We start from the raw sequence: 144,179 nt of genomic DNA, 5'->3' as shown, positions 1-144,179 counted from the left end.
GAGAGAAAAGAAACAAGTGTGACAGACAGTAAATGACAGCATAATACAGTTAACACTCACTGAAACTGTAACTTAGCTGAAATTAAACCCGACTCGCGATCATTTTCTGTCAGTACATCGATGCAGAGTTGTTCATGCCCACACACATTTCCACACCTCTACTTAACAGGTTAGAGCAGCCACACAGCCAGGGAGAGCAGTGCGGTTGCTATGGCCCGTAGCATTGTGGTGTTCACACAAAAAAGCATTGCTGCTGTGGCTCGCCAACTAGCTCTCAACAGATCATTTTCACTGTCTATTTTTGTAGAAAACGCGATTCACGCGTAAAAAAATAAATAGGTGACATAGGCTGAAAACATTTTTTTCTAAATATGCTTTATTGCTCCCTTGCAAAAAAAAGTTACCAACCTTAACGAGACTTACCTGGTTAAGTAAATATTGAAGTAAATCTTATATCAGAGGAACTGGGTAAAAAGATTATTTAAGATACGACTACACCATTAGTAATGCTATATAAATAGGGATTTTTATTTGATTTCAACCCATTATAATGCAACATTTCTTATCATTTTTATGGCTGGAATAATCATCAACATTGTTTCCTTTTGGAAATAAATTTAAACATCGTGGCATTTGTGAGGGATTTGTCATTTTTAATGAAATGAAATGTTTGCAATGCGTTTAAAAAAAAAGAAGAGAATTACCAACTATTTATGTTAGGGTGCCTCATGATTTGGTGGGTGCTTTAGCTACACTTCTATTCCATTCTACTGTGCTACATTTTAATCTTTCATGTTCTATTTTATTATATTCTGCTTTGTTCTATAATGTTGTATTGTATTCCATATTATTTTATTATGTTCCATTACATTATGTTTTATGTTATTGTATTCTGCTCTGTTATATATTGTAATAGGTTATATTTTACTCTATTATGTTCCATTTAATTATATCGATTATATTTTATTAGGTTCTATTTCATTGTATTGTTTCTATGCTGTTCTATTCTATTCAATTATATTCCGTTACATTTTATTCTGTTCTGCTCTTTTCTGCTTGTTTATATTATACTCTATTTCATTCTTATATGTTGTGTTTTATTTTGTCCTGTTCAATTCTATTTCATTATATACTGTTTTATTCCATTCCCCTCCGTTCCATTTGATCTTATTCTATTTTCTGTTCTTTTCTGTTCCGTTTCATATTATTCCATTCTGCTCTGTTCTATCTTATACTACTTTATTAATATATTTTGGTCTGTTCAATTATCTTCCACTTTATTCTGTTTTATTTACTGTCTTTTATCCCATCTACTCTCTGTAGCCCACTCTAGTCTAGGTGAGGGCCACCAATGTGTTGATGTTACAGGGTCATTAATCTAAATGCGTTCCAAGTGGAATCAGTTCTGCCACTAGATGGAGGTCAACCCTGTATGAAATATGTTCTTTGCTCTATATTGCCGTGTGTGTGTGTGTGTGTGTGTGTGTGTGTGTGTGTGTGTGTGTGTCTGTTCATGCAAAAAAAATGTCCCTTTACATGACCAAATATCTCAGACAATCTGAAGGAAAAAAAGACAAGTCAGAGGCTGTTGCTTGTCACCACAGAGTTTTACACAGAAAAATACAGGCTTTAAACATCTTAACATTCATGCATTTTTGATTAGATATGAAAACATCCCAGTTCTTGCTCATGCATTACGAATTACATTTCTGTGACTGTTCCCTTGAGTCTTGCCATTTGAGGGCACATCAACAATCAATACATTCGTACTCTCCTTGTGCACGGCTGCTGCAAATAATAAGGCATCAGTGGGAAACATGAAGGACCAGCATGAAGCATAAGTGACTCTTCAAGGCTGTGTGACAATCGGTATGAAGGCAAAGTGTTGCACAAGCATGATCCTCATTAAATACTGCACCATTCTTGTTCACCCAACGTAATATTCATGACCATCATACCTGAAGAGATACTGAGAGTATACTGCTGTTCTGAGGATGGCGGCTGTCCATAAACCAATGAAAAACCTTAGTAGTAGTCGTGTTCCCAGGTGTTATACTGTTTTAGTCAACTAGAATACACATTCATACGCATTCATATTTTGCATGTTGTGAAGCATGATTTCATAATTTTATACTGTATCTTGGTTCAGCTGCTCTACCACAGATCCACCATAAGCTGCGTGGAGAGAGAGGCCAACCCCCAGTGTTTCTATAGTAACGGAAGCTAAAAAACAAAACAAAACGGTACCAAGTTGGCAGATCCTGTTCAAACATGAGATCCACCGTGACTAACCAGAGTGCCCCTCACCGGCTGAGAGAGCACAACAAGGCTGGGAATGAAGGGCACAGGCTGGTCCCCAGTGTACTGCCCTGTTTATTTTACTGTTATACAAGCTGTATTTAACATTCTGAACGTCAATAAAACAAACATTTGCTATGTTAGATATAGAGGACTAATGTCTACCTGAGCAGAGACTGTAGCCGCTCTCCCTCTGTGTGTGTTGTTATCCAAGCTTCTCTTTGCTTTGTCGACATAGCATAGACACAGGTGGCTGTGTGCGCTGTTACAACCTCGGCTCAAAGGCTGCAACATGAACGGGAGACCAGACAAGTTAAAAGTAATAAATAAACACATTTATTGAGAGAACACATAAACTAAATTAAACATACATGAAGAGCCAGTAATCACTAATGTCAGCATTTGTGAAAATGTCTGAAACAAACAGAACTAAACAGCAGCCGAGGAAGAGCAGAGAGCCCTGATCAGGTGACGAATCTCTATAGCTGGCACTCCCGCCAGACTCAGGTGAGGCTCGTTAGCCGACGAGCAACAACCTGAAAGACAGAAAGAGACAGCAAACAGGACACAGACCCCAAGTGGAAGGGAGGGGTTGTCACAGCGCTTTTAGTGCATGTTAGTGTGTGTGACCGTGCCCCACTGGTTAGCTCAAGGCCTTGATCTCATTCGGCGGTTACAGCTGATAACATAGCACCCACCCTTTGGTTCCCCCTCAGGTTGACATTGTCAGCTCTGTCAGCACTATCGCCGTAGTTTGCACCATTAGCGCTGTTAGCACCAGTAGCTATGAGCTATGACCCAACAGCTGGCCGTCGACAGAGCCATTGAGAGGCAATCGAAATGCACCTTTAACGGTGCATCTCCATCATAAACTCAGCATTAAATCTACTTTCTACTATCCTTCCTTCCTTCGAACATGAGAGCAGGATTGGAAACAGCTGCTAAGAAAATTAATTGATTTTGAAAATTTCCATTTCAAACCAGTTGTATATGTGGATGCGCCTAGTGAGGATAAACATGCATTATTATTGTGTTTACTTCATTTGTTCTAGCTTCAACATGACCCAATGTAAAGCCTTTCATTCTGTAGAGAAAATATGCAATGCAGCTTTATTTCAGCCAAGACAGTACCTCGAGACTGAGATGAGCTGCTTCATAAACGACAATACATGTACACTGCCAACGTAGAGTCATATTCGGTATAAGCTAAATATTTCCAGGCTGAAAAAGACAATGTTTATCTTCAATATGCTAAAGAAGAATGATAGAATACATTCTATATCTGTGATCTGCTCAGTCCTTTTCAGTCCTGCTCAGATTTTTATGAGCCTTATTCCTTTTTTTAAATCTTATTTTGCGTTTCATATTTGCTTTCATGTTTTGAAAAGGTGCTATATAAATAAAGTTATTATTACAACAAATTGTGGAGTGCAACCTCATATATATATATATATATATATATATATATATATATATGTGTATGAGGTTGGAGTTGCTGGAGGAATTGCTGGAGGTTTTATTTCTACATGATACCTTAGATTGATTCATTTTCTAAAGTGTGGATTCTATGTTGATTGTATTTAGTTTTATGGATGGCTTGTTGGGAGATTAACAGTCAAAGATCACCACAATGTGCCTTGCACATGCTAACAGAATGCAGAATATAATATGTACTAATAGAGAGGCAATGAATGAGTGGTAATCTTCTACTGCCGATGATGCCAAGAGATTAGAATGGCATTTTATTATAAATGCTGCATCTACAAACACAGACATTTAAATGTCAGCTTGCTTTGAGATATGTCAGTGCTATGCTGCAGACTGAAGCCATCAAGAAAGAAAAGAAACATATATATTGTTTGGGTAAAGGGTAACACTTTCTCCAAAGCCTGTTATAAGGGACTCAACAGGAGTATCAATCCAAATGTCAAGGAATCAAGAGTTGACATCTCCATGACAACTGAGCAAACTCATGGATGAAGCTGAGGTTGAAGGCTCTGGAGTAAGATAGCAAGAGGTCCTTGAGTTAGTTCTTTTGAAACATGTCTTTTACAGTTTAAGGTAAAACAACAGCAAGTATTCCAGTTACCAAAACACCTTGTGCGACAAGAGGCATTGGTTTGTCAAACTATAAAGCTGTCCGTCCGTTCATCCGCTCATCCGATCTGCTTCACCGTTGGCGGGTGTACTGCGGAGGACCCAAGAACGTGCAGTACTGAATTTGGTGCAATTTGGACACTCACAATATCAATAAACTTTAAGCGATTGGCTCCGTTTAGCAGCGGGGACGGGGGCTCCAGGGCTGAGTTGAGCAGGTCGTCTGAGGTGGGCAGACCGTGGCTCTGCTGGATGTACTAAAGTTACAACTGAACTCTCCTTCACTTCCCTGGAGTCAGAAAGCAATGAGCGGCTGTCTACAACACTGCAAGCAGCAATAGCAACCGGCCCGCATTGCAATGTGAGCGCGCACACTCCCCAGCAAGCAGCAGAACTGGGAGCCAACCAGTCACTATATTAAAGCTAGGGTGGATAATGTATTTTAAAAAACACTTTTTGTTATGTTTCTTGTAATTCTCATAACACCCACTGACAGCAATCAATAAATCAAATGCTCACAGGTGACAAGAAAAAGAAGAAAATAGCCATGATGATTGTTTGTGTTGAATAGGCTATGTCTATGATCGTCATGGGGGAGCAGGTTTGTTGCCGAATTTGTTGGCCACTTTCTCGCTAGATCTTTTGGAAAAAAGTTGGCAACACTATTGTCACTGCAAACAATGTACAACATAGAAGAGTGCAGATCTCGCCAGCTGTGTCTAAACTCTCCCATCCCGAACAAAGAAGAGTTGAATCTCACTCAATTAGCCATCTTGTCTCCCTTATAGTCGAGATGGCAGCAAAGATAGAGTAACAAAAACGTGAATTCCCTCATCTCGTATCGAGCCTGACTTTAATGGATCAAAACACATGCGCCACTTTATACTGAGACCAAACTTTTCAATGGATGTCAGTTTTTGAGCCACAACAAAGGCTAAAATGGGACCTGCAACAGACTGGGTAGGGCTTGTTTTTAGCCTAGTCGATTGCTGGAAATGCCTTTTGATACTGAAGCAGTTGTTGAACATTTGTTGCCTCTATTGACTGGTTAATAGCATTGGGTCAGCTGTCAATAAAAGTTTAAAACAGTTAATAAAATAGTTTGTTTTGTTAATTGTGAATCACCGCAACCACAAGAGGTCCTTGAGCATAGTCATTAGTGAGCACAAAAAACATTAGTCTAGATAAAGGCAGATGTAGAGACAATAGAAGAAATTCATATTATCTTTGTTGATTCATACCGCACACACATATCTGGACATCGCAAACATTTAAGGTTGATGTCTGTCATCACTGAGGAATTTTAAGCACAGAGTGATTGAAAGAACATTTGAAATGACTGAAAAATAATCAACAGCTTTAAGGATGCTTCACACAAGACTTCAGTCCTCTTCATTTTACACGTGTCACAGCATCTCATTATTAACAAAATGTTTAGCACATTCTGCAGCCCATTTCCTGATTGCACTGTAATGCGTTATAGACAATCATTTTTCTGACATTTAATTGCGGTTAAGCCGGATTCCTTTGATGGCAGCAGAATAGCTGCTTCCTATTTAAAGAGTCATAGATAATGCCAGAGGAAATGAGACTGTTTCGACCATTTACTGATGGGGCTATACGTCAGGGTTGAGCTCCATCAACAATGAGGATTGTGATTTTAAATGTCATTGCCAGCGTGAAGCAGCACTGCTGCAAAAGCGGTCCAAGTGGGTCAAGAAGCATTGTGTTCTCATCCTCTGCAGGAGAGGCAGAGCAATAACAAAAGGGCTCTGAGCGTAGGCTGGGCGGAAGCCTGTCGCGCATATGACATTGACTATCTCTCCTTTTCCCTTTACTAAGATAAAGACTGAACTATTCACCATCTAACCAGATTTTGGCACTTGTTTCCTTTCACATCAGCATATCTGAACATCAGAAATATTTTTTCTGAAATTGTTGGGCCTGCTTTGTATCTTTAGCAGATATACAATGCATAAAATTCAACTTTTCAAATGAGCTGGCGCCTCTTGCAATGTTCTCAGAGGAAGGCAACTGCTCAACTACTTTCACAAGTGAAAATACAAACACTGGTACACAACGGGCTTCCACATTCAGAGACAGAAAACTACCAGAAGTACAATTCAAGCGCAGTTAATATCTATTTGCTTGACTGAGCAGTGGCCTTGAATAACATATTAGGTGGGAAACATTTATTGAACTTCACAAATATTGAGAATTATTACTGTTATTTCCGTAAGCCTTTGACTTTGAAAAGTTTGCTGTAAGTCATAACAGTGCGCTGATAACTGATAATGTTGGATTTCAGAATCCTATCAAATATATATGATTCCCTGATTTAGATTATTTGCATATACAAACCTTTCTGCTCCAGAGAGGGAATACGCTGCTGAGGGATGCTGCATCTTCAAAGTGCTGTCAAACCCCTAAAACTTTCTGTGGCTTAAATTATTATATGATAATGAAATTAGTTCATTATTTGGAACAAAAAGATACAGCACAAAGTTTTGCAAAATAACCTCATAAAACATAAACAATAGGTTATTTATCATTTAGCCTAACATATGAAAATCAACTTTTACCATAAAAGGGCAATTGTCATATAATCAAAGAAAAGAAGAGTGGAGTCCTGTGGGGGTAATTACCCATGGTAGTATATGCGTAACATCCACAACCCTTGCTAGAGATAAGGTGCTGAAGCAAATGGAGGCACACAATGGGATCAATATCCATTTCATGCCTCTGCGGTGTCATTGGCACTGAACAATTTATTGGCGCAACAACTCAATTTGACCTGCTCTGTGTATACATTGATATTTAGGTGAATTTGGTCGTTTACAGGCTGATGAAGCCCTTGAGTTTTATGTTAAGGGCATAATAGTGATTTGATCATGAGTACAGCTCCAGCTCAGCAGGGGCCCAATGTTTTCTGGGACATTGCACTTTGTGAAGAGCCCTTGTTTCAGTATCTCATTGCAGAGTTGCAGTGTAGCACACTTAGAAACGTTTTGTACGATTATATAACAATGAATTATAAAACACTGCTCTGCATTTGATGTTTAAATATGCATTAAGTATGCACTTACAACACTGAAATAATTGCAGATTCACCACCTCATTCCCTCTGCCTGAGGGATGCTAGCACTATGAGTAACTGTCACAGACTGCTGAAAAGATACGTGAACATATAATCTGTGCATCCGTTGCAACACAATAACCCTGTTGTATAAATACTACAGGTGCAATGCATGACGGAGAATACAAGTAAACCCTAAAGTTGCTTTAATGGATTTATTTGGCCACTGTGGGGCAATCTTAAAACACAATATAACTTTATAAATAATAATGTTGAATGTGTTAGCACCTATTTAAACATCCAGCAGATATGGACCAAGACTAGAATTCATCTGGGATTTTTTTGGACCTAAAAAGGTCTGTTCTAAATGCACTCATCTCCTTTTAGCTTTGTTTTGGTCTCCACCAATTCCTCATGGAAATGTCAAGCTCTTTAGCTGCTAAGTGCTCTGTGTACTGCCATCAGGTGCTGGGCAGATATGGCACAGTGGGGCTTCAGAGCTTATTTGCTCAAAACAGCTGCGTTCAGCTGCTGGAAACAAGGGAGTGAAATAAAACAGTAAAGGTAAAGGCTATACAACTACAACAATGAGCTGAAAGCAGGGGTGGAAGGAGTACTAGACTGCTTTACTCAGGTAAATGTATACTGGTGTAAAACTGTACTTAAAGTGGCAATCCTTAAGATTTCAATCATGCCTAATTTGAAATTTCTATTTGAGTGAAAACAATGGAATTGGGCCTAGAGTTTGGCAGTGTGGAAAAACTGTAATGCAGCATTTTTTTCCGTAAATGTCACCACAGTGAACCAGTTCGTAATACTGCAAATATATACGAATATTGTAACACTTTCATCCGTGGGCTATACGCTCAATCACCATCGTGTAACCTCCTTCGGCAATAGATAGTGGCTTAACAGACATTTAAAAAAAAAGAAAAAGTAAATAAAATTCAAGCTTGCCACTTTAAAATGCTGAATGATACTACCGTTAAATTAAAGAGTAGGCTACAAAATAGATTGCAGGAAATTTCAACTTACACACATACTTGTTTACAAGTGTGACAACATCAGCTATAAACCCATGTCCAAACCAACAGATGTGCCCTTTGCAGTCTGTCCTACGACTGGTTATCAATTATGAATATACTACTGATTGGAAATTATAAATATGCAACTGCATTCCTCAGTGTATCCTCACAAGAATTAACAAGAAAAGAGAACAACTCAGCAAATTTATTTCAGAATCAACAGTGGAATAAAACATTACCAGAGCAGAACACGTGGACAAGTAGAAACACTAAACTCCACCACGGCTGCCACAAACACACATTGCAGCAGAGGATCGCACGCTTTTTTGCACGTCACGTAGTGCGCATGCGCGACTATTCTGCTAGCCAGCGTCGTCGCTTGCGGCAACTAAACGGTTGTTGACGTTCTCATCCACAGCAGTTCAGCAGTGTGTACTCACCGCGAGGTTCCTTCGCACTCCGCTCCAGGTTTGCCTTCTCTATTCCATTCTCCAAGCATAATATAACCAGCCCGCTCATCCCCTCTGTCCCAGTAGAACCAGTCCATGCGGCCTCCTTGTCCCACTGCGCTCCTAAATTACAAAACGTCGAGGTGGCCGCGGCCGCGTGAACTCGGCGCGTGAGCGCTGAGATTTACGACGAACCATTTCCGGAGTGCAGGGCGTAGACACACCTGCAGCTTTTGTACTTCTGTAGCTGTTGATTGGTCTCCATTCCTCAGGTCCATTCACTGTTTAGCAGGGCTTTTTCATGTCACTTTTTTGTTTTTTTACTATATAACGGATAAGTACAATACGACCTCCTTTCTGCGGGATCCTCTTCACGTAAGTCATTTCATCCATTGTAAAGATAACAAATATTAACATAGTGCAGCTTTGAAAATGTGGTGTCTCCCAACATTTAAAGCAGTCTGGAAGTCCAACAATAAAATACATCCTTGAATGCTTTATGTCCAAATCCACTGCAAGGGTCTACCGATCAATAATAGTCCCATTTATTTTAATTTAGCCGACAAGTGGAGTGGGTGTTAAAGGGTTAAGCATGCCATTTTTCATTTATATTCAAGGGATTTAGTGCTTTTGTTCTGGCGACTCTCCTGTTTGTTATTTTAAGGCCAATGCTTCGATTGAACGTGGTGCTCTGAAGAATGAGACAATTCTCTCCTTGGTTTTATGAAACATTTTCAAATCTCATTAGAATTACCTTAAACTCAAAACTGTGTGAGATCCATAAAAAAGGCTGTTATTCTTCCAAACATATCCAAGATATTGTACATAACAATGTCAGTATATACTTGCTACATGACTATACCCATCTTCCAATGACAAAGCAGCTGACCTTCTTGTTAACCTCTTTAATATATTGATTGTGTTCGTGCCCCGTTGCTCTCGGTGTTCAGCATCAGACTGAGATAACTGTTCAGTGGGTCAATATTTAGCAGCCATCAGAAGTGCTTTCAAGGTTTGCAATCCGGCATGGCCGTTCACATTTCACCGTGTGACACTTGCCAAGGGGTGATGGGAAGGATGCAGCCACCGTGACGGTGAGGGATGAAGGACACACCTCGGGGCTAGAATATAAGTGACGGTACATCAGTGTCACAGAGACAACCACAGGTTTCACTTACATTTTATTTACTATCTAAAGTTTAATTGCAGCCTTTTTTACTCTTTACCACCAAATACGATACACTACATACACTGTGTTACAGTGATTTAACTTCCTGTACACACTGCACCCCCGTAGGAATGTGTTGTGTTGTGCAGATTGGCATCGGCTTCAAGTGAACAGCATGTGATTTTTTAGCAAAAGTCTTTCTTTTTTTATAAATATAACGTACAGCTGAAGGACTGCCAGAGCTGAGAGACTTTCTTCTTCATCAATCTGACAAACATCTACTTCTATGTGGGGCTAATTAGATCAGTCCTTACTGGAAAGAGTACTAGAATATTGTAGGCTACTTAAGTAAAAGTACTTACTTAAAATAGACAAGTTAAAATGCACTCTAAGTAAACTTTACTGCGTTACATGTTTAAAAGGGAGAGGGGGGTTATGATTATTTATGATATACTACTGCTAAAATAAAAAACCTCTTTAGGCTACAAAATAAATTGCGCAGACACTAGTAGAACAAGCCCTTCTGTCCAGACCAACAGCAAGTAAATTCATCCTCTATAGCACTTAGCACCCTGTTCAAACGACTAATTGTCAGTTATAAATATACAGCCACCTTCCTCTTCCTCGCCTCACAAGAACCGACCAGATGTAACTTTTTCCTTTTACTCTGTAAATTAAGTGACTCGAAATGTTGCAAAATACAATACTTGTAGTTAAAAGTGCTCAAGTAAAAAAAGTAAGGTTACAGATTTTTAAAGAAAAAGTACAAGTACACATGTTTTATTATGTGTTTATAACAATACGATACAACAGAATACGTTGTCTGATTGTGGCCAAGAATGGCTAATGGTTAATACAATATTTCTTCATCTAAAACACACAGAGAAACTGTCTCATGGGTTAGTTACACTATTACTCACAGTCCAGTGTTTCTATGACATGGGATTATTATGTAACAACCTAATAATTGTCAATAATATATATATATATATGTATAATATTTTATAGCTGGGTGAAAAGGTGTGTTGTAATCCATGTTCATGAATCAGATTCCAGGCCAACGAAGTAAAAAATCAACTGTTGATTTTTTACTTTAGATACTTTAGAATGCAGATAATGTAATGTATAAGTAATGTAAATGGTACTACTCAAGTACACCTTTGGTATTACTAATCACTGCTGAACTATGCCAAGGTGATGAAAATCTCAGTCACATCTAATTACTTTTAAAGACTCACGATTAGTAAAAAGAAAAATTCCCAATATTTATAAGATCAAAAGCATGAAGCGTTGGAATTATAAATAAACTAATATGATTGCATGCACATTAACAGGTGTTTTGACACTTACTGCCAAACACTCTTTCACAGGTGACCAATTACCGTGATGTTGGTGTTGCGCAGGTCCATTCGGAGAGAGAACGCCCAACTGAAGAGGAAATTGCTTTGCAGATATCGAGAAAAACACTCAAGTGCAGCGTGATTCATTGACGTCTTTTTTTTTTTCTCTCTTTCTCTACAGGACTCTGTGTGTGTGTGTGTGTGTGTGTGGGGGGGGGGGGGGGGGGGGGGGGGGGGGGTGTCTTAGATTTTCATATCTGTTGTCTGTTTGACAGGCCAATTGTTTGTTTAAAAAATATTTCTTTCAATCATATAATCCTTAGAGAGAAATCACACGCTGTTCAGCCATGCCCCTCAAGCAAAACTATACTTTCCACTGGGATTTGTAATCACACAGCGCCTCTTATTATCGTAGGACTGGAATTAACACACAAGAAGGTTGATTGCTGTTTCTGCTCTGGGTCTATTTTTGCCACACTTTCTCTGCGGGTGCACACAGTTGCTGAATCCTTTAGATGCCCGCTCTGATGTATATTTTATATTAATGAAACTGTTCAATATGAATACATTTGACTGACCTCACATTCAACACAACATCAAGGCTGCTTTAATCCAAAACAAAAACAAAAAAATGCGAGGACGACATCTGACATTAGACAGAAATGTATGCAAAATAAATAGCCGTTGTAGAGGCCGGGTAGAATTGCATCAATAATTCAGTCCCACATATCTCATATTTGACCCTCGAACGAAAAAACTCATCCCCTTATGCTGAACCGAGTTGGGGGAGAGACGAGAACAGAGACATGAAAAGAGGTGGATGGGTAGAGAAAAAAGTACAGCATCAGTATGAGAACCATGAGGTATCGCCCTTCCCCGGCTGCGTCCTCACTGCGCGCGTTGATTGATGGGATCACAGGCAACCTTCGCTATGAAAAGGGAAAGCGAAACATCTGATTGGTCATCCCAGCAGTAACGATTGGCACAAATTCATTCTCTCTCTGTTGTGTGACTGTGTATTACATGTGTTACTAAATTTGTGTTTTTATGAAAAAAGAATTTGAGCCGTTGACAGTAGCTGTCCTTGACTGTCTCTGAATGAAGTTATAATAGCCCAAACCAGAACTGTAAAAATCCCAATAAGCTTTAAAACCCGCTCTCCAGAATCTTGAATATTAAATCTTTAGCCATCCCCTCTTTCTGCATCACAAATGGTTGGATAATCCACTTGCATGTCCCACATGCAATGACCTATGAGGCATTACAAAGTGCTCGTGCATTTTGGAAAAAGGTAAGGCTTCTTAGTGGGTTGCTCTTGGCGGCAGCAGTGCGTTAAAACCTTGATCTTACACACACCACTGCTATCATTAGTATTATTGCTGCATAATTTTCTGGCTGTTAAATCAATTATGGAGGCTTCTAATCAACAGAACGCGCCTGCAGGTACACTGGTGGGGATCTTTGAAAATAATGTGGAGTGATTAGAGGAGGAGCGCGCTGTATATGCAAACGAAACAACAGTTTAGCACACACGGCCTGTATTCAGCGGAAGAGGAGTTGTGGAAAAATAACAGACACCCCTTCTAAATGCCAGTCACATTGGACATTTTGAGGCTTTTTGCCATTGTGTCCATGACAACCATTGTAAGCGGGGGCTTTGTTGGACATGTAATGACACAGCCTTTGAATTGTATCACAGCAGGCACAAAAGAAAATCCATTTTCTTTACAGGACAACTGCAATAAGAGCATTTCACAAGCCGCAGAATACATCTTCAGCTTTGTTGGGATGAAGTTTGTTTTGCTTTTTTTCAGTTTTTTTTATCAATGTTCGGGAAATGTTCTACTTTTGTCCCTGGTATTAGCTTCCTGCTGTGAGGCCGCTGTGGTTGTAGCTGTACACACACTGCCATCTGACAAATCCTTTTTTTTAATAGAAATGTCAGTTTCTTGTGATCTGTCCATCAAGCTAAACTCTGGCGGGCGCTACAGGATGCCTCTGGCTACAGAGAACATAAGTTAGAAGTAATTTATTCCCTAGGAAATACCTTGGAGTATTTGCACTGCCAGTGTTGTCATGGTTTGTGTGTGTATGTATGTTTTAAGGTTTGAATGAAATGCAAGACGGACAAAGACAAATTTTCCACCTTTGTTGACAAGTATTTAATTGTATTCTATTCTGGTGTGCCACTATAATTGATATCTTACCATATTCAAAGCATTGGCTCAACATTTTAGGAAATGAGCTTATTCTCCGAGTGACGAGAAAAGACAGGACTTTTACCGACAGTTGAGTGACATTTTACTCAAATGTCATTGGACGTTACATCCGTAGCTTGCATTATGGTAGAATCATACTTATTTTGAGCCAAACCATGATGTTTTTTTCTTACACTAAGTAAGTGGTTCTGTCTCTGGTGGAACTGCTTCATTCCACCAGAGACAGTTCAGAACAGAGACATCCCACTGAGAGTCAGTTTCCTGTTTCTGTGTTAGGTGGGTTTCATTACTGCCCTGCAGAGTGAACGTGAATGCGCGTTATGACCAATTATTTTGCTCTATAGTCAGCAAAGTCAATATTGGACCAATTTGTCACAAGCCACATATCCGGAGAAAGAAAATTAACTTTGTGCGAACGTTGCCAGATCTAGCTAACTAGCGAACGAGTTGTCCTAATGCTCAACATGGCTGTAAGCTGTAAATATCAATGTTGAATGTAATTCATCTATTTGCCCAGCACAGCACCGCAGAGCGCCTCCAGGTACAGGCTGGTTGCCTGGCAACTCTACAGTGATGTCAAGAGTCCGTAAAGTCACTGCACAAGGATGTTGTTCACCTACGTAGTTATTTTACATAACTCTGCTTAAGCTTACAATTTCTAGTATTTACATTACTGTGTGTGTACAGATGAAACAAAGGATATACCATATGTTAACAAGTCAGTCAGGTGTTTGTGAACATATTTCTGACCTCTGAAGGCTCGCTGTTTCCCAAGGTTCAAGTCTCAATGCTAAGCTAGGCTAATCACTCTTCTCATTTAACGTTCTGAAATAAAGGGAATAAGCTTATTTGTCAACTGTGTTTTTTATAACTGCTTATATAACATATATTAAGCGTTTTTTTCTCTCTATATAAAACCTGCTTCCAAAGGGGAGTTGGATAAACCAGTCAGCCTGCTTAATGTGCAGGTTGAACCATTCCTTTCAATTAGATTGCTCTATGCTCACTGGGATTCCACAGCAAATTATTGCAATGCATTACCGCTGTATTGATATTTATAAAATAAGTCTGTCAAATTGACAGCAAATGGAAAGTTTGTCCCCATTGAAAAAGGTTAAAGATGCATTGCTAAAGTAAGCGTTTTACTCCACTTAACATACTGGCATTGCGGTGATGCTGTACAGTGCCTGTGACAGGCAGTATTATTAATGGAATACAATTTTATTTTATGCGGAATATGCCCTTCAGTTGCACTTCTTATTGAGTTCTTATGAAATAACCATTGCCTTTATTACAGTTGTTAAGCTACAACGATACAAAAAAATACTATTCATTTTAAAAGAATACTGACATGTTTTTTTGAATGAAAATCAATATGGCTCTAGGTCTTGGCATAAAGCACAAATCTGACATTTCAAAACACTTTTCCAAAAGCATTCTCCTATTCTAGTCCTCGGGTAGCTCTGAGGGCACAACTGATGCCACAGTGCTTGGCAGCAGAGGAAAAGAATTACAGTAAAAGTTTATGAACCATGGACCTCTACACAGTGACTAAAAGCCAAAGTCTCTATAAAAACACATCTTTCACACTCATCTGCTTCATGTCATGGGTTGAGGGGAAAAATAAGGAGAAAGAGAAAAGCAATAAGCTTTAGTAGTAAGGTTTGGCCATAGAATTAGCAGAACAGCTGTGTTAGAGCGACCAGCCGACTTGTAAGAAACGGAGCACCAATTCTTTTAAAATACATTTTAATATGTAGAAACTGAAGACAAAATGTAGAGTATTCACACTGGAATGGCAGTTACAGACTGATGTTAATGGAATTAATTCCACCAAAGATTCCATTTCAAACAATAGAAATGTTAATTCCTTTGTTCTAGTGTTGCAACAAATAGGTAGAAAAAAAACCACGACATGTTAACATCAAGGAAAACAATGCTGTGGTAGAAATGTAAAAAATAAATAAAAATTGCTGCATTCAAAATTAACCTCTTAAACAAATCCACCCACCCACACCCACTCACACATATGGGTAATGACTATGTAGTTCCAGTAAGAGGATTGGTTTCGGTCTAATTCTAATGGGATCTGCAATCTGCAACGGGGTCCACAAAACATCTGTACTTCACAGTGAAAATTAGCTTTATTATATTTACACAAAACACTGACAAACACACACAAAACAAGAAAAGTACAAAATATGACTTACTGTTTGCATCCATACTGTTAGTTGCCACTACGTGCTGCACAATCTCAGCGTCTGTCGTGAGGATTTAGATGAACTGTCATACAAACCATTTCTGATAAAGTTAGCCCCTCATAATTATCTTTAATTAAAGGGTAGATGTGGAGACAGACCAGTATAGTTCAGCGGTTAATTCCCTAATTATCACTGTTTATCCCTCTGACCCATCCTAACGTCATCTCTGAGAGGCTGATTGTGATCCAGGTTTCCCCAAGCAACCACTAACTGACACTCTCCCCTCTATTGAAGACAACATAATAATCTGATGCTTCAAATCATTGCACCAAGGTGATTTCCTTTACTGTCTTTAATTAAGTCCACCAGCAATTTTTTTCAATTAAAACCCTTTAACAGTGGATCTCGTAGGCAACCTGCGATCCAAAGAGGAGACTCTGACTGAGGAAGAGCTCCTCTGGATCTGTTGTTAGGGGTCCCTCCCCTCCGTCTGCCGGGTTTCTGCGAAGCCCCAGTCCCCCTGATCTGGTCAGTGTCTGCACCATTTCGTGGTCCAGGAGGGCCTCCTTCATACCCTTCTGCTGGACAAACCCGCTCATCATGGGACACCTGGAAGAAGTGGAGCCCAGGACGGGCTTGGTTCTGTTGAGTACGTACATCTCGTGGCCGTGGTCGTCACGGTACTCCTCCAGCTGCGCAAAGGTGGTGGGTCCGTCAGAGTAGTCGTTCACATAGAGGATGCTCTCTTCCTTGCTGGTGCAGTAGGAGCCGCCTTCTTCCTTGCGGTACTGCTGGTGACGAGTGTAGATCATAATCAAGAGGAGGACGGCAGTGAGCGCCAGCAGGGAGATGCCAACAGCAATGGCGGTCTGCGTTGCGGGGCCGAGAGCGTAGAAGTCCATGCTGTCCTGTTCGTAGAGTAGCTCCTGGCTTACATCCAGAACCTCTGGCTGATAGAAGGAGTTGGACGAAGAGGGAGCAAAGGAGTGCATGTTCAAACGAGGCCAGAACTGGGATGAGTATGAAGAAGAAGACATGTTGACGGCCAGGTGAAAGGTAACTCTGGCCACGCCGCCGGGGTTCCAGGCTTCGCACTCGTAGCGCCCAGCATGCGCTACAGTCACGTTGCTGAGGAACAGCATGCCACTGCCCATGTCCGGATCAAAGCTGTCCCTCTCGCCGCCCTCCTCGGTCCCACGCACAAGCCCCTGGATTCCTCCAACGCCCCCAACCTTGATCCCTCCACTGCTTGGCAGGGCCGTCACCACTCCTCCGGCTCCGGGCCTGAAGAGCTCACCATTGGGTCCCAGCTCTTGAACCAGGCCTCGAGGCGACAACTGGGCCTTGCCATGGGAGGCTTTCTTCCAGGTCACCTGAGGCTGAGGGTATCCTGACGCCTGGCAGGAGACTCGGAGGCTCTCCCCTAGTCGCACAGTCAGGTGGCTGGGCTCGAGTTGCACCACGGGGGGGATGCAGACCAGGCTGTTGGGAGCCACCTCCACCAGGCTGAGGTGGGAGAGGCGAGGCGGTTCGGAACACATCAGCCGACGCTGTTCGGCAGAGCTCAACAGACGCTGTCCGTCCTCGCTGATCCAAGTTCTCAGCCAGCCCAGGGCACAATCACAGCGCCATGGGTTCTCTGGAGGTGAGGAATGGAAAAAGACAAGGTACACCATTTATATGGTTTTGACAACTGCTGTTTTCAATGACAAGAATGAACCTTTGACTTTTAAGCCAAAGTGGCAGAGAATCCCTTAAAGTACCATGAAATTCCATCAAGAATCAAGAAACTCCATCTGCTGATGAAGATCATCTGATACGTTTGAAAGCTCCAATAAAGTTGCTAAATGGTCCTTGAGTTGGATTTGTTTTCCAAGGTCAAGTATAAACTTTGAATCCCCATCTTCGAGCCAACACAAATGAGAAGTTCCTGAAGTACTCAGAAGAAATTAAAATGCGAAGATCTACAATTCCCTGACAGCGGAGCAAACTCCAACTGCTAATGAAGACCATGTGATAGGCTTGAAAGCACCAGAACTGCTGCAAAATTGGCCTTGAGGTGATATTGTTTGGTATACTAAATTTATTTTGCTTGATTTAAACTTGGTGCTCGTTGCACGTTAATTTCCTCGGATAGGAGATCTCTTTTGCAGACAGTGTTCTTCAATATATTCTTTAAAATTGTGTCTTTGAGGGAATTTTTTTCTCATTAGATGAAACACTTTGATGAGTAAAACATGTTTAAAGGCACTTCATTTCCATTGACATGCAGGTTGTGGCTGTGGCAGTGCATTCACAAATTAAATATGGAGGTATTTTTCAAGGCACATTAAATTACATTAAATTCAATTGTGGAGGATTATGTCATTTTACAGCAAGACTTAGCTCTGCCTACCTGTGACACGGAGCACCTGCAGGCTCACGAGCGGTTTGAGAGACGAGGCTCCCAGGGTGCGGAGGTGATTCTTGCTGAGGTCCAGCAGGGCCAGAGATGTCAAGCCCGACAGAGCTTGCTCCGCCAGCAGCTCTATGCTGTTCTCCTGCAGGTGGAGTTCCTGCAGACGCTGCAGATAGCAAAAAGACGTAAAGCAGAGGAAGGGAAATGTTAAAGGAGGAGGAAAAGAAATGTCAAAGACAGGATGAGTCAATTTCCTCCTGACTCAGTCTGTACTGTGTCCCTGTTTGGAAGGGATTAGTCCCACATGTTGTTGTGAATTGGATTTACAGTTGCACACGTCATTCTATATAATCCATAAAAACACATCCCATATTGGAAATGCTTTAGCTTTGCTGGCAAAAGCTACGTTTTTTTCACTTCACTAAAAAGGATTGGGGTTAAGGTTTTTGGAAAGATTAAGACAAAATGAGCATTAAATATTTGTCAAGCCATCCATTTATCCATCTATTCACCGCTTGACAAATGCGGGCAGAATTTGGCAGTGCTGTGTTATACAATCACTCTTACTAGCGTGTGTGTGTCTCTGTGTGTGTGTGTTCTTGACTGTTTGACAGTGCTTGTTTGCATTTAAAATAAGTTGTAAATCTAGTTTGTCAAGTAAATTGTAGCACACCCTAAATAAAACGTAATTTCTCAACAACAAAATTGTGGCTATAGGGAAACTAGAGTGGCTTGTAACCTTGAAAAACCACTAGCCACCGTGGCTGGTGAGCAAAAAAGCTAATGTCAAGACCTGCATCCATTTATTCCTTTAACTCAGCTCTCCAACCTGCAGTCCCCTGAAGGTGTGGTCCTGCACTCGAGTGATCTGGTTCCCGGCGAGGTACAGGATCCGGAGGTGCTCCAGACCCCGAAACATGTCCGCAGTGACCAGGTGGATGAGGTTGCCATTGAGGGCCAGCTCCAGCAGCTGCCCCTGGCTGAGAAATGCCCCGGGCTCCAGGGCTGAGATGCTGTTATTCTGAAGGTAGAGGTAATGGAGGCTGCCAAGGCGAGTCAAGTCCAGATGACGGATCTGCACTACAGCGTTGTCCTGGAGGAAGATGGTCTGCAGTGGAGAGAAAATCTAATTCGCAAAGTGATCGCAAATTGATTACATTAGAGACACAGAGGAGGGGATGTGATGTTTAAATTGGTGGTTTTGTTTTGTACAAGGAAGTGAGCGTGGCTTGTTGCCGTGCTGTGCTCACTGAGTAGAAAAATGTATTAACCATGAGGAGAGATTGCATTAACAACGGGGCCACCGTTAGAGCTATCTGCACTCACCGGGCTGTGCAGAGCTTTGGAGATATGTTAATGCCAGGCAATACAAACAATGTGGAATGAGCCAGTTCAGGATGGTGATAATAAGAACTCTGACGATGAGGGTCGTGCTGCACTTTTCCTCTTATTTTGCAGTTGAGTTCTTTTTGCCAAATGCTGCAGAAGTCACAGACCTTGGCAGCAAACGAAAACCGTTTGAGTGACTGGCGCTTCACGGGGGTGTGCGCTTGACCTCCCCATGCATGGCTGTCGGCTTGACTGCTAAATGAGCTCGCATTGGTGGTGCTTTCGAAGAAGCAAGCACGGGCCATGAGGTGAAGTATGATCGACGAGACAGACCCGCTGATTGAGGTTAATGGAACAATTAATGCAGGACATGCCTTTCATTAATATTCATGAGCTGCAGTAATGTTGGGGGGGGGCATGAACCCAAGAGGAAAAGACGTTGTAATGTTAAACATCTTCTCAACAGATGATCAGAGGGTGTGCGAGAGTCACTTTCTGAGCAAGAATGAATAATTACACAGCCAACAGCGCAGCTCCTCCCTCGGGCTTACATCAAAGAGGGTCACAGCGAATTGATTAACCACAATCATTTCAGGGTAATAAGAATGGATGAGAGAGGAAGTCAGCTGGTACAAAAAACGCTGATGCGGGGAGGGGGCGAGGGTCGATAGCGATGCACCAGCAGCTATAGTGCCCCTGGACTTGTTGCCGATTGTGCCGACTGACCTCGGTGACAGAGGGGACGCCCTGCGGGATTTCTTTGATCCCAAGAGATCCGCACTCCACTGTGAGGCTGTAGCAGCGGCAGCCGGAGGGGCATCCCGCAGACGGTCCAGGGATGAGGGCCGCGACGACTAGGACGAGCCTGGAGAGCCGCATGAGGACCATGGCGGTTCTTTAACAGTGGACCTTCAGACCCCAAAATCTGGAAAGAGAAAGCGAGAGAGGGAAGAGACGAACGTAAGCATCAATCGCTCTGCTCCAACAACAAAACCTTTTTCTTTCTTTTTTCATGTCTACCTCTTCATCCGCTGCAGGTATATGTTGTATATGCAGAAGAATGTGAAATTATTTAAATAATAAAAACAACAACACTGGAACATAAGAGTATTATCCCGGCCTGTTTTTCATTCAACTGTGTCTATTCAGTGGAATTGCAGCAGCTTCTATTATGAGCTTCAATTAATTAAAGATGTGATAAAAAAGATGCGCAGGTTGCCTCAAGGACCTCTCTGTTGTCTTGTTAATGCATGCGCACCCCCCCCCCCCCCTTCCTATTTCTGTCGCTCTCTTTGTTTTTACAAAGACACGTGTGCGAATGTGCAGTAAAGAACCGGAGGCTCTGTCTTGACCCCCCCCCCCGCCAATCTCAGAAAGCACATTTACTTTCTCAAAAGCAAACCCCAAGTGGCAACCAGCTCTAATCATCTGATCAAAAAACACCAGCGTTGGCTGTTTGCTGCACCTCACAGCAATATCTTCCTTTGATACGGAACCCATCGCTGAGCAACGGCGCACACTTTTTTATTTATTTATTTTGTACTATTTCTATACAGCCTGGAAAGGATTTTTATTGTTACGCTTCACAGTTCACGGCGGACAGCCAATATCATGCAGCCCAGCAGCATTCACAATAGTTCATCGGCAGCAGATTGCATCAAGATACTGCAGGGTCGGATGGAGATAAAAATACATGTTGAAATGTCACACTGAGGCCCGTCATTCTGCTCCAGTGACAGCAGGTAGATTTATTGTGCTTTGCTGAGCCGCCCGTCTAGTTCTGGAGAATCTTCATCCAGTGGAGAAGCAGACGTCTCATTGATCCAATCTAAAGTCTCACATTGTTATAAAACATTCATGTGCACCCCGGTAGTGTTTCCATATCCCGCTAAGCCCGTCTGACACAAAAATTCTAGTTTGTTTAAGATTGCAGAGTCACCCAGACAGATAATTGATAGCATTTACATCTCGCTCGGAATGATTTTGGAGAACGTCTAGTTTATTAATTATTAGAATGCACACAGATCTCATTACAGATGAGTGATGAAAGGGCTCTGTGCCTGAAATACACTGTGACTGATAAATATTCAGCTTGCAGGGTGTTTGAACTGCTCTGTCAGATTGATATCAAACGTGTCTCATTTGCAGCGTTCTAATCCCGAACCAGTAATTTACTGCCTAAGTGCAAAAGAACCAGGCTCACTACTTCAGTGGCTGACAAGTCATCCTTGGTGCCGCCACACTGCATTATTAAGCAAACGAGCAAAGAACTGGATTTTAATATTGCATGTTTGAGCGCATTTACGAGGATAGCCAGCCAGATTAATACAATGTGACCTACATAAACTGTTCAATCTTCTTCTCTCAGCAAAAAAAAAAACAGAGACACTTATTAACAAAAGCATGCAATTTCCTCTCCAGAGCTCTCCAAACAAGCGTGGAGAGAAATTATGTACTTCTATTGTAGGGAGGAGAAAGCCCAAAAAATTTAATTTTGAATAAGGCCTTGATCTGTCATTGAGCTTTTGTTGCTTCTCACAGTGGGATGACTTTTAAATAGCTTTGACTCACTTGAAAAGTGTCAGAAGGGAAGCAAAGAGGAAGACACTCTGCCCTCGGCTAAGAATACACACAGAACAGGATGTGCAGTCTGATATGTGTTGTTAGAATATGAGCCCGACATCAATGCAAATGACGCCCTGCCAGGTGGAGAAAGCAGCTTGTGCACGTCTCCGCTCATTTCAGTGTTGCTCTGTCTTTAAAAAGCCTGAGCGGCAATCGGGCCACGCATCCAGTGTTAGGACAAGGCTGATGAGACGTAGAGACAAGGATCAATGGAGTCATCAGGGTCTGCAAACAGGAAGGAGGCGAGGACGAAAATAAAACATCCGGGGAGAGGGATTCTTTAAATAATGCTGCTGACTGCAACTTGTTTCCCAGTATATGCTCGACTATTTCATGTTCAGGTTCGAACTCTCATCTTTTGTCATGCTGATGTGGGATTTCAGTGGGAAGAGGTCAATTTGTTCATTTCGGTCTCGGTAATCCTCTGTGGAACACGCGTAATCTGTACAATCAGATGCTCGTTAGCTAAGCCGCTCTCGGCACTGTCGACGTTTTTATAGAGGGGGCTGCTTTGTTTGCCGTTAAAAAACGAGGTCAGCAAAATATCTCTATTGACTGTGTAAAGATGTGCAAATAGGATGATTAGAGCATAATGTTGTATGCATAGATCTGAGTGGCTTGCAGGACCTGCCAGGGCAGATGCCAGTCAACAAATGCCAAAAAATAAATAGACATCTAATAAAATGCACGTCACACGAACACTGCTCAGCATTCCGGTATCAGCGTTTACCTCCAAACATGCATCCACCCACTGTGGCTCTGCAAACATTATATTGCTCTAGACTCCGGAGCAACTTGTTTGTTTATCTCGGGCATTTCTGAAATTACAATTGTCTCTTTCTTCTTGACACAGCGCTTTGTTTTCACGCCGCCAAACAAATCATTCCTCTACGGAACAATCACGGGTCTGGCTGAGCCGAACATTGGCAGCACAACAAGATTCACCGCATAGCTGCTGCTATGATTTTCTCTTTTAATTTTTTTTCCCAAGGAGGCTGGGTGTTGATGTGTCGGAGGTGCAGTAGCCAGTCAGAGTGCTGGAGGGCAGAAGCAAAGTTCACCTCCCCGCGCTGCCACGGATACAGGTCGGCCTCATCCCGTTGTTATGGTAACTCTTGTGATGAGGAAAGGTTTGCACGCGGGGGCCCAGTTCCTGTGAGCTGGTGTTAGGCAAACAACTCCACAAAAATAGAAGCTGTCTTTTCCCGGGGTAAATTGCTCGTAGGAACTTGAGCTATGAGATGACCCGGAGCTAAATTGTAAATTCCCTTTTCCTACCACGTGAAATTTTTTCATTCTCCTTTCCCCCTCTCCTCTTTTGTTCTCTCCTCCCCTCATGGTGTCTCTTAAAAAGCCTCCACCATTTTCCCCACTCCGCCGCCTCTGACCTCTTTCTTTTTCTCATCTCTTGTCCTTCTGCGCTGACTGACAGGTGCTAAATCATTTGTCTCAGAGCATCCTTTTGTCCACAAATAGACCGAGGCCAAGGCACGTCGAGAACACTGTGGCACTAAACCAAGAGTAACACACTGACTTTGAGCGATAGTCTCAACAGCGCGCGCGAAAACACTCGCACACGCACTCATAAACATGCAAAGCACGCCTACGAAGTAGCATTGTACACTAGCCACCAACATTCAGGGACACACACATGCTCATCCACTCGTGGTTCCTGCCCACGACCGGCAGCATCATCATTCACAGACCGAGGCCGATACAAACTGGCAGCCATATACTCACTCTCACAAACACTCGCTCATATTATTTGTGTCAGCGGTAAAGGAAGCTCTGCTCAGTTAATAAGCCTGCATTGATTTCTTTATTTTGCCTCTATTGCTCTGTCCAGCTGGGTTCCGCAGCCATTGATTTTTTTTCACCACGAAAGCAGATGTTGGCAGGGTGGGGGGATTTGGGATTGCATTTGTGAATGTCTGAAGAGAAACACAAAGTGAATGAGTGCATGTGTATTGCTTGGTTGTGTGTGCATGTGTGTGTGTGTGTGTGTGTGTGTGTGTGTGTGCATGTCTCACTGTCAGGCTACCTCAAGCAGAATCTCTGAGCAGCAGCAGTAGCAGCAGCAGCCACTTCTCCCAGCGGAGCCTAAAAACCCTCACTCTATGTCTCCATGCGCGGACAAACTCAATAAATCTTTGCTTTTTAAGAGTTCACATGATAAACTGCTGTGAGAGGTCAGTCTGCGATGTAGAGACTGTTGTTGGTGATGTAAGCTGGCCAGCAGAAAAAAAGCTCAAAGGTTATTGATGTAAACTGCACAGAGTTTCAAAGCAACCCAGAAAAACTGATTTTGTCAGGGCCAATATGATGCTTTACAGGCAATAACTATGGTAACAGTCACACCTGTTACTCCATGCACAGTGAACAGCAGCGCTGTTACTCTGACCACAAGAGGAATCATTTAGAACCAATAACTCATATTGTCTATCAAGCTTCAACAAATGTTTGTGTTGGAACTCCTGCAGTCCAATTTGATTTGCGACTGATAATTGACAAGTAAAAGCACAATGGCAACTTTATGACCGCATAATCAATATCCTTTTTCCACACAAGATTAACTTTTATGCACTCACTGTCCAGGGGGGGAGGGGTTATTGTAAAGTTACGTCATCATTGCTCAGAGCTTAAAGAGAGATTGTAAACCTCTTTTGACCTTGTGAGTTTCTTTTTTTTGTTATTCTGGGCTTTTTTGCCTCTAAAATCCAGTTATTTCTCTGCATGACTAAACACAGACTAAACATTTTGAGAATCATTATTTAGGTATGAGAACGTGTTGATTTTGTATTGTAGTAGTTTTATCTGTATAAATACATTCCTCTCCAAAATCAAGATATTTTTCTGTGCATAATACTTCCGTTGTTCTGTCATACATTTTTTAACACAGCTTTTGCAACGCTCTCTGTTATATTAAACATTGTGAAACGGTTGTGCGGTGGCAGTTTTAAGCATGACTGTTCTATGTAACATTGAGAAGTGGTCACAGTCTTAAACACATGGTTAATGTTGTAAAACAAAACTTCTTGGCTTTGTTTAGGAAAAGATCATGGTTTGAGTTAGAATAAGTACATAGGTCACATATGTAACATAGTATGTGACATGGTTACATACGTAACGTAGTTCCATACATACTAATGTAGTAACAAAGTTACACACGTAACTTAGAGTAACGACTCTGTCCAAAGGCACTCACTACTCCCTATATACTTTACACTATACCTAGTAAGTTAAGTATCCCACAATGCATCATGAAAAATAATGGAAAACAATGGTCACTAACCAAACACTATATACCATCATGCATTGCGCTGCAGGAAAAATTGCAGACGGACAGAGTGAGAAGCGCTGAAGAGACAAGTCTATGAGTTGTGGTACGAAAACAATATATTTAAAGGAACTTGAATTAGTTGAGGGGACACCTAGCAGACAGCTAAATGTTGTGACGGCACCCACCTGTCATTCAGAGTGGTCACACCTTTTGAATCATTTTAAGCCATTATATCATTTAAACGGGTGCGTTGTATAAAATACTCCCGTAGAGTTTTCATTAGCATAGATATTAGCTATGGAGACCAAAACCTTCTTTCGTACCAGGCTGTAAACATGTTTATTTCTGCTGTAAAGTCGTTCATTTTAACATGGAGGTCTGAGGGGATTGACTCGCTTTTAGAGTCAGCCTCAAGTGGCAATTTGGACAGGAGTTATTATCTGTACCTCGTGAACTATGATAACCCCAACTATTAAAGGAATAATTTGACATTCGCTTTCTTATTTTCTTTTTTCTTGTTCACTTTCTTGGTGATAGTTAGGGAAGAAGGTCAGTAAAACTCTTACATCAGCAACAATCAGGAGCCTATTAGATTATATGAAGCCAGAAACAGCTGACCTGACTCCTAATTAACACATTTATCTATAAAAACAAAAAACAAAGTGTAAAAATGTCAAGTTCTGGTTTTCACAGAGGGTTGTATTCCACACTCGCCACAGTGACTTCCTTGAGCATTGTTGTCTCTGTGAGGTTGCCAGGCAACCGGTGGACTAACTTTTAGGTGGATTTAATTACCTTTGGACAGAGCAAGGCTACCTGTTTGCCCCCGTTTTCAGTCTTTATGTTAAGCTAAGCTAACCGGGCTGCTGTCTCTAGCTTCACATTTACTGTACAGATGTGAAAGCAGGATCGTTGGCAAGAAACCAAATAAGCACATTTCCCAAAATGTCAAACTATCCCTTCAAAGAAGTGATACTTGTGATTTATAATTTTTTTTGAAAACCAATAAAAATGAATGAGTCATCAACCATGGTCTGTGTTTGTGCGTCATTGTCACTCATTGTATTCAGGCATTTAGTAAGAAATTCCTGTCACCTTTTGAAAAATAATCTAGCTGTCAACGTTTCCTGCCTTTCACATTTTAAATATACCTCAGTGTCAACATCACCTGTCTGACACTTACTCCTGTGTTTTCTCACGATTTCTTGCGTCTCTCCTTTTCAAATGCCAATTTTCTGCAGTCTCTCTCTCTCTCTGTCTATCTCTCTCGCGCGTGCACACTGTCCATTCTAATTGTCCAGGTCGGTTGATGCAGTCGATCAGAGCAATTTCACTCTCAGTAGCTTCATCTGTCACACTTTAATTTACAAGTCAGCGGATTATGCCAGAGCAGAATAAACGGTTTGATTTTTACATTTCTTAAGCTCCATTCTCATCAACCTGTTTGCACCCACTTCTGTTCGCCCACTCTTCTATGTGAGTGTGCAGTAATGAGAGGAAGGGAAAGTGGACACAAACACGCACCAATCACATTGGACTGTTGCTCAGTAGTTTCACATTGTGATGGATGGATGAGATCAGACAAGTTGGAAGATGGATGAAGGGGAGTCACATCGTCCTCTACTGAGAAGCAAAACAATCCCTTCCATTTCAATCGTATACCCAATTGTGATAGAAGTGTTTGCATTCATGATTTTTTGGGTTTTCTTTTAAGCCGTTGCATTATTGTTTTTCCCCCTTCAATGTTCCAGATGGGTGAATCTGATTATAAATATTACTAATTTTTATGGCAGTTGAGTTGCAGGTATTACTCAAGCAGCAATAAAACCAGTCGCACAGTAGGTTTGTCCAAAATTGAATGAATGCTTTGCAACGCTTCGATAACAATTGCTTATCATCCCGCTTTATTGAATTTCAGTAATATTGCCTGTGCAGTAGTGTTTGCAGAGGGAGTGATTGAATCCTCATAAATTGTATTTCTTTGTTGCAATGAAAGTGACAGCATCTGCTGACTGCGAGTGATGGACGTCCGACGTATGTCAAATAACACTCTGGCATGTAGCCTATATTGTGGTTATCTGTGACGTCTGGCATATAGAGGGGAAATAATGAAACTGTAAAAGTAATCAGTTTTTTTTTTGCTCATGCATTTCGTATTTCAGCTGATCTTTGCCATCTGCCCGTATCGTTCTCAACTCAGGCCAGAATTGGAGGTGCAATACAATTACAGCCAAGAGAGATTTCAGTTATCATTGTCTGGCAGACAGTAGCCAATGAAAAATTAAAGCTCTCTGCAGGCGTAAGAAGTTAACTTGTCTGTACGGATCTTTCCACATGAGACAGACACCCCACCCTCGGAGTTACACAAACGAGGTCCTATCTAGGGGCCCGCTGTTTGGCTCCACGCCGCTCCGTGGGCAGAATAGCAATTAACCAGAGGGACGTGCATTAATGCTCTGACATTAGGGAAGAAACTGTGACACTTAGAAGACAAAATCAGAAAACATGACGGTCTTACTGTACGGACAGATCTGTACCAGGAAGCTGGTAGTGACCTAACACTGTATTCTTCCTGGCATCTCCCATAGTGCCCCTGTAATATTCCTGCCAGATTCCTAGAGGGTGTGTGCTGTGCTCAGCACTGATCTTATTATGCTTCATTTTGTCCCATCACAACGGTATCACTTTCATATTCCCATGTGATGTGAATACACAGTGGCTCTGCAGCGAAATTGCTCATACTTTGTCTCTAAATTGTATTCTAAGATCAAGACGGCTGTTTTATTTCTGTAGTACTGCGGCATGATGGGAGAAACAATAGCAAATCTTAACTAACAGATCACTCTGCTGCTGTGAAACAGGAGCAGATAGGAAATATATTTTTTACCTTTTGGATTGTGTATTTAGAAGAGAAACAGCAAGACAAATTAACAAAAACACATCAGCATGGGTAGTAAGTTTGCATCATGGGATATAAAGTAGTACCAGTTCATTACGTACTCCTCACGAAAACGGATGCAGCCTAAATCAACAGCCCTGCAATGAATCAGACAATCAAGTTGGTTGTAATGTTCGTTTTTTTGTTGTTGTTTTAGCAAGGTTTCAATTCAGCTTGATGCTGATGCTTGATTGTTGAATTGTATACTATTACATACATACAAAAAATACACTCAAGTGTCCACTTTATTAGGTAAAGCAGTCTGATGCAATCCAATACTGTTCTGCTATAAAGTCTATTTTTCGGATGACTTCAATGCTCAGTTTCTATTGACGCTGTCATAAAGGTGGTAATCCACATGTTACATGTTTTAGCATTGAAGTTTTTGGTGATTTACTGGACTGGTCTGAATATATTCAGAGATGTTTTAAATACCCCCCCCCCCCTTTTATGTAAATGTGAATGATACACAATTAAAAACACCTCTCAATATAGTCCAATACACCATCTTTTACTACAACCTCATTAATTAACATACAATAATTGGATTTACACATTTCCGATTATCTGAACATTATGAGCTTCATAATGACAGATTATTATTGCAGGGCTGTTGTATTGAACTGCATGAGATTGTACTAGACTATTAGCTATAAGAAAGGACTAACAACATTAAGGGAGTTTGCTACTGAGGAGTCTGCAGCAGTGATCCTTAATTTAGGGGCTGTAATTTCAGCTGCTGTTCTATTGTTTTGCATTATACTGAGAGGTGTTTCTAATATTTTGCCCACCCCATTCATCACAAGGGTAGACTGCATTTTGGACTCATATCGAATATGTATGCAGTCTATTTACGATACACTACTACTTTTAACACATATTAACATGACATAATGTGCTACTGGGGCAATGGTGTCTCAATTTGGGGTTTGGGTGCTTTCAGGGTTAGGGTTCCATCAACATGTTATAATCCTATAACACATAAGAATTCAGATATTTTGCTCCACTCTCACACTACAATCTCCCAAAGTGCATGGTAGACAGTTCTATAATTCAATAGACAGAAACAAAAAACTATATCCCTTTATGAGATTAAACTGAATCAGACGCAGCCTATGATCCTAAATTATGTCTACGTAACTGAAAAAAACAACATTTAAGAAAACCTTCTGTGTTACTATCTCAAGCGCACACCGTCCCCATTTCCCAAACAGACAACTGCGACCTACCGTTTCCCCTGCGTGCGTGGACTTGATCTTGGGAGCAGTCTACCTACTTTGACAAAAAAGAAGAAAAAAAAGAAAAAAAGAAAAACAACAACAAGAAAAGATGAATCCCACTTCAAATCACTGCAGATAAAGCAGCACAGCGCATTGTTTGCCTCCCTCCGCTCGCTCCTGACTGGGCAGCGGTTTAGAGTCCACATAGCCTGAGCCCGTCCATTGTAATTGGATGCTTAGAGCCGGAGGAAACCGCTCGCATATCTGCCAACGCTGGACGTCAGCGCTGATGGTGGTCGATTTAGACTATTTATCTCCCTCCTCTGATATTGTTGTGCGGCTTTGATTCGTTTCCCCCCCTTTGTTTGTGTCTTTCCTGCCTTCTCTCTCAACGCGTAACGCGTATGTTTCCAACAGTGACCCACTCCTCTAATTATCCCTGCTTGACTTGACTCCCTCCCCCTTTCTCTTTCTCTCGGTGCATGAGTGAGAGAGAGAGAGAGAGAGAGAGAGAGAGAGAGAGAGAGAGAGAGAGAGAGAGAGAGAGAGAGAGAGAGAGAGAGAGAGAGAGAGAGGGAGAGAGAGAGGAGAGAGAGAGAGAGAGAGAGAGAGAGAGAGAGAGAGGGAGAGAGAGGGTGTGTGTGTGTGTGTGTGTGTGTGTGTGGGGGGGGGGGGGGGGGGGGTATTCTCGGTCATTCACTTTCGAAACAGAAATTGGGTGGCTGCCTGGCACCGATCGTTGCGTTCAACTTTAAGTGTTATTTCCGCCGCTGTTGACACCATGACAAAACAGCGACTCTTTTAATGTAAAACAATGCGTTGCAGAGAAGCAAAGGGATTTCAGCACTACGGACAGCGGCCCCGTCTTTTATTATGAAAGGTTACGGGCGTGAAAATGTGATCTCCGCACGCGCTGCCCCTGACAGAGTGACGCCTGCCGTGTTAGTCCCTGCAGTGGCAGGCAGAACACACAAGCGTGCAAAAGCGCGGCGGGACCGAGTTGAAAAAGTGCCATTTCTGTCTAGCCAAGGGCAAGTGATTTCAAGCCGAACCGCGCGGCCCTTCCATACCCTGCAAAGCCATATTGCTCAGTCATAGCAGGCAGCGGCAGTTCATTACTGGCCGTGGGGGAGAGGATGAATATATGAGCAGAAGTTATTCTATTTTCCAGCGATTTCAGGGACCCTGTTGCTGATTGTTCAGCTGCAGCATTTGTAAAATCGAAAGGCTTCTTTGAAACAGACTTTTAGGAGCCCCATCCCTATATGGTGTCTAAATGTAGCTATATCAACTTTAATTTTAACTAGATAATTAGCTGTAAAAAGTAGGCAAACTCTGATGGATTAACAGTTGAAAGAGTTATAAGACAGTTTTCTACTGTATAGTCCTTCCTGTATTTTAGCTACCTGCTAACTAAGCAGTAGGTTGACCTTACCGTTTACCCATTAATGGTATTGATTTCAACTATTTATACATTAGGCCTTTTAGCTATCTACTCCAACCATTTATCTATCACTTTAGTCATTTATACACTACTTTAGCTAACTAATTTAACTATGTATCCTCTAATTTTATCCTATTATTATTAATATTATTATTATTCCCTTCTCAGCAGCAGGACTATAGCTCTCCAAGCTGCACGTGCCTAACTCCACCTGCAAGTGGATCACAGACTTCCTGTCTGACAGGATGCAGCAGGTGAAGCTGGGGAAACTTGTCTCAGTCTCTCGGAACATCAGTACTTGTTCCCCCCAAGGCTGCGTCCCTGTACACCAACAGCTGCATCTCCAGTCAACAGTCTGTCAAGCTCCTGAAGTTTGTGGATGACATCACCCTTATTGGACTCATCTCTGGTGAGGATGAGTCTGCCTACAGGTGGGAGATCAACCAGCTGGTGACCTGGTGCAGTCTGAACAACTTTGAGCTCAGCACTCTTAAGACAGTGGAGATGGTTGTAGATTTCCACAAGAATGCAGCCCTACCCGCCCCTATCTCCCTGTGTGACTCCCTCGTGAACGCTGTTGAGTCTTTCCGCTTCCTGGGCTCCATCATAACCCAGGACCTCAAGTGGGAGCTGAACATCAGCTCCATCACCAAGAAGGCTCAGCAGTGGATGTACTTCTTGAGGCAGATGAAGAACTTCTCGTATCATTCTCTCTGCTAAGAGGGTGATTGGCTGCAATCTGCATCCCTCTACAACTTGTTCGCCTCCAGGACCCTGAGGCGGGCAAGAAAGATTGTAGCCGTCCCCTCTCACCCTGGACATAAACTTTTTGAGTCCCTTCCCTCAGGCAGGAGGCTCCGGTCCATCAGGACTAAGACCTCACGCCACAAAAACAATTTCTTCCCTTCTGCAGTTGGGTTCATCAATAAAGACTAGGACCCCTACTGACTCAGACTCTTACATCTTACTGTTACACACCCTTGCACATATTTTCTCTATTAATATACACTTGCCACTTTAATAATATATTTGTTTTAAAGTTCTGTTATTTGTTTACCATATTTTACTGTACATTTTTATATTTTTTTATTTTATATATTTTTTTAATTATGTCTCATACTATTGCACTGTATTTATTGTTATGCACCATTCACGTAGTCAAATACCTTGTATGTGTCATGTTCTGATTGTGATTAGCTGTAAAAAATAGGCTAACCTGAGGGATAAACAGTTGAAAGCGTTAGCTAAAAGACAGAGTTTTCAACTTTGTAATCCTTCCTATATTTTAGCTACCCGCTAACTTTAAGCAGTAAGTTATCCATTAATAGTATCAACTTCAACTATTTAGCCATTAGGCCTTTTAGCTATCTACCACAACCATTTATCCACTACTTTAGCCATTTATCCACTACTTTAGCTAGCTATTTAAACTATTTATCCATTAGGCTACTCTTAGATAAATGATCTATTGTAAGTGTTTATCCATTAGTTTTAGCTAACTGTTAGACCTCTACACTAATTTAGTTCAGGTGTTACAGATGACTCTGCATGTAAACTTTTTTCTAATTAAAAAGTTCTTTTCTATTTTTTTTTCTCCAAATAAGTTAAGCTACTCTATTGCAATCTCACACAGCCTTCCCCTGGCGATAGCTAAAGTACCCCCGCAGTTAGCCTTCAACAAGCCAAATCCTGGTCAGGAATCAAAGAAGTTACGTGCACACGCCTTTGTGCGTGCACGGCCCCTCTGATGATGACTTGATCACAGACTAATCACACTCACAGTGGTTAAAACCGCGCTGACCCACATTTAGCATCACTTGATTAATGCCTGTGTGTGTGCAGATGCGTAGCTGTGTGTGTGAAGCTTCCCATGCCTGAGCAGGTACATTAGTTTGTGTCTAATTGCGTGTCTTTGTGATGCTGAGCGTGCCGCAGTGTGTGTGTGTGTGTGTGTGTGTGTGTGTGTGTGTGTGTGTGTGTGTGTGTGTGTGTGTGTATTTGAGCTTGGATTTTAATGATCTCCTCCTACCCCCTCTGGGCCAACATGAGCCTATTTCGACCCACATCAGGATAATTAACATCACACTCAAATGCCTGTAAGAGCAGAGGGCTCCTTTCACCATCTTTCGTCTCAATCCTGCTGTTCTTAAGTCTCCCTTTGTGGCTCACAGGAATAGCACCCAATGTTGAAATACAACCTGCGGGCTATTTGTATGCATGCAAAGTCCCATCCAGTTTATTTGCACATAAATTGGTCCATAAACTTTGCTAACAAGTTGTGTTTTCCAGCCATGAAAAACAAAAACACCCTATTAAACAGCCTTAGAGTTAGACACTTGGGCTTAGTTTATCACGGTTGCCAGTTTGAATCCCCAGATCTGCAGGGAAATCCGCCCCACGCACCTCACTGTCCAACTTGAACAAGTCACAGTTCCATTAGTGCTGCTTTGTGGCAAACCTTAGAAGGGGCTGTATCCAGGTGTGTGTGTGTGTGTGTGTGTGTGTGTGTGTGTGTGTGTGTGTGTGTGTGTGTGTGTGTGTGTTGTTTGAGTAAAAAAACTAAATTTGCAACTATTCCCATGGGGATTGGCTGTAATTAGGAATGTTCTCTTTCTCGACTTGCCTTGTAAATGAAAACACCTCGATATCAAAGAGGGAACACATTGGATGCAGCCCTGCTATGGAGGATTTGTCCACCAAATGAATAATATGATGAAATATTCCAGTCAGTCATAAGTAATTTATAAGCCTTTCATGGATAATGAACAAATCATCAACAAAACGTTTATAAATGTATGTAAACGGTTAATATATGCTACGTTACCATATCACGAATGTGTTAGTCATCCATAAACCTTTAGTAAATCTTTCAATAATAACAGAGAAATCATTAGTAGAAATGATGAATAAGAATTAAGTTGATAAAATATGAATCACTGCGATATAGGGAATACCATTAACCTCTGAGCTTGTTATGACCTGCCAGTAAAGTTTCTCACATGCAGGTGAAAAGAAGTGGCTGCTGACTCTGTGTGTGTCAGAGATGGCACACAGTTCATACTGTAGTACACTCTACAAATGGGCCACATTCAATGACTAGGGGAGACCTTTTAGAAGAGGCTTGAGAATATCAAGTTATATTATGGCAGATATACATAGCTGGATTGTTGAAGTGATGAAGTAAGTTTATGCTGTTATGTGTTGTCTTTCATTAATTACTGTGAAGTTAGCCAGGTTTCGTAACTGTTTACATTTTGTCTGGTAACATAAGGGTCTACCAAAAGCTTTGCACATGACTGATAAATGATACATTTAAAAGTAGCTGTTCATTTGTAACAGGTGACTTGCAGTGAAAATTTTATTTGTACACGGTGCGTAGTAGATTAGGGGGATGCTGAAAGCTTTGTAAATTACTTTTATATATATTACAGATCATTTGTAAGATCTACGAATGAAATGTTAGCACATTTACATGTGATGAATAGTGTACACTTTAAATAAGGGGGATGCAGAAACGTTTTTTCGGGATTCAGTAATGCATTTTCAAACATAATTTATCTAAGATGAGTAACACTGATTATGTTTGTCCTGAAATAATTCAAACATGACACAATACACTTTAGATTAGCGGCTGCAAAAACCTCAAATGTGTTAGTACACATCAATAGAAATCATCACGTAATGGTGGTAATGTGTGCATCTTTAAAAATATTTTAGGGTACACCACGCCCTTCTCTTCCCATTAAATAGCATAAATGTCTTGTAAAATGATCTTACCTTGTCATTACATATGGCCCATTTGTACAAACATGTAAAAATGTTTTGTTGATGATCTGTTCATTGTTAACTACAAGCTTATAATGACCTGTGACTAATTGTAAAGTGTTATCCGATAGATCTTGGTTTGCATGCGGTTCCTTTATTTACCAAGTACATTAAGTAGAAAGCAAGAATCAAATTTTCTTGAATTTAGAATTCGGCATGTGGAAGAAACTTGAATCAAGACACAAAGTGGCACAGAAGTAAGAGTGGAACACAGGCTCCTTGTCATTGTAAGGAATATAATTGTGACTGAATCATCCATCTCTCCGTGACAAAAAAATTGACTAAGCTTTTTTCAAACTGACAGGCGAAGATAAACTTTGATGACTTGATTCTCAGACAGACGGAGATGGAGCGATATAGACTAAATCGAAGTACCAACCGGGCACTATAATTCCCATTTACATAGTTTATGGAGCAGTATGAACACAATTTCCATACAAATGTGGAAAAAAAAACAAGGTGAGGAAATCGTCTTTTTTGTTTGCGATGTGGTCTACATGGGTAAGAATCAATGACATGCACAGACAGGTGCTGGTGAGATAAGAGTGATTTAAAGCGGACCTACACACACACACACACACACACACACACACACACACACACGTACTGTACACACAGCGTGAAATAACATGATCACCCATTGAAAAGCATGCAGGACATGAAAGCTTTACAAATGGCCGCCAAAACAACAGCTGTAATGCGACAGGCACACATTTGTTCCACTAATCACTGGGAGGTTTGTCAAATACGACCAAATGGAGGCTAAGAGAGTCTTATGTTATTAGGCCCTGCTACTGTGACTTCACAACAGACACACACACACACACACACACACACACACACACACACACACACTGTGGATGAGTCTGATGTCCATCATCCCTTGCCTTGGCCCTCACACTTCGACAGCTGTCAGTGATTTTGACTTGCCAGATCACAGAATAAAGGGATTACACTGATCTGTGGAGAATAGGCACGTTCCCGGCAGATAGTTCACATCAAGTAAACAACAGTGGGTTATAAAACAACACTCACAGATTAGGTTTATTCAGATGACAAATGTACAAATTCTGATTAAATCTAGTGGTATGTATCTATGCAGATAAATTAGGGTTTAATAGCAGCATGTGGTTAGCAAAGAGTTGCATATTTACACCTCCAGCATACAACATTTTCATCCATTCTAAGGCGTGTATCATAATTACTAGAGCTGGGTGTCAGTACTGCATAACAAAATAACCAAGTACCGAGCAGTATCGAAACTTCTCAGGTCAAACAACACCTGATCTATTTTGTGCCCAGACCTAGAACATAATTACTAATTGTATGGTTTTGCTCGCAGCCAATCACTGCCAGCGTTCTTTGATGTGAAAACTTGGTTTGAAGACCCTTTATGCTTAATCAAAGATCACGGTTATACCAAACAAACTAGGTTAGGGTATATTCAGTAGCTGGATAAGCTACTAAAAACCCTTGCTTAACATTTATAATATAGTTTGGGCTAGGTGACTACAAACAGCTTGTTCAAGGGGAGAGTATGGATTAAATTGGGAACTAAAACATAATTTGCCATAGTTATATGTAAAGATCATGGTTATGGGAGATAAAATAAAAACTGCAGGTCTGTAATGGGATAAGAACAGTGTTGGGCAGCATTACCCCACAATATTCACTAGTATTATGGTTATTTAACAAGTAATGTAACTAATTACTTTTGAAACCAAGTAAAGTAATGTTATTACTTGTTAAAGCAGTAATAAGTAATTTATTACCTTTACTGAGTAACTTGCCCATTAATGAACACGATCTTCCATCTTCTGCATGAAAGTTTCTTCTACATGTTGTTACCAACCTTGTGGTCTTAAAAGGAAAGCCAATGAGAAAGTGCCTTAAAGCTGCATTATTCTTAATATCAGGGGACAAATAGAAGTTTAATGGTACGAGTCTATGAGAAAATGACCCTACTTCTGATTTGATTTATTACCTCAGTAAACATTGTAAACATGAGTCTCAATCTCTAATTTCAAGTCTTCTTCACTACACCATGATGTAAGTAAATGATGGTCCATTTAGAGTCAAATGGACCATAAAGCAGGGTATGCTTTAGGGCGGGACTGCCTTGTGATTGACAGGTTGCTACCACAGAGTTGTGAGGTCTGGGATTTGTCTGTGTTTCCGTCTTACAACTTTAACCCTTTCACAGTGTGTTTTCAGTTAATTGTAACATTATGGTCGCCTAACAATGTCTCATTCAGCTTACTTAGCACCACCCAGTGTCACTTCTAGATCCAAAAAAACTAAGATGGCGACGGCCAAAATGCCAAACTCAAGGCTTCAAAACTGTAGTCCACCAACCGATTGGTGACGTCAAGGTGACTTCATCCATTTCTTATCCACCACCCCAACCTCCAGACCCCTTAAACTATCTGGCTTCTTACAGGGCACACTACTTCCCGCATTGGCTCTAAACGTAGGCATTGGACATAAATCATGAGGTGCAGAATTGTTCAATATGGACCTGATTTTAAGGATACTGGGTGTCATCTTTGCATCTCTACAGCTTTAAAGAGCATTTTAACATCTCTCAGCTCATTGTTTTTGGTTTTCTGGCCTGCAACTCTGCAACTCTGCTCTCTGCGCTCATCAACCAGGAAAAGTAGGTGGCTAGCTGATGAACAAAGTATAGCATTTAGCAGCACCTGACTCTGAATGAATGTTGCTTTGTGGACTAAACTGGGGATTCATTGACATGTTAGCTAAATATGAACTTCATATGTCCAGTGTTGTGTTTTCAAACAAAATTCCATTCATTAAATTTGGATTGAGTTGATAGCAGAAACCCCGGATATCGATATTTCTAAAAACCAGAAGATATTTATTTTTGAGGTGGAGAAGTGACTCATTAAAAGGGTGTTTGTGCTTTGATTTCTCTATCTGGACACATTCATAGACATAAAAAATAGTGCAGGCACAGGCACATCCAAACAGATAACAAGGTGCCAACAATCAGGGCTGAGGTGTCTCCCTCCTACTGGATATCCCCGGATGCCTTTTCATCTGTGATTTCTCGGGAACTCCATTACTATTGCAGACGGGTAACGTGCTTCTGCACCATAATCAATACTCTTCCATTAAGGTGATGAACGGTCCGTTTCCCCAACCCTCTGCAGTCAAGACAAATTCTCAGGACCCACTGATCCAAATCAGTCAGTGTGGGCATGACAGCACTACACCCAGGCAATGTGAAGGGTAAAAGGGAGTTGCTGAGTGTGGAAGTCTGGGCTAACTCCTCCATCCTCACTGGAGGACAGCCCCTGTGTAATGCATGCTGTCATTTACCTAAACAGCATTCAACTAACACAGAGACATTCATTTCTCAAATGTAGAGAGAGGGATACATTTTATATGTGAACTTTCTGATCTTGTCTTATTTGAATTGATAAATCTGGCAAATTAACATTATTTTGTTTTAAAAGAAAGAGATGTGGTTTGGTAATTGTTGCCCTGTTCTGGCATCAAGGCGTCATGATAACTTTCTTGGAACTTTTGGAAGTTAAAAAGCAAATTAAGTGCCAAGACAACATCCGTCCCCCACAGAATTCTCAGTTAACATTAGCGTCATTGTTTACCGGCCGACAAAAACACACGCTGTGCTTTAATTTCTAAGACAAATGCAGAGCCAGTCTTCAGGAAACAGGAATTAGTTTACTCGACAGACATGTTGCAAAAACCTTGGCAGAGGCAGCGCCATGTTAATTTAATAAAGGCAGAGTTGTTAGCTTGCTCCAGAAACTATTTCCCTTCAATTTAACAGCTGACATCTTCTACTATCCTTTGGTAATCTGAAGAGAAATGCAGCGGGGCAAAACAATTACTGGGTGACTGACAGGCTCGCAGCCGAACATTTAGCTAAACCAACAAAGCAAATTCTACATAATGTTGAAAAAAGTTGGGTTTTCCATGCAGAGGAGGGACGATCTGGCCAAAGACACTGTCTACTGGAATTAGCGGAAATGTGGCATCCAGGGTTTTGTCCCTTTTAGGACCTGAAATGTGGCTAACTTAATAATTAATTACAGATTAATGATTTAGCCTATCAAATGTCAAAAAACACACCCCGACTAAGAATTACAGCCACGCTAGCTGGCTCTGTGAGGATGCAGTCGGTTTGAGCTACATGCTAGCAAGATCACAATGAAAACGGTGCTTAGCAGGTAAGATAAGACAAGAGAAGGTAATGTAAGATAAGATAGCTATATTGTCCCCTTGGGGAAACCTTTCTTTGGCTCAGCATCACTGCACCACAAAGCATTGATCTCCAGACATATAGCAGCATCCTTATAATCATTCATGTATCAAAATGCATTTAAAAAATAATAATAAATAAATATTGCATGAGTATTATACATTGTCCCACAATATTACATGTTCAACAGTAAAACCAACTAGATTGCACATGTCAATGTAGACCCTAATTAAAAGTACTCTGTGAAAATAATGAAACAAAATAATTGGCCTCCCCACTCCCCACTCAGCCAGCACTCATTGACACTGCCATCCATGCTTCACCCTCCTCCCCTCTGGCCGCTGATATAGACAACTACTCTGCAAAAAAAAAGTCTGTGTGATTGCTCATTCATTATTTTCTGTATATAAACTGAACAGAAGTAGGCAGGTCTAACGTTCACCATCTTAGTCTGTTAGCATGCTTGCTAATTAGCAAACACAAAGCATAGTTGAAGCTAATGGTAATCTCAATTGTGTATAGTGTCAAAAGTGTCATAAGAATTCATCCTCAAGACACAGTGAATGTTTGGGCAACATTTCACGGAAATCCAAGTCTTTTTGCGATACCTCCAGCTGGAAGAATTATGGTATAAAACAGGGAAAAGTAGCAAATCCTCGCACTGAAGAAGATGGAACTAGAAAATGTTGGGCACTTCTGTTTGAGGAATGATTTAAACTATTAATCAATTAATTATCTGTCAATCAACTAATCATTTCAGCACTGTAAACATTATTTACAGTCAATCTGACTCTGGTTCTAAAAGAACTTAATGGAAGTGGAAGAAGTACTCATCTTTACAATAACTCCCTGTGATCTGACAAAACCTTCAAGCTCTGCCATAAAATACTGTGTCCAAATCACTTATTACTACTTTGCATTTTGCAACACCACATGGAACAACTTGTATACTCAATTCATCAATCTCTGGCTAATGTCAGATGACCTGAATAACAATTAAAGCCGCTCTCTCCAACGTTATTAATGAAAGCACATATATCTGCGGTGTCACACCGCAGATATATGTCGTATATCATAGCCGACAGAAGCAACAGCTTGCCCTGAGTGGTGGCTGTATTTCGGTTCTGGTAAGGAGAAATGGGTTCACAACTGGAGTCACCTTTCAAACAAAATGCAACAATGGTCCCGTAAGCAGGAAAATTGCTTTCTGTCAGTAAAAAAATGACGACTCCAGTCTAGGAAATGTCCTTCAACCACCCCTGACACACAGGCTGTAACACTCCACCGCAGCGTTGCTCTGAGGACATCATGGACTGCACACAAGGATTATAATCAACAGTTACAACCTCAACGACTGCCTTCTGTCTGTTACTGTTTGGATCAGTACTCATAATTCCACTCTGCTCTTCTATTCTAAAGTGATGTTTTTTTCTTCGTTGTTTCCAATATTTCTCAAACAGCTTATGTGATTATGTAACAGAGCAGACTTATGTATTTGGAACAGCAGCAAGCCGGCAATGACAACAAGTGTTGTGTTGACACTTAACAAGCCATTGACATATAGCTGTGTTTATTATGTAGCTTAATCCTGTAACCCGCCGGCACCCATGATGGATGTTATGGCTCAGTGATAAAATGTCTTGGCTGTGTGTGTGTATGTGTGTGTGTGTGTGTGTGTGTGTGTGTGTGTGTGTGTGTGTGTACATTATATAGTCACAATCAATTCAATTCAATATGCTTTATTATAACAAAGACAATATTGCCAAAGAGTCAAGTAAAATGAGATTAAAAAGAGAGAGAGAAGAGAGCTTAGTACCTCACCAGGTAGAGCGGGTGCCCCAGGTATCAAGGCTGAGTCCTTACAGCAACTACCGGGGTTCGAGTTCCGACCTATAGCCCTTTGATGAATGTCGTCCTCTCTTTAACTTTTAAAAAAAAGGAAGGTACAAATCAGAAAATCAAGAAAATACCAGAAAACAATGAAAAGTTGCTGTGTGTGTGTTTATGTGTGTTTCTAAAAGACTGTGGAATTGTGCGTTGAAGTTGTGTGTGTGTGTGTGTGTGTGTGTGTGTGTGTGTGTGTGTGTGTGAGACCCTCCATCACACAGCGCAAACAACTATCTGTCGTTCTAAGAGCAAGGAATTATTCAAATTAAATCAATAAAATTCTTTACAGAATTATTATAACAAAAGATATATAGCAGCATATACGGTATGTAAACAGGTTATAATACCAACATGTAATCAATAAATTATCAACCAAATAATGTACATCAATCAGATTTTGATAAACCAGATAAATTACGGGCCCACCATTTGGGCGACCCCCTGACCTCTCGTCTATCACCGCCATCAGGTTGATGTTTCTCCTGGACCTTCTCTTTGGTCAATGGTATCTTGAAAACTAACACAAGCCACTAAGTGACAGTTTAGTGGCTGTGACACCTGTAGAGCGTTATTTTCCTGATTGTAAAAAATGATTCATTGGCTCCAGAAGGCTATTATATCTAAACCGTCATGTTTCCCGCATACTGTTGTGTAGTAGGTTGCAATAATTCCTGTAGTCGCAACTGGGGCTTTAAGCATGTTGAATGTGGTCTGGTGTATTTTTTTAAAAGTCTCTATACTCTTGCAGGCAATTACAAAACAATTACAATGCACCGCCCTTCGTTCACTGAGAACAGAAAGTGTGATAGTAAATATCAAAAACAAAAGTGATAAAACACTTAAATCTAGCCAAACATTTGGTTGCTTAGCCATGTTTGAAGCGTGCTATACTCTCCATGCCAGTATTGCCTTGATACTGTGCCATGCTGCAGCTGTGTCTTCATGTAGACTAGTTTTTTAGATTTGCAGCCATGCTGCCCTCTTCTGACTTCACATGGTAATGTGGTCATTCCATTGGCGCTTACACTGATTTCATCAGTTGTCAGGACAATACAGCCAGAGTCAGTAATGTTTTGTTTTTTTAGAATTGCTTGACTTAGTAAGTATACAGTTTTCATTATTTTGTATTGGATCTTTGACCATATTTCCACCATGTCAAGTTGTAATATGTTTGGTGAGAATTTAAAACATTCTGAAAAAAAACTTTTATTAACATTATTTTGTGGTAGATATATGTATTGCTGGGGTGTGGGGAAAGAAACATGACATTTGTTAAAGCACTACCTGTGTGGCCTGTCGTTCACTGTGAAGACGGCCCAATCTGCTCTGCACTGGCTCATGACATTCAAGGATTCAGAGGGGCAGGTGGCCAGGTAGTTAGAGGAGCTCCAGGCTTTCGACATCAACGTGGAGCACAGGGCTGGGGCACACCACACCAATACATACACCCTCTCACGCCACCCATGTGCTGCAGATGGGTGCTGCTACTGAGAGGAAGGAGACTGTGCTGCAGTTCGACGGTTGGAGGAGTTCATATGCCGGGATCTGCAGACAGTGGGCTTGGCAGAGTGGAGACAACACCAGGTGCAAGACAAGGACCTACAGCCTGTATTGCAGTGGGTGGAGGCACAGTGGTGGCCACCGTGGGAAGAGGTGGCAGTGTCCTCCAAAGCAATTAAAGGGCTGTGGTCCCAGTTTGGGTCTCTGCGCCTGAGTCAGTGTGTACTCCAGCGGGCGTGGAAGGAACCAGCAACAGGGGAGGAAAGGTGGCAGGTGGTGGTCCCCAAGGACCTGCGGTAGGCAGTGCTGGAAGCCATGCATGGAGCCGCAGGGTCTGGACATTTTAGTGTTTCTAAAACACTCTTCTGTCTCCACCAGGGCTTTTACTGGGGACAGTGCAGTAGAGACATTGAGGACTTTTGACATTCCCCCAGGTCCTGAGTACGCCAGGAGACTGCAGGACCGCCTCGATTCAGCCCATGTTTTTGCCCGGAAACAGCAGCTAAGGTCCAGCGTGAGACAAAAACGCAACTGTGACTTGAGGGAAAAAGTGAAGCACTTTCAGGCTGGAGAGTAGGTCTGGGTTTACAACCCCCAGCGGAAAAAGGGCCGGTGCCCAAAGCTCGACAGCCAATGGGCCGGACCATGCAGAGTATTGGAGGAGGTGGGTGTGGTCGCCTACAGGGTGCAGCTACCTCCCAACAGAAGGAGAGTGGTGCTCCAATGAGACAGACTGGCCTCTTACAGAGGGGTCTCTTCTCAATTTGCATCTGGGACACGGGGATCTCCTCCTCAGCCTTCCCCCTCGCGCCCTGCTCGCTCACTGGCCGGCACCCCTGCGGTACAATGGAGCCAGTTCCTCATGGACCCCACGACACCCATGTCCTGGTCCCAGGACCCCCAGGGCACAAGCTGCCCGCCAGAGACTGAGTCGCTCCCCTCCTCCTGTGTGTGTGTATTTCTCTTCAACATCCCTTTGGCTGAAGCGTGTGGGTGTCAGCCATAAAAGGCTTTTCATGGTACTCAGTTAGGACTTAAAGTGCCAGGAATATTATCATTTACAGACAGTGATTCACCTTAAAGCCATGACTATGGAACAGTTGCTGAGTCGTCTGTATTACTGGTAACAATTTCACCTCATTTCCCAAGACTCTTTTAGGTCTGGGGGAGTGCAGCACGTTTACTTATTTTACTTGTGTGATAAAAGTCAATTCTCTGACATTCTTTACTCTTGGTGTAACAATTGTACACTAATTGTAAAGAGTTATTGGCAAATGGACTCACAGCAATATTTTCAATGTAATATTTGCCAACTTTAGCTAAGCTTAGCCACAATAAGCAACTGGTCATACCAGACCAAGTATGGCTTGTAGCAGCAAAAGCTGAGTGGATTGAAATGAGCAATTTCTTTATGAATTTAACATTTGTTTGTCTTTTTCTCCTTGAAATATTATATACTTTACGGTGGCACAAACCCAAAAGGTCTGCTGGAATCACTGGTAGATAAATATAGAATTATGGGACAATTTTTGCTCAATGTTGTATGAGATCTTTTTTCTTTTCATAGTCTTTTTCCATACTAACATACATCAAGTATATACAAACACCAACATTTCCATAATGTGCAATATGAATAATTCAAACACAGCGTTAGTGCTCACTCTCTGTCTCACTAAATGTTTTTCAAGTAGCAACACCCACAACATGAAGGGCAACTGATTCAGAAAGGAAAGCATTTGAGGTAAATGTGAAGTGCTCATTATTGAGCAAATATAATATAAAAAATATTCATTCATCTTGAATGGAATCAAGGCATAACAAAAGAGCCATCATGAAACGACACAAGAACACTTCAGCGCATTGATCTTTAAAATAGATTTTATTTACCATTTTGTAATTCAACAGTTTACGATATACAGCCGACAGGACTAAGACATTTCAATGGATTTTGGCCCTAAAGGTTGAAGAACAAGAAGAACAGACATGGTTAGATAGATAGACAGATAGATATGATAGAGGATACCAGAAGAACTGTGTTCTCTTTTTCTCACTTGTGCTTTTCCTCTCCACTCCCTCCATGAAACAATTTACATTGGCATAGCAACAACACAGCATTTGTCCACTGACTCTTGGACAGTTTCTTTCAGCCAGTTCACTGAAAATGAGAATTTTTTTACCGTACCGTTGTTTTCTTTTTTCAGAATGGAAGGATACTTTGTTTTTTTCCTCCCCCTGTTGCTTGTACAAAAGAAACAAATGATTTCCCTAAAGTGCTGAAACATAAGAATATGTTTATATGAGCAGTAGTAAGAAGTTCAAGAGGTAATGGTCTGTAATTTACAGAGAACTACAGACACAAGATAAAAATCAAAGTTTTGTCTTTCAGTTCAGTAGAGCAGTTTGTGCTGTGAATTTGTGTAAAAAAAATGGTCCAAAGCTTCACATAGTTCACGTTCTTCAACATCAGCAGCCACTTAAGTGTAAGATCAGGGTAGGCAATAGCATATTAGCATCTGAAGACATGGCTGAATTATTAACTTCTCTCAGTTGTATTTTTTTTCAGGTTTCCTGGAGGACTAAAATGGTCTTAGTCTTTTGGTAGCCAGATAGTTGAAGGTTTACTTTACCAACAAGAGAAATCAAAACATAAAAGCAACTGGGCCCTTATCTGATACATACATGTCCTAATTGCCTAAAATGTCCATGTGATGTGAAACAATGTGATGTTGTGATTATGCATTAGAGCTGCACAAGAATGAAAGTGTGAGTTAATGGGTCCTGATGCTATTTCGGTCTTGGTGGCAGAGTAATTTTGGCGTTTTGATTTTGCTGATTTTTTTAAAATTTTGTAATAACTACACTACTAGATAAAAAAGTGTTTGGGTTAAGGGCCACAGAATATTAAAGGTAAACAGTGATGTACGACTGTTGCCACTGCACTGTGTAAGATATATACTTATATATAGCCTTAAAGGGCCAGTGTGTACAATTTGGCGGCATTTAGAGTAAAGGTTGCAGATTGCAACCAACTGAAAGTTCTCCCGCGTGCCAAGCATGTAAGAGAACTACGGTGGCCAACGAGAATGGTCCTATCCAGAGCCGGTGTTTGATTTGTCCATTCTGGGCTACTGTAGAAATGGTGCAACATGGCAGTCCCGCTCCACGAAGGGCTCATTCTAAGGTAAAGAAAATACTAATTCTTATTTTCAGGTGGTTAAACATGAAAGAAAACCAACTTATTACCATTTCTGCCAGTAGATCCCCTAAATGGTACACAGTGGCCCTTTAAGTCCATGTGATACTGTTGAATAAAAGCATCATCATGTAGCTGCAGCCGCCATCTACACCAGAGCTCGCCGTAAAAACGAATCATTCTTTTTGTAGTTCAAGTTTCGATCCAAAGCTTTTTGTTTGGAAATGCTATGTTTCATATGAGCTGGCTTTATCTTAATATTTCAATGAATACAACTTCAAAAGCAAACAAAAAAAGTAGTGGATAAACAATGATTAAAATCTGAAGATAAAAAGTAGTTTTCTTTCTCTTCTTTTAGTACAAAATGTTTTTTTTCTTCTTAAAAGATAGACTATATCATTAGCAGAATAGGACTTGGCTAGTTCTGATAGGTTAGAGGTACACTGACATCAATACTGACACTACACCTGCTCTTTATGCAGGCTCAGCAGTAAGAGCTAATCCACTACACACAGAGTACACAATACACCCGACGTCGTCTACATTACACTACAAGAAAAGTGACAAAATCAAAAAACAAAATGAAACAATACCCGCCCTTCTCCCCGCAAAAACACACTTAACCCCGCCCTCGAGATAAAAGCAAAGATAAACACGCACATACACACAGTCCGATTATATATTTTTTTACATTACTGTACAAAGGGAGGAAGAGCTGTGGGGCCAGCAAGGATGGCAAGAGTCGGGATGTATAGAGTGAAAGCATGGTAACATGGTGGCTAAGCTTCACTTACTACAGCATGAATACACAAGACAGGCAACTGCACATAGGAAATGGTCTGAGCTACAAACTGTCCCAATATGCACTGAGAATAATAACTTCACCTTTTTTCGGTGATTAAAACCTCACTTAGAAAGTGTAAAACTCCTTAGATTGGAATTTCTACTCAGAGGAAGCAAGGTGATAATGTATGGTTTCAAAGAGCACCTGGTTTTGCAGTAATTTGATGAAAAAAATAAACACTATTACAATGTGTGGTAAAAATATTTCATGAGAAAAACCATTAAGTCAAAATGGATCGAAACAAAAGCTACAATTCTCCACTTATGTGAAGAGCCGGTGTATGTTTCTATAACCTTCCTGTAAAAAAAAGAAAGAAAAAAACCTGGGTAGGAATGTGTGCTTGTTTCAGAATGCTCGCTGTGCTTATCAAGATTACTCTCACTATATTTCAGCTTCTGTGCTTATCAAGATTACTCTCACTATATTTCAGCTTCTGTGCTTATCAAGATTACTCTCACTATATTTCAGCTTCTGTGCTTCCTTGACATTTTCAAGAGGATGCCTGGCGTCTGTTGGGCTCTTTGTATTTAGTTCACTGTTCCACCTCTGTTGTGCCTTTACTACCCTGAGTGTCAGCATCACCCCATCTTGTGGATGAGTGGAGCAACTGCATCTTTATGTTGAAACCACTCTCCTCTTCTGAGGAATTGTGGGGGAATAGTCAGATTTAAGTTTGAAGCTGTTGCTTCGATATTTGTAAAAATTGTTGAAAAACCTGACAAGCATGAACACACATAAAGGATAGTTCAGCATGTTGGGATATATACGCTTATTTGCTTTCTTCCTGAGAGTTAGATAATTAAGATTTATTTACTCTCATGTTTGTATGCTAACTATGAAGCTGGAGCCAGCAGCTGGTTAGCTTAGCTTAGCATACAGACTGGCAACCAGCAGATGTTTTTGTGTGTATTAAACAAACAAGATAAAAGGTGTTAATTAGTAAGCATCAGAGGTGCTGGAGGAAGTTTCGTTACCTTCAGACAGTCGGCCTAGCTGTTTCCAATCTATATGCTAAGCTAAGCTAACCAGGTGCTGTTTCCAGCTTCATTTCTACCGTACATACATTTCAGCTAACTCTCGACAAGAACGCAAATAGGAGTATTTCACAAAATATCAAACTATGCCTGTCTCTATCCACATGCAAATACGTGGTATACAATCTTGTATATTTTGAGAATATATACTGTATGTTCCATGCACACACTGGTATAATAGCCCTCTAGCCACAGCTCACAAACAAAGAAAAACTACTGTGTGAAGAAACATTACAGCCAGAATTGATGCACCCCCCCCCCCCCGACTGTGCAGCTAAAAGCATCTCACTACCACCTGAGCAAGCGTCCAACATAGCATCTCAGGGTGGAAAGACAACGGATCACGTGATCTTCACACATCTTTTCATGTATTTGTTCAGTAGTCAGACTGCCATACGCCTCTGCGACCACACTAAAAGTTGTCCCGGATGCTTTCCAGTCGGGACACTTTTTTTTTAGGAAAACCCAACCCTGCATGCTAGAGAAACAGGCCCCTCTCTGTCCTGTCATACCCTCCAACAAAATGACGACAACAAATCAAGTCACAGATGAGGAATAGTAAACATGGTTAATTGTGATTCTGTAGTTTTTTTTTATTATTATTTTTGTCCAAAATAAACATATGCTGTCTTTATAATTATTTACTAAGTTACTTTACAATAATGAGAGGTAAAAAGGAGAATTCTACTGAGAGAACGATACTATACAGCTACATTTAAATCTACATAACTCATTTAAGAATCTCTTTCTGTATTCTTCGGGGAACAAGCTGCATCTCTCTGCTCTCTGTCTCTTCACCAGGCCCAGCACAGCTTGGCTCAGAGCTTTAGAGTAAATGCCTGTAAATACATTAAAGGTTCCACTGACTGTAAGAGACTGACACCGTGCCAGTCTTGGTAAACTATATATATATATATATATATATATATATATATATATATATATATATATATATATATATGTTACCAAAAACATGTGCAGGACTCAGGTAACTCAGGTGCTTTTGGTAACATGCCTTAATGGGGCAGATTGCTACGACCCACGGGAGACAAAGACCACGACACACTCACGATCCTGTCACTGGCTACGTCCTCTAACTCGGATCCTCCTCCGTAGGCCACATCCCGAGATGCATTTCACTCAAAAAGATTGCCTGGAAGACTTAAGGAGAGATGGCACTTCTACATACAGCGTTGCATCCACCTGTTTTGTGTGTACGTGTGGGTGTTTTTTCGACAGTGGGGAAAGTTAGGTGGTTTCAGGTCCCTATAATCTTGAAAGGCCACCTTAGTCGAGACAAAAGTTTCCAAAGGCAAGGAACAAAAAGTAACCACAGAGTTTAACTTGGACCCTGAGAAATGGGAACTGTCGAAAAACTGGAAACAAATGCTTGTATGTGTGTGTGTGTGTGTGTGTGTGTGTGTGTGTGTGTGTGTGAGAATGCGGAGGCAGAGACTACAGCACCGTTTCAACTGACATTTCTCTGCTGAGTTTTCAAACTTTCAGCATCTTTAATTGGAAAAAGTTACGAATGGAGGACATTTCCACGGAAAATCCGCCATGTCAGTCGCCATCTCGGGTGTTGAATGTGTGTGCTCTATCGAAAAAAGAAGAAGAAGAAGCAGCATAACAATAACAACAGGCTTAGTATTAAGCTGAGATCAACTACGGTTGAGGTCACTGTGTGCTGTAAAATGTACAATAGTGTGAGTGTATGGGTGTGTGAATGAGTGTGACCGCCTCTTTTCCCTGGCCATTGAATTGAGCCGATTTCTTCGCGCGCCATCGAACTGCAAATGGCCGGCTCATTCACAGTTCACTCTGCTTCTCTTTATCACAGCACCACTGTATATCGCATCGCAAGTCTCCTGCTGTCAAATCACTGCTGCTAGAAAGTCCCCGATCCCACACAGACCCAGCTAACAGAATAAAGGAGAACATGGTGCTGCATGCACAAAACAAACACATGCAGCCTCACAATCTACTGTACCTTTAACTGCATATGAAGATGACATGTACAAGTTTTACAAAAAAAAAAGAAAAGAAAGGAAAAACAAACTGCATTATTAAATTATGTGGAACAAATTAACAACCCACACCCATGCACACGCTAACATACACTCAAATCTTTTGGATGACGACCCAATTTTTTTTCTTCCTTTCGCTTTTTTTTTTTCTTCGTTTATCTAGAGACAACACGCAGATAGATAGATAGAAGAGGTTAGGATAGATATAATAAGCCCTTACAATATGTAAAGGTCTCCAGCGAATGGGATCTCCCCCACAGAGGACTGTGGGAAAGTGGGTTGAGGATGGAAGAGAAGGGAGGAGAAGGGAAGAAGAGAGGGAAGAGATGGCGGGGCACGGAATGGGGGGGGGGCGTTCCCGGTTAGCACTGACAGAGCATGGTGCCGTCTATGCGCTGGGGTTGGGGTTGTTGTGTGTGTTGGTGGAGCCGTTGCTTCCCTGGATGGTGAGGCTGATCTCATCCCTCCTCTCCTTCTCCTCCTCCTCCTTCAGCTCCTCCTTCCGCTCTTCCTTCAGCTCCTCCTTCAGCTCCTCCTTCTCCCTGAGGGGACGAGACTCCACCGTGTCTTCGGAGGCCATAGGGGCGTAGCGGCCTATCCGGTGCTCCTGCAGGGCAGGGCCCCACGATGGATGTGGCTGGCAAGCGAACTTGAAGCGCTGAGCGAGACAGAGAAAGAGAGACACATCAGTCAGAGCTGCTTCCATGTGAGGGGAAACTAATCGACTCAGGACTAAGCTGGAAGTACAATATTTAATATACCAGTTTACGCAGTCATGATGTAAATGTGATTACAAATACCAGCTCCAAAAACACTTGATGAAAAATGTCAATAGTTTAAAGCCTCTAAACGTCAGCTGACACTTCAAATAAATTTGACACCTCTTTAACTCTTCCACTGCACACACTTCAGCTACGACTGATACTGATACTCAACTTTACTACTTCAACTGCTTTCATCTGTTACACTTCAACCGTGCTACCAGCCGCTACACATCAACTGACAGTTTAAATACTTGACATGGACATTTTAACTGTCGTCACTTATCACATACCAACTGACACTATTTAAAGTGCACACGCTTTAAGTTACTTCGACTTCAACGGGTAATTCAACTGCTTTTAGCTCTTGCTCCTTCAACTGCTTTCAGAGTTTATATACACACTGACTTTACCTACAGGGCTTGCAACAAAACTTTCAGACCAAGTTTTGTGTCAAGGTAAATTAAATCTAACGTTATCATGTGTTCAAATGTAATCTTGTAAAATGCAGTTCTCGGCGTTCTTGCATAAATACAGTTGTTCGAAGGAGATGTTTTCACAGTAATATAAAATAAATATTAGAGATTGAATTGTTAACACTAGCTTTAAGCAGCATATAACGATACAGAATTAAAACTAGTAATGAAAATACTTTTTCCATCAATAAAAATACAATCTTTTATTTCCTATTCATTTGAATTGTGCGTTTTAATGCAAACAACCACTATAGATGATGACTACAACTTAAAGTAAAAGGATAACATTTTGACAGTTAACGGTTGTTGATGGTGAAACAAAAAGGCAATCACGGTTAGGCTGTAGGCCAGCCAGGCTTCCACCTAACCCTTCGCACTACAGTGCCCCTCCGCACCCTGCACTGGTACTCCATAACCTACAGCACACACTACAAGCCATCCACCAAGCTCTGTTACTGCATCGGCTTGTTACTCCCTCATTACGAAGGGGTGCCTGGCCACCGCTCTACAACAGCTCTACCTACAACTGTTTGCTGTCCTGACTCCACAATTGTGGAACAAAGTCGTCATTGACATCACGGCAGCAGAAACTCTCCACATCTTCTGTCGTAAACTGAAACTAGAATGAAAATAAAACTACAAAAGCGCACTAAGCAGAGTGCAGATCTACAACTACTACTTTTTCAGTCCTGATAGCGATACCTGGGCCAATACCAATAGTACCGATCTGATATCAGTGTTTAATTAATAAGCTGTGTGCTTATTATACTTATGTATAAAAATTCAAGCACCCAAAATATAATGCAGCTTAGTGCAGCAGAATGCAGGATTAGCAGTGACAGACACAGAGATGCACACACATGCACTCACTCAAGCACACCGACAACCAATCTCATTATCTTCCGGGGTGTCTGTACCTCTCTGAAGGTGGCCCCTGGGGACCTTGAGATCTTGTAAAGGGCATAGGCGGGTATGCAGATCACCGAGGACATAGCCATGGAGAAGCCGACAGCCAGAGACCAGCCGGGATACACGTAGTCATTGTAGGTGATGGGCTTGTACTGGATCACCGTGAAAATCAAGATGAACTACACGGACAGAAGAGAGACGGTGAATGAGTAAGGGCGTCATCATTTAGAGCACGTGTCTGAAAAAGCTGATGGAAATGAAACTTTTTTTTAAAAACACAGAGAGGACAGAGAAAACAAAAACAATTAAAAATGTATATTTAAATGTTTTTCCTTCAATATCTGTAACTGACATCCAACATACCATAGAAAGAGGATCATGATGTTACACTATTTTATCCATTTGACAATATTCTGTAAAAACACCCTTAGGATATACCACGAGAATTACACATAAATCATGAAGCATTCCACATCCAAGAAATGTCTGCTGTTGCTATGGTCAAAGTAAAAAATCATTACTTCCTGTACGGTTTATCAAAAGAAACTAACATTAAATCAGTACAGGTGAAGTCACTGGAGACAGCAGCATAGCAGTCCGTTGTTTAATTTCAAAGATGCAGATAATTAGGATTATAAATCATGACAGTTCCCAATAAGAATTGAGTTTTGTCACAGTTCTAGCAGAGGCACTGCAGAGCAAGGCATTAATCTGAGTGGTGAAATGAAAGTGAGAACAAAAAAACGCCTGAAATCTGACCAGTAATCCACAACAATGAATTTCTTGGTTGGCCCAGCAGCTTAGTGGGCTAATGCGCCTGCTTGGGAAATGCCACATTGATATCAGCTGCATGTGTCCATTTCCCTGTCCGAAAGATTTGCTTTTAGAAGTTTGCACAGAAAACAAAGCCAACAGTAGCCGGACAGATTAGTGTTGATGATGGCGGCTCAAATGTAGGTCAGGTCCCACACAATGCATCAGCAACGCGGAAAAAGTTTAGAACCGCACGCTCAGCATCCTTCAGATCGCTGCATCAACGCGTGGCTTGTTTTCCCGCAACAATCAAATGTCGACTCCGTTTTTGCGGAAGGCCGAAAACATGTTGTGCAGCAATTGTTGCGTTCTGATTAGAGGTTCAATCCCTACGACGGTGGTCCCGGGCGAGCAGGCGTGTTTGTGTTTGTGTGCGTGTGTGTTCACTTACAGAGATAATGACAGGGGAGATGAATCTCCAGCACACTTTGAAGAAGAGAGGAGGAGGGAAGCCCAGCATCATCTCAACGTCTTTAAAGTATTTTTTGTGGCCTGCCATCAAAACAAAGAGTTATCCAGGGAAAGTCCAAAGGTGTGCATTCAAGTTTGATCACTTTACATTCTAATAATCACATACAATATATATATATATATATATATATATATATATATATATATATATATATATATACACATACAGTACATATGAGTCAGCGTGTGGTCTAACTAGTCCCTTTACCTCAAGGTAAACCTTACCCTTCATTTTCCATGACTAATGCAGTGTTCACCTTAAATTACCTACAGTCTAAGTAGGCCTGCCACAGTTTCATAATTCAAAATGTATTCTCGCTTCAGTACATAGGGCTGCTAATTTCAGGATGTACTCCAGTCCACTGTGCGCTAATAAAGGCGGAGTCGTGAATCATAGCATGAAAGCAGAGTAAAGTGTGAATAAGATAATGGAGTTTTTATATTTGAAGAAGTTAGAACAACTGATTGCAATGTAAACACACAAAGTTTCCTTTTTGCTGTGGGCTTATATCAAACTGTGGGTCTGTCTTCAGCTTGCGCTGATTTGAATTCACTCTTGATTGGATGAAGAGAAACTGCTGCAGAGTGTTATAACAAAGGTAAAAGAAAAAGTCCTTGTAATATGAATACCGTGTCTGTGCCTATATAAAAAGGCATAGCTGTGTTATCTCGTGCTATAGTATGTGTGTTTTTGTCATTTTTCTTTGCGAATATTCAATTTAAGTTGTACAATGAAGCTCATATTCCTTGAATTCAAAGACGCTGGATCATTTCAATAATGATTAATGAATTCATAATAATTATTGGTTATTTAACTTTTAAATAATAGAAGTAGCAACTCTTAATGAACTTATGCACCTGTCCCCATCTTTTATTTCAATAAAACCCCTGATGCTTTCAGACTCTATTATAGCTGCCCTTCTCTCTTTAGGGAATTTCATAATTTCATAGTTTATGTGTCACGGCATATTGTCTTCTTTAAAAAATGTGAGGTCCATGTCCTAAATTCACTTGAGTGCTAAAAACAGCAACATAGTCTATTTCCATCCTTACCATAGACATACATGACGCAGATGCACATAATGCAGGAGATGACGACCAAAGAGAAACTAGCAGCATAATTGTCCATCAGTAGCAGCCAATAGATTCCCGCCTGCGCACAGAAAACACAGTCACAAAGTCACCTCCATGACAGAAAAGGAGTTGCGTACAAAGACACGATCTGCATGTGTTTGGGACTTACCCGTGTCGTTAGTGGCACTCCCAGTAAGAATCCAATTACGGCCACTGACAGTGTGACAACGGTCTTGTTCCGGATGATCCAGTCCGTACCGATCTCATCGACAACGGCCGTCACCAGGGTCTCCAGCAGACAGAACTACCAGAACAGGGATGAAGGCTTTATGAATTAAATTAAACGAGAGACGAGTCTGGACTGCTCAAATGTCTTCTTACATGATGAGAATGAGGGTACCAGGAATGTCGACAAATTGGAGTTGTTTTTTACGTTAACAGTTTACACACTAGGGGACTTCTAACGTCATTCAAAGCAGAAAGTCTGAAATTTTAGGAGGAAAAAGTTCCGCATTAACTGTCCATTTAAGATTTCAAATTTCTATATGCACTATATTGTCAATGCTTTGCTACGGTATTTTCTGTGAGCAGCGAAATATTTATCCAACACAAAGTTTCATCGCTTTTGTAGTATAATGCATTCCACCAAATATTTTGAAGAGGAAAAATATGCATTAATCTGTGGGGTGGGTGTGGCATAACAAGTCCTTTGAGGCTTGTGTTGGTGCTTTAAGCTAAATGCTAATGCTAGCATGTTACCAAGTTCAAAATGGAAATGTAAACATTGGCTAATAAGCACTATACGCAAAGCACAGCTGAAGCTGATGGGAGAGCATTTAGTTTTGCAGGTATTTTGCAGGCGGCGACCTCCGAGTCTGAAAAGTGAAGACAATGCGGAGGTGCATTAAAGTTGCATTCTTTGGGACAGAGGATGTCGTATGCAGTGCAGATTGTAAAGCCCTCTGGGGCAAATTTGTGATTTTTGGCTAAACCAATACATTAAATTGAATTGAATTACATAAGTATTGGACAAATTAGAATTTGGACCTGAAAATGGAGCTAGTTGAAAAGTCAGCAGATCAACAAAGTGATAACTAGTCAAAATGAGGTGGAATATTGTCTCAACAGTTGTTGAGTGTTGGATCACTAAAGTCAGTACAGTTCATCCTTTAGGACGGTGAATATCTGTATAAAATGTTTTGTCAATCCATCTAGTAGATTTCACTAGATGATAAGATATCACCAACACATTTAGGATCATCATCTCAGGACAATGAATGCCAAATTCCATGAAAATCCATCCGAAAGTTGTTGAGGTAACTCAATTGAAAGCAGCGATGATAGGCTACAGAGGAGAATGAAAAATCTGCCTCCCAATGACATTTCCATAAAGAAGGCCCTTACTTTTCACCATTCAAATGAGTGAACAGGCTTACTTATTACTCCTTTAAAAAGAATGGCAGTTCTGCCATATCAGATACTTCAATACGTTTGATTTCTTACGGTTGAGAGCAATTTGCAAAAAGCTGACAGTGGATGGCAATGTTATTTGCATCTTTGACTGAGACAAACTCAAAATCATAACAGTGCTCCCAAGCTTCCTTCCTCTTCCTCTGGGCAGGTTCACACATGCGTGAACGCAACTTCATCCTAACTTAAGCCTTATTGCCACAAAAAACGGTAACGGTAAAGCAGCTTTACTTGGATTAATAACAAAAATACAATTACTGTTTTGGAAAATGTAATCCCTTACACTACTCATTACTGGGGAAAGTGATAATATTCTGCCCAACATAGTTATCATGTATGAAAAGACACAAAAAGAACACCGTCAGCAGACTACTAAGCTAATAATTTAAACAGCATTTGTACAGAATTGATCCATATAAGCGGTTGACCTTTTTTTCAAGTAATTCACACCTATGTGGTGATGCATTGGTATGGTCAGACATGTACAGTATACAGTTTCTCAGCCCCACCTGAGTCCCCAGTCCCAGAAGGATGAGCATGAAGAAGAAGAGCAGTGACCAGAGTGGTGAGATGGGCAGCAGAGTGAGGGCTTCTGGGTAGGCCACGAAGGCCAGGCCCGGGCCGTGGTCGGCCACCTCCGACACGGGGACGTTCAGGTTGTGTGCCATGAAGCCCAGGATGGAGAAAATGACAAAGCCGGCATACACGCTGGTCGCACAGTTGGTTATGCTGATGATGATGCTGTCTCTGTATGAAGAAAAGAACACGTTGGACATTAATTGAACTGCTGGGAGACATTTACAAGTTGAAACCACTGTATCAAGCATTGAGTTACAGTTTTGCCACCCAACTCTGTAAAAAAAAAAATACATGACAATTCAGTCTGACAATTCAGTCCCCATAATCAGTAGGGGTGTAAATCACAAGTTTCATCACGATACGATATATCAATTTTCTGGACAACAATAAGCTATTTGCTGATATCACAAAGTCTGCCACGATACAATTTGCTGCAATTCAGAGACGATATGAGGCAATATCATATGCACATTGAACACAAACAGTTACACTAAAATATAACTTTACAATTTTATTACCGGGCTCTGTGGGGATGAGGTGCGCTTGAATGGAAACTGGTGAAACAGACGTGCGGTGGCATCATCTTAAAGATGATGACATGCATTGATGTTTTCACTTTGCTTCAACAATATTGGATTGTCATTCACTGATTCAATGTATTGATCCAGATCAATTATGTATCTTTCCAAGTTTACAACCCAATTTTAAAACATAACCACACATGATGACTACTGCTAGTATCAATATTTCAGGCATTAGCTAATAATCCACCAACACCTACAAACAAGATGTATTGCAGATGCTCTTTTTTTTTTTCAAAGCGACAAATGGGTGGCAATGAAGGGAAGCTTGAGAGAATAAGTGCTGCAGTTCCACCTGACACAAGGTTGCAGGTGCATACATTATTAACACATAAGTGCATAGCAATTTGATTTGTGTCATGTCTCAAGATAAATGTTCCTTTAAACTATCCAAGGCTGGTTAAGCGCACAGGAGCTGCTGTGACTTTAGTATCAAGGTCTACGAAAATGGCCTTTGCTATTTTCACTAATGGTGCAGTGTTGCTCTATCTAAACCACTATTTGAAGTTCCAGAAGGATGCGATAAAGAAGAAGAAGAGCACCTGAGTTCATGATGGAATTCATAGCAGAGAAAGCTCAGATTCAGTTTGAGATCTCTAACCCTTAACAGATCTGTGATGGGCTGACTTTACCCTCTCTGGGTCAAGATGATTGCAACTGGGATGAAGACGTAGCAGTGTCGAAACATTAATACTGAAGGTTGCAAATCGGCTTTGCTCTGACAAGCACCAGTCTGAGCTGCATGCTGCTGGAGCAACACCCTTTTCTATCTTCAATCTCTCTGACTCAAGACTTTGTTCAGATTTAACAAGGGAGTTATGCGGTTGCACCGTTGCTCTGCTTCCTCACATTTCCCGTCAGGAGTTATCACAGAGGATGCCTTTGATGACTTAGCTGCCCGGTGCCCCTTTCTCGGCTCCTCTTCTGCATGTGCACCGATTGGTGGAGTTGCAGGAGTGCGTAGAGTGACTCCACAGGGACAGGGCTGCAGAACACAAGCTGATTAGGCCGCCGCGCAGCTGTGTGCGCAGATAGCACAACCTCGAGCTGCTGGCGGAGGAACAAATTATATCTTCAGCCCTTCCCCCCCCCCTCCAATGTCCCTTACTCGGTCAGCATGTGTGGACAAGCTCGGGAGAATAAATTACATCTTTTCCTCTACCTATCGCCTCCCATGTCCCCTTTCCCCCCGTCTGAACCATGTGCTCTGCCCCTCACTCGCTCCCTTGGCATTTAAGCACAGTGCAACCAGCCTCTTAACACATTATCGAAAAAACATTATGTCTGTCCCTCTTCCTGTTTTACCTTATTTCGCCTTCTCTTTGTAGACCTATAGCCCTGACTCACTTTCTCTCTCTCGCTGGTTGTCTCTTCCCTCTGTACTGAAACCTCCAGAAGCTTGTGGTTTAGCTCCTCTTCTCTCCTCTTCTCCTACGCCTCAAGCTTCTCTGATTAGTGCAAATATTAGGATGCTGGTCTGTGTTGCTCAAACAGTGCAGCAGCACTGTATCCTGATGCAAAATGAGCATGGTAATATTGACACAGGCAAGCACTCACACTGTAGCTGCTGCAGCCTCATGTTCTTTAGTGCTTTGCAAAATCCAATGGCATATATTCAAACATGGATGATCATCAAGCTGTCTTTGTTTCTGGAAAGCCAACAATGTAAAAGACAGAATACGTAGAACTTTCCTAAAAAGCAACGTAAACTCGTAAAAAAGCAATCCCTCTCATAATCAATTGCGACCCACTAGACGTATGTGGCGATGACTGTATCTGCAGAAACCCTGCTAACTGGGCATCAACCGCTAGAAAAACCAGGTGCCAAATCTTAAGTACGCATTCGAGGACATATTTTGTCACTTTAGGACAAAGCCAGACCAGCTGCCTTTATGCTAAGCTAAGCTAATCGTATTCTAGCTCCAGCCGCACACGTGCGTGAGTGGTATCGATCTTCTCATCTAACTCTCAGCAAGAAGGCAAACAAGCGTATTTCCTAAAATGTTGTACATTTCTTTCAAAGCAGTCTCAAGGCAGCAATGGTTGTTCTTGTTTATCCAACCTGAAACAGTTGTTGTGGAACTTGTTGTAGGAGGCCATGGTAATGAGACCACCCCATGCACAGCCCAGGGAGTAGAAGATCTGTGACGCCGCGTCTCCCCACACCTACAAAACCGAAACCCACATACAGTCAGAAGTAGAACAAAGAACTCATCTTTCCATCTGCCCGTTTATGAGTTTGATGCGAATACCTTTGCATCGAGGACCTTCTGCCACTGTGGAGTCAGGTAGTACTTGATGCCGTTGATGGCTCCGTCCAGGGTGATGCCGCGGATGAACAGGATGGTCAGAACGACATAGGGGAATGTGGCTGTGAAGTACACCACCTGCACACACACACACACACACACACACACACACACACACACACACACACACACACACACACAGATAATCAGACCATGTGGTGAAATCAGTTGGAAGTAGTTATCTTCCTTAGCAAAACCTACCAAGAATGCCCGTAAGAAATGCGTAATGCAATGTAATGAAAATAGACTGACTGCAGGAATATTATGTCTGTTTTCGCATGTGGTCAAGCCTTGATGTCTATGTATGAGTATTATTATGAGGGTGTGAGAGACTGACCTTTCCAGAGGATTTAACGCCCTTGATGAGACAGAGGAAGACAACAAACCAGGAAATAGCCAGGCAGCCTAGGATAGGGAGACGAACCTCTCCAAAGTTCCCGATATCATCGGAGATGTTCAACACATAGTGTCTGAGAAAGAAAGAGATTCACATGTTTCATTATTTGACATTTACAGGTCTTTGAACATAAGTTGTTGCTTTACTTTTTCATGAGAAATTTTCATAGCAAACATTTAAAAAATCAACATAAGCCCTTAATGACTAAGCTAAGCAAACATGACTTCAGCAGGCAGAAGACACTAATTAGGGGTCCAAGCAAAGCGAAAGCTGCTTTTCTTTCTTATTTTTCCTCCTCTAAAAGTGTTTGTGAAGCCAAAAATGCAAGCCAAAATTGGCAGCTGGGTTGCAAATTGTAGTTACTGCTCAGGCACATAAAGTGACACTCATTGACCTCCAGGTGGTGCTGTAACGATCAAGTTTAAGTTTCTACGATTAGCTCGAGAACGGCGTGGCATAGTGTCAAAATTCTTGTGGCATTTTAGTCTCTCCGTTCAACTGCACCTCTGCTCCAATGGTCTTCTGCTCTAAACATTTTGCAACTTTTTCTCAATTTTTTCTCAAATACCTGTATCAATTTCCAAAGAGTTTTAAGTTAGGACAGACAAGTTCAAGAGCTCGTTCTCAATCAGCAAAGACCTCGATCACATCATTTGTCTTTGCTCAAGGCAATGCATGTGATACTTAAAGCTATGACCAAAGACATTCACGGGGCTACGTTCTTTTTTGAAATATTGTCATTTATTTTTTCTGACCCGTATTGCTCCATTACTAACCAGGAATTAAAGACAAAAAGCAATGAATACGTGGGATCCAGACAGGGACATTAACAAAAATGAGGCTCTAGTTCTAAATGACAGTATTAATATGCTGAGGATAATCATTATATCTTCATGCTTCTACAACCTAAGCATCTTCTCATCTGCCTGATGAACGATTGCAGTATTGCCAGCACAAAGAGAGAAAGAAAGATGAATACATGCCTCGACAATATGGCTAATTAACATAGATGGAGCGATGTTGTACGGGTTTGCTGTCATCAGGATTAGAGTTTATTACAGACCAATTTGAACTTTTATGGTCTCAGTGGTAATGACTAAACCGTTATATATCAACTGCTAATATAAAGTAAACTTTAGTCTGTGGTAAGTGCCACAGACAATAAAGTGTTAACCAGGATTAGCCAAACAAACATTCCTCCTAGTGCCACTTGTTTAATCCAAACCAAAAAAAAAAACAAGTTCATTAAAAAAGATGCTCTCTTTCTGCACATTTGTGATTTTCTTTAACATCAATACAAACTAACGAGAGCGGTGCCATAACATTGGTTTTGCCCTGTGCTTAAAATGTACTTTGCTTTGTGCAAAGGTGGAAGAAAAGGTGCATTGAGGAATGACAGCATGAGGCACAGTCGCGGCATTTTGATGAAGACCGGCTCTTCAGAATTTATAGTAGACCTGTGCAGAAACTAACAAATAATACTGAATAAAACACCTGTATTAAATTTGTAGGCAAAGCTGAAAGCAACAGGATGGATTGCACATGATGATACGCTGCTTGGGACGTTGATAAAGTCATGTGCGACCAACACCAGGCTGCTGTAAAAAAAACAACAACAAAACATCTGTACTTCTGGTACATTAAACCGTTGCTCTGTACTCACAACCTGAGACAGTTTCAAATCTGAGGCGATTCAAGTCTCATTCCTGTCACTCTCTCTGTCACTCTCTCTGTCACTCTCTCTCTCATCCAGATGTGTAATGTATTGTAACATAATCGATCACCACCTCTCACTGATGTATATTTCACTTCGCCAAAACCTTTTCCACACAGCTGCACCGACTCTATACGAGCTTGAATTGCAGGTGCACTAGGAAACACCCTCGTTGACTTTCCACACATGACCTTGCACTTAACGCTGATTGATGAGGTACTGCATCATTAAAACAGAGCTGTCCCAAAGACAGACCATCGTAAAACTGGACGCCCTCCTGCGTGTCCCTCACTATGACGCCGTCCCACACTACTCAGAACGCTGCCAGTCAAATCTAGTCCAAATATTTGATTTCTTTCTGCAAATGTTTGTGGCAAGCTTATCTCACAGGGACAAGACATTTTGACCTCTGTGTCAAGTACGATAGCGCTGCAAAACTGGGTCCAAAGAGGTTACTTGCATAACGTGGCCAAAAAAAAGCACGGTACCATACTTATCCTTGCTCAGTTAAAACTATGACGAGGATACTTGTTTCACTATATTCCTGCATCTTGGGTTCGGTGATCAATTATTAATGAATTACATATTGTTGATGTACTTCAGAGACTTACTTCCAGTACTCCTCACTGGGGCTGGTCCTCTTGGTGCGGTTGACCACCTCGGCCACCCCGGCCACCAGGCTCGTGGTAGCGTTAGCGAAGCTAGCGTTGAGCTTATAGCCGCCGGGGCCCACCACCCCGCTGCAGTCCGGTGTGTTCCAGGGGTTGTTGCAGTAGGTCCACGGCAGCAAGTTAGTCATGGACATGAAGAAGTAGTAGAAGGCAATGCAGATGACCACGTTGTAGTAGATCCCGATGTAGGTGGACACCACCATCATGCCATAGCCCACGCCTGGAGGGAGAAGGGGACAGGACAGGAGAACAGCAGAACTTGAATTTGAGGCAAATGATTGGCTTCTACATGATGGGTCATGCTGCATCCTCAGGATATAAGTGCTAAGCTAGACTAAGTTGAACTCTGAGCCTTTTGGTCAACATATACAGTTGTGGTCAAAAGTTTACATACACTTGTAAAGAACATAATGTCATGGCTCTCTTGAGTTTCCAGTTATTTCTACAACTCTGATTTTTCTCTGATAGAGTGATTGGAACAGATACTTCTTTGTCACAAAAAACATTCATGAAGTTTGGTTCTTTCATGACTTTATTATGGGTTAACAGAAAAAGTGACAAAATCTGCTGGGTCAAAAATATACATACAGCAACATGAATTAGCAATTTTGGTGACTTAGAAAGTTGTGTCAATGAAATGAGCTTCATAGCATGGCCTCTTAACTTCTTGTGAGTGATTATGAGTGACTACAACTGGTGACTTCTCTGAGGCCATTTAAATAGGGCTCATTGGATACAAACGCCCACAAACGCTACAATGGGAAAGTCAAAGGAGCTCAGCATGGATCTGAAAAAGCCAATCATTGACTTGAACAAGTCAGGAAAGTCACTTGGAGCCATTTCAAAGCAGCTGCAGGTCCCAAGAGCAACAGTGCAAACAAGTGTTTGTAAGTATAAAGTGCATGGCACTGTTTTGTCACTGCCACGATCAGGAAGAAAACGCAAGCTATCACCTGCTGCTGAGAGAAAATTGGTCAGGAGGGTGAAGAGTCAACCGAGAACCACCAAAAAGCAGATCTGCCAAGAATTAGAAGCTGCTGGAACACAGGTGTCAGTGTCCACAGTCAAGCGTGTTTTGCATCTCCATGGACTGAGAGGCTGCCGTGCAAGAAGGAAGCCCTTGCTCCAAAAGCGGCACCTTAAGGCTCGACTGAAGTTTGCTGCTGATCACATGGACAAAGATAAGACCTTCTGGAGGAAAGTTCTGTGGTCAGACGAAACAAAAATCGAGCTGTTTGGCCACAATGCCCAGCAATATGTTTGGAGGAGAAAAGGTGAGGCCTTTAACCCCAAGAACACCATGCCTACCGTCAAGCACGGTGGTGGTAGTATTATGCTGTGGGGCTGTTTTGCTGCCAATGGAACTGGTGCTTTACAGAGAGTAAATGGGATAATGAAGAAGGAGGATTACCTTCAAATTCTTCAAGATAACCTAAAATCATCAGCCCGAAGGTTGGGTCTTGGGCGCAGTTGGGTGTTCCAACAGGACAATGACCCCAAACACACATCAAAAGTGGTAATGGAATGGCTAAATCAGGCTAGAATTAGGGTTTTAGAATGGCCTTCCCAAAGTCCTGACTTAAAATCCCATTGAGAACATGTGGACAATGCTGAAGAAACAAGTCCATGTCAGAAAGCCATCAAATTTAACTGAACTGCACCAATTCTGTCAAGAGGAGTGGTCAAAGATTCAACGAGAAGCTTGCCAGAAGCTTGTGGATGGCTACCAAAAGCGCGTAATTGAAGTGAAAATGGCCAAGGGACATGTAACCAAATATTAGCACTGCTGTATGTATATTTTTGACCCAGCAGATTTGATCACTTTTTCTGTTAACCCATAATAAAGTCATGAAAGAACCAAACTTCATGAATGTTTTTTGTGACAAAGAAGTATCTGTTCCAATCACTCTATCAGAGAAAAATCAGAGTTGTAGAAATAACTGGAAACTCAAGAGAGCCATGACATTATGTTCTTTACAAGTGTATGTAAACTTTTGACCACAACTGTATGTTACATTTCACAATAATTTGTAAGTTTGTCAACACACAAGCGATATCTAGTTGGGAAGATGTTCACCGTCCTAACTCCTAACTCTTAACCTTAACACGAACCAAAGACCTCAAATAAGAGGCTCCATGATGTCATTTTGTAGAAAAAATGTTATCCCCAAAAATGTATGTATTTATGGGATTTATGCAAGTCCACAAACACATTGGCACTAACCTTTGAACATAGGGCTGATCTTCCATACTCCAAGACACCCCAGGCTGGCGAACTGACCAAAGGACAGCTCGAGGAAGAAGAGAGGAATGCCGCAGAACACCAGCATAATGAAGTACGGCAACATGAAGGCACCTGGATGGGGGGGGAGCCAATAGGACAGGCACTCAGTGATGGTCATGTTCCCTGCTCTGGGAGGACAGGAAGTTGCATATGAACAGCATTAAGACACACAGTGAGCCATGCAAGAGGACAGAAAATTACATTCTAAGATAACTAATTTGTGTATATGTAATTATTACCGTTGAGGTGAGGACAGTTTGGTTTTTGTGTGTTGGCTGACATATCTGGCTAGGAATGAAAAGATTCTACCTCTAACTACAAGGTACGTGTAGGCAAGACGAACACCGTCAAAAAACTTTGGTGCAATTGGAAACGTTCAAAATATATCGTAATGAAGTCATATACACACAACAAATGCATGTAAAAACAAAACTTGAATGACATTTGTAATCCGCAAAAAAAAGAAAACATTTAAAAAAAAGAAAAGAAAACATTTAAAAAAAGAAAACATAGACCTCATCTGTCAAAGCGACCTCCCCTGGGTGAGCAGAGAGGTAACTGCATGTGCAGCTGAGTCTGTTCCACGGTGCAGCAACTCTCTGGTGGTTCAGACTGAACCAGAAACCAGACAGTCATCTATAGGGAGCGTGTGTGTGTGTGTGTGTGTGTGTGTGTGTGTGTGTGTGCTTTCGTATGAACGTCCGCATGCGACCTGGGTCGGTGTAACCAGCTGATACTGTACAATACCAAAACCTTATCGTTGTCGTCGAGTTGCCGGTTAAAGCTCAGCTCTCCTGCTCGCTCCGCCCCATTTGCAGCTCTGTGTGAGCTAATGTACGACCTACATATCCCGCGTGCTTGTATGGGAGTGTTAGGTCCTCCACATGCATAACACTAATCCAAACATTTGTGGCATAAACATATGAACTGAAGTGGGAAAGGTCACTGAGTTACGGGACATTGACCAAACTCTGACTTTCGCCACACTTTTCTGGTAAATTTTCTATCTAGAAAACATTTTTAGTCCAGTTTTTTAGGATGCATTTGAGTTGAAGGCAGAAAGAGTTCGATGAAGTTTGTTCTCATCATGTTCTTACGCGTTGAAAGCCGAGGCTGCAGAGCGAAAAGCGGCATGTCAGCGGAGGCAGCAAGAAGCAGCTGGATCCGTTCTGTGCACTCAGACGCATTTCGACAGCATTCACACCCCAATTAACAATCATGTAGTTACACAAAACTAGGTTTGATGCTTGTAAGGATGCATTGGATTGAAGTAAGTGCGCTAATACGGAATATGGTTGATACATCCGATCTGTTTAGCGATGTAAATTGGGAAGATTATATTATACTTTACAAACTATCCCTTTAAATTGTCATATTTAAAGTTACAGCTGCTAATGCCGCTGTGACCTCCAGTTTACATCGTGTATTGCTTTTTCACAGCGGAACAGATGTTTTCCTAGCGACCGTTTTTTTTCTAGCTGAGACATTCCTTGATCTTTAATGGAGTGACCTGATTTAACAAATCACTCGTTTGAATTCAGTCAGTTGTTGTAATGAATCAAGTATATTACACACAAACTTTACTTTACAAATAGCTGGTGCAACCCTGTAGCTGTGCTCTATTTCTCTATTTCCTATCCTATATATTCTACCATTCTAGAGCTGTTGGGAGTCAACCAAAACATTATTTGATTCTGTGGTCGTGAATTGAAGAACTTCTTCTATGAACGTATTATGTACCGTATGATTTTTGTAAATGTGCATTTATATTGCACTCTGCTGCATTTATGCGGCGTTTCGCTGGCCAGCAAAAATAAAGTCCTCCACTAATAACTCGGTAGAAATGAACTGGGCTCTACGTTGACGTGCATACCTCCTCCGTTTCTGTAGCAGAGGTAGGGAAACCTCCAGACATTGCCCAGGCCCACGGCATAGCCAACACTGGTGAGGACAAACTCGATCTGGTTGCCCCAGTTCCCTCTCCGGGAGTTTTCATCCTTCTTCACTGGCTCTCCTGGAACTGCTCCGTTCTACAACAACAAAGACAAGGAGAGAGACAAGAGGGTGACTTCGGGTGGCAGGGGAAGCGAATGCGATTTTGAGATAACAGCCTCAGCGGCGGGTCCAGTGACTGCACTGGGCATGATAAAACACACCTATTTTACCAAATCAGAAGTGGATGCTGCGTCAGAGAAGAGCATCCTGAAAGGCCTCGTTTGCCCTATTTGGCTGTATTCAAAGTTGTGTTTTTATCTGTATCACGCAACAAGGGTGAATAATTAACATATTCGCACGCGGAGTGGAATTACCCGTGTGCCACGCTCACACTCACATTTATTGAATCATTTCTGTAACATACTATCTCCTCTACCCCCAAAGTCTGGCATAAGGTGGGCCCGCTGGAGCAGACGGGATGCAAAGTGAAATCTGCGCCTTAAGAACAGCCGATAAGCATTTGGTCTTGTCGTCCTGATTCCGAGCTTCTCTTCTCCTCTCCTCCCTCCCTCCATCACTCCATCTGCTGGCATCAGATGGTCCCTCTCTCCTGACCTCCTTCCTAACCTCAGCTGGGTCTGTCTGTCTGTCTGTCGGTTTTTTTGCGGGCGCACGTGAAGTCACTTGTGCTCTAGTGGATAAAAAAAATAGACACTGCTAATCTCGGTACACTCTTTCACTTGTAGGGATGAGTAAAGACGGATCTTGGTTCAGTCATTAACAAACTAAAATGATGTAATGACCCTGGTTATTTCACATATTTGCTTCCACTCTGTGTGAAATGATCCGACCGTGGCGTCGCCAAATTAAAATGGCAGAGGAGAAAACAAAAGAAAAGATATTTACGTGGAGTTAATCTTTCATGTGACCAAGGGCGAAAGAGCTCTATCCTCGATTTTTGAAGAGGTGGTTATGCTGCATAACAGGAAAAACGGTTTAAAAATATCCAGTTAAAGCCAAAATTGAGGAAATATATGCATATAAATCAAAAGTTTGGCCCTGAATCACACGATACATCTTGTTTATCTGGAAGCCAACGATCATTAGTTGAGAACTGGTATTCTCCTGTGTGATTAGGCTAAAGTGAAAAGTCCCAATTTCTTTTGTACCGTACACACTATGATGATTCAATAGTTACTCTTCCATGAAATGCTGCAACAAATCCCTGAAACATTCTGTAATACAGATGGTTGAATAATTGGCTTGCAAGCTTTACAAGGAAGGCAAGATAGACTATTTAATTAGTATTTACTCAGATGTTTCCAGTATTTATTTAATACATTTTATTGAGTGGTTTAATAATTTTGTTGTAAACAATGAAGGACTGGAGATCAGATTTTGAAAATGTAGACGCAGCACTCTGGTTCTGGCTTATATGAACTGATGGTGTCTATGCGGGCTAGGCACAGCTGTGTGCATAGCACAATAATAAAACCTTCATTCACTCATTCATGCTGCCCATGTTATCTGCGTAGAGCAGAGCCTGATTTTCAGAGGCTCAATGAATGAACAACCAGACAAAACTGTGAATGCTGGTCATAATAACGGTCTCCATATTTGCAGCAAACGAGTCATTTTGTTGTAAAAAACAAACAAAAAAACAAACCCAGCTTTATTTGTGACCAAGATGTAGCAGCGGAGTTTGTATAAAAACAATAAAGTGACAATTATGTTTTGTTCTAATTCTGTAAAATCGCCGCAGGACACCCAATTCCTGTTGGATAGCTTGTTGCTCAGACACAAACTCACATCACTGCTGAAGGAACGCACCGCTTCCAACTCAGAGCCAGATCTTGTTCCTCAGCAAAAAGTGTCAACATAAAAAAAATACACAACAACCTCCAAAATTTGACCCCCCGGTGCTGTAGTGGACTAATGACAGAGAGAAAGAACATCGGACAGCAAAAACAGCAACAACCACATAGAACAAACAAAGCTCCATAGTTTGTCTTTGAGTCTGGCTGTGTTTGCATGTAAAGAGGGAAAAACACAGTACTTTTTTATTTGTGCTGGAGTGGGGGCTGCTGGTGGGACGGACAAGAAGATCAGCAAACACAAAGTGTTGTTGGCCGGGGGGGGGGGGGGGGGGGGGGGGGTGCTCAGGCCACGGTCACAGCAGTGTGCGAGCAGAAAAACCCCATCCATCGCAGCAGGGTTCGCGCATTGTGACATCTTCGTCCGGGGTCGACTTTGGAATGGAAAAGGAGCGGCCGGGGACACGCAGGGACCCAGTGCAGCTGTGTGTGTTCTCGTTGCGCCCAATGCATCGGCCGTATGTCTTGTACGTCTGACTCTATCAAAGGCCAGGTGTGCGGCTTATACGCACGCGTGAACGCACAGGTTGACAGCCGAGCTCGGCTCTACGCCGCTGACAAACAGAAAAGGAGAGGAAACGCGGGGAATGGCAATGACCCCTGAACCTTTGGTGCACACTCTCTAAAAGTGACGAATTCGAGACAGGCACACAGTTTAACAGTTTGAATTCAGTGGCAAAGTGAGTGAGTTCAAAAGTAGAGGGCATGTGTAGAGGTTGTTTTTGTATTCTGAAAACCAGGCCCTGTGTTGTTGCAGTGTACCTCATACAGACACAATAATTAGTATCAAAACGTGCATCTATTCAGCCTCATAATTGAACAATTATAAATAATCATGAATTATAACTTCTGCTATTTTGGCCACATTGAATGTGGAGGACTTGACCCCCTTCCTTTATGCTGTCGTTGGCATTATTGTAAGAAATCTGTGGCCGTTGGAAAGCTCTGATGAGGTGGTCTATACTCTGATGCATATGTTTCACCGCATTAATTGATGCACATTTACAAGTCACCAGTAAAGGCACCATGAAATGTTCATGTGCGTGGATTCAAAGCCCAGCATATAACGGCAACAACGAGACAATTCCACCTTAAAACACAGCTCAAAGCCTTTCAAAGGGATATTATTGGATATAATATTGATAATATTGTTATCATGGTGATGATCTTACATCTAATTGTTGTAACAGATTGGAGCAGACAGTATCCAGTGGATCTGACACTGATCTACTTAAGCTGATCAGGTAATGACCAGATGGGACCAGTGACATTAGAGCGGCCACTATTTTGAAAATCGATGGATGACTTTAGTAATCTGTCAAAATACATACAGTAAAATGTATAAAACATTCATTGAGTCATTACAGACAGTTTTGGTAGCAGAGAAATGATCCCTGTTCATTTATCACTGTATGCCAGGTACTGGGCTGTTACTCATACCAAGAACAAGGTATCAGACTCGGTATCGTGAGAGATTAAGTCGGGTCTAGACATCAATATTTTCCACCATAAAATATGACCAATAAACCAGACACTTTCCTAAATAAATACACCAAAAAAAGTCAGACAGACAAACACCCCTGTGTCCTTTCCAGGTTGCTTGTATGCATCAAAGCAAAGGACGCCAACAGACTTTTAAAGAAGACTGGGTGTGTCATTGGAGGACAGAATGCTGGTGATGTGAGACAGTTCCTCTGCACATCCGGTGCACCAGAGCACTTTGCTCTATTACCATTCTGTTATTATTCTATAATTATTTATCACCTTACCACACTAGCACTTTTATTTACAACCTAACTAACTTATCCATTCAGTCTTTCTGGTTATTCATGCTTATTTATTTTTGTTACATTTTTTGCTGTGTTCAAAACACCTGTTGTCGTTTTATTGTATCTGGCTGCAATGAAAATCTAATTTCCCTCCGGGGATTAATAAAGTAATTTATCTACCTTCACTGCTAAGAATTGACATTGTGACAGGAACTGTGATTTCCTCTGCTTAAACACCAAATAACCAAATAGATTCTTTGGGCACACTTTTCTGTTTCTCATTATATTGGTGCTATCAGACTCGGTATTGTGAGAGATTAAGTCGGGTCTAGACATCAATATTTTCCACCATAAAATATGACCAATAAACCAGATACTTTCCTAAATAAATACACCAAAAAGAAAAAAGTTTTACTGTACATTAGGTGCAAAATCAAAAACAGCCTTAAAAAACAAAAGCTGTGCGGAACAATTTCTCCGCCAACAGCGTCCTCGGTGGACAAGAATGCAGCGCAGCTCTTGTATTTGCTTGTGTTACCGCTGTTGATCCATCCAGCTACAGGTAAGAGTACGACCCACACGTTCACACACTCTCCGTAGGTCGTGGTCTGCTGTTATGGCAAAAGTTGTGTTTGTCATGACATCCCTCTCTCCCTTGACTGACCCCGATGTCTGCCTCTCTCCGCCCAGGTGCTGTAGCCTGTGGTGTTGGCTCCCAGGAGCCCCCAGGTCAGTCAGACAGACAGACACCCCTCTCCCCTCTCTCCATATCCCTCCATTTCTATGTCACATGCTTCTCTGGGACCATCTGGGCTTTATATAAGACCACACATGCTGCCCCCCCCCCCCCCCCCCCCCATCTCTCCTTCGATTTAACTTTTTTCTCTTTCCAGGGTCTCATTCGAGTCACAGCACTCACTTTGCCCGACAATGATGGAATCAACAAAAGAACCCGGCTGTTGTTGATTTGTTGTTTTGTATTTGTGCGTTGAGAGGATTTGGTAATCTGGGTTTCAAAGTGATTTACGGGTACCGCTTAGAGGCACCTCTGGCATCGATTGGTGAAACGGCAAAAACCAAAAGACAATTTAGTCGGGTTTTCAGGTCCCTTGGTGTTTCGGTCGAAATGCTTCCTGTTTTGACAGTCGACCACAGACACATTCATGCAGAAGGATGCCTGCCAGCGCAGAACTGGTTAATGTGGTAACACCCAGATTTAACTGCATATCAAATGATTGAAAGAACACTAAATATTGACCTTCTAATTAAAGGTTGTGTGGATTAGATGTGGTCCAAAACATTCAACAGCCTCTTGCCTGCGGTCCTTTCCAGGTTACTAATTCTGTTTGTATTGTTCCTCCTGTCCATAGCAAAATAATTAGATAGGAACTGTGGTTTGCTCTGCTCAAACACCAAATAACCAAGAAGATTCTTTGGGCACACTTTTCTGTTTCTCATTATATCGGTGCTATCAGTGCTTGAAGTGGTAACAACAAGTGCCAGTACTACTCTTATTCACATCTTGGTGTGTGTACCGGCCGGTATCAGCAATCATTATTCGATTAATATTCTCTATTGTGAATAATAACAAATAATTCGAATATTTGAAGGTCTTTGACTGAAAACGATACATTTTTTTTAATTTTGGACCATTATTATATAGATAATGCCCAAAAAGCTTCGGGACATAACTTGATATAGTTAAATAATGATTTCAGGCCTACACAGCCTGTGTCTGAAAATGTAATTCTTCTGGACACTGTTTGCGCTGTAAAATCCTATTCTGCTGATGCGCAAGAAAATGTCACGGTAAGCCAAAAAGTAAAATGTAGAAGTGCTGGTAGTGTGTCCGCGTGAGTACTGGTCGACATTGTATATTTCCAACAAACACTACACCCTTGCTGGCAGCAGAACAGTGGACAAGCGATTCCCCATTCTGTAATGGTAGTCTCACAGGTTTGAGACCTACAGTCACTGACAAAATGACAGTCCCCAGCTCGTCTCTGTGCTGAGCTGGACTGGAAAAGACTACCAGCTCAGAGCCTGAAATGGGAATGCACAGAGAAATGCAGTTGTGTGCAGGCTCAGACTGGAAGTGACATAAGGTGGGATCAGAGCAATTGACCCAAAATCGTGTTGCTCTACAAAGGCCTGCAGGTGTAATGTGAAGGGAATAAAAGCTCTTATGTTTGTAGATGGGGGGGGGGCTTGAATGCATAACCCTGCAGAAACTACTGTTGAGTTACCTTTAAAAACTGTTCTCTTAAGTTCTAACTGCTTTGATAGAGATGCTCACTGAGGACAAGCATTGGCTGTAGTTGTGGCTGTCATCATGTGTGAAAATGTCTGAATGGGAAACAGAGCATTGCTGAACGCAAGCAAGAAAGGATAAGAAAGGTAAAAATGTACTTCTGGACATTACTATTAACATTCTATCAAACGTCTAGACAGTAACACTAGACACTGTGACATCTAGTATTGCAAACTCAAACCAGTTTCAAGATGGGCATCTGTGTCAAGTATCACAACCTCTTTACTTTGTCAAATTAAATGATAAATATAATTACAGATGAGTACAATATAAGTTATGGATTTTCCTCTCACAGCAACATGAATTCAGATTTATCCCAGATGCACTTTTCTCCTGCTGAGTTTCCTCTCGACCCTGCTGCCACTCATCCTCCCTCCTCTCACAGTCCAAAAAGAGCACTTCAGCTATGTGGAAAGACTGCATAGAGCTTGCGCTCACATTCAAACCAACGGTGGACGAGCACACAATTTCACATGTGTGTTTACACACGGGCGGAGCAATTTGACAGATACCAGCATGAATCTTTCAAATCAAAACAATGTCAAGTTATGTCTGTGAAAGACACCGTCTACTGGAGTGTGGCGAGAACCAGAACATTTTGAAATACATTCTGACATACCCGCTCTTACATAATTCATATATGCTTTATTTTGTAAAAAAACAACAACAACCATGCCCCATCATGAGCTTCCTCTTTGAAGTGTGTTACTATATGGTGCTTTTATTTTGAAAAAATATCCTGAGTTGTATATCAAGATACAGTACATTCTGGGGCTTGTATTTTGGAAAACTAATTCCATCCTTAGTTTTCTGTTAACCAGAGTGCATGAAAGACATGGACAAGTTTAAATGGAGTTTCTAGGTGAATGTATGAATGAGTAAGTAAGAGTTCAAAATGCATGAATATGTTTCATTTCTTACGTTCATTCCAATTGGGGGACTTTTTGACAGAATATGTGGGTTATTTCTGAAGATATGAAAGTTATAACTGTGAAAAGTAAAAGTGTGCATGTCCTAATTGTGCAATAAAAAAATTATAAAATTATTTTGGCGATGAAGCACATAGGTTGTGAATGCCAAGGAGATATTAAGCCTGTTGGATTATAGTCAGCCTTGCTGCTAGCAGGCACCCTAAACTAAAACCTAAACTTTAACAAAAAAATGCAAATGTGGTTTGGACACTATATCGAAAGAAAGGAGTATACATTTGAAGGCTAAGAGTAGGACATATTAGCGCAGTACAATATTCAAGCACATATTAGCAAGTTCCCCTTATTATTTGCACCTCTCACACACTACATTGAGTTATCTACTGAGCTTTAAAAAAAGGTATGTTGCAGCTTTTCATACAGAAAAGTGTACAGAAGGCACACAGAGTGCAGAGCGCTGCGAAGGCCTGAAAATCTCGCCTACATAATATGATTTGTTAATATCCTGCAATTGCTGACTGTGCGTGTCAATTGCCTGTCTGAAAGAATTGTATTTAGCGACATCTCCTGCGGAGCGATGGCATTTCACTGACAGCTCACTGCTCTCTCCCTGTCTCAGGGGGAGTTGTCTCTGTGCACACAGGCAAATCTCCCTCAGAGTGAGTTTGACTTGCTTTTTTAAGCACAAAAAGTGATATCATTGCACATGCACTTGTGGGTAGATACCCAATTGTCAGGTGCAGGTGTATGTCAAAAAGAGTAAAGTAAAGGTTATGAGGATGGAAAAAATGTTTTGTTTCAGCCAGAAAAACAATGTAATATATAGAATTTTATACTGTGGTACGAATTTGATATTTATATATACCTTATTAAGTTCCACATATATACCGTTTCAGCCAATATCCACAATTAATTACCCTGTTATCATTGAAAAAAAAGTAAAATGTTGAACTTTTCTGAGACTTCTAGCAATGACGATCAGTGTTTGAGCTAGGACTGTCAGGAAGGGGTTCAAAGGGGTCCAGTAGTACTTTTCAAGTACTTCCACAACACTGTACACCAGATACAATACATAATATCAAAATGACAAAATAATTCATATTGGGCATATTATAAAAGAAATACAATTATTTTTGTTTCTGTAGTTCAAACGTAGAACTACATTACTGTGACACTTAAAATCTAATTTTCATTATTTTAATTGCATTCAAAAGTGGAACCTGCTGATGAGTCACATCTGACAATGACAGCTTAAGAATAAAATAAAATGACTAAAATGTGATGAGCTTAAACATACTGAATAGAAGATTGGCCGCATTTCGATTGCCTCTCAACGGCTCTCAAGATGGCAACGGCTGAGCCGGCGTCTCTCAGCTAACAGATCAGCTAACGGTGCTAACAGTGCAAACGTTAACAGTGCCGACAGAGCTAACAGTGTCTTCCTGAGGGGGAACCGTCAGTTGTAACCACCGTATTAGTGTAGTGATGAGCGGTGGCAGTGAGCTAACCGGTGCGGCACAAAATAAATGTTGATAGTTTCTAAAATCTAAAAATGAGAGGCCAGCTAACTAGCTCTTATTTTGCCCTTGACTTTACAGGGAACTGTAAATTTGGTCATTGTTGCCATGGTAGTAATAACCACCAATACAAACAGATGTCAGCTATGTTTCAAGAAAATAAAACATTCTCCCTCTCTCTTTTGAACTTAATCCCCATCTCTACTGCCGCTCAGGTAGCTGTAATTTGTGTGTGTGATGGTGAGGTAACATCACAGCTGATCCAAACGTGTCATTGTTGAAAAGGGGCACCTGTACCCTCAAAATGGACTGTGTTATGCATCGTGCTGCCCTGCAGCACAGACGTATTGTGGTTTCAAGCAGACATCCATGAGCTGTTGTCACAAGGAAGAACGTGCATTTATTTTGGCAATATGAACTGGCAAAATGTCATGTGATGAAGGAGAACAAGATATCTGTCCAAACACTCAAACGGAAGGGTCGGATCATTGCGCGTACGTACGGGGCTGTGGCCTTGGTCCAGATTGTGTCTAGATGAGACATAATCAATCTTATTTTTAAGACAGCGTCAGGGACTCATTTGCATTCACACCAGCAGCTTAGAAATGCAGCTCCAGCAATCTGATCTCAACTCACTAAGAATGCATTTTAGGTGCAATGTAGAGCTCTGCCAGGGGTAAAAAAATAAATACAAAGACCACAGTTTGATATTATGTACTGCTCTGGCAACAGACAAGAGGGCCTCTTGACAATAAACAGCAAAAAGTAAAAAGTGTGTGCAGAGGAAGAGCTGTCTCAAACATGTTAGAATCAGGTGAAGTCAATGCACAGAGGAAAACCAAAAATAGCTGTAGTCAGAAAGTTAAACGTGTCCAGTATTTTGAGCTTCAGATGACATTTCTTACATACTTTTCAAGAGAGTGCAAGGGGCGTTTTACAGAGCGGAGGTTTAGAGAATAACCCTCAACAACAAGACACAATGGAATGGTTTAAAAGCAAATTCTACCGTCCCTCTTTGATACCAGAATGTGAAAAACAACTTTATCCAACAGTGCAAATTGGGCCGGACACACAACTGTCTCCTTCACACAAGAAGCACCCAGTGATTCATGTCAGAGCCATGTCCTTCACTCATTTTGGCTCGGTCTTCTTTTATATTCAAATCACAATCATGTGGATAAATGCAATCGGAAAACTCTTTAAATCAGCCTTTCACATGAGGCTGCTCGCGACACTGTTTCCCCAGCCAATAACCAGGCCTCGGTTATTCAAAGTGGCACACGTAATCTCCCTCGCTCCACCTACACAGAGTTTAGTAAACATGTCTGTCTGCAGTGACTGAATCCACTCGGCTATTATGGGACAAAAAGCCCACCGGATCCCCCCCCAAAAACAGGCCGCTCAAAGCTGTCTTTATGAGTGGGCTGTGAGGTGAGAGTAATGGGCCTAAAGACAGTGTAGACCGTGGCTTCTCAACCTGCTACCATTGGGGCCACATACCAAAGGATCCCATTGGGCAGGGACTGAATAAATCCCCCTCCACGGCTGATTAATTGAAACCAATGGATGGGGTGTCAGGAGGAGGAGAGAGGAGCGAGGAGGAGAGAAAGTCAAGCCCAGTCGGATGAAGGGTGGGATAGAAGGCCGCCCAGAAGCTAGGGGTCACTCACAAGTTACATCACTCCATACGTTGAGAATGTCGCTCAGCGACTCAGGCGTCTCCGGTTCACACTAAAAACACTTTTAAACTCTGCACTCGTGTGTGTGTGCAGACCAGACCGCGTTCCATCACAGTTGGTGATGGGTGCATCCATCGAGTGCGGCCATTCAGAACAAGTATAAATCAAGTATAAATCATGTCTATAATGCTTTATAAACATACTTATATTATCTACTTATATCAATGTATCAGTAAAGGCACAAGTATGCGTAAATCTTCATGATGCTTTATAACACATTATAAAGCATTTTATAATGTGTTAAGGTATTTCACAATACTTCATCCTTGTACTTTTGAATTTTGCAATAATGACCCTCTCGCTGTCCATTATCCTAATTATTATTAACACAAAATATTAAATTAGTAATAGTTTTATTGATTAAAAAATGATTTTTCCACTTCAAAACATGTTTCTTATTCATATAAAGAATTAACAGATCGTAGAACGATGTAATTGACCAATCAGAATCAAGTTTTCACACTTTTGCCTTTAGGTGTCGACACTTCATCTGAGCCTTTAGCTTGTTTCAAACATCTGGGACAATGTTTTGAAGTTTGTACCCAAGGCAACGTATCCGACGGCCACCTCTTCCCTCTTCTGCAGCTGAGGCCCGGCCTTTAGAATGTGTTCTCGCCGATCACAAGTGGACAGCTCTACCAGGTTGCCCTCATAACGCACTGAGATTTAAATACCCACGCAACGTTATGGAGATCAGAGATGCAGAAACGCAGGCTATATTCACAGCAATTTAGCATCTACTCTCTCTCTCTCTCTGTCGCTCTGCAGTATCATGTTTGCTAACTCTGTTTCCAACTTTTCAGTCTCACATTGAGTTTTTCTTGGTAGTTTTATCCAGTATGCAAATACAAAAAAGGGAGATCTGCAAGTCATTCAGATGGACAGTTTGCAATTCAGAAGCACAAATGCAAAAGAAAATCTAGCCGGTCAAATAAAATGAACATACTGTATACCATTGTTGCAAAGAATCTCTATGTTACCTTTGTTAGATTTCACCTGAAGAATTTACAAGAAAAAAAGATCGATCTCCGTTCTCTACAATAGGAAGTTGATGCATCAGATTTAAAAGAATATCAGGGTTTTATTTGGTCTGTGGTTAAAACAGCTGGTATGCGTGGGACATTGCAATCACCGCACTACCTCCACCTGTAGAAACCCAGCTCCTTACCTTGACATAATGTTCCATGGTGAGGAACTCGACGGAATCACAGCAAATAGTCCCGATAGAATGGTGACTGACCAACTCCTCTATCTCCATGATACTTAAATAGCACAACGACCCCTGCTGGGCTGGAATCCTCAAATACCTTCCCTGAGGGAGGGACGAGGACGTGGGCTAAGTTGTGTGGATATCTTTGTGAGATAAAAAGTAGTGGAGGGGCAAGAACGGCAAAAGGAAGGCAAGGTGTGGCTGGGGCAAAGGGGAGAGGGGAGAGGGCAGGCAATGCATTTGATGTCGGAAATCAACAGGGGATTGAGACTTTCCTTGTGTGGTTGCGGGTGTGGATATGTTTATGTGTTTATTTGTGTGTGACAGATTATCCTAGTGACATGTATGTGTGTAAGTATATGTGTATACATGCGGCAGATGATGGGATGTTATTTCGGGAAAGATAATCACAGATTTCCCAATTGTCACTGGATTTTCGGTCCCGTCATCTACATGCAAGTTAAATGTAAAAAAACAAAACAATGGGTCTACTATGATCATTTTGACAACCACTTCAATTCTACACAGAGGGCCGATCTGCTCTGACAGTCCGTTCCGCTGTCCCATTGTCTACAAGCGCAGGACGACAGCGCCCCGGTCAAAAGCATCGCCAAGACAATCGGCCGATCCGATTCTGAAATAGGCCGTTCATCTCATAAAGACAGTGGGATTACATGGACGCGAGTGAACGGGAGAGAGATGGGAAGAGACGGACTGAAATAGAGACGCATACTGAGAGCAATGTGAGAGAAAGACAGAGTGACAGACGGGGGGGGGGGGGTTAGAGACAGAGGGACGAGAGAGGCAGTGACGGACAGACAGGTAGGCGGGTCTAGCTGGAGCCGCTGCAGCCGTGCGCCCCCCCCCCCCCCCCCCCCCCCCCCCCCCTCCTTCGCTTGTTCACTCATTTGCTTAACAAGTTCATTTGTGCGTAGGCCTTCATCGTGTATGGCTATCAAGTGATGCGCGAGACTGGCCTGCGGAACTGTTGGCCCTCGCAAGCTGTTCACCTGCATCCCTCTCACCCCCCACACACACACAAACATGTAGACACACACACACACACAGTGCACTGCACGAGCAAGAGCATAGACACAGCACTGGCATCCGATAAGGCCAGTGGTGTGAGCAAAATGGTGCGTGAATACTGGGTTCAAGCTGCAACCTTTCCACGATATCAGCTGTGGAGCAGAAATTGAAATTGTTTTGTTGTGGAGTTAATATGATCGGTCGATTATTGGATTAATCTATACAAACAAATGAGCCAGCGATTATGTTGATGATCCAATTAATTTGACGTCGTTCAAGTCTTTTATCAAGCAATTTCTGTGGAAATGTGAAGAATTGCTTGCATTTCTTTGATTTGATAGGAACCCCAATATATTTTATATATATATAAAATAATATATGTATATAAAATATATTCCTCACATATATATATATATATATATATATATATATATATATATATATATATATATATATATATATATATATATATAGAGGGCGGTGTCATGGCATGAAAAAAAAAACTATTTGTGTTCTCCATTTAATATCATGTTATATACTGTATTTTGCTTCCAACCCTCTTGCAGGAGCAGCAAAAGTTTTTATGAACTGGATGACATGCACAATATTATCAACGGTTTTATCCTACAAAATACGTTTACGGGATATCAAAGATAACACAATGTTAACAGCACAAGTATTTCCTCATATCTCATATTAATCCATAGAAATCCATAGTGACAGTGTGAAGGGTGTGAAGGTGATAAATTCGAGACAATAAGCTGTCAAATCGAGAGCACTAGTTTGGAAATCCTGTGTACTTTCTTTGTTTAAATGACACCTCCAGGTTATTATTATTATTATTTGATAAGTTGAGAAAATCAGATGCCGATTGATCGTAAATGAAAATAGCCGTTAGTTTCAGTCCTAGTTGATTTTATAGCTTTGTTGTGGGAACATTTTAGAGTTATCTAATGACACAAAGCAATACAGAATTGAATCAGTGATATAGGGATGGACGAGTCATTGACATTTACCGACTGCTTCACTCATCTTTCTCCATTTCACTTGTTTGTCCTTGTGTTCTTCATTGTTCCAACCCTCTTCACTTGAGGCATATCATCTCTGTACTGCGAGTGTGCTGCTCCAACTAGAGACACGCAAACGCACACATGCCACCCCCCCCACACACACCTCCTTTTCCCCTGTTAACATGGTGAGCATGCTGCCTCAACAAGCCTCATCATCAGCTCTTTTCTCCCCCTGGTGCTTGCTTCCTACAAATCCATGACAAAGCTGATAAAAAAAGCCTGGTTCAGCCTTTCCTCCTCACCTCGTTTCAGAGTTTTACTTAAACTACCCCCTCTTTTAAAAGTCAAATTGAGGTTCTGCTCTGTACATCACGCGTGGTACATTTAGTACTAAAATGAACAGTCTTTAAAAGGTGCAATGTGTAAGATTTAGCCAGAATTTTAGATTAAACATTATCAACGGAATGTGATGAGGTCGCGGTGTTGGTGTTACGTCAAAGACGTCTATGTATTGTGTTGCGGAGATATCTACTGAAATGAGCATGCTAACCAGCTATGCCCCGCCCCTTCCTATCTTTGTAATACCACTTGTTTTCTCCAGTAGCTATAGGGAACCGCCCTCAGTCAAACATGAGAGGACCAAGAAGTAGAGCTGCACCGATGGCTTGTCAATCACTTAGTAACATCTAACATTGTCTATTTAGCGAAACATATCTTAAGTACAACTAATGACACAAACCGTACCGAAAAACATTCCAAATGGCATCCATGGTGTTGGTGTGGCTGATGTCACCGAAGGCTTTGGGAAGTTCACCCTTGCCATGACCCCAACATTCTTCAATAGGGTGTTTTTGCCTGAGGAGTGTAACTTTAGCTGGGCTACTAACCAGTGTATGTAGGTATGAGACCTTTATATGAGAACCAGTTTATGTAGGTATGAGACCTTTATTTCACCCCTCTTGTATATATACTTACATTTTGGATCTTAAAATTTGGCTCAAGTGTTGAGCCACCTCAAGGTGTGACTCCTTTAACCCCAGTCAAAGACTGCCTCTCCACTCCTTTTGGCCTCGAGCAGTTGAAATGCTCTCGGTTTTTTTGTGCCCCCGCGGTGAGAAGCACATTCTGAAGGAAATGCCTCCACAGTTTCTTATTTCACTTGACTCCTTTAGCTTCTTTTTCTTTAGATAGTAGAAGAAGTTTACGTCTACCCAAGATGTACAAGAAGCAACACATTGATCGACTGTTTTCCTGTTGACGAGATTCTACCACGGTACTGTATTACTGGGGAGATATTTTGTTTTGGAAGTACAAATCCTGATAATTTCTGAATCTGTATAAACAATGTTAGTTAATTGGCAGTTGGAGCACTTCAACGGCTAGCAGTGACATGAAACACTCCTCGTTCAATCGTCGGCATAAGAGATGAGCTGCTAAATTAGAAAATATCTGGTTCTTTGAATAAAAAAAGTCAAAGACATAAGCCTATGTACATAATTACCACAAAGAATAGATTTCATTTGCAGGAATACGCAGAAGAACTGGAAGCTGGGAAACACAGATTTAGAATCATCATTTAATTACCAGCCATCTACTCTCATCAGGAAGTGGCTTCAGAGCACCACTGGCCAAAAAGAGAACTTACACAAACTCTTTCATTCCCACTGCAATATCCTAATATCTCAATATTATAAACAAGGCCAAATGGATGGTCAGTACTTCAATTATTTCATGGGTTTATGCTTTAAAGCCCCTAACCAAAAGCAAGTATGCATAATTATTTGACAGACATTTAAATTGTTTTATCTAGCAAGCTTTAGGGATGGCTGTTTTTTGTTTTGGACGGAGCTAGGCTAAATTCTATCCCGTTTCCACTCTTCATTCTAAGCTAAGCTAACCAACTCTTGGCTGTAGCCTTATACTGGACAGAGAGATATGCAAGTGGTATTGATCTTCTCATCTAACTCTCTGTGAGAAAGTCCATAAGTGTGGGTCTCCCCTTTCAAGCTATTCATACAAGGACCTAAAATTGGTTCACGCTCAGATTTTTGTTCAGTTTTCAATTGATCTGTAAACTATGGGAGGTTGTTTTGTTCCCAACTGCAGCAGCAAATAGTTCTGAATGCACTACAGCCAGGATTTGCTCCTCTAGAAGGCTTCATCTCCATAGCAACTGCGGTAGGGCCTTATGGGTATCGTAGTATTTCGAGCCTTCTGCCATATCATACTGACTGAAAAAACACAATTTCTCAAGTTACAATGATTCAAACAGATGGATTTACCATAAACCTAAACACCTTAGGAATAAGCAGCTTCTCTAACTTCACAACGCTAACCGCTAACGTTACACTAATGCTACAAATAGCGTGTTCCGTTTTCAGCCTATCAAACATATCTGCGTCCATATCTGCATACAGGGGGGGGGGTCCTCCCATCAGACACCCAGCTCTCCTCTCAGCAAGCCAGTCAGCTGGTCAGCTATCCGTCCACCTCTCCCGCCAGCCATTAGCCATTATCCATCAGTTATTCGTCTTACTTATCAGTCATGTCTGCAACCGTCCGTGCGCCCAGCCATGCACGTATACAGTCAGTTGGCTGTGTGTTGTGTCGTACGACCGTGTGCTTCTGCAAGGCAGCTGTGAGCCCGCAAGCTTAACTTAGTGAAGTCAGAGGGAGACCGAAGGTTAGAGCCACCACAGGGAGATGGACAAGGCGCGCGCACACACACACACACACACACACACACACACACACACACACACACAAATACATGAACGCAAACACACATGTGCTCTCTATATCTATTCCTGTCTCTCTTTTCCACATGTGTCTGTTCCCTTGCTTGCTGAGCCTCGGTGCAGTGAGTAAACACTGCTACTTTGCACTTCCGCTCCATAAACTGCAACACCTGCCCCCAGATGGGCAGAGTGTGTGTGTGTGTGTGTGTGTGTGTGTGTGTGTGTGTGTGTGTGGGTGTGTGTGTGTGTGTGTGTGTGTGTGTGGGTGTGTGTGTGTGTGTGTGTGTGTGGGTGTGTGTGTTTGTGTGTGTTCGTGTGTGGGCCCCTGCTGGCTTCCTACGCTAGATGTAATGTACTGAACTGCATATTAGCTGCTACCATCACATTATTTATGACATCCATGGACGTTTCAGTCAATTCCATTTCAGTAGGTTTCCCGATGACGTGTATTTTTTTTAAATAATCCTGCCAAAATAATGAATGTTTAAACTACCACGGGTTATTTTAGGCGAACATCACCCTGCTAAACCTACAGTGCAACCGTGACAGCCTGCAGGGCTGACTGGCTAAATATGTCTACATGCTTTCTTATAGGACACATAAAGAGTAAAAGGTAGGTGTGGGAGTGCCACAGCTCTCTGGATGAATGCCTCTACAGCGGAGGAATTTGTGCTTTTCAACACAACAGGCCTCATAAGCTTCTTGGTAAGGCACCCTATGATCCAGAAAATCTGCTTATTTAGAAAGCAATAATCTGGGTCAGTCTGTTAACATCATTTGTTTTCTTTGAGTTATGACTATTTCAGACAAGTAGTATTGACTAAAAAAGTAGTTTACCATCCAGCCGAATGGTATCATAATGTATGAATGCATGTAAACGTGCAGTCACTGTGAATACAACTTACTCCAATACGATAGTAAAATAATGAAATTATGAAACCACACAAAGTCAAAGCAATGACTTGTCTGGATATGGAAATGGTATCTGATCTGATCCTTTCTCTCAGTAAAAAGGATGTCAAAGGCAATCACCAGCACTCACTTAGCAATTACCAGATCCATCTGAACTCCTTATTACTCCAATTACTAGCGAAGCATGCCTTGAACACACACACACGACCTCGGACCATTGTCCCAATACCGCAAGGTCGATCTACCGCTGAGAAGAACGATGTGACCCATGTAATCACAGAGGAAGTGACCAGGACCAGGGCTTTGATCTGAGATGGGCGTTTTTCATAGAATTCCTTTGTTTGCTTTTTTTGACTTTTGAGATATTTCGTGATTTTTAAAAATCTTAAAAAAAAAAACTTAAGTAATACTATTTTTAAAATATTTTAACAAGGAATACAATCACATAGAGTGATAGTTATAATTCTTATAGTTATTATTCTGATTATTTTGATTATGATTATTATTGTCATTATTATTATTGGGGAGATTAATGAAAAATGTACAAAAAATATTCTTGTTCCCGTAAAAATAACTAGACTTACAATTGTTACAAAAAGCTGCCAATAAAAAAGTGGCAAAATTGCACAGCAACTTAAAGGGACATTTCTTTTCATTTTTGATAATCAAGGCACAGTGCAGAAGCGTTGGCAAAAACATGACTTCTTCATTTTACAGCTCTTAAGCTTTTAAAACCGTTCTAGGTATGGTTATATCTTTTTAGCTCTGTGCGACAACAGCATTATCAGACGGTTTCAGATGGGGTTTTTTTCAACAGTTACTTAGATCATTAAATCATACAATTTTTATTGAATCACACAGATTTCCAAACCGACGAATCTGCTGAGATGCGTCGTTTCCTAAGTAGAAAAGTACTTGGCACACAAGACTGATTAGTGCAAAGCAATTTGTGTTGTCGGTGGATAAGAGGTCCTCCTGTTAGGCAAACCTCAGGTAATAATGGAGACAATACAACTGTTTGTGGCAGACATTACACCAGTAGACACAGAGCGCTTCATTTACGTAAGACTACTATTTACTCAAAGAACAGTTTCAAAACCGAAAGCGGAGTTCTTATCTGAATAAAATACACTGAAATACCTCTTTTTAAAATAATTTCTCAGTTTTCATACCACATAGTTCAATTAGGATTAACAAGGTATAACTATCAATATCCTTTGAGATCTGTATCAACTGATTACCTGGTGGAATGTGTGATGCTTTTCTTCCAATGGCAGGGCTTACATAAAGTTTTCATTACAAAACAAAGCTATTGAAAGATTTAATTAACAAAAAGGTGTGTATTTTCTTTTTCTCTAAAAGACAAAAAATGACCATGCAAACACTTGCAAACAAAAGTGTACAATGCGTGCATGTTAGTGAACCCCCCTGTTCTGCTGTGTGAATGTTAAAGTACTCCTTAAAAGTATAAAACCATTCTGACTGGCAAGCAGAGAGAACTTTTTTCCCCCTCTACAGTGAGTCCCCCGATGTGAGAGACGGAGTCATATCGGGTTTAGCTGCAGCATCTCGTCTCATTTATGACATTAAAGATAAACAAATCACGTCCACAAACAAAACCCTGATAAGAGACGGAGGAGCTGACGACAATTCTGTGAAGTTCACCGGGAAAAACCTGCTGTCGGTTTCTCACAACAACGCCCATGAATTCATGCTTCATAATTATGGAGACATATGCACAAGCACCCACTGCCTGTAATTATGTAGTGTCTACACAGTCCTGTCACTCAGAGCTTTTGCAAGAAATACGGTGTGTGTGTGTGTGCGTGTGTGTGTGTGTTAACAAATTTAAACTGTCCAGTATGCGTCCTTCTGACAAATTTATCTGAAGGAGAAAAGTACCTGGACCAGAATCAGCGGATTAGCATGAGGACTGTCAGCTGTGAATGTGCGCACACACACACACACACACACACACACACACACACACACACACACACACACACACCATGCAGCTCTAAATATCTTCAACCTTCCACCCACAATCTATCCCTGAATTTTGTTTGTGAGCAATTTGAGCAGCTGTTTTGCTGGCGAGTGCGTTGTGTGTATACCTAAAACTTTTGTGCCTATGCTTGTGTGTGTGTGTGTGTGTGTGTGTGTGTGTGTGTGTTTTTGCCTACAGAACCATAGCAAGCTGACTCAGCCTCGACAGTAGCAATCGGAAACAGGAGACAAGGACTTGGCTAACAACGTAAGCCGGCAGCAAGGTCGGATGCGCGCGCACACACTTTTTTTGTCTTTACCTGCCATAATGGAACTAACTATATATCTTATCTCAAACAGATCAAAGGATGTAATTGTTGCAAAAGTGTTTCAAAGTAAGTCGACTGTTAAAAAAAAAGAAAAAAAAGCAGAGTGACGGATGGATGTGCGATTAAAGCGACTTGTGGGGGAGGAGGTTTGGGAAAGAGAGTGTGTGCGTGTGTGTGTGTGTGTGTGTGTGTGTGTGTGTGTGTGGGGGGGTATAAATATCGGCTTTTTTCTGGACACTTCTGCTTTTCTACTCTGTCACTCTCTTTCACACACACGGCGGACCGGCCCACTTCCTTACCAACCCCATCTCTCACGGCGCTGCCCCGGACTTCCCACTGCAATTACTTATAAAAACTTTTCAGGGGCCGCCACACGTGGTCGGGTTTTTAAAGAGCTGCGTCCCCCTCCTCGCGTGGTGCGGGGGGTATTGAGTCGTCACAGACCCCCTGAATGATCACCGAAAAATAAGGCGGCGTAGACAATAGCTCGTCTTGATGAATTCAATTCTTTCAGGACCCTGTACCGTTGTCCAGGCAGCTCCGGGTGAAACAATCGTTGCTTTGATAGTCCAAGAAACACACACTCACTCGGTTGCTCTTAGAAACTCCCTCTAACTACTTCCGAATTAGGATCTAAAGATAATATACATCTGACCGGAACTTGGGATGCATTCAGTTTTCTCATCCCTAGAAGTCTCCTCTTTCGAAAGTCTTGTTTCCTGCCGCTTAAGCCGGTGTGAGGTGTAACTAATAAAGAAAGAAACATCAGCATGCTCGCCTCTGATGCCAATGAAGGAAAAAAGAAAAGAAAAGAAAAACAGAAATAAACAATGACAGCTTGAACTGACCTGGTCTGCGGTGGAAGCGGCAATGGTGTTCGACTCGGACATGATTTGACGCTGTGACCCAGTGGTGCTTCTCTGCTGGCCACTGTGGGCTCCTTCATTTACACCTTGCCTTTCAGTTCCGCGGCGTGCGAGAGAGAGCGAGAGAGGGGGGCGAAAACACAGTATACCCTCCCTTTTGCCCTGGCTTGATTAATGCCTGAATTACTTTCACCTCATTTCATCTGATGGAGCTCTGCTTCCTCTCCGCCTCTCTTGCTCATTCGGCATGGTAGCCCGCTCACTCTCCCCTCTCTCTCTCTCTCTCTCTCTCTCTCTCCCACCCCTCCCTTCCTTCTGTGATTCCAGCTCTGCCTCCCCTCCCTCCCTCCTTTGCGCCCTTACTTTTTTTACTCACCCCTCCCTCTCTCTCTCTCTTTTACTTTCTCTTTTTGCCCCGTTTTTTTCCCCCCGTCGTATTTCACCATTTCAGGAATATGCCTTTCCCACTCCCCCCTCCCAGAAAAAAAGACACAGGAGAGATCCACAGTCTTTTCCCTCTACCTCCACAATGAATGGCTCGTTGTCACTCCAGCACCTAGGCTGAATACAGAGCAAGTAAGTGGGAGAGAGGAAAACCGATGGGGGCGGTGGTTGGAGGGGACAGGGGGGTGTTGAACTTCTAGTTAAGCTGGCCGGAGTAAAGCGGGGGGAGGTCTGGAGCACCCATGGGCTACGGCCAAGCTCTCTCTCTCTCCCCCTTACTCTTTCTCCCAACAGATTAAAGCGGGGAGACAAAAAAAAAGTGAGGAGCCCACAAGTGAGGAGCCTGCCCGCCTTCCACCGGACCCCCCCCCCCCCAACACTACTCTTTCTCTCTGTCTCTCTTATTTCTTCCGTTTGTTTTCAGGGGCAGCTGCTGCAACTCTGCAGACCACCAACAACTTCCCTTTCAGCGGCACTTGACTCTTCCAAATCCTTGTCCGTCTCTACACCCTGACATTGCCAATGCCCCCCCCCCCCCCTCGCGTCACACCGGGAAGCCGGCCGAGCCAAAGCCCTCCTCCTCCGCCTCGTCCAGCGACATGTTCACAGAGTTACACCCTTTCAAATTCAAGCGCTTCCCTCCCGAGCCTCCGTTTTTGTTTTGCGCGCATTGTTGCGCCTGTTTGCCACCATATGGCTAATGGCTACCCGCAACAAAAAGAGCGATGGAGCGAGGCGAGGAAAAGGTAAAAGTGCATCCGCAATAGTGGCGCGATTAAGGGATCAACAGACACATCACTCAGGTGGCAGAACGAGATGCTGTGACGATTTTCCCCGACTGGATGTGGTTGTGGGCGATGTCAAAAGTTGACAAGCAACTGGCGTCCGGCCTAATGGGTGTTTGATAGCCGGGTACAATGGCCTCTGCCGCTTGAGTGGAGGCCCTCCAGTTATGTTCAACACGAGACGAGCAATGCAGACAGGATGCCATTCATTTGTCTATCAATTCAGAGGATTAGAATCTCACAGGGGATCCAATAAAGGAATCATTACCATATACCCGCCCTTTTCAGTGTGCTCGGAGGAAGTACTGAGGGCAATGAAAACAAGTGCCCCCAGCAAACAGTCGACCATGTTGACAGATTTAGAACAGACCAATCATTGTTGACAAGGCACCATTGCACTTTCTCCGTCACTTTTGTATTTCTCCTTCGCAGCGATCGATAACTCTTAGAACATTCACCACGACCGTGTTGTTTGGGTACATAACTTTGTTTACCTACTTAGTTTGAGATTCACTCTGTGGTTTGATCGGAGTGAATCTAGATCCTGTGCATTGAGGCCAGGCAAATATATCTGCATATATTAGCTTGCAGATATATTGATATCGGCCGATAAGTGACAAGAAATTTCAGTACAGAAATGCAAAACTAGGTTTGAGGTAACTTAGAAAGTGTGTAATCTTTACATCAACTAGGGAGCAGTGACGAATAGATTTTTCAACTGGAAAACACCCTGCTTAGTGTACATCTTGGTCACAATCCATAAGATTGTATGAGTGTGAACATTTTTGCGATGTGAGGTCATTAAAGCTGTTCCTCCCTTCTTTAAGGAGCCATTTCAGGGATATGACAAGGAATTATAATAGTTCAGAAGTCTGTGTGTGTGTGTGTGTGTGTGTGTGTGTGTGTGTGTGTGTGTGTGTGTGTGTGTGTGTGTGTGTGTACACATTTGAGAACTAAACTATGGAAGATCATCAGTTCCTCCACAGGGATCCAGACATTTTTTGCTAGCTCTACATAGGGAGGGTCTGTTGGCCTCAGATTAGTTCAAATCTAATGAACGGCTTAACAAATTCACACACACACACACACACACACACACACACACACACACACACACACACACACACACACACACACTAAAAGGTGCAAGCTCCTAGATTGAGAGCATTTCGATTGCCTCTCAAGAGCTCTCAAGATGTCGAGCAGGCAGCTCATAGCTAACTGTGCTAACAGAGCTAACAGCCCAAGGAGTAACCGGAGGGTGAGTGCTACGCTTCCGCGAATCAGTGAAAACTGGGTCTGAGTTTGGTGGGGACAAACAGATCCTGAAATAAATGCATGGTTGTGGTTGCAGCTGGCTCTTTGTGAGGGGGGGTTAACTAATTATCATATTATGTTAGGTCATTTAACTCCACTTAGAGAAGCACAGATGCCACTGCTGCTAATAACACCAACTTGTTAAAATTGTCACACTTGTTTCTTCATATGTGTGCTTCCTACGACAGCAAAACGGCCTGTGAGAGAAAATAAGAATGTGCACAGTGGATTTCCATTCTCAAGACAGTGAAGCCTGTTGGCGTCACTGACACCAAGAGCCGGAACTGTTGTCACACGTCACTCCTATGTGCACCTCATCCGACAAAAAGTATGTCTGTACCGCATGCATTGAATATGGGCGCACACTTTTGCACATCCTCACCTGGAGGACAATCGTATCGTTGCATTCAGTTGGAAGACAATCGTATCGTTGCATTCGGATGGAAGACAATCATATAGTTGCATTCCGATGGAAGACAATCGAATCGTTGCAATCAGTTATACACGTGAAAACTGACTGAAAGTTACAGAAACGGCTGGACGCAGCTTAATTGATTAGTCGTTCGGTCTAAAAAAACTATTCTCATGACGTCTTCAAAAGTAAAAGAATATTCACTTAGTTATTGTGAAAGACCACAAAAATTAACAAAACATTCTCATTTGGAACCAAAACTCAAGCTGTAGCCATTGAATTATTGTCACGTTTGCTTTAAAAAAATGACTAACAATTAATTGATCATCAAATAACCTTCGGATGATGGAATTCAGACTTCTAAAAGGTGTGACCAGAAACCACTGGGCCCTTGTAAACAAGGACAAGCCAACAGGGCATGGGGTGGAACACTGATAAGGTCACAATGAATCTCCTCAAGGCTTTCCTAGCCCATGTCAATATCGATTATGGGTTAACCTACAGCCAAACGCAGACATTGATCCTAAACCCCATCACTACACATGCAACCCAAACAACGTTCAAAAGGAGAGTGAGAAACTAAAGAAAACATTTAAAGCTAGCTTCCTTACAAACAAATATCCTCCCTGATAAGCGCAACAAATATGCAGTAATTTGAAGATCACTGTAGCGCAGGTCTCACATTTCCTTACTAGGCTTTTAAACTTGACTTATGAAATCAAAGCAGGTAATGAAATAGATTCGAGGACATCAAGCTGTAACAAGGAGGCAGGTTGGATTGTTAGCCGTACAAACGAATAACAGAGACAGCTTTTAAATCCTGTTCTTTTTTATGTCACACTGTATTTAAAATTGTTCCAGGTTGGCAGAGGTAACACCTTTGGCTGCAACAGGGTATGAGTGTGTAACTGTATTATCGTCACTGACGACCTCAGGGAAACTGAGCATTGTTGCCATAGGTGGGTTTAATGTTGCTCTAGTTAGAGGCAACCACTTTACAATGAGATAACAGTGTAGGGGTTTACTGCAGGAACAAACCATGCTTAATCCCTATGCACATTGGACTAGTATCACCTGGGGACGTCTAGGGATTTGTAGTAATTGCTGAGGTCGTCTGTGGTTTTAATCTCCTGAGAATCTGCTCTGTCCGTTATTTGTCAAGCAAAAATTCCACCGCAAATTAGCTACCATATTTCAGCAAACACAGAAGTCATGTGATAATACTATTACCAAGCCAATCGCCATGTCGTAAATTGTGATCATATTTTTTTTTCCGGTATCTTGTGATTTGGGGTCTTGTTTTTCTTGTTTTCATCGTGCATTTTTTTTTTGCTATTTCTCGGTCGAGAATTATGGAAGCTGAGTTGGCAGTTATAAATGAAAGTTTAGGCTCGCTGCACAGCATGGAGACCGGTTTTGCAGAAAGAGCAAGCTCAAATCCAACAGAAGAGCGAAACCATTTTCTATCTTTCAACAGGCTCATCGGATATTATGTGATTGTGTCATTCAAGAAGTTGGATGTTACGCAAATATTTGACATCACATTTGTCAGTAAATTTGAATAAAATACAGACTTTATTACTTTACTACTGGCTTGTCTTGTGCTAATGTCTCCTGGTAATACGAGTGTAGTGCGAATACGGCTTTAAACTGGAAGTTGGTTGAAAATATCAATGTTTTTTCGATTGGCCACTCATGGTGCACCGCATGAGGGACACATTGCTAACTAGATGACAAACACATTGTATTTCCTGTAGCTGCTTCAGAATAAAAGCATTCTGCTGATTTTGCAGGCTGAAATGTTTTAATGTTCAGTTTGCAGTAGCAGTAACTTAACACCGCTCTGTTACAGCTGTAGGAAAGTGACCGGTAAAAAGTTATTCTTCTGATATCTCAAATGGAAAATACAAATTATTAATTTCCTGTTGGAATTTGGCCTCAGAGGACCTATACCCTCCAATAACAAAAGATTACTTGGGGAACACGCTGAGTTTTCCGAGAAAGGACAGTTTCAAGTCCAGGGTTGAATTTTCGCAATGGTGGAGTTTTGGGGGAAAACATATTTCTTTCGGACTGTGAAGGACAAAGTTGTTTTTGTGGGGCGGATGAGTTTTTGGACGTAGTGGAATATACAGCAGGCTGGGGTGAGGGAAGAGTGGCAGGGAAGCACAAAGATGCACCGTTCACACATCAAGACATAAAGTCAGAGGAAGAAAATAATCTCCTTTCCTTTGAATCATTTCGACTTTATCTCCTCTCTCATGTTTTTCTCTCCTTTTTCAAAGCACTCTTATCTGTGTTGACAAATTCAAAATATCACTGAATACTCATGAAAGATATATCTCGCCCGTGACTTTCTCATTGTGAGCTGCGAGTTATGTGATCCAAAATGCCAGTGAAACACAATTAGTGTTCACAGAGGAGTTGCAAACCTGCATAATTGCACTGTTTTCAGTTGGAACATTGCCGATTTGTTTTGAGCAGTTTTCCTCGTTCCATCTAGCCCAAACTGGAAAAGGCTCCATCTGACGTACAATTCATTTTTGCTGTTTGAGTAAATCAGAGGAGGGCTTTTTGAATTTTGTTTGTCTGACAAAGAAAACTAAACGCACCACCTTCTAGCAAAGAGCAGCTTTCGGAGATGTTGGTCCAAAGTTCAGACTACATTACAGTGGTCAAACAAACAAGTAGTGTCACACACACACACACACACACACACACACACACACACGACCACCTACAGGACAGCCACAAGACAAAAAGAGTAAACTCCAAAGTTGAGGACAAGCAAACACAAATTAACTGTAAACATCCTTGTTTGAAGTCATGACACAAAACAGCACGTTGTCTTGACTGAAGCATCCTAATCTGTATCCCGACTGATTGTAAATGATTTCACTGTACGATGCGCACACAGTGAGGTCCAGAACCTGATTAAAGATGTACTTCACGCTGAAATTACTCTGTTGAATTTGTATTTTCTCGCACAAACCCAAGAACAGAGAAAATCTTGATGAACTGAATTAAGTGGAGGACGGGTTTAACGACATTTAAACGATATCAAAATGTCTGTTTAGAAACTCTCACACGGCAGTAGACTCCAAGTCTCGTCTTTCCAGTCATACGCTCACTACTTCCCAAACACACGCATCTTCGTCAGAATCTGGGACAAAGTGAGCGTACGACTGGAGAAAGGAGACTTGGATAATACTGCATGAACTGTGCGAGAGTTCCTAAACAGATGTCTTGATGTAGTTTTGCTGTGGTTAAACCCGGCCTCGGTTTACTTTCATTCATAAAGGATTTACTCAGTTTGTCTCCGTTCACTGTGGAGGCGTGCGAGAAAAACTAAGTTTTCATTAAGAATTCAAGATAAGCAAAGAGAGAGATATTGGAGGAGACTGTGAAGTTGCCTTCAAGGAAAACATTTGCGAACAAAACAGAAGCTTCGGTGGATAATAATGCTCACAGGATGTGATCCGCTCTCAATTGCCACTTTCACTCAGGCGACAAATACGAACACATTAAGATTCTATAAAAAACTTTTTTGTCATTGTGTGCTCTTGGTGATTTAGGCTTTACCTAACCAAGAAAGTCTAAATGATGTATGAATCCGTCCTGCCTCACACAATGACTTCTCATCCTTTTAATGTCCATGGATCAACCTGCTTTCACGTTGAAAATCTCAGAGGGAGCGAAAAGCCCATTGCTGGGCTCATTACATCCTCCTCGATCTATATATCTGTCCCTTACAGCAATTAGGTTAATATCTCTTTGCCTCGCGTTAGCTCAGCACGCCTGTGATGGGACGTCCGACTGTGGGGGGACGTCAATAGGCCTGACGTTCTCTCCCCTCCTGAGCGGTTCACGTGAGGGCAGAGCGGTCAGGGGAGACGATCTGATAAGAGAAGTGAAGTGACGAGCGGCTGAGACGAGTGAAGGGACGGGCGGCGGGGAGAAGGACTTCACAGGGTTGAGGTTCACAATAGGACGGGCTCCACAGGAGCCACAGAGCAGAAGAAAAAGGGAAGACGGACAAAAAGCTCAGTTTTGCAACAGCAGGTCGGCTTTGTCCGGCGCAACAAAATGACAAAACATGTTGAGGCGCTGCTGGAGGGGAAAAAAGAAAAGGAAAAAAAATAAACCTTTCTTGTTCAGTCCAAAACAGCCAGCTCTTTAATTCGGAGCGGTGGAAAGAAAGTGTGTGTGAGAGAGAGAGAGAAAGAGAGAGAGATAGAGAAAGAGGGGGGGATGGAGAGAAAAGCATCAGTTGCAGAGTGAATAAAAAGAGAGAAAGAACAGAAGGATAAGATTGAACGAGAACGAGGGGAACGAGACTTAAACAGGCGAGTGATGTCTGTCTGGCGGTCCAGCTGAACTGAGCTGAACACGACCTGACCCGGCCACTCATGGACACCCAGGGGAGAAAGACAAACGATGGAGAGGAAGACGAAGAGGGTAACAAAGAGGGAACAGAGAGACATTTCCAACGCTTGGTTTAATCTGAAGTTTCTATGATCTTTTTTTTTTTTTTTTTTTTTTTTCTCTCTCTCTCTGCCCATCCCTCACTGCTTTGGCTGGGAGGGCCCCAGCTGTTCGGTCTGTATAAATAGCGTGAGGCTTCGGCTATGAACCCCCCCCACCCCCGGGGAGTGTGGGGCTCATTGGAGAGAAGGCATGGGAACAAATCGGGCTGGAAAAAAAAAGCACACAACATACACATTTTGACAAACATATGGGGCCATTGCTGGGGATGAAAGTGAGGAACATGTGACTGAAGTTGGCCTCACGTGGCAGAAGTCACTGTCGTGCTTGAAATTGGACAAGAGAGGGGGGGGGGACAGAAAAGAGATGTGAGATCCCTCAGTCGTTTAATAACAGAGACACCAATGCTTCAGTGGATCCTCTTCAAGGTGTATGCAAAGACAGCAACCAAGCCTAAAATAAAAATGGATTTCATTCACAATGGAAACTGCAGCTTCTTTGAAACTCTTCCTTAAGGTGCTCCAAAAAAAAAGAAAGAAATGGAAATATTTCCTGGGAAAAGTCCATCTGCTGATGAACATAGTGTGATATGATACGTAATGGACCACTGGGAGAGTGCGGAGCTCATTTTCTGACAATTGATTAATCAATTTAGGGGGAAAGTAGATTAGATTAATTGATAATGAAAATGATTATTTCTGGCAGGTAACAAATCTATGTGCCCACTTGAGGTGTAATACATTTCCAATATAGACTTATTTTTTAGTGTTCTATGCAGGAAGAAAAATGATGGCTTCAAATTGATAAAACACTTACAAGAAATAGCACGACTGGGTCAATGCAAGGTTAAAGAAGAGTTCATCTCACACCTTCTCTTTTATTATTATTTTTCATTTTTATTATTTTTCATTTAGATAGTAAGGGTTAGGATTGTCAAGAAATGGGGAGAAAGTGTGTGTGTGTGTGTGTGTGTGTGTGTGGGGGGGGGGGGGGGGGGGGGGGGGCACGACAAGCAAATGTGGTAAGGACTCAGCATTAGAGCATGGGGCACCCGCTCTACCATCTGGGGTACCGAGCGAGCATGACTTTTATAGCTACACTAATTAATATTATTAGGCTGACAATGGATCAGATAATTAGATTATTACCCCGACTTACTTCTACGGAGTATTTCAGCCTACTGTTTTGGTTTTACTGCCATTTCAGTTTTCTCGACCGGCTGGTGAACATTGCGTGGCATTCAGCAGCTAATGAGCCAGATAAGAGTGAATACTGGACTTAGAAATAAAACAATTATGTTAATGTTAACTAGTTCCACTACCCCTGTGTGGCAAACAAAAAAGATAACATTACAGCTCAGCCGAGGAGGGCTCCATTGGCATTTACATCTCACGCTGTCACAAGCACGAGCTTCTAGTCCATGAGTAGGCGCTCGCTACCATCTGCGCGGTGATACGGTAGAGAGAAAATAGTTCTGACATGAAACTGTGAGGTGGGTGGATTGAGTAACCGGGTCATGATTTCTGGAAAGCGACACTGCTGTTGAGTTTATTTTTATTTAGACTGATGAAAAGCACTACTAGTAAATATATGTACTGTCCCTTTAATGCCATGTGCTTATAGTAAGGATGACAATCCATGAAATCACTTTAGCTAAAAATCAACCGCATGTGAGCAGGAATAAGGAATTTTAAAACTTTAATTGTAATGGCTCGAGCGCAGTTGTACTGTAGTGATGATAAAAATTATAAAAAATGTGTCTCGGACATTACTGAATAATGTTATTAAAATAAGTGGGTTGTTGCTCTATGTTGTCTGGGATCAAGCTGTGACGATAAGAAGACAACACCAAAGAGTGGAATATTTCGCTGAGGCTGTCTGTGTGATTGCTCCGCCCCCTTGATGACATTATTTCCCAAATAACAGCTGTCCTCCAGCACCTGCACCTGGACCCGGTAATGTTTGAACAGAGTACAGTTGGAACCATTACATAACGTTCAGAAAGCCAAAAAAAACGTTGTTTTTTTTTTTCTTCAGATGAACCTGTTACAGACTGTAAAGTGTCTGAAAGGAGCTAAAGAGAAGGAAAAATGATAAATAACACAGGGGAGGTGTGTTACCAAGCGGGAGAGGGCTGTCCGGTCCTGAGAAAAGCAGACCCCCCCCCCCTAGTTCCAGGCTTACAGCTGCCATTCAACACTCACACACACACACACAGAGCCAGGGAGCAGGTTGGGTTCAAGCGCAACAAATTACCTAAATATGGTTCTGAAAGGGCCTTTGAAAATAGCTCAATTGGAAAACCGTTGAAAATGATCATAATACTAAAAGAAACCGGGGGGAGATTGTGCCCCGTTGTGTGGACACAATGTCAGAGCCCTGTCCATAATTTCACTGACTTCAGAGGACGGGAGAGGAAGAGTGGGAAGTCCCCCTTTTTTTCCTGATTGTATGTTTTCGTGGAGTCGGAGGGAGGGAGACCCATTAAAACAAGAAACACAAAACAAGAGGAAGAAAATCAGAAAAACCAAATTTTCAGCCTGAGTGGTTTTTCCAAATGAAATCTAAAGGTCCGAAACACAATGGAGTCCTTTTTTCCTCTCTTCTTTGCTATGTGTGTGTGTGTGTGTGTGTGTGTGTGTGAACGTACACCGGGGGGTTGGTTGGTGGTGGGTTACCTTTTAAAGAGTGCCCAGCAGTGGACGTGTTTGGCATTTGTGGCCCTTGTCACTCGATTGTACGTTCGCCACAGTGGCCGCCGTTAAGCTGACGTTGGGCGCTGCCTGTCCCCCGTACGGCTGCTTGTACTTTTTTTTTTTAAATTCTCATTCTGCTGGTCAGTCAGCGAGGGGGCAGAAATCATGTCTGACTCTTCTACCCCAACCTGCCCTCACGGCTCTTTTCCCTTTTTCCCTCTCTCTCTCTCTCTCTCTCTCTCTCTCTCTCTCTCTCTCTCTCTCTCTCTCGGTTCACATCTGTTTGTTGGCCCCTCACCCCAGAGGCAGTCAACACGGTTGCTGAGCACTGCTGTTAAATAAACTGGCTGACTGGCAGCTCAATATGTTCCTTACATAAGGACGAGCGAGAGAGGGAGACAAACTTTCTAGTTTCACCTATAATAAGCGCACTCGTGTTTTTGCGGAGCGCATTGGCCCACTAAGCCGACAATACACAGCTCCAGGAGTCACGAGCGACGAAATAATATGTGGCGACACTCACGCCTGCGCACAGACTGCAAACAAACCACGATAACCAGGGAAACCAACTCTACAATACGGGCTGAAGCTCAACAGAAGGAAGAAGCTCAATTGCCAAAATCACTGCAGGAGGAGTGAGACCAATCACACACTTGTTTCATCGTCACAATGTATGCAGCGATTGCACAGTCAAAGTCCGGTCATATTTCTTGACATGTATCAACAGCTTAATTCAATATTAACTCAACTAATTGGGTCATGTTTGGACAAGCTGTAATTAAATTGCGGCAAACATTGCCATGAAACCTATCCTGCCAGTTCAGGATCACGCAACGCTCATTTGCTTTGCATTAGTAGCGCCCCCTAGTGGTCAATTTGAATTAGACTTTCAGGGTATGTTTCAGGCACTCTTAGACATACGTATCCTACAAGTTTTGTGATGACCGGCCCAACGGCTGTTGACTTTGTTCGAGTTATATCTTGAAAACTTAGCAAGATATCAACAAGCTGTTGATACATTTCCATAAGCTTGATCCCATAATGATACAATTTGCTAGTAACCAGGCGTAAGGTTTAGGAGGAGATGTCAAAAGGTTTTTAAAAAAAATTGAAATTGAGGAGAATCTTGTCTGGTGGACTTCTTGCTGGACATGTGTGCCAAATTATGTTTAGTTTTTTTTTCAAATTGCATTTTTAGGCATTAATTAAAGCACCACCATGTGGCCAATTGGAATCATATTTACAGTTTTGTGCCAAGTTTCACGTTTCTAGCTCGTTCAAGCTCAGGAGAACAAATAATAACAGACCCACACAAACTAAATTTAAAAAAAACACATCCCGAGTGAGGCCAAGTTTGGCCCCCGGGGCCACAGTCTGGGCTTCACAGTTTTGTCACAGCTTCGGAGCAAAAGTCACAGCCTAGAGTTAATAAACATGTTGTGTATTTATTTATTTATCATTTTAAATAATTGTGGAGTGTGTTCAGGTCTTGTCCGTAATTCTGCCTGTGTGAGTGCGTGTGAATGCCTTTATGTGCGCTTACATATCTGTGAAAATCAAAAATATGTGAATGTGCTTATGAAGTAATCTAATGTGTGGACGTAATGTATAAGCGTGTCGTCCGTTTTGTTCCCATGTGTATGTGTGTGTGTGTGTGCGGGCGTCCTGACCTCGGGGAGGTTGTGGCTGTGTGTTCCACTATTTCTTTCCATTTAGTTTCCACTTCACAGCCTACAGCACACATTAGCCAAACAAACCCCTGGGAAATGGCGCACATAGCACGTGCGCACACATGCGCGCGCACACACACACACACATGCACAAACACACTAAGGCCAGTTCTGTGTACCCAGCGGGTACACAGAACTGTGGGGTAATCTCGGCCTTACAAAACCTCACTCCTGTGTATTGACAAAGTGGCTGTGTCTGCATTGTTGCACCTCACGCAACATACCTCTCACTAGACAACTACCACATTGCAAAATGTACAATTTGCTTGTGTGACACAAAGCTTTTAGTTATATCGCAATGTGAGAATGTTTCCGCATCTCCCCTCCAAGCAGCTATTTACACAAACTATGGTCATCATCATCAAGACCTCATCATTTCTGACTAATGACTTTATGGTACAAATGTCCCGAACAATCGCAACCTGCTGGTTTTTCTAATTCAAGATCATCACCGTAATATTTTTTAACCAGGACGTCCAGTATTTGTATCAAGTAGGTTGAGGAAAATAAGTTAATTCCGTCAGATACATATTAAATCACCATTTGGGTGAATATAAGTATCGGAATGGAGATATCATCAGAGACGGACTGGAGTACGGGCCCAAAAAATCTTGATTGGGACATTCCTAGTTTATGGTGAAAATGACCGTTCTTTTAGTTTGTAATATATTTTGGTTGATTTAGCTGTGGTTGTCATCAAACACTGGTTCTGAGAGTTATCAGAAGTGTTGATGTTGTGTTTAGAATATCAGGTTTAGGAGTCAATGTCCCTGCGGACAGAGCTCGACTCTGAACTTGTGAATGAAAAGTCACGGGCTGACAGTAAAAGGCCTGCCAGTGTGAATCTTTGATCGGAGGCCAGTCTTCGGTGACCTCTTCCTCCATTTGGCCTCCATGGTGATGGAGTGCCAGCACCGGTCTGCACAGCCAGACGCATGAATACAGCGCCTCCTCCTCCTCCTACATCTCTATACATACACGGCAGACATTTTAAAGACAAGTCGAAAAGACGTAACCAAGGAGCAGAAAACAAAAACAAAAGGGACGGCTATCGGTCCAGTAACGGCTAGTGCCAGGGCACCATCTGCTCATCCGTTCGGTGGAAGTGGAGGTGGCTTCCCGGGCAGTCAAAGGCGACGCAGGAAGATTGAGGAGAGGGGTGGAGGGGTGGGGGGCCCCCTTTGAACGCTATGAACGAGCAGGGGGAATTAAGTTTTTGGACAGAAAAGGGTCCCGGCAGAGGGCTACCAGCCGAGCCAAGCGGTAGCAGGAAGCGGGCGCCTTGTGTGTCACGAGATTTACGGTGACGGGTCCATCCACCGGCCATCTGGGGCCAGCGTAAATAAATTTCACCAGAGTGCAAAGAAAGGGCAGGGACTTCAATAGAGAAAAAAAAAGGAAAAAGTTGCACTATTTTGAGAGAACTGCAACAGGAGAGGGCGATTTTGGCTCTCCGAACAGAGTTAGAGATGAGTGGATTAAACAAGAAATGAAAGAGGAATAACAAGTCTTGTGAAAAGATGGAGGAGGAAGAAGAGGGAGCTTTATGAAAAGTGAAGTGACAGTTGGCGATGGGAGAGCAACGTTTGAGGTTCTGTAATTCTGTAACACACACACACTCTCTGTCATTCTTTGTCGATGTCCCTGAGCCACGACTGACATCACTGTCTGCCACCGCTGAGGACAGCGGTCCCTGCCTTCAGAAGTGTTCGATCACGAGAGCGGAGCTGCTGTTGGAAGTGTGCGTGAGCCGTTGTGTCAGCTGGAGTTGTGCAATCTTCCCGTGTTTACCATCCGAGATAAGACTTGCCGGTTACACTCTAACCCCTGCACAACTTTTTTTTTCTTTTAAAGGACAAATAAGTGGCCGATGAATGTTATGAGAGCAATTTGAAATCTAAATTTTGCAGCATTGTTTGTGAAGTACACTTGTGACTTCATCTGAGCGTAATCTAAAGTGTTTTTTTCTCCCCTCCAATATCTAAATGAGGCTAAGTCACGCGCCTTCTTCTCTGGGTCAACCTTTAAATGGCTTTTTAATTCTCTATTTCCTGCCAAATCAAGTGAATTGACCTTAAACAACGAGGCACTGAGTGTTGGCCAGGGAACAAAACTCTCAGATTTGGAGAGCAAAGAAAGACGTCACCTACCGCAGCGATTCCTTGAAATAAAATTAAATAAGCAGTCATTTAAAGTCAGCGATAAGTGGAGGCTCTGGCCTAGAAAGTGGAACTACTATATGGTTATTTGAATTTCAAATCCTAAAGGCACAGCTCCAACTTTTCAGTTGATAAAATTCACTTTTGATTGAAGTTTTTAACTTTCAGTTGAAGGACTGAACTTTACTAAGCTTTTATTTTGGTGATATTGACTGATAAACTGCCCTCATTCTCCCCTTAAATGTATACTTTGTGTTTGAGAATGTGCCGTCAGGTGCAAAACTGGGCTTGTGCGCCCCTAGTGGCTGTGAGGCGTCATGGCAGTCTCCACAGATCACACAGTGAACCGTGATAGCTGACTTTTACCGTCCTCAGAGACACATCAAGTGTGAGGGGCGGTAAAAAGGTGCAGTACTTTGTGGAAAACAAATCAAGTCATCCTTGTGACATTTAAAACTTTTGAAAGTATTAAATTGCCACATTTAAACTGAACTTTTTTTTTTTTTGCAACTCTCCAGCAGCGCTTAACCATGCAAACGACGTATTGGCAATCTGTCTGTTTGTCTGCGTCACATAGACGCAGACAAAAGTTCTGAGAACAAGACTGAAATCTCCATCCTTCAACCACCTTCAAACACTGAGAGCAGGCGAGACTGATAAGCCCCCCCCTCCTCTTAAGTTCAGCCGGCGCGCGTGCATTATAAAGAGGATATGCATCTGAAAAGGACGCGGCGGGAAAAAGAAAAAAAAAGTAACCGAGCAGGAAAGCGAGGCTTCAAATGAGCGAGAATGTCAGAGGAGAGTTGGAGCCCTGAGCTTGTGTTTATCTCCGTCTCAAGTCGGACTGAAGAGAGGGGGGGGGGGGGGGGGGGCAGAAGTGACCTGACTGCCAATGACCCCAAACCTCTATTTAAAGCTTCACCGACGGCACGTTTACCTCCCGGCCTCATCTCTCTTTTTGTTTGCCGAAGATGCAAAGATCAGATTAACGGGGGACTGCAAAGTCAAGACTAACTCAGGGGGTGCTGATTTGGGGGGGGGGGGGCGGTGTTTAGTCGAGGATGGGTGCTGAGCACCTCGGCCAACAGCAGGCAATGACAGCTCTGCCTGCTGCAACACGACAATCACTCAGAGCAGGCGTGTGTTGTAATCGTAAACAGAAGGCAAACATGCAAAACAGGAAAATAAAACTAAAAAGTAGCGTGAAACAAAACCACCTGTGCTTAAATTGGGGAAAAGAGGAGGCAGAGGGGTTGAATCAACAAGTGGTCCGGCAGCTGCATCCCACCAGTGAACTCCATGTGTGGCATTTTTCATTCATTTTTAATCTGTGTTACTGCATTTTACTGAACGAAAGCTAAACTTACCAGGATCCCGGCAAACTGCTTCTCTTCCATCCTTCAGGGACCTCGTCGACAAAGATCCCCAGCCTCTCTGCTGCTGCTGCCGCCTCTCTCTGCCTCTCTCTCTCTCTCTCTCTCTCTCTCTCTCTCTGGGATGGACTCGTCTGCCTCTGGCTATCGCTGTAGTTTGATGAGGTGGCGTTCGCTTGAGTGTCTCGGTCTCCCCCTCGTTGCCTCTTCTGCGCTGCTTGCGAGTGTCGCTGGAGTGGCGTCGCCGCTTTGTGTCAATTCTGCCCTAATCCAGAAACTTTTCTATGCTGTGAAAGGAACATGTGACAGGCAGAGAGGGGTGGAGGAAGGGGGGGGGGGGGGGGGGGGGGGGGGGGGTGAAGGCAAGGCAACACTTTTTAGTTACTTGTCCCTCTTGTTCAAAAACAATTCCTCCATCTCTGCTTGTGACCTGCTACAAGGTAAAAAAAAAATTAAAAAAATCACAAAATCAACAGTTTGCACTTCGACTAAGCGGTTACTGAGAGGTGGAAGTTAAACCTCTGAGGAATCTGTTAGCGAGGATGCAGAGAGAGAGAGAGAGAGAGAGAGAGAGAGAGAGAGAGAGAGAGAGAGAATTTATAAAACATATAGTAACAGATTTGCATTTTGTAGCAAAGCAGCTGCCATAACAAAGTGCCCTTTTGTGTGAAGAGATTAACTGTTAGGGTGGTAACGTTCAGACTGCCCACCGACTACCGCTGACAGCCAAACTGGAAACACTCGAAAAACTGCCTGGATTTAGAAGAAAGTGGCAGAAAGTACTTCTGACAGAGTGAAATGTATCTGAAATGTTGGCGAGTTACTTACTACTAAATTTTCATTTTGTATGAGTAGTTTTGTCCCCCCTTTTTAAAGTAATAAGCTACTGTATTTGTATTTTTTACCTGTGATGAATTTAATCATCAAAATCAACTCATGTGATGTTACTGTAATAAAGCATGCATTGCTTTTTGAAGATTTCTGCAATGCCATTTACCTGGAGAACTTTTCTAAGATGAAGTACTGTGTATTGTCATTACTAATTAATCTGTAGATTGTTCTCTAAATTAATCGATTGGTCGAACAAATGTCAGATGTTTTTTTTTTTTTAATGTACATTTTCCAACAACCCAATAGTCCAAAACCCACACACAAAAAATAATGATAACTCAAAAATAGCTGCTGATTATCTTACTGTAAACTACTAAAACATGCAACAACATGCCTCCCTTCATCTGGCTCTCTCAATGACTCAAGTGAATAAAAATAAAAAAAACCCAGACAGTGTACTAAAAGCTTCCCAGCACAAGGAGAAGAAAAAAGTGGCCAAATATAGCTCCCATTCAGAGTTCCGAATGTACAAACACACACACACACACACACACGTACAGGAGCCCACGGGGACTCAAAAATGCCCCAGGAGATCACACACAGCACGCTGCACACTGATGAAAAGATGACAAGAAACAAAACTTGGTTAAAGTACTGAACCTTACCACCCACGTTATGATGGTTGACGAGAAAACACACGCAAAAAAACTCCCTAACTTCTGCATCAGAAAAAAAATGGAAACCGGTTGAGCGGTGACAAACGTTAACTGGTGTGAAGATTGAAGTATGTGATCTATAGTCACATCCTGCTGGTTGACTCTAATCGAAACTAATGTGTTTTGTGCACAAGGGAGGAGTTGAGTTGAGCCTATTGGGCCATCCCAGGAGGAGTGGCAGTGACGAAATTTCTTTGCGAAACCTAACATGTCTGTATCCAGGGCTAACAATTAACTTCCAAGCACAGTTTGCTTGTTGAAATAATAAGATCAGTTCATTTTTAGGGCAAACAATGCAGGACATACTCTAGTTCCTGCTTCTTAAATGGATTTTGGACTGTTTTTTTTGGTTGTGTTGATTGCTTTTCATAGACTCACTCTAAACAATTTCACCGTAAAATAACGGTAACTTACTGGCAGCAGGGATGCCAGTAATTTAGTTTTTTACGGTGAAGCTACCTTAATTTACTTTTACGGTGATTTTACGGTGTATGCCAGAATGTTACTGTTTATTTACAAAGGGTAATACAACCCACTACTTTTGCATTTAATTCCCAACAAATAAAGGAATAACAACAGACATTCAATCCATAATTGTTGCAGTTTAATACGTGTTCTCAAGACAAATAATAAAAGGACATTTGTATTACATCACAAAATTCACAATGTACTGTATGTTTAGAAGAAAAGAAATAAAATCGTAAAATCTTTAATAACCGGCTTAACTGAACTCATGAGGATAACCTCAGACCAGTAGCGCCGAGACAGAAAAGTGGCTGATGGTATGTTACTGTTTTCCAGTGTACCTATCCCTAGAGTGGTATGTTACTGTTGTCCAGTGGTAGGTTCCTATCCCTAGAGTGGTATGCTACTAGGGGTGCAACGGATCACAAACCTCACGGTTCGGATCATTTTTCGGATCAGCAAAGAAAAGGGGAGGAGACAAATACAGTTGCCCTCAAAGTTATTCAACCCCCATCAAAAATTAGGTTTATTGGCAAAATTGACAAACTTTCAGCTGTTTTCAATAAACAACTCAAACAAGAACAATTTAACACAACTAATACTACAAGTGGTTTCTCAAAATTCAACACAAAATGCCACTTTTAATGACTACTGCAGTCTCAAAATTATTCAACCCCTACATGACCAGCATCTTTAGTACTTAGTAGAGCACCCTTTTGCTGTTATGACCTGATGCAAACCTGATGCATACCCAGACACCAGGTTCTGACAGCGTTCCTGAGGAATCTTAGCCCATTCCTCATGGGCAATGGCCTCCAGCTCTCGAATATTCTTGGGTTTGCGTGCTGCAACCGCCTTCTTCAAATCCCACCAGAGTTTTCTGTGGGGTTCAAGTCAGGCAACTGTGTGGGCCACTCTAGAATCTTCCAGGATTTTTTCTGAAGCCTTGCTGGACTTTGAGGTATGCTTGGGATCATTGTCTTGTTGGAAGGTCCAATGACGCCCAAGCTTCAGCTTCCTCACAGTCGGCATGACGTTTTCTCCTAGGATTTCCTGATACTTGCTTGAATCCATCTTGTCCTTCACAGTGCGGGAACAAGCAAACCAACCCCAGAGCATCACCGAGCCACCACCATCCTTCACTGTAGGCAGGGTGTTCTTCTCAGCATAGGCTTCATTCTTCATCCTCCAGACATAGATCCATCCTCCAGACATAGATCCATAGGCCCGAAAAGTTCCAGTTTCGTTTCATCGCTCCACAGAACAGAATCCCAAAAATTATGTAACATATTAATATGGTTTTGAGCATATTGGAGCTGACTTTTCTTGTGCTTTTGGGTCAGTAGTGGTTGACGTCTTGGAGTTCGGGCATGGAGACCTTCAGCGTTTAGTATGCACCTTACTGTGGAAGCTGAAACCTCAGTGCCTGCTGCCACTAAGTCTTGCTGCAGGTCTTTTGCAGTCACTCGAGGGTTTTTGGCCACCTGCCTCCTCAGAAATCTGGTGGCAGCCGTTGAAAGCTTCCTCTTTCTGCCACGCCCAGGTAGTGTAGCCAGTGTAACTTTAACTTTGAACTTGGGAACTATGCTTCCATTTCCTTTCGGTATCTCTAGGAACATTCAGTGCCTTTGCTATCTTTTTGTGATGATCTCAAATGATCTCTTTTTGGACAATTCTCTTCACTTACCCATATTTCTATTATGCAATCAAACATCACTTCCAGTCCAGGTATTTGATGTGTTCTATCTCAAGCACACCTGATGCAACTACTGAGGCCCTTGATTAGTTGCATCAGGTTTGCATCAGGTCATAACAGCAAAAGGGTGCTCTACAAAGTACTAAAGATGCTTTTCATGAAGGGGTTGAATAATTTTGAAACTGTAATAGTCATTGAAAATGGCATTTTGTGATGAATTTGGAGAAACCACTTGTAACATTAGTTGTGTTCAGCCATTTCAATTGTCGTTGTTTGAGTTGTTTATTGAAAACTGTAACTTGTAAATTTTGCCAATAAACTTAATTTTCAATGGGGGTTGAATAATTTTGAGTGCAACTGTATATACATACTACTGATATGAATAGCATACCACTCTGATTCAACGGCATATACCACTAATATGAACTTTCAAGCGGCACCTGCCTTCAGGAGACGGTGTGCCGATGGAAAAGTACTGGCATACCACTAGGTATAGGTACATACCAGTGAACAACAGTAGCATGCCATTGGACACTTTTCGATCTCGGCGTCACTCCCTCAAGACACTGAATTAAAATAGCATTAAGAGTGAAACGCTGAATTAAAATAGTATCAAGAACAGTGTAATAGAACTGCATCACAGACTGGCTTGTTAACAAGTCTTATACATATTTAGAGTTATTTTGAACTGTATGAACTCACACGTGAATGAAAACAATAAAGAGAGAGACAGCTTATAAGAGGACTTGACTGCAGCGTCTGTCTGGTATCCTCAATCTCTGATGACGAGTGACTGTAAAACAAATAAAATAAATCTTTACAAACACAATGTTCTGAACTTCTGGAAAGTTCTATGACATCCAGGATAAACACACTTAAAAGAAGCTTTGGGTGTGCAACTGTGGGTTCGCATGTGCCTCACATATGTTAACATATCAGTGCAAGTCTTTGCAAAAATTTAACACAACAATACCATACAGTTTAAATCAACAGACATGTTTACGTGATGAGCTGATTACGTTAGGTGAAGAAATGAAGCAAAGACAATGGACCACAATGAACTAACGTTCAACAATTAGCGTTACCTCAAATGTTCATCGTCTTGAACACGTCAGTGATCTCTCCATTTTGATAATGGTCCCTTTTGCAGTCCTACAGTCGGTTCAATAAGAGCACAAGTAAACACAAGTTATGTTACTAACGTTACATCTTAACACTGTAATTGGTGATTAACTTTATTTATCTTATCTTAACTTGCTATGCTGTTAGCTAGCTAACCTTTCAATGGCTAATTGAGCTAGAGCTAGCTAACGTTACAGAGCTAGCTAACGTTACAGAGCTAGCTCCGCCAAGATTAGCAACCTGATGTAACGAAACAGACTAAGTGAAACATTATCTGAGATGTTAACAGTTCAATAATCATGAAGACAAAACAATAATGGAGACTTTGATCGGATGATAAGCTTAATGTTACCTCGGCTTCTCGGTTGATCTCCACATGGCTGTTGCTCAGAAGGATGAACTGAAGCTGTTGTGTCCGTAGTCACGTTCTTGAGCAGTCGGTCACGTCTTGTCACTCAAAAATCACTTTTAGGCAATGAACAGTTTGAATAATAAAAAACATTCTATCGTCATAACGGACACAATAACCTATAGACAGTACGATGTAGATGGATTGTGATTCACCACAAAATACTGTATTATGCTGATACATTACAGTAGTCTGCTGTTATGGTTAATTGATGGCATTGACTGTTAATTTACATGCGAGGGATGAACATTTAACTGTATGTTACTGTTATTATAAAATACTATAACATACTGTTTTAAATCCACCGTAATTTTACAGCAATTCATTACAGTGCTGAATACTGCTCATACAGCGGTGTGCTTTACAAGGTGTAGCAGCTTGGAAACAGGTTTAGGTTGTGGATGGTTCAGGCATGTGTAATGGTGCTGCAGATGGTATGCACAAACACACACACACACACATACAAGCCCCTGACCCCACACCAATCAAGCGAGGATGACGGGGAGAAAAGCGAGTTAAGAATAGAATAGACTGTTCTACAAAGCCTTGATTACAAACTAAATTCAAACACCTTTTACCATGTTACCTGTGGCCAGTGTAACCTACCAGAGAAGACTGGGGGTTAAAAAATAAGTGAGTGCATGGGCAGAATGCACACAGGTCGGTAGGTAGCTCGTCCAATCATTACATTCGGACCGAATGAAATGATTGGATGAGCTTATTACAATCATATTTTTTCTTTCCTTTTTTGTCAAAGCATTTGATTTTTTCATTGCTATTTCAACAAACAAAATTATAAAAGAAATGTTTTTTGAAGATGATTACCAACCCTACCTTTAGGGCCCTATCATGTCAACAATTTTATTTATTTTTTTTAATAAAATTACAAGTAAACACAGTAAGAGCCACTTTGCCCAGCTGGCATTGCTTAATTTACATGGAACCTCCCTTTAATCAATTATGTGGTAAAAAAACACCAAAACACCAAAGCACTTCTGCTGGTGGCTGAATCCCTGTTGCACTGGAGAGCATTTATGCTTTTGCTCTTTTACAGTTTCTGTGTGGACTTCACAATAGTTGTGCAGAACAAAATAAGCATTAATAAGAAAAGCCCTCTTCAAAGCAGCAAACTGTGACTTTAAATGGCCGCTCCATATGGCTGATAACGCCACTGGACACGCCACTCGGTAATCGCTCCATTAAGCCCTAGGCCTATTTTTAGGCCTCTGCTCGAAAATTGCATACCCATATTAAAGAGAGTGTATTTTGTCTAACTACAAGGTGTATTTTAATAGTTTTGGTGTTTTAATAAAAGTAACACTTTGTGAGATTTGTTCAGATTTGTAAATATCAGTATATATGTTACTGGTTAAGAGTAAATTAAGATGGCACACAGCACAAATTGAAAATTTTAATTTGACTATAAAAAATTGGATATTTAATAAATAATTTGTTTTAATGTTGTAGCTGAAAGCTTTAGACCTCTCCCAGATCATAGCACAATATGTTGAAAGTCTCTCTGCAAAAAAATGTTTTGATAAAGTGAAGTATTCCAGAGCTAGAGAGGTTTCAGTACAGAGAGGTCAGGCGAGGTCAGACAAAATGTCATTTTGTTCCAGCTGTTTGATTGTAATTGTATATACTGTATACTTATAAATTGAACTTCTTTTATCACTAATAGTGTTCAATCTATCCAAATACAGCAGTTTGGCATCATTTTGAGAGCCTGGATACTCATCTTTTGAGAGCCTGGATCCCTCATCCATGGGATTTTCTGTCTGACTTCCAGTCTATGTCTCCTAGCTCAGCCTATGGTTGGTCAATTTCAGTCAATGCACCCTCCTTCGAAGCATCTGAGTCCATAGAATTCAACAGACCCCTCGTGCTTTTGATTGACAGAATCGTTAGCCAGTCAGAATTAAAAACGTAGCGCTCCGCCTGAAGCATGCGAACCGATTCGCCGAAAATCAAATCCCTTCCCCCAGGTCCTCTAGTTAGACAGACCCTTTTCTACACGGGAACATTTCAGAGACGCACCGGATAGACGTAGGAAATATGTCTGAAGGAATTAAGCGGGGATTCACCGGCGATCAACGAAAAAGTAAGGAGCTTTCTGTGATTTTTAAGGATATTGCGGTTTGTGCTTCTGGTGGTTGTTTGCTCACAGCTTTGTAATGGTTTCACGGAGAGAAATCTCTGGAATCTGTGTCGAATTCTTTTGCTTTTTGCTATCTTGGTTGTCCGTGCTAACCGTTAGCTTTGTGATGGTATCTCGGAGAGGGGTGCGTAGCTCGCCGAGTCATAAATCTTCTAGTTGCTTATATTAATTGTGTTTGGAGTCTGTAAAAATGGCTTAGATTGTTTGTATTGCCCAGATTTTTTTTTTTTTGTATATAACATGTACACATTCATAAATTGTACACATGCATAAATGGACTTTATATCATCGATGGTGTATGCCATTAATCTGAGCCCGACAGACCCGAATTCAGGTTTTAACAGCTGCTTCCTCTGCAAACTGCTAACCTAATTAGTAAAGCTGCTTTTAAAGGGTAATCAAAAGGGAGTAGATTGTAATTAAGACAATTAAGACACTGTGAATAAGTACAGGTTTCTTAATCAGTGGAAACAAGTAAATTAATGAATAAACAAATGGGATAATGGCAGTGGATGATGAAAGCTACACATTTTAAGTCACGCTCATGATGTGACTCAAGGGATGACAGAGTTTGTCGGTCGTCCATCAATCTGGTCCAGACTGAAGAATCTCAAAAACCATTGGATTATCATGGAATTTGGTACAGACATTCATGGTTTCCTGACAATGACAACTTTGATGATCCCCGGACTTCTCATCTAGCGCCATCATCAGGTCAATAATTCAATTTGTCCAATTGTTTAGAGCTGCAACTAACGATTATTTCAAGTTGCCTATTAATCAGTCATATTTCTCAATTAATATTTTAGTTGTTAAACAATGAATCGTTTTCTGTCAATAAAACGCTGAAAAATGTTGATTAGTGTTTTCTGAAGCCCAAGATGGCGTCCTCAAAGGTCTTGTTTTGTCGATAAAATTCTTCTGTTTTCTGTTTCAGAGTAAAGAAACCAGAAAACATTCAAATTTAAGAAGGTGAAATCAGAGAATTTTTACATATTTTATAAAAAAAATTACTCAAACCAATTAATCGTATAAAATAGTTATACTGAATAATGAAATAGTTGACAACTAACACAGAGCAACAACGGTAAGGTAAGGCAATCTTCATTTTCTGAGAGGGACAACTTGTTGCACAGTAATAAAATTGTCATACCAATCAGCACGCAAACAATTCTCAAGCTGCCAGTATACTTTATAAGACCTCCTTGTTGGATGGTCGAATAGCTACAGAAACAACCACACTTGATTGAACTGGGTTGGCTGCATTTCTGTATCTGCATTCTTTACACAACTATTCATGTCACTTTTTTTATGTGCAACAACGTGATTGTCTTTTCAAGAGAGACTGTTCTGCTGTGCAAAAAGTTAGATAAAGCTGAGGACCTAGTGACTACCGTAAATTCCGGTATATAAGCCGCTACTTTTTTTCACACGCTTTGAGACTGCGGCTTTTACAACGATGCGGCTAATTGATGGATTTTCACAGGCTAACTAGCTTCCCGCCGCCAACACATTTAACCTCGTCATATCAGACCAATGAAATTACCGAACAGGTCACAGTGGACCAATGAAACTGTTTCGGCAAACTCACTCACACTTAATTCTTCAGATCACCCATTTTGCAGTTTGTGCACGCACCCTCATCATGGAAAAGACACGAAGAAATGCATATGATGCGGCTTTCAAGTTAAAAGCGATCCGCCTGGCTGTCGAAGAAGGAAATAGAGCTGCTGCACGTACGCTCGGCATCAATGAATCGATGGTGAGACGCTGGAGACGGCAGGCTGTTCAATTCCAATACTGAAGAAGACAACTTTAGTACTGTTAAAAGCACTGTTCTGAAAAAAAAGCATTTGCGGTATGTATGTAGTTGTGGATGTTACCGGCATTTATTTAATTAAAAGTTTAAAAAAATCTTTCCTGTAACATCTTGCCACGTTAATATCTCATGTTTCAACGGGGACACCTGCGGCTTATATACAAGTGCGGCTTATTTATGTACAATTTCTTTTTTCTTTTAAAAATTAGCAGGTGCGGCCTATATATAGGTGCGCCCTATAGTATAGAATTTACGGTAATAGTGTAACAATTGACTGTAGTGCAAACTGTAGTGACTGTAGTGCAAAAGTCACTACAGTCAAGGTATTTTTCATGTCCTGGAAAAAAAAATAGTTTGAGTCCAGGCCATGGTCAAGCCTTACACCCCCGCCCGACCACTTCGCTCTGCTGCCTCGGGGCGATTGGTTGCCCCGTCGCTCAGAGGTCCTGGCGGCCGATCGACCCGGTCACGGCTGTTTTCTGTCCTGGCCCCACAGTGGTGGAATGAACTTCCCACTGACGTCAGGACAGCGGAGTCGCTGCCCATCTTTCAGCGCAGGCTGAAAACCCACCTCTTCAGGAAGTGCTACCCTGAGCCTTCCACTTAGCACTTATTGTTTTCATACTAGCTTGTTGCACTTATTGTATTCATATTACTTATAGCACTAACTGTTTTTCTTGTTTCTGCACTGTACTTTGGCTCTGAGTTATGCTCTGCTTTATGCTCTTAGATGCTTGTTTGGAAAAGGAAATGTACTTATGACTTCTGGTGACTAGTAGTTCTTTTGATTACCAATGTTGAGTTTTTTCTAAATTTTGCTAAACCATCTTTGAAGCGAAAAAAAAAAATGAGCTGAGGTGAAGACACACAAGAGGGGGCTCATTAATGACTCTCCTTTATCTAAAGATAGAGATGCAACACCAGCCTCCTGCACTCACAGTCCCATGGCTCCACGTCTCACATGGTGCACAACACTAAATAGCATCCGTTATTGACAATGCATCATATTTTTTGGGGAGGGCTTGCAAAGCAGCTGTGTCTATTATCAATGATGTCAATATGCAGCACCGCGATTGGGACTCCACCGGCTCTGTTTTGTCATGATAGACGGCCTCTTTCTCCCGCTGCACAAAGAAAGGTAAATATGACTTGTGAAATTGTGACGGCACTCAAAGCAGCACTAACCATGCTGAGGCCTTTGTTCGGCGCCCCAGTAAATAGAACCGGCGTCACTTTGGACGGCTGAAAGAAATCAGAGTTCTCACAATAAGCCAATGGCATTGGGAGTGAGAAGATATGGGATTTTAAAATGAATTGCACAAATCAGGATTTTCTTTTTTTTAAATAGTGGCATTCAAATTACATCAACTGCTGTGGCAGACGCGTTGGAAAGGGAAGAGAGAGCTGTGAAAACATAATATATAGCAGTAAATCTACCAGTACAAGAAAAACCCTACAGCAATGTGAACTTTCTCTAAACCCCTGCCAAAAAACAGTTAAAATCTCTGTGCTAACCACTGCAGCCGTAATGTCCATAGAGTAAAAAAAAAACGTATTAAAGGCATATTCTGATGGTAATCAATAAATAGACGCTGATACAACATTCACACAAGCATGCTTGTGCCCAAGCTGTCATGATCTGACTTGGCTGGGAGGTGTGTCTTCTGAGTTTCAGGCTGGGTGAGCAGGTTTCCGTGGAGACCAGGGCGGAGTCTGGCTGCTGCCTGCTGTCACACCTGTTCTTCATTCACCATCAAGAACCCTACTTAAGGAGCAGCAGGAGCACCAGCCTACGCCAGATCGTTTTAACATTCCCGTGGTAATCAGGCCAGCTCCTGTCTCTCTTGAGTTTTCTTTGACTAAAGAAGTTGTTGTTGTGTCTTTAACCTGTCTCCTCGTTCCAGTCTCATTCCTCCCGAGTCTGACGGATTCCCTGGCTTCCTGTTGCATCTCTCCCACATCTCTGCATTACCTGGATCTGCCTCACCACCTGCCTGCTCACCCGCCGCCACACTGGAAAACACCCTCCAGCCAGTCAGTCTCTGCCTCGCCCTCCAGTTGTGCTTTCACCAGCTCACAGTAAGACAGTCTCAGTTTCCCTTCTTTGGAACATTCCCCTACTTGGACGCCCACACTAACCAATCTCTCTACATCCAGTTGCACCTGTCGTTCGGACCCCTGCGTTCTCCTGGTTTCCCCAACGTTTCTCCGGCTCATGATCCAGCGTTCCTATCTCGTTCCACTTCTCTAAAAGAGAAAAATAAATCTTTTTCATACAATTGAATCCAGCATTTGAGTCCACCTCTGTTCGGCTTACACCCCGTGACCCAAGCAGGGGCCAGCCTCTCTTTATTGTTTTAAATGGGATGAAGACTGTGGACAGCAACGACTGCAGAGGCAATAAGAATAAACACACAATCAGGAATACATACCACACAACACCAACCACTGTATTTAGGGTAAAACAAGGAAGATTGTCATCATCGTTTGGAGAATATATTTGAGGAATTAAGTGTGTTTTTCATGGGCGGAGTTAGTGACTTGGGGGGCCTGCGCAAACGCAGTTTTGCTCTACGTTTCACCCTTTCTCTAACTGGGAATGTTGGTGTCAGCAGTGCTGGAAGAAGAAAGCTACTCAAAACAGTTTTTTCTGAAGTAAAAGCATTAACTATTAAGAGTGTCATGATTTGGATGCTGAATTCAAAACCGGTCACAATAAGCTTTCAATTCTCCCCATATTTTTTCTTCTCCACTTCAAAGACCATACAGTGTGGCTTGCACGGCAGTCTGCAGCTGCACTTTTCCCGTCGCCAATGACGGAGAAGCGTCAAAGCTGGAAAGTCCTCCCGCTTCCCTGAAGTCACGGTGTGGCAAAACTTTGCCTGCCCTGTGAGCTACGCGAATAACGAACGCTTCAGCGACGGAAAACAACAGTTTGGCGGATAATAACTATGGCTGTTAGTGAATTTGGTTCATGTGAAAGTCCCAAACTTTCTATGGTAAAATACACCCTATATGGACATAACTACTCATAATTAAACGAGTAAACACATCCCCAATGGAGTGACGTTTCAGTCTTGTTGCATGCCATACCTCTCTCTCTATCTCTCCCCATTTCCAGTCTCTGTCTTTACACTGTCAAAAAAAGCCTAAGGCAAAAAAAATTCTAAAAAAAAAAAAAAAAGCTTAATTTAGCTGCTGGCAATATATATTTTTCTTACACTGCACTGTAGCTGTATTTTGTACCTGTCTTTCTATCTTTTAACTGTTTTTTTAATGCCATTTTATAATGTGTTTCTTTTACACTTTGTCTACTCTTTCTACCTACCTTGTTGGACATGTTTTGCAGTCAGATCAGGCAGCGATTCCACCCAGGTTGACCACTAAACCACACCTGATGATTCATGCTTGAAACACCCTCGAGACTTTGACACTGAACTGCTGCACTCCTGAACAAACACCAGACTGTTCAACAAGCCCAACTATACCATGGGGCCCCCTAGTGGTTGCAGCATATAGATCCATGTTCTCTCTGACGATTCCCCTCCTCTCCTCACAAATGGGGATGAAAGAGAAGAGCTTTCATGCACAACACACTATCAAGCACAAAGATCTCTCCAGCTAATTGGTATTACTGCAGATATCATTGCGGTATCACTTCTTCGATCTACTTTTTCCCTCAACCTTATCCGACGTAACAGATGACATTGAATATAATGAAATATCTCAAAGCATACTGGGAAAAGCTGTTTGATGCAAGCCATGGGAAAGTTCCATCATAAGAAATATTACAAATATGCTACAAATAAAACAAATTCCTTGTTAATTATACTTTTACATTCTGACATACAATTGTACCTTTCAGCATCCTTGACTCATCTTTGACAACTCAGATATTGGACCCAGGCCAGCCTAGTCTGGTGTGCCCTTTAAGTGGTGAGGCAAAAAAAAAAAAAGAATGTGTGGAGTTGGACAACACAATTTGCATCCCGCCATAGACAAATAACTAATGATGGCGGTTAGTAACAGAATTTCTTTTTTAATGAAAACAGCTGCCTTGCGCTGCTGGAGAGGTTGATGAAGGCGGTGCTGTAAAACCAAAACAATGTGCTGAAAGCCACTATAACGCTCCATAACAGTGAGGGTAACCACAGTCTTCAGTGCTAATTCTTTGGGTTGTCAACTACACTATGAGTGTCATCTTTCACATTTCAAGTTGTGATGTGATCCATTGTGTGTATACAAAAATTGCTTTACTCAACCTTTGGCTATATTTTCTTTGCCGTAACCTCTAGATTACCACCTTAACTGCATTTTAATACACTAGCCTTGCAGTCCAAGCATGCGATGGTTTCACAGAGGATGTATGGCCCTGAAGATTCACACCAAATCAGGCTTCAGTCCTCCCATTCTTTTTTTGTGGGTAGCGGGTTTAGGCTGCGGCGGTGGGGACCACGGGATGACAAGTTGAGGAATCAAACCCAACGTCACACTGCGGTGGCCAATCACATAACCAGCAATCAGACCAGCAAATGCCCACGGGAAGAGGAGCCCCTAAGCTTTGAAATAGTCTCCCAATTAGCTCGAGGTCTTTAAACTCTGTGGACTCTTTTAAAATGCAGATAAAAACCCATCTGTTCAGACAGGCATTTAGGTAGCGTTTGGCATAATGTGTTTAAACTTGTGTCTTTTTCCCTTGTATTATTTTACCCGGTGTTTTTGTCTCCCATGCCGCTTTGTTATTGAAAGTAAATGTTCATCTGCCGATGTGGAACCCATCATACTAGCGGCATGGCGTCACATAAATTGGCCATTTAAGTGAAACCCCCAAACCTCCGTAGAACCCTCAGCTAATCCCTGCAACACCCGATTTGGCGTGAATGCAGCCTAATGGAGACGATGACAGTGCTGAGCTTCCAAGTTCTGAATCACCTCTATCGCTCAGACTCTCACTTCTTTCAGTTTCAATCTGATGATGACACCCTGAAAGGCATTGAATGGTTTAAGGGCCAAAATACATCTCTGATCTGCTGCTACCCTATGAACCATCCCGACCCCTTAGGTCATCTGGGACCGGTCTACTTTCTGTTCCCAGAATCAGGACTAAACATGGAGAAGCAGCGTTTTTCTGCACCACATATCTGGAACAAAGTCCCAGAAAGCTGCAGGTCTGCAGAGACCCTCAGCTCCTTTAAATCTAGACTGAAGACTTTTCTGTTTGCTGCTGCCTTTGATTGAATCAGATTCAAGGATATTAATCAATTTCTGCATTTTACTACTACTGTATTTTATTTCTTAAACTGCACTGCACTGTTTTTAGCTTTTTAGTGTTTTAATGACTGTTCTTAATTGTTTTTAAATCTCCTTTTCTTTTGCATTATGTTTTGATGCTTTTAATGGTTTTATGTGAAGCATTTTGAATTGCCTTGTTGTTGAAATGTGCTTTACAAATAAACTTGCCTTGCCTTGCCTTGCCTTACCCTGAGTGACTGGAAGTGAGGCGATTCATCACTTCACCAATGTTGAAGGTTCCCCCCATACACATTCACTTCCCCTCAGTCTTTGCAGAGGGCCTTCCTCAAATTCAGTGAGTAATAACCTCACCCATATTTCAAATGTTGTAATAAAAAATAACGGCCCATCATCACAGCCATAAACGCCGTAGATTCTTTGCCCTTTGTTTTCGTTTCCTCTATTGTCAGTAGGTCTACCAGACCTCAACCTACATGCTGAACCAGTATGAGCTTTGCTGGTGGGAAGTGCAGTGGGTGAGAACTGGAGTCGGGTCTGTTCCTCATACGTCTGCTGATGAACCTAACCTCGACAATTCTGCTGTTGATCTGAGCGGCTTGAATGCAGAGCGAAGAGAAACTAGTGATGCGTGATTGAAGCCTTATGGAGCTTTGTGGCTCTCTTTCTATTTGTGCCCAAAAAAAAAAGAGTCAAAGCTTTGGGGCTTCAAACGCATCAAGCACAGTCACACCTGGTGGCTTGCAAAATGCAAGCCACTATAATAATGGAATCGCTTTTTGCAACCAATGAACGAAAGCTACCATTTTTGGACTGTGGAGGAGTGACGTAGAAATGTCATATACGGCTGTTTTATGGTCTATTTGAGTCTAAATGGACCATGATTTACTAAATGAACATCATGCTGTATTGAAGAAGACTTGAAACTAGAGATTGAGACCATAAACTCATGTTCACAATGTTTACTGAGGGAATAATCAAGTGTGGTGTATGGTCATTTTCCCATTGACTTCTATACGATCTGACTTATTTTTGCAACCAGAGGAGTCGCCTCCTGATGGTCAGTAGAAAGAATGTAAGTATTAAGACACTTCCGCACTGGTCTTAGCCGTCAGAACCGGAGGTTGCCGGCTGGTCCCCCCAGCCCTACACAGGAGTGGAACAAGCTTTGGTATCATTCGCCTATCTCTAAGAGAACATATTTCAAAATTAAAAAAAGGGCTGGCAATCAATTGTGGCGTGTTATACTCTATGTGTTGTTTCTAATTGTTATGGCGTGTTAAATACTGATACGTACCTACATGTCCCTATGTGTGTATGTTTGTGTGTGTCGAGGTTTGGGGTTACTGCCATTCATACAAGCACAACTTCTATTGACATACCCTACTTTTCCCATTCAGTCCAGCAACCAATTTAGCTGTGTCACAGGAACACAACTGAAACATATAGAACTCAAAGAACAATTTGCGTTATGGATTAGCCTGACCATTATTTTTTTCGATTAATCGTTTGGTCTATATAAAAATGGTTAATAGTGAAAAAAATGTTGATCAATACTCCCCTTGTTTTGTCCAACCATTGGTAATTGGTAATATTTTAAAATTGATCTCTATTAATGTTTTGTGTTATATTCAAAATAATAATAATATTGGCCGATGTATCTGTTGGGGTAATTTATCAGTATGTTTTCTTATTAACTTTGTATGCTTAACTCAGAATATTGTGTGCATGCAGACGTTGTAAAAGCAGAAAACAAAACAAATGTAGCCTCTGTCTGACTTGCTGTTATCTCAACATGATGTTTATGAGAGCTCGCAACTTACATCTTGCGAAAACAGAACCAGCAGCACCTGCCGAGGCCTGAGACCCGGCCTTGACATCTTGACAAAAGGGAGTACACTCGGGGTGGGGGGGGGGGGGGGGATAGCGTACAGCTGGAAGAGGCAGTTCAGCTTGTGAGAAGCATATATACTCTGCAAAGATCTTGACTTGTTGTCAGACCATTCAGCTGAATTAAGTGTCTGTTTGATAAAATACCTAAAAGACATTTGAGAGTTACTCATCATGTTTATTTCTCACAGGGGAATTAATACAATCATTTTTATCAGATATTTTTACCCTTCCACTATCAATTAGTGATATAAAATAGTCCTCAAAAATATAATAAATATAAAAAATTATGATAATACAAATTATTGTTATTATTAAAATTATTGTTATTACAACTGTGTAATTTATCCTATAATATTAGAGTATATAATGAATGCCATGTGGGCTGGTCCCCCATAATAACTACAGTATTTTAGGAATACTATAGGAGGTTTAGTGGTGAATTGTCCTTCAGCTATAACTATACTAATGATACATGATACAACCTGTGGAAATCAACGACACTCAGACAGGAAGTCTTTCAACGCGGAAATGCCCCCCTATTTTAGTGGAGTCACAACAAGGGGGAGGCCACCATTGGTGCCACGTGTTCCTCCCGCTGAGATAAAGTAACGGCTTTACAACAGACCGCATCCCCGTCTGAACCGCCTCTATCACAAATGTCCACTTCACGGACACGTGTTGAATGTCGGGTTTTTTCCCCCTTCTTCCTAACAGCTATATGGTCATATCTGCAGCAATGTACAGCCCTCTACGTGTAGCATCAAGTTGCACCTTTAGGGAGTGTATAATCATATTACGACATATGGTCCTGTGACTCCCTCCTCCTCGTTTATTCACTTAGAAAGCAGAACACGATAGTAAAAACACAAAAATCTCTCTCTCGTTCCGTGTTATGAGAAGGCATCTTCTTACCGTGAAAGTGAGCTCGCGACCGTTGCCTCGAGTGTGACTTTCAGTTGTTCTTTTTTTAAATCCGCCAGTATTACTTCAATGGAAGTTGCATCACCTTGGTCTTCCGACCCTCTGCGGTCACAGTCGGGCCAACAACTTCTCCTTAAGCCCCTCCTTTCTCCACTCCGAAACAGGCGGGGGTCCTTGTGTGAGCGACACATACACACACACACACGCACACACAGACACACACATAACCTGTTAGAGAGACACTCGGTGCTGACGGTTTGCCGAATCAGTTTGTCTCACAGCGCCATTAAGATGTGCCCAATTAATACCTAATCACGCGTATAAGCAATTAAGTTTCAATCACGAGCAATTATTTTAAATAAAAAGCCGCAAAAGAGTGTGCCATAGACACAGTGAGATTAATTAGGCTGTTATTATATATAATTAAATTGTAAAAATAAAATCTAAATGAGTCCCCCCTCTCGGCGGAGAAATGAACGCATGTGTTGTCGGCTCATTCTTTTGTTGTCACGAGAGCATGCCGCAACGCTTCCTCTCACACAGGGACCCGTGTGATTTTGGGGGCTTTGTGGTGCGCGTGTTTGCATGCAGTTCTGTAAAGCAGCGCAATTAGACGTGCTTGCATCCGAAATGTTCGTGCAGGTTGCTTTTTTTTTTAATATGTCGATGCGCAATCTCTTAACAGTCCCGTCAGTAGTGAGTCAGTACTGCGATGCTCCAGACAGGTGTGGTAGCCTCGGCCACGGTGTGTTGGCACTGGTGATGGATGGGAGGCTCCGGGCGTCCTCGTATGATATAATAGAGAATGTGCGACGGGATGAGGGATGGATGATGGCACTCCGGAGGGTTTTTTTAGGCATGCAGATGCGGGCTTTTACCTTTGTTTTTGTTTTTTTGGGGAGGGGTGGACCGATCAGGTTGTAGGGCTGGTGGGAGAAGGCGGAGGAGGAGGGGGAGGAGACACGCATGCAGGCGCAGTGATGGTCAGAGGCATGGGGCGAGAGGAGGGAGGTGAGGGGTTTCAATATTTATGATGGCACAGCCTAACATTCTTTAGTCATTCGCGAAATTAATGGTGCAACTAATTTGGGAATATGGAAGATAAAAAATACCTATAAAGTTATAGGGTGAAATAAGATTGGAAATTAATATGATACAAACACTGTTTGAGACTTCCATTGGTGGAGGTAGTGATTTTTTTTTTGGTGATTTGACCTTAAACAAAAATGCTGCTTACGAATGCATCAGTAAGAATAATCTAATGGTGTCATATTTATAATAAGACATCACCAGAGCCATTTTGTCTGTGGAGAAAGTACTTTTACTTGGATCCTTTAAGTTTGTTTTTAATTTATCTAAATATGTATTTCAACACTGTCTTTTTAACCTCTATAGCTGAAAAAAAATCAGGTTTCAAATGTATTTATCTTAAGGGATAATCTTTAAGTGATACAAGTTAACAGCAAGAAATAAAAGAAGAAATCAAATACATAATCTAAATGTAAAATGAGTCATGGAAATTAAAAAAAAGGCAAGAACACGCAGAGGCGAAAGCATGTGAAATCTTTAGAAGTGAAGGCGGTAAGGACCGCATTTTTGCACAGCATTATTATTAATTTCCTGCTACAGAATAAGGTTAACTCATAACTTCCAAACTTTGCAAGGTTTTAGAAGCCCAGGGCTTTCACTCCATTTGCAATCATGCTGGTCCCTCAGCCCTATCTGAGTTCCACTGTCATTTCATCTGTTGCATGTTTATCATCAGTCTGCAGCCATACTTAGATGGAGTTATTCCTTAGAAAGATTGTACCAGGAGTTATAATTGAATGTCAGAAAACAGAGCAGGTGGTATTTTCACAGATAAGAAAGATAAGTGCTTGCAGGAGCACACGGTTCATCAAAGGTTACGTAAATCATCAAACGTGGCCTGAAATGTTCCTCCTGAGACATACCAAACAATCTGTTGACAGATGCTAAAACAATCTGTAGAGCCGAGACCGCAACTGCACAGTTGGCAGTCATTTCGGTGCAATCATTACTATAAATAACCCCTTTCCTTAACCTAACTAGGTAGTTCTGTTGCCTGAACCTAACCAAGTATTTTATGTTTATTTAAAAGAGATTGATGCATGTAACAAGTGGAAATCAATAACGATGGTGATGCAAAGTCATTTGCGGTGTAGTTTGTTTATAACTTTAGCTTTGTACTTCTACCGATTGTATTCATGCCTCAAAGATCCTAAAAGTGGTGTTCAAGATTATCTTGCAAAACAAAATGTGTAAGTATCATAAACCTGTGTTTGACACAAAGGTGGAAAGACGTCTCTAATTGTTTCACTAGATGGCCGAGGAGCTGATCCCAGCCGACATTGGACCAAGACAGGGTACACCCTGGAAAAGGTCACCAGAATATCGCAGGGCTGATATAGACAGACCACCATTCACGCTCACATCTACAGCTATACGGCCAATTTAGAATCACAAGTCAACCAACGCTTTGGACTGTGGGAGGAAGCCACGCTAAAACAGGGACAACATGCAAAACTCACACAGAAGGCCCTTCTAGATCAGGAATCAAACCTGCTCTTGTTGTGAGGCAACAGGAAACAACTCGCAGATTCAAATACCTCCTCAGCAGAGTCTGGTTCCTTCGCTCCACGTGAAAGCGTCTTTCGTCAGACATGTTACAAGGTCTTTTCCTGATTCCCCTGAATATCCATCCATCCCTGCTCCCATTCACACATGAACACGTGCAGGAAATTTTCCTGAACATTGCAGGAATAGACATGCATGCTTAAAAAGGGACTTTAGTTTTGCATAGATAGGATACATCTAATGGGATTGCTTCTCTTTTGTTTCCGTATTGTTGTGAAAAGCTAATGCAAGAGCTAAAATCAGAGACCGACTGAGGGGCCTTAAAGGCACCTCTAGTATCTGCTATAGTATCAACAGCTTTCTTGGACCTTAAGGGATAATCATTTTAGGGAGTGGCATGTCTGAGAGAATGCCCCCTCAACACAGGGTTGCACAACGAAATGCATTTGTAGCCTATTTTCTACAGAAGACAAACATTCGAGACGAAAAAACAAACAGTAGTGCATTCTTGTAGTGCATTTTTTTAACTTGCATTAGGAGGTATGCAAACGGCAGCAACTAAACAACATGTAGTATGTTTCCTACTATTAGTGATCCATATGTTTGACTTTGTTTTTGTTACAGATGTTATAATTAAAGGCATATACTGTCACTTTAAGTGCTGTAAGTTCTGCACTCTTGAGCGAGCAGTTTGACTTCTGACCCAGTGACAGTTGACAAAACCCAGAATCCCTTGGGTTAGGTAAACAAGGCTTCAAGGGGCACACATAGCTTGGGCCCCTTGACAACACACACACACACACACACACACACACACACACAAGCACTCACACTGAATACTAATCTATCATTCCCACCAAAGTGAACTAGTAACGGGGTCATGTTACAAAGTGGCTCAATACGCAATGTTGACTTAGCTTCAATTGAAGAGATTATCTGAGTTGTTGATTAAAATGCTCATTGGACAGGCGTTTATTGCATCGATAGTGCAAACATTCCACAGATATAAATGTTCTTCTGTCTTTGTCTCGCAAGTATGCAAGTCTAGTTTCATGAAATAAAGCCACAAGATAAATGACTACAGTCACTGTTTGGTAACAGTGACGTTAATTATGAGATTTTAAATCATCCATTCCATACGATATCAAGAAGTGATAAATCGAAGGCAACTGGATTGGCTGTTGTATTTTTCCAATTAATCAGAGTTTCCTCTAAATTGTTAATCCAGGCTATCCCAGCATGCATTGGGGAAGGAAAGGGTACATAGGGCATTCACGTACTAGCAACTTAAAGCCATTTTCAAAGGGTCAAGCTCTTTGGCTAGTACTTTTTGATGCTCACAGAACAATCGAGGTGAGGTTTTCGGAACCGAATGTTGCTCACTGGTCAAACACAAACATTGCTGCAACTTGTTGTGAAGCGTTCATACAAACACTGATTGTCAGTAGTAGTTTCCTTAACTATAGCCCAAAAGGACCAAAGCTGAAAGAGTGTAGAAACTGAATTTTACACTTGCATTCTTTGAATATTGTCCAAAGCCAAAGTGCATTATCTGCATTTTTAGATATCATCCTTGGTCTATGTCAATGGGGTGCAAAATATTTAGCCTATGGCGCTCCGTGTAAAAGGTCAGGATCACCAAGCCCATTGGGTTTTCACCGACCTCACGGGATACCCGGTGATGTGTTTAAGCTGGTGGTCAAGGAAACTCGCCTGGCTTGCTCACTGATGTCTCTTCTGACGTCTAACCTGCTTCCTCTGGCAGCTGCACACGGCAGAGAGGCCTTTCAGTCGCGTCAGCTCTTGGTAGGATAGGTTTTGATAGCTAGGATTAAGCTAGGAGGGGTTGTTTAGTGGACTATGAACTAGAATAACCATTCAGAACTCTATTGTTGTTAGACACACAATAATACTTTAACTTTTTACAGCCAGGAGTACTCTTTACTACTTTGTGAATACATTTAAAGAAACATCTACTTTAAATGCAGTTTAGATATTTACTGCAATATAATTAGCAAGGGCAAAGCGACAGCTCATAAAAAAACTCTACTTTACTTCAAATCATTCCTATTCATCCCAACTCGATAATACAAGTCTTCTCTTTACAATGTTCCTCATTTCCACACTCCTCATCTAGCTGCTCATGATCTCATTCGTAGCCTCAACAGGATACACTCCCTTATTCCGTCAAATAGGAACTTGATTGTTTCACTCTTGCACACAGCCGGTCATTTTCAGATTGAGTAGTCATATGAGGACAGGTCATTTCTTTCTTTTAGAACTCTTAGTCAACAGAATCATTATTACAATCATATTATGATCATTAGTTCACTTTGTATTGATTTACGATACATAAATGCATGAATCATAGGTTATACAACATTTCTACTCATATAAGCTCTGTGTTCTTTGGCCTGATCTTTATAGACCCATCTTTATGCTTTTTACTTAGGCCAGCTCATCTGGGATCTCAACTCTACTTGACAAGAGACAGAGGGAGGGAGAGAGAAAGAGAGACAGAGAGACAGACAGGAGGTATTACAAAGCCTTTGCCTGAATATCTCCAAATCATGTGTGTATGTGTGTGTCAGTGTCTCTGTGTGTTTATAAACTGCACTAATTATTTTCATTTCATTTATTTTGCACAATTCAAACAATAAAATTAAAAATAAACAAACATACAGAGATAAATGAATATCATAGTGCAGGAAGAGGCAGAAAGCCAACTGGGCTTATTTAAAGCCTCCACCTATATAATATTAAAATGTTTACAAAATTACAAACAACATAAAGTACAATATGCATAAGACATTATGTTATAAACAACAAAAGAAAGAAAGAAAAGAAAAAGAAAAAATAATGTAATTGTGACAAGTGTGTGCATGCATGTGTGTGCGTGTGAAAGTAAGCATGGGCTTGTGTTTGTTCAGGGATATTGGTTTATACACCTGCAGTAACTCCTGCGCAATGGTAATGCTACAAGTCCCCATGAGTGAAAACAACTTTAAATGTAATATAACAGCTAAAACAAGAAAGACATGAACAATAACACATAATAAAAAATAACAAAAACTGTTACAAAAAAATTTGCTCATAACGAACACCTGTGTGCCTGCCAGCATTAACAGTTCCCATAGCGATGTAACTTCAAAGAGACACATGTAAACAAGAGACACAAGCTGAGGAAAACTTGTCAAACTATTTGCTCAAATAGCTCTTATTGCTTCGATATCAGAACTGGAGAGGAAGGACGACTTGATGAACAGATAATGTGAGAATTGTGTCTGTAGTGTAAAAAATGTGGCTTCAGTGGCGATCTAGAAATGTTGTACGGTTGTCTGTGCAAGATGTTCAAGGAGTCAGAGTTAACATTGGCCTCTATGGAGCAGATAGTTGGACTTCCTCTCACTTTCAGGCTGCTGTGGCCCAATGTGTAAATCTGTTGGATTCCACACTCATATGTCTACGACCAGGACACGATTAGCTACACTTTCACCAAAATATTAAGCATGAAGAGGGAAAATTGTGGAAATGGTGACAAAATAGAAATATTTCTTTCGCAAGATTCTGAAGCTCCTCTTCACTCTAGCAATGATACTCTGAGCTGCGCAATAGACACCCATTATAAAGTCAGAAAAGGTCTGAAAAAAGCATAAAACATAAGCTTAGTTGGAATCAGCTCATGCTGAATCAGCATTCCAACAAATAACGATTGGGCTGACAATAGTTCTTTGAATCTTGAAGATTCTAAGAATCATGCGCAACTCAAATGTTGCAATTCTTTTGTTGGAATACTGATTCAATGTTCCAAAAATTAAATTGCAACATTTGAGTTGCGCATTCTGAAAGTGGATTTTCACAGATTTCACAAACTATTTGAAGAACTAGAAATATTGGTAAGGAATAACCAGCAACTGTCAGACTTGTATTGTTCCTCCTTATTACCAATATTGAAAACCTTTTCTTGCCAATTGGTATTCTCAACAAGTTGCTCAGACGTGTGTACAGAATAATAGATAAGGACTGGGGGCTCCAGCACACTCAGTTTGAAATTTAATTTGGCATTTCTACAAAGGTCGTCACATTTCCCAGCAACAGATGAGGAGCAGGAATCTTTAGAAACCAGATACCTTAATTATAAATACCATCCAATCATATTTGGAAAACAACTCACATTACAAAAGCAACAAACAGGAGATTATGTATTTGTTGTCATTTATTTCACTGTATGAAGCATGTATTTTAGTATCACATACTGATGTTTAATGTGTTTTTTCTTTACTAGCCTAAACTAACTAGAACAGGGGTCGGCAACCTGCGGCTCCGGAGCCGCATGCGGCTCTTCAGCCCCTTTGTTGCGGCTCCCTGAGTCTATATCCACACTAATACGTTTTAGTTTTTAGTTTTAACAAACAAAAACGATCTCCGTCCACACAGCGTTTCAGCATCGTTTTCGAGATGATCTCCGTCCAGACTAACATGACTGAAAACGAATATCACATGATTATTCACGTACAGTGGGCATGTGGGTGGGGCCGGTGTAAACAGGAAGTAGATTGGTTGCTCAAAGCCGCTAATCATGACTTCAGACGGCCGCTCAGTAGGTCTGATAACCCCGCTGGACACGCCGCTCACTAATCGTTCCAATAACAGCTGCTTCCTACGCAGAAATGCAGACTTTAACTTAAGGTCAGCAACACCAGTAATCAGTTGTCCATGTTAAATTAACCTGGTAGTCGATCGGTAATCAAGGCTGTTGTTTGTGAATTTCCGGGTAAGGGTCACATGATAGGGGTGTGACGAATCAGGGAAGGACACGTCGTCACTGCTAAGAACCAATCAAGTAGCCAGATATGGGCAAAAATACATAAAAATGTATTTTGATTCAAAATACAAAATACCCCTCAAATAAATGTATTAAAATAAAATACAAACTACTGGTGCCAGAAAATGTAACAAAATACAATACATGTATTTTGTATTTAAAATATAGGAAATACTTTTTTCTGGATTTTCCGTTTTCTCACAATTTGGTATAGCAGAGCATTCAGGTTTTTATATATATATATATATATATATATATATATATATATATATATATATATAATGTACACAAAGCTCTGGTGAACCCCACAAAAAGGAAGAACAGTCACATAATGTCAGTGTAACTAAGCAAAGCTATTAGACTTGATTGATTATGTGTATATATATATATATATATATATATATATATATATATACACATAATCAATGTATATATTAAATATATATATATATATATATATATATATATATATATATATTTTTTTTTTTTATTAATGGAACTTAACAGCCCATAAACTTTGGCTTTGTATCAACAAGAAAATATTCATCACATATGAATAGCATCACACATTAGGCCTATGTATAGTATAACAGCAAAATATAGATTAAAACCAGTTGTACACAGGTAAAGAGCCTAAATAAATTACTGTACTGAGACATGTTGTCCACCTGGCCAACTGTAGAATATATGAAATAATAAAACTAAGAATACTTTCATAATATGCCTTTTAAATATAATAAATTGGATATTTAATGTTTTTTTGTTTTTTAGAACAAATCTACTGTCATAGCCTGGCTAACTGTGAACTATATTATCTGCCAATAATTGCTATGGCATTATGACATTCACATTGAGAAGATACAGCATAACTTGCAATACAGTGCAAGATTAGATGGTCAGACGTCTCTTGATAAGGTTATCATGAACATACACGCTCCCAATCTCCCTCTTCCTATAGCTAGCTACTCCACTGATAAACTAACTTGCTAAACACTGGCTATGCACTAGCCTAGACAGCATGCTAGTGTCATTAGCATGTTAGCATCGATCGCTAGCTTGATATTATAACCATCACCATGTATATACAATAGGCTATGTAGCCAGACCCAGACATAAATTATACATCAAGCTAGTTGACATCTGTCACACTCAGATAAAATATTTACCTTGACAGACAATCCGTTGAACTTGAAGATCTAAAGACTGAACTTGTGAACTGTTTTTTGATTCGTGGAGAAAGTATTTTGAGTATTTTAAATATAAAATTTCTCCACTCTAAAGTAATTTGTTACAAATTACGTTAGATTTTTTATCGGCTATAATGATAATGTAATGTAATGTAAATGTAATGTAATTGATATAATGTAATTAGTGAATTTAAAGAGGTGGTACAGTGTAAGTAAGTCTGCCTGCTCAAGTCACATAGAGCTTTGTTTTTAATCCACTATACAGAACGTTTATTAGAGGAAGAATAAAATACACCGGCGACATACAATCTTATCATTTAAAGATCAAATCGGAAGCAATATCTAATTTCTCACTTTCCTTGGGGAGATTTTGAGTCATAGCAGAAAAACCTCAGGCGTAACTTATACTGACTAACAATGCCGACTCATTCATATTATTAGTTCCACCTGTACATCTATGATGGCTTTTGATTTTCAGTACTGCAGGCGTGATTTTGTAAATGAAACCGGTTTTTAAAAATGAATTATATATATATTTGGACTCAAAGGAAACCACGTCGGAGGGTCCCAAGTCTACCGCTGTCAGATCAATTACTATATTACTTCAGAGTTCTCCAGCTGGACGTAAGAGTAAGAGTCTCCCACCATTAATGAAACCCAGCACCCCGGCACCAGTCCCTTCACAGTCGTCGTGATGTTTTGCTGCCTCTGTGTGGCCAACGGCAGCACCTGCATAAGTCACTGATCACTGCTACACACACTATCCCAAAGCACGTCTTTATTATGTCCTAAATATATTGCACACAAGTCAACTCAAACACAACTAGACAGCGATCGAATTTACTACTTTTTAACACTAATTTGACCTCAATAAAGCAGACTGATGAAGTGAGAAGAGAAGTTAAACACAACTCATTGTAGGATTCCTACAATGAGTTGTGGATATCATACTGATGAATATATTGATATTAATGGTGGCTGAATACCACTTAGCTGTAGGTATTGTGCATACTGTCTGTAGTCCCTAGTTCAGGATAACACATATTGTCCATTCTTTGGAAAACTCATAACTACTAATGATTTCAATGAATAAAAAAAAGTTCTTCTATTAGACTGAAACTGTCAGTGCAGTTAAGTATCATGCACTCCTTTGATTTATCACTTCCTGTGTTTGAGAATTGTTGGTGTTTTAGATGTTTGAGGATCAAACTACAGTGACTGTACTTCTGTCCCTGTCACAATCAAGAGGAAATCATATTCAAGTTTATAGCAAGAAAACTCAACATCAATGACAGATACTAGACACAGAAAATAGTACTGCTAGATCAGAATAGAACAACAAGAGAGAGAGAGAGCACTGAGGAAACTTAAATAGCATGAACACAGGAGAGGATCATCACCAGCCTGATTAACAGATGCTGGAGACTATGAGCAGAAACCAAACCATGGAGGACATCTAGTGGGCAAACTAAGACACAACAAAAAAAGTGAGAGGAAGCTCTTTACTGTGGTTTTCTATATAAGGCATGCAGGGACTCTTTCTTTCTTGAGTATCAATGGGCAAAACCTAAACGACAGCAGCATATACGACTGCGTTATACATAATCGATTAAAACACCTTCAGATGAATTACTGTGTAATAATCACACCGCATTTCTCTGCTTAAGGTAGATTTACAACTGCTCCAGTACGACGCTATTCATAAATCTGGCATTTTAGCGTGAACAAGAGAAATGAAAAGACAAACGAATTAAATGCAAATTATATAAAACAGGAAATGAAAGTAGTAGTGATCGGATTAAACTGGAGCGTGGACGTGCATACTGCTGCAGGTGGTGTTGCCCCGTTCGTTCAAGTGACTGCAGAGGTGTGTGCCCGTGAATGGTCACGCATGACAGCTCTGTCACGTGGTAGCCGAGATTATAAAAGTCCAGATGCCAAAAAAGTACACAAAAAAACCTCTGCTGCTGTAACGACAGTACATGTAATTTGTCCCCCTGCACAGCCCACTAGAGGTTATTATAGAAATGAACAGCAGAGGGCAGCCTTTCATAAGCGGAGACGCAAAGCTTGAGAGACACCTGACATGCATGTGGACATAACGTCACTTGTAATGATGCTTATTGCCTTTATGCTAATGATATTATAAATCACGTAATGCCAGATGTTGGTGTATAAAAGCACTACAGTTACAAAATAGATATTCTGTGTACCATTGTGTTCTATAAAATGCTGAAATAGTGGGACGACTTGCAGAAAATGTGGGACGCAAAAGCTTTGTTTGATGTCAGCGTCACTGTCTGTGTTACAAATGTGTCCAAGGAGACAATAAAAATAAATAAAAAACACTCGTAAGACCTGACTAAGACTGAGGCATGCTTTGCTGAGAATTATATAAAAATAATTAGAAAGTATCATCAGTGCCAGCAGACCTGCAGAAACTGAAAGCAGAAACGAAAGTTGAGTGAATTGTGGAGAAAGAAGAGCTGACGACAGACATATTTGTAAAAGTACTTTTATTTTCGGAGCCCTTAAACACATAACAGACAATTGCATCGGTGAGGAAAAAGAAAAAGGTACATGTAGAGTGGCAATTCTGTTTCAAGTACAGCGGATCAACCATTGGTTGCAGTGGATTTCTTCATTCTTAGAAAAAAAAGTAATATATTCCATAAGGAAATAGGTTTGATCCCCAGAAAACACTGAGCTGGAAATGACATTTGATGTGAGTGAAGTGAGAGTGGCGTTACACTTGATTTGCGGGATCCTGACTGGAAATGAGCTTTGGTACCTGAATTTGTGAGCATTGCCCAAGCAAACCTTCACAGACGAAAAGGAAAGGACTTTGCTCACGACAAAGTTTAGCAAATATATAACTTCTGTTGTGTAGATTAAAAACAACGTCAAAATAGAATGAAAAAATATCAATAAAAACAAACAAAACCTTGACCTGATTCGAGTAGTATCAAAGATATAAGATGTAAACATTCAGGAATTCAATTTACATATGTACAAAGTTCTGGGTCCTGCCCACAGTGAGTTCTCCCCCCCCCCCCCCCCACACACCCCACCATTTGGGAAGCAAATACACAGTCTTGCTAAGGCACTCACTCACAAGCAATAAGTTATTTCAGAGACAGGGCGAGGACATGTCTTAAATAGAAACTACTATAATTTAGTCAGTTCAAATGTCCACAGGTATGTACAAAAAACAAAAGACACCAGTGTTTATTCTGTGTTTCCTGATGGAGAGGCACTTGGCTTTTTATAAAACATAAGAGGAAGATACATGGTACCTCAGTGCACGATCAGGGTGCTTTACACTCTCTGCCAAGGTCCCCACATATACCGAGGCCCCACAGGGACGTTTTGTTCCGTGGGTCTGGACCAGGAGCCGACCTGTGCTTCTTCTGGGATGCTCCGGGCATGACCCCGTAATGGCTCTTTAAGTGGCCTACATGTGCCTCTTCATGTGGAGAGCCAGGTGATCCGAGCGGGAAAACGCACGCTCGCACATGTGACACTGGAAAGGTCTGTGTCCGGTGTGCTTTCTGAAGTGCCGGGTCAGCTCGTCTGACCGGGCGAACTTCCAGCCGCAGCCTTCCCAGTTGCAGTGGTAGGGCTTCTCTCCTAAGAAACACAAGCAAATGACTTTGTTAACATTACAGTGCAAGAGCAACAAGAATGGAATCAAAATAGGGCAAAAAACCTGACAATTTAAATAGACTTTGTGTTCAGAAATGTGCTCACCTGTGTGTGTTCTCATGTGGGCTTTGAGGTGGGAGCTCTTGGTGTAGGTTTTCCCGCAGCCGGGGAACTCGCAGCTGTGCGTCGCGGCGCGTTTTCTGGCCCACGACCTGCGCCCTCGCTTCTGTTTGATGCTCAACGCCGCCTCCTCCTGCGCGTAAAACTCCAGCAGCGAGGGCGACGAGGGAGGGGTGAGCATCATGCCCTGCATGGATGCGGGATGATGTTGCTGGTGAACGCGGACGGGCTCTCGGTGCACGCCGTACTGTCCTTGAAACTGCGCCAAGCTCTGGTGCGCGTACTGCGGCTGATAGGGCGCGTTCATGTACTGGTTTTGGAGATGGTGTTGGTCGGCATGAGTGTTCATTTGCGCCAAATGGCAGTCTGTGCGTCCCTGGGGTGCAGAGTGCTGCATGAGGTGCGCGCCGAATCCCGGCAAAGCGCCTGGAACTGCAACCTGATGGTGCGTAAAAGCTGTTTGGTGCACGGGGCGCATCTGGTGTCTCTCGTACATCTGTCCCATAAATCCCCCGCTACCGGGGGCCATCATGCAAGACTGACCGACGGGCTCGCTTTTAATTTTGTATCCTAGCGGCGGAGGAGATGCGGTCACTTGGTGATGAGCGGGGACCGGATTAAACGCCCGCAGTTCGGTGTACTCCCGCCCGTCTCTCGCCTTCCCCGCGCACTCGGGCGAACCCTCCCCCGGGTAGCTCATCTCTGGCGTGAGCAGCTCCGCCATGAGACTGCGGACCGGACTCGAGTCCGCGAAGCCCACCGCGCCGTGGTAGCTCTGCGCAGAACCACCGCCGCAGCTCTCCGGCGACTCCGGCAGGGAATACGCGCCCTGCTGCGGCGGAGAGACGCTCCCGCTGTTGCTCACGACGTCGGAGTCGATGGTGTTGGACAAAATGAACTCGATGTCCAAGAACTTCCCCAGCTCGTCATCGTCTTTGGGGAGCGCGGCGGGGGACCGCACGATTCTGAACTCCATTCCACCACCTGTTGCGCCGCCGCGTGCGCACTCGTCCACCTTGCACATCTGTACATCGGGGAGCAAACGGGGAAGTTAAAACCAGGCTTCTACTGTGCGCCAACAATCAGAAGTAACTCCACAAAACAAAAACATGCAGTAAAAAGTTGAGATGAAATTCTCTACTTACATTTTCGAACTGTTTTGCGTCCATGGCTTGAACGCTTGGAAACGAGGCAGGCATCATCGCTTCAGCCAGAGCCATACTGACCGGTTAGATGACAAACAAAAATTAAGTTTAAAACTGTAAACACGAACTTTTGCTATATTAGTCCATGTAGCGTCTGTCCGGTATAACTTTGACAGCTGCGGAGCGTTTTCACAATGTGAATATCAACAAGCAGACGCAGTCTTATAGCTCCTTACACTACGTGGAGGCGTGGCTTCTACTGACACGTGCTTACCCCTCCCTCCCTCCCTCCACGGCAACCAAAAGTGCAAACAAACATTAAGTGGCATTCAGGTGCGTCACGCAGGTAAGTCACTGAAGTGCACCAAAACAATCACCCATGATTTTTATACGAATGAACGCTGGAATGTGAACGAAGCCAGAGGGGGTATTGTAAAAATCTGCATGTTTTCGAACTGTTTTTCCATCACTGAGTATAACTTGAAAGGTGTGTAAGTAGGTGAGGTGTAAAAATATAATTCTACTCTGTTTCCCTTGAGGCGGGTACAGGTGGCGACACTAATCCTGGCGACGGCCAGGGAGTGCCATAAAGTCAAAATTCCAGTGCGTAACAGCTCCTTGAAGTGGCCTGATCCCGTTGTGTTCAAGTCCCCGTGCTTTATGAAATAATGCCCCCCCCACAGCAGTTTCGTCCCGGTGCTCTTTAAACACGCACGCGCAGCCGCTCGCACCTCATTAATTTGGCCCCAGTTAATCCCTGGAACGTTTATCGCAAACACCGAACGTGTGAAGCGGCGGCTCATCGAAACAACCTGCTGATCTGGTTGTCAACAAAGGAATACATGTTTCTTAATGATCCCCCCCTCCCCTCCCGAGGCCCTGTGAGTCCCATGCAGTGTATGAGTATGTGAGTATGTATGTGAGTATGTAGGTGTTCAGGTGGTGTCTGAGAGCTGCCCACAGGACAAAAATAGTCTTAGAAATAAAACTGGTTTCACTTTTTGAGATTGTTTTCCCTCGAATTTCCACATTTTATGTATTCAGTTAATTAATAATTTCTGTGTGTGTACTCATCTCTCATCTCATCTTCAACCGCTTATCCGGGGTGTGTGTACTGAAGTTGTTTTATTTATTTGTTTATTCCAGTCATATAATAGGGTGATATTAAAATGCATTACATAAAACATATACTGGAATCAGGGTGTAAATGTATAAATTGTAGAAGCCTCCAGGTTGCTGAACAGCTCCAAAATACAGGGGGAAAAAGACACGTGTTTTACCACCGCTCCATCTTCATTAAAATAGATGGAGTGTTAGTTGTTGCAATCAACTGCATTAAAAAAAATCATGAAAAGAAACAAATCTAATGAGCATAAATAGACATGTTTTATAAACTTCTTTCATTTGTGCATGGACTAGCTAACATCCCTCTGTGGTTTTATTAAGCTAACATACTGTACATTTCTGTCTGGAAATTACGATATATATTTGTTCACACGTAGCACATATAAATATATAAAACATGTCACAGGTTTTATAACGTCAGAAGAAAAGAAAAAAAAGTTGTTTTTTTGTGATTATCATTCTTATTTTTTAGAAAACTGAAGAAATAAAGCTTATGTCAACAAAAACTGGTTAAAGAAATACAAAAGATATAATAATAATAATAAGAAGAAGAAGAAGAAGAAGAAGAAGAAAAATACAAAAATAATAATTTTTAACATTACGAAAAAAATAGTAATAGTAACAGGTCTATTTTGATAACGTCCCTTGTCCTACAGCATATTCCATTAGATTGGGCAACTAAGTTGGGTTTTAAATCCTGCAACCAGCAAAAAAGCCGAATGAAGTTTTGTCTTTCCCTCTGTCTCTGTGCAGCCGCCAGTGTTGTGAAATAGCAGTGTGCTGCAGCTCTCTGCCTTTATACTCTGGTATTTTTAACCAAGCAGCGCTTACGCAGAACAAGTTCCGGTTCTGTCCACGAGCCAAGTGGAAATGGACTCTGTTTCCTGAGGAAACACTAGACACTTGCTTCCTCTACTTGCACTCTGCAGCCACCTTTAGATGCCTGGCCGAGGATACAGACATGCATGTAGCAGGAAAACGATCATATTTCTTTGGGAAACTTTGTGCTCGGTCTTATCGGTGTCTTTATCTCAAGGCTTATTCCTTGTCTGGTTTGTGGTGAACCTCTTTCTGTGCAATAATAAGCCTTTTAGAAGTCTTAGTATCCTTGATATCAAAAGTAAAACTGAGAAATGCTACGATCTCCTCCCGCAGGTCAAACTTTCCTTTATCTTGTTCCATCAAAGTCCTTATCAAACCCTGGTCATTTAAAAAGCAACTAGCCAAGAATAGAGAGTCAGATCCAGATAAAGAACTGCCCTGGGCTCAGGTTTCTCCTTTTGTGACTCGCTGTTCTGAAAGGGAGGAAGTCTTTCAGCTCAAGTGTTTTCTAAACACAATTATTTACAGTGAAGCAGGCAGACAGACAGCTTAGGCATCTCATCCTGGATACACTGAAATGTTTTGAGTAAAGATTTAAAAAAAAGTGGTTTCATTCAGTGTTTTATACTCAAATTGTATTTTAGTTTTTAGCCCCATGTAACTTAAACACTTTGCAAGATATGTCTTATTCCGTTTTCTGCTTCGTTCAGAAAATGTTTTGTTGCTTTTAATTCAAACGTTCCTTTTTCATTATGGTGATTTGCATAAGCACACGTTAGATGTATGCATTTGTGGTCTACTTCAACTCCTTCTCTCTATGTTCTTCTTAGTTAGCTAAAAATAATATATAAACAGTTAAAATAGTTAGCTTGAAGTAAATAGTGAAGTAGCTAAACTCAATAGATAAACAGTTGAAATAATTAGCTAAAACCAATGAATAACTGATTGAAGATAGTAAGCTATGAGCAGCTGGCTCATAGCTAACGGTGATGCAATCAAAATGCTCCCAATCTTGGCTCCTACATCTTTAACAAAAATATGTATTACACGGCTTAAATGTTTTTGCAAAAATGGTTACACAGCTGCAAAAGTTAGCTAAAAGTAACAATGGATAAATGGGGAAAAAGCTAAGCTCAAAAGATAGACATTTGAAATATCTTGCTAAAACCAATGGATACATGTCTGAAAATAGTCAGCTACCAGTAGGCTACAGATTAAATAATTAGCTAAAAGTAATAATGGATAGTTAGCTAACAGTAGGCTATTACACAGAAGAAATAGTTAGCTAAAATTAGCCTAATGGTTACATGTTTAATACTTAGCTAACAGCAATGGATAAACCTGGTTACACCTAAATGGTTGAAATGTCCAGCTTCTGCCACACAAAATGGTACAAATAAAAACTTGTGAGTGGCATGCTCACGCGAATGTGCTGTACAACCACTGTCACTCTCTCATTTAGGAACATGTCCATACATACACGTTTCTGTGTTCCTGTCCAAACAGTAGCTGTGCTCAGAACAGCTAGGAGCAATCAACTTTGCAGAATGTGGGGACACATAGACAAACACACACACACACACACACACACACACACACACACACACACACCCCAACAGCAATTATCCTCCATCACCCGCAAAGCGAGGGGAAACCCAACTGTTATCTTGGATAAATACGCCGCCTTGCATGGCATGAAAAAACCAACAAAGTGATTAAAGGGAAAAATCAGCAAGAAAAAATACAGCGCAGAGACGGACGAGTTACGTTCTAGAAAGATATCAAAAGGAGTTGGGGAGGAGAGGAAATAGGAACAAACGCCAACTGAGGAGAAAAATCATGGGAAAAAAGAACAGCAATAACAACGGCCTGAAGCCCTGTAATCATATTTCTGCTCTTCCTGAGGCCAGACTTTGACGCCTGTTGGGTCAAACTGTCTGCAGGGGTGGAAGACTCTTTGTGTCGGACTGGACTGGGTTAGAAATGACTGAATACGAGTCCTAAATATTTCAGATCTGAGTCTTTGAATATTTAAAAATCTGGAGAAACCCTGACAAAAATGATAATTTAATCAGGTGGCTAATTTAACATAACAAACAAAAGATAATTGCCCTGCTGCCGTGTTTAGCACCAATGGTGCTAAATGGCTTAGCCTTCTCCAGTAGGTAAAGCTCACAGGGGCTAAAAGGGTCCAGCACTAATGAAGCCATTAGCAGCTAGCTGTTAGCCTAATGAGATCAGGGAGCCAAAGACACTTACGCAGCATGTTGGCTGATTTGCGTATCTTGTGTGTGTGATCAGGATCAGATGTAATTAGGAGCTGGAATGATAATGAAGAGCCACTGAGTAAAGAGAGACCGTTTGTGCGTTATCAAAAGTCACTACGTCATTTTCTTCATCAATCTTGTATCCTTTACCTATCATTCGTCTGACAGATTGTACAGCAATCATTACTTTTAGTCTCTAACCATTTGTAAGTGTTTTAAATACAGAATGTATATATAACTCCTGGGTAAGTTTTATGCATTGGATGGTCTCAATAACAACAACAACAACTGACTCTTATTGCTCCAAAGTTAAATGTGATTTCAAGATAAATGTTAGAAGTTTTGAGGCTTCTTTGTCAACTTGCTACATATGTCACATGATCAAAAACATCTTTTTCAGTAAAAACAACATTACTGTGCTGCACGCCACCAATGCCCAGACACATTCAGGAAAGTTGAAATCCAATTTTAGTAATGGCTAATATAGATATATACGTAGACCCAGCAGATTTGATCACTTTTTCTGTTAACCCATAATAAAGTCATGAAAGAACCAAACTTCATGAATGTTTTTTGTGACAAAGAAGTATCTGTTCCAATCACTCTATCAGAGAAAAATCAGAGTTGTAGAAATAACTGGAAACTCAAGAGAGCCATGACATTATGTTCTTTACAAGTGTATGTAAACTTTTGACCACAACTGTGTATATATATATATATATATATATATATATATATATATATATATATATATATATATATATATATATATATATATATATATATATATATATATATACGTATATGCACTTTATTTAATCTGCACAAATTGATTTCTGCATTTATCAAAAGGACCCACGTTCCACTATCTAGTAGTGGTGCAACGGATCATAAAACTCACAGTTTGGATGTTATCATGGATCAGAGTCACAGATTGGAACAAAATTGGATCAGCACAAAAGAAAAAAAAGAGCAAATATAACTTTTAGGGATCCCTGATCATGTTTTTGTGCTGCCGATACTAATTGCAGATCATTGATGATCCATATTGGTAGATACAGATCCCTCTGTTGTTTGATTATAGCAGCTACAAGGCTCCAGACTTTTTTTCCCACCATCCCAAACATTATTTCAACTGCTCTGAAGTCAAAAATTCTAAATGTTATCCTTTTACTTTGTTATAGTCATTGTCATTGTCTTTGTGAGGGTCATCAAGTAGCATCAAAACTTCTCCAGTAAATATATACCTGCAATCAATTAATTTTTTTGCCCAAATCTAGAAAAAAACGACTATTTGTATGGTTGTGCTCACAGCCAATCACCTCAAGAGCCTTTGATTTTAATGTGACGTGTAATTGGCCAACTACACCAGCAGCTATGTAACTAGCTAGGTAACTATACAGCCGAGAATGAATGGTTGCCTGCACACGGCTCTGAAAATGAAGATGCCGGCAGCTAGCTGCTAACGATGCTAACAGCACGAACAACACTAACAACGGCAACAGTGCTGACAAGATAACAATTTCAAACTGGGGTCTGGACAGTATAGGAAAGTATGGATTTTATTTTATATTAAAGCATGAAAACACATTCTAAGAGACAAGTATGAACCTGAAAATGAGCATACATATTGCTGTCATGTACAATTACACCCTATTCAGAAAGTATCCTGCAGAATGCAGTAATATTGTTGGCTGTGCTCTTAACCCGTTATAATTATGTTTTTGCATCTAAGGATGTTTGGGTTGTCATAAGTAGCAGATAGAGGGTATATAAAAAGGCTTGGGGTCCTTTTATAAAAACCTATAAACCTGTTGAGGTGACAGTGTTGTTCACATGCCTAGGATAGTTAATGAGTTATACATGTTGTTTGAGGTTATGGCAGGAAAATACAAGACCCTGAAAAAGTATTATGACCAAATATTTTGGATCACATAAATACTTGCCAGTTGTCGTTTGCTTGTACTTATTTCATTGCTATACCTACTGTACCCATTACCCGTTTTTGGCCCAGGACAATGTGCTTGATGTAAAAGTGAGTTGAATCAGCTTAAGGCCAGCAGCTGTTATTCCACCTGATCCAGCACTTTATTCAAGTGCACTGGCAAGAACCGGTCCCACTTCTTTCTGTGTTGGTTTCAGCTCTTTTAGTTCTCCATATTAGCCTGCAGCAAGAGCTGAGAATCTGCCCGGTCCCTGCTACCATTACCTCGAGGGCCGTTTACCTGTTCCACCTGTTGGGACTTCTTTTGTGTGAGTACGTTTCCACGGCAGTGTACTAATGTTAATCACAACCCCCCAACCTGTATGATTAATGTAAAGAGAAGTGGGATTTGGGGGAAATATCGAGCACAGAATCATGTGACTGTTGATGTTGTTTCACAGCACCTAAATGGCAGTGGCACAAAAATGTGGAAGCACAGAATTGGCCCCGAATGTTTAGGAGAGACTCTCAGGGGAGAAATGTACTCAAGAGCAGGACTCATTTTTAACTCAGAGGCAGCCAAACACTGTGAAAGCTATCCAATCAGCCTTCTTTTCAGTTGGATAACAACAAAACTGCACACTGCAGCCAACATCTGGTGAGGAGCGGCATGGTCTTTAAAGTGAATGGTCACAGAGAAAAAGTTGTTTCATTAACTTTACGGTCAGTGTGGCGACCAGCTTACACCATCGTTTTTCAAAATGCTCCGTTTACCCCGTACGCACTGAAACACCAAAACGGAGATTTACACACACTGGAGGCCGTTTTGGTGAGGAGCGACACTTTTGTTTAGCCTGGACGAAAGGCTCAATTGGAATATATTTTTTTACAAATTCAACTGGATGATTTACGATGTACTCTTGATTTAGCAGCCAGGCAGATGCAGACATGCTTGCTCTGACATACAGCTAACAGTGTCACATGACAAGAAGGAATCTATCAGGAGGCTACAGACAGCCCAAAGGCGGAAAGTGAAACCAGTTGTAACCAGGTATTTCTGGAACATCGGCTTCTCACAAATTTAAATGCTTTCCCTTTTAATCCAATGGGGCTCGTTTTACGTCGTAATCATCCATTTTCTGGCCCTGCAATGTGGTGACGTAACCTTTCCTGACAATGAAAAAGTCAATATGGAAAAAGATGCTCTCTGCGATTTTGATATATTGAAAGGGTTGCCATGAACAGCTTTGATTGGAAGAAGTAATCACTATCAAATCTGGTAACAGAGAGGTCTATACAGCTCTACTATATTAGGGCTGCCCCCTCATTACTAAGATTTCTTTAGTCTATCAGCCATTCGAAAGCTGATGTGACAAAAACGGCAAAACAGCTTCAGAAAAACTTGTTTTTCTATACAAATTGAGCTTTTTAACTAAATCATATGATCTTTCTCTGCAGGTGAGGTTAGCAACCTGTTTTTAATCACCATGTTTCTGGGGGTTTCTGGTTCATGTTGACTTAAAATTTGAGATTATAAAACGGACTTTGTGGGGAGATTATTGTGTCAATAAATCAATAAAAGCTTTTAGTCTTTTTTTTTATTCTATTCTTTTCTATAAAAGGTCAGGAAACACAAGATGCCTTGTCAAAAACTCTGGGACCCGACACCGCTGTGAGTCGTTTGTGCCATAAATAGCCTGCTTATATCATTACAAGTGGTTCGCTGTCTGACAATAGGCGCGTCATTTAAGACGTAAAGGGAAGAAACATTGTGTGGGAAAAACAGGGAGTTGGTATAGGGTTACTTTTGCAACATAATGTCTATATGATGGCTTCGGAGCAATCCTTGCGCTCTTGGGGCAATAAATGATAGCTCGTCGTCCATCTTGGATGCTCCACTTAGCTCATCTTTCAGTGGCTGAGCTGCATAACCTTTCTTAACAGCCATGATACTCTAGATAGACGCGCGACAAAGGGACAAAATCCCACCCATTGTTGAACTTTTGTACGAGGCATGAGGAAAACATACGATGCGTGACATTTTTGGTCTTTATTTGACACATAAAGGAGTTCATTTCTGCGTGCATGTGTATCAAATTACGTGCGGATGTCTTGGCGCCACACCATTTGTGCACCCAGTTTCACTCTTGGACCAAAATATGAGAAACTCATGTGTTACCGTGGGACCTTGTTGTGCTGGGACGTGATGTACCAGAGACCATGCCAACAAACCGTTTCAACACCTGTTCAACTTTAAGAAAATAACCGTTGCAATCAAAAACAATTCAAAATACCCTTGAGGGATGTCAAATGACGTTGTGCACTCTGAATCTCCTCATTTAGTTTTCCTTCTGTCACGAGCCACGGGGAAGCTAAAGAAAGCTAGTGCACAACACGGGTGAGTGAGAGGCCAAGGGGTGATGCATTGTGTATAACACTCTGTGTATTCTGTGTCAATATGGCGTCTCATGGTAGGCTTAGGAGTTCTATTCCCAGCGGGGGCCACCCATGCAGACCATAAATCTAGGAGGGAGGAGTTTTGCCACTGAAATATGCAGCACTCATTGGGTTATTGCTGCCCGCTGTTGTGGAGTTTTGATAAGACATGAACAATTCTTGACTTATTTTTGGTAATATCGGTATGTCTGCCAGTTGGTTGGTCCACCACCTTGGTCCAGACTCATTTATCTCAATGCTTATCAAATGGATTGCCATTACATTTGGTACAGGCATTCATGCTCCCCAGAGGATGACTCCTAATGACCTTGACGAGCCTTTGACTTTACATTTGGTGCTCCAGCATGTCAAAGTTCTCACTCATCCAGTTCAATATCTCAACATCTTCTAAGTTGTACAGCAACTCATGCTCCCCTGAGGATGAATCCTCAAGACGTTGGTGATCTCTTGACTTTTCCTCTGGTGCCATGGATGGTTGACATTTGAGGTTTCAATTTCAAATATCTTCACAATTACTGGATAGATTGGCATGCCTTTTGGTATAGACATCCATGTTCCCCTCAGAATGATTTGTAATCATTTGTGCGATTTGTGCGATACTTTCCGTGATGACCAAAGTAACTGCAAAACTAATGGCAATCCCATCGGCCTTGGCTGTGTTTGAAGCAAATTAGCTAATGTTAGCATGTCGACATGCCAAACTAAGATGGTGAACATGGTAAACATGAGACCTAATAAACATAATCATGTTATCATTGTCATTTTGAGTGTGAAATCACAACATTTTTACTAAAACGAAAGAGATACAACATTAAAAGTCAACAAAAGTTGCGTTGTGTTGTGTTATTCTGTATGTGGGAGTCAGCTCTTAATGCACAAAATTAGATGGTTGTATAACATTTGCATAGCACCACCTTTCTCCCGCTCTTCCTTTGCATAAATGGAAAATATAGGTTTTACTGTCAGAGGTCATAATCATTGAAATAATCTAGAGCCGATCGTAAACTTCAGCCAAATGCTAACCTATGCATGCTAATATGCTCACAATGGCAAAGCTAACGTTTAGCAAGTAAAATTTACCAGGATGACCAAATATTACATTTCAGCAAGTCCATAAAGCTCCAAAAATGTCAACCTGATGGTGGCGCTGGTGGAAAGGTCAGGTGATTCATCAGGCTTCATCCTCTGGAAACCCCAAATGACTACTCTGCATATTTTGCCACATGCGTAGAAGACCCCAGTGGCAGCCTTTTTCTCGTAGTATCTTGGCGCAGAAAGGTTCGCGTGGAGCTTGATGTCACGTGAGCGGCTTAATGCATAATCGTGTTTGTGCAGGCCGAAGTGCACCTCCGTCAGCTGGCAAGTACATTTTACATTGTGTTCTATTACGGCGTGTTCTTTTTGACATGCCGTTATGTGCATCCTGCTGCAGCATGTGGAGTGGTTGCAGGATGCAAAGCTGCACATGGTTTGAGGGCAGACCTTTAATAAAAAATTTTTTTATGACCCACACATTTTTTTTTTTTAAGCAACTTCCAGAACATCCAGAAAGTCCAACGTGGACTTGAGAGCGGGGTCTCTGTTTCTTCTCAGACCTGGCAGCTGAGTGCCCTGAAAGCTAGGAGACAGGAGAGCAAATAATTACCTTTCCCAGGTAGCTGTGGTGATTGTTGGGGGGGGGGGGGGGGGGGGGGGGGCTGGAAGATGAGTGAGGTGGGTTCTGTGTGTGTTTATATCAGTGTGTGTGTCCGAAAATGGCATGTCCTTTTGACCTTGCGGCGCTGCAGACACACACAGAGAGACGGTTTTGTGTCCCCAGACAAGAGGTCTGCTTTCACCTGAGCAGGCTCGACCAATTACAACCCCCCCCCCCCAGCAGAGACAAAGAGGAGCAGAGCAGGATGAGTGACTGGGAGCAGGCCGGGAGTCTCTTCATCAGAGGAGGAGGGGAGAGGGGTAGGCTTGGTATTGGTAGAGAGGGACTATTTTTATTTTAGAAGCAAAAGCTACTTTCCTGTATCTTTGGCTTTGCAGATATGAACAGAAATTTAAAACCAGCACTTCACTTTTGCAGCGAACGTTTTTTGATTAAAGGTGCTGGTAATATAAATCTCAACAGCGCCAACATATTTGCGGTTCACGATGTTCTTCCAGCGAGGCTGGTTTTGGCTGAAATGGCATTCCTCTGTGCCTTTAGGCATGTGAACAAGTTCAGACTAGGCCAAAAGCACACACACTCACGCACACAAGCACGCACGCACGCACGCACACACGCACGCACGCACACATACACATACACACACACACACACACACACACACACACACACACACACTGCAAGGCTTTATTCACAGGTTTGGTAGGACTCAACTGGCATCACATTATGCAATTTCATACCAAATTCTGGCAGAGATTCCACATTCCTTCTCATTGGTGTGTGTGAGAAGAGTGGGGATGGCGGTGAAAGCGTGTCTTGACATATTAACATCGAAACTGGCATTACGTCTGCTTCACTTGATCTCACTTGAGCACTGATATGACAGGATATACATGTCTGGCTGATACATTTATAACATTATGTATTCATTCAATGCAAAATGTTGGATCTAGTCAATTCCAATCTTTGTGATTCTTTAATGCTGAATAAATATCCTCTCAATTAACCTTTAAATGATGTTGATTCTGAAGTACAAATGTGAAGCCAACACACCGAAGCACATTGTTTCCTCGTGCAAAGAAAGAACAGAAAAAATTCAAATTGCCGGGCCTTTTGAAATAGCTGTCACGAAGATACGGGGTGGCTACCGGAGCCATTATGAGATTTAGGCCCCGAAGAGCCGCAGGGCTTCTTTTAAAAGAGAGCGACAGTGTTTGGCTTCTCTTGAGCAACATGCACTCACACACGCTTAAACCCGGGGCTTATCAACACATCATACTGCAAAATGCAGAAACACACCAGTTTAAATGTGCATTGTAAATGTCATTACATGGTGGTTGATGAGAATTTACTTCTCTTTGGGGCAAAATCGCAAGGTTGACAAGTTTTATTTAAAATACATA

At 41.6% G+C, this 144,179-nt stretch overlaps 3 protein-coding genes and 1 long non-coding RNA gene across 8 annotated transcripts; all 4 read right to left on the bottom strand.

Annotated features, from left to right (window-relative positions):
• Positions 1 to 15,441: 15,441 nt before the first annotated feature.
• lrrc24 (leucine rich repeat containing 24) lies at positions 15,442 to 30,156 on the bottom strand. Its single transcript, XM_068701965.1, has 5 exons — positions 29,673 to 30,156; positions 20,327 to 20,525; positions 19,101 to 19,379; positions 18,269 to 18,437; positions 15,442 to 17,512 (listed from the first exon to the last, which is right to left on the bottom strand). Exons 2-5 carry the CDS (start codon positions 20,486 to 20,488, stop codon positions 16,266 to 16,268), a joined length of 1,857 nt encoding a protein of 618 aa, XP_068558066.1. The 5' UTR covers positions 20,489 to 20,525; positions 29,673 to 30,156; the 3' UTR covers positions 15,442 to 16,265.
• Positions 30,157 to 44,425: 14,269 nt separating this feature from the next.
• On the bottom strand, positions 44,426 to 119,149 carry slc6a9 (solute carrier family 6 member 9). 5 transcript variants are annotated; one of them, XM_068737883.1, is made up of 15 exons: positions 118,999 to 119,149; positions 113,083 to 113,190; positions 101,722 to 102,014; positions 66,046 to 66,202; positions 64,113 to 64,244; positions 61,829 to 62,108; positions 59,444 to 59,576; positions 59,050 to 59,184; positions 58,860 to 58,963; positions 56,147 to 56,384; positions 54,337 to 54,471; positions 54,147 to 54,246; positions 53,014 to 53,114; positions 51,818 to 51,988; positions 44,426 to 50,321 (listed from the first exon to the last, which is right to left on the bottom strand). In XM_068737883.1, exons 3-15 carry the CDS (start codon positions 101,749 to 101,751, stop codon positions 50,052 to 50,054), a joined length of 1,986 nt encoding a protein of 661 aa, XP_068593984.1. In that variant the 5' UTR covers positions 101,752 to 102,014; positions 113,083 to 113,190; positions 118,999 to 119,149; the 3' UTR covers positions 44,426 to 50,051. The 5 variants fall into 5 exon arrangements, with proteins under 5 accessions (XP_068593984.1, XP_068593981.1, XP_068593982.1 ...); XM_068737880.1 differs by lacking the exon at positions 113,083 to 113,190; XM_068737881.1 differs by lacking the exons at positions 113,083 to 113,190; positions 118,999 to 119,149 and adding an exon at positions 103,224 to 103,342.
• Positions 105,791 to 106,996, bottom strand: LOC137892408 (uncharacterized). Its single transcript, XR_011105413.1, has 3 exons — positions 106,910 to 106,996; positions 106,521 to 106,587; positions 105,791 to 106,228 (listed from the first exon to the last, which is right to left on the bottom strand). It is a non-coding gene; the product is annotated as an uncharacterized lncRNA (long non-coding RNA).
• Positions 119,150 to 130,113: 10,964 nt separating the features above from the next.
• klf17 (Kruppel like factor 17) lies at positions 130,114 to 132,702 on the bottom strand. The gene is made up of 3 exons (XM_068701915.1): positions 132,525 to 132,702; positions 131,365 to 132,403; positions 130,114 to 131,244 (listed from the first exon to the last, which is right to left on the bottom strand). The coding sequence occupies exons 1-3, from the start codon at positions 132,597 to 132,599 to the stop codon at positions 131,069 to 131,071; spliced, it is 1,290 nt and encodes a 429-aa protein (XP_068558016.1). The 5' UTR covers positions 132,600 to 132,702; the 3' UTR covers positions 130,114 to 131,068.
• Positions 132,703 to 144,179: the final 11,477 nt, after the last annotated feature.

The sequence above is a fragment of the Cebidichthys violaceus genome, unplaced genomic scaffold (assembly GCF_023349555.1).
Source record: "Cebidichthys violaceus isolate CVI_PGR_0920_01 unplaced genomic scaffold, fCebVio1.0.p SCAF_8, whole genome shotgun sequence".
NCBI classification, from domain to species: Eukaryota; Metazoa; Chordata; class Actinopteri; order Perciformes; family Stichaeidae; genus Cebidichthys; species Cebidichthys violaceus.
This window is presented reverse-complemented; position numbering and strand designations above follow the sequence as displayed.

Excerpts from the sequence above, each read along its gene's own strand:
- slc6a9 (XM_068737879.1), bottom strand. The coding sequence starts at position 86,350 with ATGTCCGAGTCGAACACCATTGCCGCTTCCACCGCAGACCAG. Across the intron at positions 66,203-86,308 it reads CCGCTTCCACCGCAGACCAG|AACGGAGCAGTTCCAGGAGA; the intron begins GTCAGTTCAAGC and ends TTGTTGTTGTAG. Across the intron at positions 51,989-53,013 it reads TCTCCCCTGTCATTATCTCT|TTCATCTTGATTTTCACGGT; the intron begins GTAAGTGAACAC and ends CTGTCCGTGTAG.
- klf17 (XM_068701915.1), bottom strand. The coding sequence starts at position 132,599 with ATGGCTCTGGCTGAAGCGATGATGCCTGCCTCGTTTCCAAGCGTTCAA. Across the intron at positions 132,404-132,524 it reads ACGCAAAACAGTTCGAAAAT|ATGTGCAAGGTGGACGAGTG; the intron begins GTAAGTAGAGAA and ends CCCGATGTACAG. Across the intron at positions 131,245-131,364 it reads CCACATGAGAACACACACAG|GAGAGAAGCCCTACCACTGC; the intron begins GTGAGCACATTT and ends TGTGTTTCTTAG.
- lrrc24 (XM_068701965.1), bottom strand. The coding sequence starts at position 20,488 with ATGGTCCTCATGCGGCTCTCCAGGCTCGTCCTAGTCGTCGCGGCCCTC. Across the intron at positions 19,380-20,326 it reads GCGTCCCCTCTGTCACCGAG|ACCATCTTCCTCCAGGACAA; the intron begins GTCAGTCGGCAC and ends TCTCCACTGCAG. Across the intron at positions 18,438-19,100 it reads ACACCTTCAGGGGACTGCAG|CGTCTGCAGGAACTCCACCT; the intron begins GTTGGAGAGCTG and ends TGCTATCTGCAG.